The 121,670-nt window shown below is 42.5% G+C and overlaps 3 protein-coding genes across 6 annotated transcripts; all 3 read left to right on the forward strand.

The window, feature by feature from the left end:
• The first annotated feature begins 2,015 nt into the window (after nucleotides 1–2,015).
• Nucleotides 2,016–20,374, forward strand: tmem51a (transmembrane protein 51a). The gene is made up of 3 exons (XM_072680874.1): nucleotides 2,016–2,059; nucleotides 14,815–15,326; nucleotides 16,283–20,374. The coding sequence occupies exons 2-3, from the start codon at nucleotides 14,983–14,985 to the stop codon at nucleotides 16,710–16,712; spliced, it is 774 nt and encodes a 257-aa protein (XP_072536975.1). The 5' UTR covers nucleotides 2,016–2,059; nucleotides 14,815–14,982; the 3' UTR covers nucleotides 16,713–20,374.
• A 6,195-nt stretch (nucleotides 20,375–26,569) lies between these two features.
• abl2 (c-abl oncogene 2, non-receptor tyrosine kinase) lies at nucleotides 26,570–62,493 on the forward strand. Of its 3 annotated transcripts, none has more exons than XM_072681635.1 (11): nucleotides 26,570–26,939; nucleotides 50,772–50,936; nucleotides 53,054–53,349; nucleotides 53,503–53,775; nucleotides 53,956–54,040; nucleotides 54,188–54,365; nucleotides 54,755–54,939; nucleotides 55,156–55,308; nucleotides 55,501–55,590; nucleotides 55,989–56,168; nucleotides 58,960–62,493. In XM_072681635.1, the coding sequence occupies exons 1-11, from the start codon at nucleotides 26,684–26,686 to the stop codon at nucleotides 60,654–60,656; spliced, it is 3,558 nt and encodes a 1,185-aa protein (XP_072537736.1). In that variant the 5' UTR covers nucleotides 26,570–26,683; the 3' UTR covers nucleotides 60,657–62,493. The 3 variants fall into 3 exon arrangements, with proteins under 3 accessions (XP_072537736.1, XP_072537737.1, XP_072537738.1); XM_072681636.1 differs by having other exon boundaries at nucleotides 50,775–50,936; XM_072681637.1 differs by lacking the exon at nucleotides 26,570–26,939 and adding an exon at nucleotides 30,360–30,424.
• Nucleotides 62,494–66,717: 4,224 nt separating this feature from the next.
• fnbp1l (formin binding protein 1-like) lies at nucleotides 66,718–120,427 on the forward strand. Of its 2 annotated transcripts, XM_072681666.1 has the most exons (15): nucleotides 66,718–66,892; nucleotides 100,791–100,906; nucleotides 105,075–105,125; nucleotides 107,763–107,910; nucleotides 109,247–109,309; nucleotides 110,078–110,182; nucleotides 110,548–110,676; nucleotides 111,658–111,804; nucleotides 112,318–112,521; nucleotides 114,675–114,784; nucleotides 114,897–115,029; nucleotides 116,234–116,328; nucleotides 116,554–116,696; nucleotides 117,850–118,008; nucleotides 118,954–120,427. In XM_072681666.1, the coding sequence occupies exons 1-15, from the start codon at nucleotides 66,869–66,871 to the stop codon at nucleotides 118,959–118,961; spliced, it is 1,635 nt and encodes a 544-aa protein (XP_072537767.1). In that variant the 5' UTR covers nucleotides 66,718–66,868; the 3' UTR covers nucleotides 118,962–120,427. The 2 variants fall into 2 exon arrangements, with proteins under 2 accessions (XP_072537767.1, XP_072537766.1); XM_072681665.1 differs by having other exon boundaries at nucleotides 117,850–120,427.
• The last annotated feature ends 1,243 nt before the right edge of the window (nucleotides 120,428–121,670 follow it).

Consider the following 121,670-nt stretch of genomic DNA (forward strand, 5'->3'; position numbering starts at 1 on the left):
CTAACATACGATTTAAAGGGCTGGTACGTTTTTTTCTCCACCTTTGATAGTTTGGCTAAATTAGTTACTGTGCCTTTAAGACTAATGTAAAAACCTTGTATCTCTATTTTTGCCGTTTTTCACTTGACAATTCAAATCTGCCAGTTTTTCTTCACACTGTGTCATAATTTAATCATGAATGATGAATGAACCAGTAGAAATGCTCCAAATTGACCTGGACTAAATCTTTTTCCATCGACTTCCATTGAAAGTTAATTTTTTTTGTTATTTTTTTTAGCTTCCATTTTGGAGATACAAGGTTTTTGAGACACTATCCTGCATTGTGCCTCACTCACACAAGCAGTCCAGGCTGAAACCTTATTACGTCAGTATGAATAGGCAGGGTTAAACTACTGTAACCTGAATGGGAGGGTATATGTAAATAGGCTGGTTTTTGTGACATCACACGTATGGTAAATTATGGTAAATTATAAATGAGCTATTTTTGCAGCTTAGTTTTAACATATTGTCACTGTCCAAAGAAAATAAAAATATGTATCTCCAAAACAGCAACTTTACAGGAGAAGAAAAAAACCTTCTTAATTTCATTGGAAGTCAGTTTGGAGCGTTTCTATTGGTCCATTTATCCAGAATTATTTACACAGAGTACGGGACAGCGATGGAGAAAATTAAAAACATGGATATGGTGTGCAAATACCACACTCTTACTTCAAAAAGCATGGGTAATTTGGGCAATCTTACATAAGGGCCCTTTTAAAGACTTTTTTAAAGAATGGACCTCATGGACAATCAGTCCAAGATGAGTCCAAGATGAGATTAAGCTTAATCTATGAATGGAAAATCTTTTATTACTCTCCTTTCATAAAGACTAGGCCCATCGTTTTACAGCGCACTGGTGTTTTGCTGGTTTCTCAGTGTAAGGGAACAGATGGTCTAATGTCTGACTTGTTGCTATGTTTTGTTTTGAATGAAGGTCCTAAGGTTAGAAGTGCGCCTACAAGGACAGTCTTTAAAACATTATCCGAAAAGCACTAATTTGTCTCAGCTGATGTGCGTATGACTTGGAGGCTCCATCAGTCCTATAAACTGCTGCTGGCAGTCGCCAAATGGAATTGCTCTTTAGAACCTCTGACCTTCTTCAACACAGGCCCATATGACTCACCTGTACAGCTCCACCACACCTGCTCATAAAGCTAGTTAAACATTGCAGGACTCCCAACAGCTGTGGGAAAGCTGTGATTTAGCTTCAATTCATCTCCTGGATGACTTTTCCAGGAGCAGCCTGATGACACTGCTTCATAGTGGCTGGGCTGTTGTTGTGCAGACCGAACCAGAGCAGGGATCTGTAATTTGGAAGATCATGTAGATCATGTAGGTAATGAGTCCAAACTACTGCTATTAGAAACTGCAAGTGTGAGCCGAGCCTTGTTCTGGAATAGGAAAGAAAGACAGAAGGACAGAAAGTGCAGAAAGCCTAAATCATGTCTAGACGACTCTTACCTCACAAACAAGAACCGGTGGTGAACCAGTAACCAGTAAATCTGACACTACAGGATTTCTGGACTGCTTTGTAGTACTTCTGTAGTAACACTGCAGTCCTATACCTGGGCACTGCAGGTCAGCTATAGTAGCTAATTGCCTGACTGTATACAGGCGTTTAAACTGCCTGTAGGTTTCCTATAGGGTCGGTCTGTACTGGCCTAACTGGTTAAGACTAGCCTTTCTTGTGCTGAAGCCAAAGGGTTAAAGCCTGACTGGGAGGGGACAGGAAGATGTGCCCTGTTCCTACAGGGTTGAGCTAAAAGCTGGGGAAATTCAACTTCCCTCTGGCCACGAAGGCGTAGCAGGCTGCTGCTATAGGAGGCGTTAGTCTGCTCGCAGTTGTACTCTTCTATAAGTTTATAATAAGACTAGACTGAACGAGTGTTGCCTGCTGGTATTTTATAGTGGAGTGTGTGTGTGTGTGTGTGTGTGTGTGTGTGTGTGGATCTTTTTTTTTTTTTTTTTTTTTTTTTTCTTCACCAAAGGCTCAGGAGGACTGCCTGAACCGAAGTCCGAGGTAAGTACTATGAGGGAGGGCGGTTTTACGTTAGCCTTAAGTTTGCAAAAGTTTCTCTCCAACATTTAGCTAGCTAAAGCTTACTGGTCCTTTATTCCTTTATCTACATCCGTCTACCCATAAATTAGCTATAGCTAACATGGACCGCCAGCCATACCACACCAATAGCCTGCTTTAGTGCACAGTAGGCGTGAAGAGGGGCTTGTTTGTGTTGTGTGAAGTTGGTCACTTCTTCAGGCACAACTCCACCAACCAGGCGCTGGATGAGGGATGAGATAGATATTACACATAAATTACCTACGTATATTAGACATATATCTCAAATATTACTGTATACAGAATATCGCTGCTGTCCACTAAAAAAAATAAAAACATGTAGCCAGCTCTCTCCATTTGTGTCCGTTTTTAGTTTCCTCCATGGTTTGAACCCTGTAGCTGCTCTACATACTTCTGGATGAACAGACCACAAGAAACGCTCCAAATGACTTTAAAAAGAAGTTAAAAACATCTTTGCTTTTTCCTGTAAAAAGTCATTCAAGCATTTTTGGAGATCTGCCACGAGTATCTGTACAAGTATCTGACATATGTAGATAGCTAGCTACGGGCGGACTTGCTGCAGCCCAGACGACATCTGTGTTTCAGGAGTCTGCAGCCTTGTCCTGCTGTGAAGGAGTGCAACTAGTTGGTTATAGAGGTAGTAGATGGCGCTGGGAGATACTGATGATATTCGTATATCATCATATTTCCAGATATATCATGGTAGCACGATGTATTGAAAGCCCTTCCTGATTGCGTTGCTGCTGCTACAGGAAGGTGTTAACTACAGACCTGGCAGGGCTTGCTGCAGCTGCATCGTTTAGCTCAGTTTGTGCCTCTGAAAGTTTCCCAGAGACTTGCAAACGTTAACCAGGCAGTGTGCACGTTTCCAGAAAGAGAAGTGGGCTTTTATTTAGTTATTTTTCCAAAATCAGTCATTTTGCAGCAGCCAGAAAATGTTAGGCTGTGCTTTACAGTTAGCTGTCAGGTCGTGGACACATGTACTCCACACAATATAGGATATATAATTGTTTTTATATTCATTTCTATTTAACCTGAGCAAATCTTACGCCGATGTCACTCAAATCTCAGCGTGTATCTGTGGGGATTTGTAGCTCCCTTTTGTATTATGATCCTTTTACTTCTACAGAAGTTTATCGTTGACAATCGTTGGCGATCTACTTCTGCTCAGGTCTGTTTCATCCATGAAGATTTAGTTCATTTAGGTGATTCCTTTTCTGTCTGATACCCTTATGCAGTTATGCATCTCTCGCTTTTTAAGCTTTACAGTGTTGATGTAGGGAAATCAAACCAGTAAGTGTAGCAGCAAGCAGCAGGATCCTTATGTCTGCATTCATGTGACTTCAGTTTGGGCTGTAAGGTGGTATTACCCAAATAATACCACTACACCCTCGTCCAGGCATGTGTCTGGGTCTGCGTAGATTACTATTATTTTCAGCAAATCCTAATAAATGATTACTGTGTCTGTCATAACATAACAACCGGAACTGTCAGCTGAATCTAATTTCCAAGCTGTAGAAGTTCTCTGACTCAATCTTCAAACCTTGGACGAAACATTCAGCAACCATGGGCTCCTCTAAGGAACTAATTGATGCCCACAAGGCAGGGTAGGGCTGTAAGAAGCCAACGGTTTTCTTCTCACAGTTTAAACTGTTATTAGGATATAGCTGTTCATGGTGGAGGTCAAGAAAAATCTTGGTGGGAACTGCCCCCCACCCCCCCCCCCCCCCCCCCCCCCAGGACTGCCAAGAATCTGCTTGAAAATGTAGCTATTGTCAAGAGAGCCAAGAGGGTGGAGCACAGTTCTACTGTGCAGCATTGCTTGCACAAACAAGCATTTTAAATACGCTGCAGAACATCTAGAAAGGCGAGATGTGTTTTGGCATTATGATAGTTGGCTAGCACACAGCAGATGCCTTGAGCTTTTTTTACGTCCACTTGATTTAAAGTAAAACCGCTCGCTTCAGCTGGCGAACTCCCGATTACAGAGGAGAGGCAGATGTTAGAAGTCCAATAAGATCTTTGGGAGAGGTCATCAACCAGTGAAGTCTGTGAGACACCTCAGCTACAGTCTGTCTCTGTCTCTCTTTGTATGCTAGTGTAGTGTTAGGAATCTTGCCCAAGGACTCCTATTGGTGTAGTGCAGCATAGTCACCCTGACCAGGAATATGGTCTGGTCTCCCACATGTGGTAACTCACTGGCAGGTAGTGGTGTTATGTGTTGCGCCACAAAATTCTCTTAACTTTGAATGGATGGTAAAGTAAAATAAGACTTTATTACAAGTAATTTAGAGCGTTTCTATTGGTCTGTCCATCAGAATTATTGAACACAGTGTAAGCAGCTACATGGTTAAAAAAATGGGCAAAAATGGAGATACATGGTTTTCATTGGACAGCAGTGATATACTCATTAACTTACTCTATACACACTCTATACATATATTACTGCAGTGTTTAAAATGTACAGGTTATAATCTGTGAAGTGTTTACATTAATATTTACATGTAGACATTGAAGAAAGTGTGATTTAATTGTAGTGTTGTGAGGAGAAGTAGTGGTGGGTGCAGTGTGACTGAGCAGAGGTCACACTTTCAGTAAGTAAGTAAGTGCAGGGTGCAGAGTGTGCGTGTGTATATGGGGTGGAGGTGCGATAGCTTTGTGACGGACTGGACTGATACGCTGATACTACTGGCAGTTCAGCAGCCTAATTGCTTGAAAACAAGAGTAGTAAACTAAGCCACTGACAGGCCTACTGTTTGTAACAGGATTCTGTTTTTTTTTTAAAGAAGGCAATTCTTGGCAATGATTCATTTTTAAGTCAGTTTTACTGGCTAATAATATCTGAATGATTAAAATACCATGATACATCATGAAACCACCAAAATCTTGAAAATTACTGTCATACACATTTGTATTCATACCACCTATCTCCACTCTCAGTGTGTATCAGATTAGTCATGTCTTTACTGTGCTTCCCAAAGAGGCTTGTTAGTTTTACACATTTTACAGTAGCAGTCAGATAAGGGTAAAAACGAACAGACTGATGACGTTTTTCCTATCAAAATGCACAGTGAAATATAACATGGACTTTCTGCAGCCATGGAGAAACGTTTTAGCAATATGACATCTCTGTGTGAAATATTCCCACACTTTAGATGCACGGATTGGAGCTGCAGCTTGCAATCTAAAAAAAACAACAACATGCTTTCAGTAGGCGCGGCCATCTTTGTGAAGCATCGTCACACATTATGCAAATCAACGTAATTTCGTAATTGATTATGCCGGCCCTAGTTTCACGCGATTATGGTTAAACTTTAGCAGTTAATCAGCAGGTTAACATGTGTATCGATCCATACCTGTCTCAGTCTGCTCTGCTTCATTAGGAATCACAGCACTTTTAGTATAACATCTGAATTCTGCTAAACCATAAGTAACTGTGCAGTTGGCTGCCTTGTTGCTTCCTGACCAGCTGTGTGCAAGTACATTATTGGGTCATGCAGAAAAAAGCTACCAGTCTGGAGTAGCTTTCCCCTGGCAATGAAAACTACAGCATCTGGATGCATTCTATTGATATTGATATTGTATTGTTAATAATAAGATCACTACTTATAATTTAGGAATATGTATATAATTAGGCATTAGTTTTTTTATTTATATTAACAAAATAAAATATAATCAGTATTTTTAGAGCAGTCTATGTAGTGTAGAAGAGCAGATTACATGCCCATGTGGGCCTGTATGGTTATCCCAAATGAGAACTAGAAAGTTTTGTCCATGGATTCCATGTTGGGTCCACATATGGATGCCCACCAAGGTACCACCAGGTTCAGTGATGGGGCCAGGAGGGGTTAAACATGAGCTGTACACATCACCAGTGCTCAAAGAACACAGACATGGCCCAATCTATCAGATCCACTTACCATATAGGAGCGCTGTGGACAGACTGTAGTCCATCTGTTTCTACACATACTTTGTGAGCCTCTTTTCACCCTGTTTTTCAATGATCAGGACCCCTCGGGACCACCACAGAACTGGTGGTATTTGGGCGGCGGGTCATTTTCAGTACTGCAGTGACACTGACATGGTGGTGGTGGTTAGTGTGTGCTTGCTATGTGCGAGAGCAGTGCTGTGTCTACTCACTGTCCACTTTATTAGACACTCCTACCTAGTTGGTCCACTTTGTAGAATGAAAGTCAGAGAGGGAGAGAGGCATGTCAGTTTCTGCAGAGTTGGTCATCCTCTAGTCCTTCATCAGTGGGCTGCCCACAGGACACTGTTGGCTGGATATTTCTGGTTGGTGGACTATTCTCAGTCCAGCAGTGACACTGAGGTGTTTATGACTCCAGCAGCACTGCTGTGTGAGATCCACTTGTACCAGCAGCGCAACACACACTAACACACTAACACCACATCAGTGTCACTGAAGTGCTGAGAATGAGCCACCACCCAAATAACACCTGCTCTGTGGTGGTCCTGTGGGGTCCTGACCATTGACGAACAGGGTGAAAGGAGGCTAACAAAGTATGCAGAGAAACAGACTACAGTGTGTAATTATAGAACTGCACAGTGCTTCTATGTGGTAAGTGGTTCAAAACCAGGGGTGGTCATGATATTCTGGTGTGACTGTGTACATCACTGTTCTAAGTATGACAGAGTATTTGAACAAGTTTTTAATTATCTGTTGTTACTGATGCATAAAATATTGGGTGTAAAATGTCTTTAAATATCAAATTCCTTTATATCAAAATAGACCAGATTCCATTGTCTGATATAATGTTAGATTCCCTATCTTCATGAAGGCAAATTCCTCAAATTCTCCAGCTGTTCTGCGGGATTTCTGCACTGCGGCATGCTCAGGCTTGCTGTCTCTTCTGCCATTTCCAGTTATTCCTCTTTCTCCCCCTCTCGCTCCTTCTTTCTCGCTCTCTGTCTCAGCCCTCTTCCCTAAAGCCACATTCAAAACATCTGAGTCGCTGCCAAGTCAGGCTCTAGACTGCCCAGACCATGGAATTGAGTTACAAACAGGGTTTCTAATTTAGTTTAGGTTGATTTAAAACAAAGGTTATCCAGCACTCCCAAGCTTCACAACAGGCAGAGGTCAACACACAAGTAGGCAGAAGCAACATGAGAAAATCCCTGCTCCAAACTCCATAAACTAAGCAACAATCAAACCCTGGGCTGTGATCGTAACAGATCCTCTTATTTAAATACCAGTGTGGAAAATGTAACTGTAGTAAACAGTTAAAGCAGCATTATGCAAGAATGGGGCTCCCCCTGCAGTTTGGGAGTTTAATTCAGTATAACATTAATGCAGTAAATACAGATCACCTTTCAATCACCTCTACTGGTACATGTGCATTTGTTGACAAGCTGATACTGCAATTGCAAGATTACTCACAATAATGCTTCAGGCTATGCAGTGTTACGCAGTTCTTGAGAGAGCTCATGCAGCTCCTCCAGAGTTACACGATGCAGTATTTGGTGTAGCGGGCAATGACAAAAATTGCAATGACAGAGATGCCATTCTGCCTATTACCTGTCAGTGGAGCGTCAGAATGACTTTGAAGCTGCTATTTTAAGGGAAAATACTACATAATGTTGCTTTAAATCAATGAGTTTAGAAAACATGGACACTGTGGTCCCATTCCTTTCCGTTCTATCCCAGACCAAGCATGATCCAGAACCGTCTTCGTTAAGGATACAGTGCAGAGCAAGAGCAGATTTTCCCCCTGGATTCCTTAGTGGTCCAGGAAGTGGAATGTTTTAACTGTAAAAGTGCAGTTCATGTACGTTTCAGGACCATTCAGCTACTCCATGTAATGAACAGAAAGGGTGCAATGCATCCTATAGATGGTCTCTGCCAGCCAAGGCTTTATACCTAAGTGTAACACCATCTATGATAAAGCACTTTTGAAAGATGTTGCACTGTCCATCTTTTTACAATCATTGCTTTAATTCTTTTCTTATTCCCTTTCTTTGACATTTGACGCTGATTGGGGCACGATTACTGTGTGGTCCTGCATTCCCTTGAGAATTAGGGCTTTTATAAAATTTACTGGAAGAAAAAGTGTTGATGTTGTCACTTGTAGTACGTTCAGACACAGTAACTGATGCAGTTACAGAGACACTAGTATTACCACTAATAATAATACTAAAAGCAACATTTTATTTTGTTCTAGCAATAAGAAACATTCATATGAACTGAAGATTGATTTATTGACTTTTTCTTGAACATTTGAAACTGAACACTTGTATGTACACATACACTGTTCCATACAGACGTATGATATCAGTTCACACAGCATGCGCAAAACGTTGCCACGTGTATTGATGTGTCTTACTCCATAAAGAAACAATGAAGTTTTAAAATACTAATAATGTATGTTTTTGGTTTGTTTGTTTTTTTACTAATTGAGGCCTTAACAGTCTCAGGCCTAGTCAAACCAACAGAATAGTCATAATAATAATATCTGCCAATACAGATATGGACCAGATATCATTGTGCATCCTTACTGTATGTATAACCATGAAATATAGAGGCAACTTCATGATGGAAATTAGCCTCCCCTTGTGAGACAGTATGTACAGAATATTACTGATTCTGCATGAGTCAGTACTTCTGCAGTTTCTTACGGTTATCTAAGTGCTCACTTACTCGTTTAAATGAGTCAGCAGTTAGGTGTCACTGACCTGGGCATGCGGAAGCAGGTAATGCATTGATGTCAGAGGACATAATCTTAATCATAATAGCCTTTTATTTTTCCTATAATACTTGTCACTATGCGCCTTTTAAGTGATTCATAACCAGGAAGTGTCAGGCTTTCCTTGAAGAGCCAACTCACCAAAACCCTGGCACACACCTCACACACCCACGAAAAGACTGAACCATGGCTACACCTGTTGTAAGCATGCCTATACTGGCTTACTACAGCAGCATTTTTTTTTTTCAAGCAAGATTTTCTGGTTTGAAGACTATAACCCAGACCAGGTTGCTTGAAATTCTAATGCTAGCTTGGTTGTATTGTTTGGCCTATAGATTAGTGGTTAGATTAGTGGCTAGGACTGGTTGAGCACTGCAGGGATTTCCAATGGTTGTGTGATGCAAAGTCTGAACTGGGTATACATTGTCGTGAGAGAACATTGGTGAATGAAAATATGAAAAATGTATTAAATTCTATAAATTTGACAAGGCTGAAAGATATAATGCTATGCTGCAGATTTCAGCAATAAAAATACAATAATAATACATGAGATGTTTCACCATGAGGTATTGGCCCTGGTGTGTTTTTTGCCTGCTGTTTATTAGATTTTGAGACAATGAAGACACAAAGAGCTCTGATCTATATTAGAGCTGCAACGACTCATCGACTTCATCGACAACCAAATTACAATAACAATGTGGAGTCTGCTTGCAGAGCTGCAGCGGAAACACACAGACCGAGCAGCTGTCTGTCACGTGTGTGTGCAGTGTGTGGAGAAAACCACAGGTCGTGCGATTCTGCTGTTGGGTTGAGGTCTGATCTGTAGCTCTGCCCATCCCCATATGTTTCAATGACAATCATTTTACTCTTCCAAGCTGTCTTTCCATCTCCAGTGTATAATCCCAACAGCTACTTTCCCCTGTGCTAATGCTGGCAGGTGTTCTATTTCCCCCCTGAAATCAGTTTTTCAAGCTTTATTCTGCTATATCATAAGAAGGCGGGGTTACACTTGTGTTATATAAGTGACTGACAGCCTTAGCTGGAAGAGACTGGTTGTCTGTAGGACCTGCATGGTGCCCTTTCTGTGTACCACATAGCGTAGCTGAGTTGTAGTGGAACTTGCATGAACTGCACTTGGCTTCATTTCTATAGAACAGAAGGGAATGAAAGCATGGCGTCCGTGTTATCTATGGTCATTGGGTTTAATCATGTTTTAATGAAAGACGTCTGCAATAACTGCCATGACGTGAAACGCCATATTATTTTTTAATAGCTGGTGATCTTGGCACTTATAGAATACTTCTCAGCCAATCAGATTGCAAAGTCGGTGGTGAACCTAGTGTAATACACAACAAATAGTGTTAAATGCTAGTTTTATGATGTCCTGCCCCTTTAAGAGCTCTTAGATTTGCATTTTCTTGTTGATCTGAGATCAGTTGTCTAAATAAGAGTGACAAGAACTGGGTTATAGGAAGTTGTTGGGTTATGGGAAGGCCTACAGTTACTTCCCCTTTCTGAAGCTGTGTGTGAATGAGTGGTGATTTAGCAGTGTACAGATATGTGTGTATGTCTGTGTGTGTGCGCGTGCATGTGTGTGCTCCGAGCCCTTTTACTGTGGCTTAAACTGTTTGTTTTAAAAAAAGGCAATACTGGTATATCCTTTCCATCCTGCCAAACTGTCCTTAGGTTTTATGTTCATCAGGGCCTCTTAGGAAGATAAAGAATCTTTTTATTGGCTGTATTTCTACAGCTCTGCTTAGCTCAGCTTTCTAACTCTTATGTGATGGAGTATACATATAAGAGCATACATGACTGTGTATTTCAGTAGGAAAGAGTAGCTCATGTTCATATTCAGACCCATATTCTGCTTATTTTAATAGTTTTCCATTTGAAGTTTATCTGTTTAGTGATTCACAACAGGCATAACGTCTTTACATAACCGTTTTCATTATGCTGTTTATCTCCTAGATTGGATTTTGATACTGTGCCATTAAGACATCCAAGCCATGCTATAAATCCTTGTTTGTGTGATGCCATAGAAGCTTAGCTTCCACATATACTGTTTGGACAAAAGTATTTGGACACACTGTTTTTTCCTAAATAAAAAAAAACAAAACAATGTATCCTGCTTTTGTTGGAGTAACTGTCTCTACTGTCCAGGGGAAGGTTTTCTACTAGATGTAGACTAGAATTTCAATGCATTCAGAAACATTTTGTCCATGCCTGGCATTAGGCATGGTGCCAATAGACTCTGCTCCAGAGAGTCTTATTCTATTGGCGGTGCTTTTATACAGGGACCAGACAAGCTGTGTGTGTGTGTGTGTGTGTGTGTGCATTTGCACATTTGTGTCAGCAATGAGTGCAACTTAAAGTAGCTGAATGCATTCATTAGACAGGGTGAACTAAATGGACTGAAGAGTAAATTGTTTTGAAACATAATTGCTTATCTTAAATTTGGTTTTCCATGATATGGGTCTTTTTAATCCTCTCAGATAATGGAAAGGGGTTGGCATGACATTAGCTTTAACCCTTTCGGTTCCGAAGAGTAAGGCACTGTGCATTACTCAGAAGGTAACTTCTGATAATCGTAATGTACTCTTCCTCCTATTACTGGTTTTATTAATCTGTGTTACTACTTTATCTATATTCTGTGTCTTGCAGTGATACAACCTGACTGTATCTTATTTTCAGTAAAGCAAGTTTCAGTTGTTCTGCTAAGATTTCGAACAAGAATTTTGCAGCAAGAGTTCAAAAAGGGGTGCAGCTGCAAAGTAACAAGGATTAGGGTGTCGTATTACCTTTAGGGATAAGGGGAAAATGCCTTCCTTCATGAAAGAAGGAATAAAACCTTTTGATAGTATCGGGTTTATCTACGCATACAGGGAGGGAAAGAGGAAATAAAAACCCAAGGAAATGTAATCTGCTCAGCCTTTAGTGACAGGGAGTTTTTACACACCTTTTACATTTAGTTTCTTTTCATTTTCTCAAACTGCTATAATATCTATATAATGTCACTAATGTTAGATATATTAGTGATTATATAATAATATCTATATTTAGGCTTATTCATTTGTAAGCTGATTTTTATAATTAACTCTAAATGAAGCACTTATGTACAGTAATAACCTCTTATAATCATATAATAATCTCTTAATGCCATTTCATTTTTATAGTGAAAATATTTTTCAATTCTTCATACCATTTGGCTTTAGATGGCACCATTTTTCATCACCTGTATCTTTAACAGTTCACCAATAAGGTTTGCCGCTCATTCTGCCTGTGGTGTCACTAGGGGCCCGCGGTATATTGGTGGACCGATGTCTTAATTGTTGAATGGGAAAATGAAAATATTGAGGGGGTGTAAATGAAATGAAAATATTAGTATATTGAAGTATTGCAATATTATGTTCTGCAATACTGTTTTGACTCACAAAAACACAGTATTGATTTTTTCCCCCTTTTTCCCCATTTTTTTACTGCCAATTTACCCACCCATTTGTAGCTCCCCCAAGCAATAGCAAAGCTAGGAACGTCTCCTGCGATACATGTGAAGTCAGCCATAGCCTCTTTTTGTACTGCCGCCAATGGAGAGAGCATGGCCAGTTGTGCTCTCTCTGACTCCAGCTGCTGATCACAGTATGGCTTTTTTATTAATAGTTTACGAGAAAAGATTGGTGGTTCATTTTAAGTTGTGTTTAAACCTCTAGGTTGTCTTTAGTTCTCACTGTTCTGACTGCATGGAAAGTAAACATTTCTTATACTCAGATTTAATGCATATGATGGTGTTTTAATGCATTTATGACAATAAATATAAACAATAACAATATATTGGCTTGTTTACAGTGTCACAACACATCCCAAATGCATGGTATTGTATCATATAACCAGGGACTTGACAACACACAGCTCTTGAAAAATGACTCATTGGACTTTTTAACTACAGTCATGACTTTGTTCCCCCCTTCTTCCTCAGTTAGCTGCATACATGTGTTGTGAGGGAATTCCCTGCAATATTTGATGAAACTTTAGTCTGGTTAAGTCAATACTTGTGTACTTTTAATTAGATTCAGGTAGTATGCTACACAGCTCCAGTGGCTTGCGGGTGTGGTCCTCGGCCATTGCCCTGGTCTCTGTTTGCTGTGTCGGTGGCTCTTTGTGTCTGCGTGGGTTTTTTCCCACATTTAACACATGGTAGATGAACTGGCCATGCTAAATTGCCCCTTAGGTGTGAGTGAATTGGTGTGTGTGGTACCTTGCACTGTCCAGAGGGTGTTCCTGCCTTGTACTCTGTGATTCCAGGGAGGCTTCAGACCTACCTTAAAGACCCTGACCAGGAAGAATTGCAGTTGTTGTTATGGCTTATGGTCGGCATCAGTGAATTTTGTATATTAATATCTAACCATCTTTCCATGGATTTATAATTTTGGATGAGAAACAGCTCTGTTTAAATACATGAGCTTTTGCAGCTGTCCTCCCACTTTGCAGAGGAAGATTTGAAAAGAGAAAAATGGAATATTTCATACATTGAGCTGCAGACACAAAGTACCCAGACACCACCTGCCAGCATATTGCTTTAGCTGAATTAATTTACATAAAATGTAGCTCTCTCAACTGTTTCCATTCTCTGCTTCCTCCAAATTTGACATGCTGGACCCCTCATTTTCTGCATCTGATGGAACTGGCGTTTCCCATTAATAATGAGAGGGGTATGTAGCTTTGCATTGCCCCGAAGGACCAATGTAAATCCACTTATATGAGGCAGGATGTGAAATTTTTAAATGCAAAAGAAAAATTATATTATGGTTTATTGGTGTTGTATTCCATTCGTTGTCTTGGGAGGTCGCACTCACCGGAGTACTGACGTTCTGCCTGGTTCTCGTGTCAGTCCCACCAAAGTCTTGTTTGTGTAGGTTCACTCCAACTCCTCAAGTGTTTTCTTCTCTCTAATTCTGTTTATCCTGGTTTTCTGATGTTTTGGACTTCAGATTTTGTTTGTTTCTGTTCTTACTTGTTCATGTGAGCCTTCAAATAGACTGAAATTCTACCTACACTAATAATTCCATAGTCTCTGGGTGTTACAATGATATAAGTCCTACAATAACAAAAGTCCTGTATTGTTGCATTTTGACTTCTCTAACCATATAACCTCATAATTATCCAAGTTTAATGAGTGTTTATTTTTTTTCACCTGCAAACTATTTGGTTCACCGCACTACTTGAGATTGATGTATTGGGGATGTTAACTAGGGCTGGATATCGGAAAGAACCTAGCAATTCAATATGTATTATGATACAGGGGTTATGATTTAATATATTGTGATACTGTAAGCAAGATGATATATTACTTTTTTTAATTTTAGAAAAACGTAGTAGTAGTTAATAGTATAAAAAAACACACCATATGTATCAAGGTCAAGTAAAAGTTGACTTTATATACAGTAAGAAAAGTGGGATTTGAAGATCTAGCAGATCTATCTATATATCTAGATCTATCTAGCAGTCAGAGTTTAAATATTACAGAAAACTGTCAGACTAAACCTTTTAAGCAAAAAATTAATAAAAAAAAATCACTCAATTCATACAGTATTGTAAGATATAATATTGTTATTTTTAATATATATTAGTGTTTTAATTACATCCCTAATTACTATACAGGGGTTGCGATTTAATATATTGTGATACTTTATGCAAGGAGATATATTGTTTTCTAATTGCATTTTAATAAAACTGTCATAATAAAACTGTCAGTATAAAACTAGTTTACATTGCAGTGGAAGAGTGTTATGCTATCTAGTGGGCAGAGTTTAAGTGCAACATAAAATTATGCGCTGTCTGCCACCAAATTTTGCATGTAAAATATTCATTAAAAATCTATACTGTGTTCTTGAGAACCAGAAGGACCGCAGTGCAAAACATAATATTGCAATACTCAAGTGTATCAACACCCCTACTATTAACTGTTGTAGTTATAGTTGCTTATTCTGTCTTTGTTTTCAGTTCACAGACTCACCTCACTTCACTTTACACCAGAGAGTCCACACCGCGAGTAGAGATGCGCTGCAAGACAGAACAACAGGTGTCAATATGCAAGCATGTGATTGGGCAATGACTGGATGACATGAGGAACTAAAAGAGAAGCTCTCGTTCTCTCTTGAGAAGCTGGACATGTCCTACAGCGGGCAGACGTCACCCAGCTCTGGCACCACCAGCAGCTCGAATTCTGCTTCCCAGTATGCTGCGGCGGCGCTGGGCATGGGGCTGGTGGCCCTGGGCATTGTGATGGTCGTATGGAGCGTGGTGCCGGCAGCCTCGGTCGGAAACAGCTCGCGGCCAGGCCAGGGCGCAAGCACGTCTAGTAACACATCAACAGCAGCCTTCGTGATGCTGGGCGTAGGAGTGGCCATGCTGATTCTGGCCCTCTGCCTGGGCTTACGCAACAAACGCCGATCACTCAGACAGCCGCAGACTAATGGCGACACACGCACAGATCAAAACCAAGAAGAAGAGAGGTGAGAAGACACATTTGCTTTAGGGAAAAATCTGGTTGTACCAATTTTTTTTTTTTTTTTTTTTTTTACACGTGAGTAAATACACTATTCCAACCTAAATTTAGTGACAAGAGTGTTAGTATGGTCAGAAGTATTGGATGGAGCACCATCATACCAGAGAACACAGTTCCTATATATATATTTACATTGTTTGGCAGTTAAGAAAGTTTTTCCTCCTGTGAAGTTGCTCATTTGGAGATACATTGCAAGAAATGCTGCTAAATATGACACTAAAGCTCTATTCGGACAGGATTTACTTGGGGGGAGGTGGGAAGCCAGAGTTTCTCAGTGATTTTAGTCCCGTCCAAAGGTGCGTCATTTTTACAGATTGCTCGCTCCTGCGTCAATAAAGATTCCGCCGCCTTTTACCTTCCGTAAAAACGAGACACAAAAATAACCTCAGGTTATATTAAACCTGTGCGAATCGGCATGTGGGTGGAAACAGATTTTTTTTCTCTTAAGTATGGAGGCGCTTGAGGAGGTATTTCATTATGTCGTGAATGGCACAGATATGGCAGAATGGCACAGAGACGAGATGTTTGTGGCAAACCTTCAGTGTTGTACGGTGTATAATGTTTAAATCCAGAAGATGAGCCAAAACTCAGAGGCATGATGGGTCTGTGTAGCGTAGTTATATACACATTATAAACATGTAGCTGCTCATTTTCAAACTATTATTTTTTCTTGAGTTGCTCATGCATTTCTTTGTCCAGTCATGATAACCAGACAGTCCTAAAGAAATCCTAATGTATCTTGGTAAGACAAGCAGTCTTATTTACAAACCATTGGTGTGCGTGTAAACACAGTATGTGAGTATGGTCAGGTCCATGATGTGCTTCACAATGTACATTGCTAAAATGCTGTTAAATGTCAAAGGTTAGTTGTTTTTAATAACCGTTCTTCTCTGTTCCTTGTAGCCAAGCAGAACAAGCAGAACACTATGCTGTGCCTAGTTACGAGGAAGTGGTTGGCAATGAACAGTACCCCATTCGCCAGTTCACTTCACGACAAGACAGCACCACCCAGCTCCCGGCCTATGAAGAACTGATGGAGAGGCCGCAGGGCGGGTTGGAGGGGTCTGACCCAGCACCGGCACAGCCCGCTCAAACACAGAACGGAGCAGACGATTCAAATCCTGCACACGCACAACCTCCTGGATCGAACCGAAGGAATGGACGTCCAGGGCTCAAACTGCTGCCTCTCAAAGTGAGGCGCATCAAATCGGAGAAGCTGGGCAGAAAGACGTCCAGCACCTCTCCACAAGTTGCTGTATCTAGCATCGAACCCCTCACCCCTCCACCACAGTATGATGACGCGCCGCCCGAGCTTCCACGTGCACCAGAGTGACTAAGAACTGTTTGACTAGTTCGTCAGCACAGTACAACAGAAATACTTCTGCTGTAGTTCAAGAGGAATTCCACTGATTTCTGCTAAATTCTATGGATTGAAGAAGTCCTCAAAGTGGTTGGATGTAAAATGTGCTGTTCTCTGAGGCAGTGGTGGTGATAGGAATCAGACATCAAAGCAACTTAATAGATAACTCTGTTACACAACATGCTCATAGATGCATTACCTGGTGCCTGCTCTATAAACTATTATTTGAAGTTTACTCTAAAAGTTAGAGTTAAAAAATAGTAGCCACGTTTTTAACAGAAACACCATTATTTGTCCCGTGTCATTCTGCTTGCCATCAGCAGCCTGAGTCAGAGAGAGCACAATTGACCTTGTTCTCTCAGGGATGGGTTGATGGCACTTCCTCCTCACATCACTCTTAGTGTAATGTTGGTCAGCACAGGTGTCTGTTAGCTCTTGTATCGGAGCTGTGGAGACACGCTTTCCTCCGAGCTTGCTGTCTGTCTAGCGATGCTGCATCAGTGGCAGTTCGAAAAAAGGAGGTGGATGGCTTCATATGTGTTGGAGGAGATATGCTAGTCTTCACCCTCCCAGTGGTGTGAGCATTGCTAGTGAAAGGGTGAGTTCACATGACCTGGAATTGGATAATTGGCCTTCCAAATTTACCTCAATTAAAATGGGGTAAAATTAGAAATGAATTATTAAAAAAAAGAAATGCCACTATTTTACTATACCTGTTAATTTTTGTAAAATGTTATTATTATGCTTATAATGATTATTATTTTTATGCTTTTCATACATTTGAAGTTCTGGTCTCTAACACCCCTATTATAAAGCAGTTGTTTTACAGTACACCATTTCACATAAAAAAAAAATGCCGCAGAAATCTCCTCTTAACCACCTTAAAATGAAGCATCTCACTGGAATGGAAGCTGGAACAAGCTGGACAAAAGCAAGTTGGCCTGACAGAGTGATTGGGGCGGGTAAGGGGGTCCTTCAAGTTTACGTTGCTGCTGCCATAGCAAGAGGGCAGTGTTTTAAACGCGTGCACTGCACTTATCTGCAGATTTGTATAGCTTTTTCTCTGCATTGCACATGTATATGAAAATACACATCACAATGCTAACTTGTGCACAGTTTCTGCTAACTGGGTTACTTTTTCCATTATACTGTAACAGAGCGTCCTGCGCTCACTATTGGAAAAGGCTACAAAAACTCCACTTCTCTTGCTGATTAGGATTCAGAGACGGTGGCATTGCCACAGCAATGAAAGTAAAATCCTTTATCCCAATTTCTAGCTTTTTTGTCTGGTACAAAGCAGGTATTGATCTGCTGTTTGAACAGCACTGTGAAAAATCTTTGTTGCTAGGAAATGTACTTCAGATTTGAGCTGGGTTTTTTTAGGTCTACTTTGGCTATTACACTTGCTGCTGGGCTGGTGGGCTAACATCAATGTTATAGGGCTGTTTTTTTATTCTCATGTGGACGGAGACATGTTCAGAAAGCTGCTGGAGATGGAGAGAAAAAACTATATATTTAAAATAATATCTGGATATGTGTGGGCGGAGTCTGAGTACGTTTGATATGCAGGCTGCATCAGAGCCAAACTCTAAAAGTAATTGCTGATGTTAATTGGTGAATTCCTTCAGCACTTTCTTTTGGACTGCGGGTGGTATGTTTTGTATTCGTGTTGGGGTGTTTGTGTGTGTGTGTGTAAGAGAGGCAGTGTGTATATGCATGCAACCCTTTTACTGAGTGCAAAAAAAGACTGGCCCTTGTTACCGTAGTGACAGGCAGTGAGGTCATGAATGTGTGTGTTTGTGTATGTCTGTCCCTCTCTCCATGACCGAGGACACAGGGAAACTCTTTCACACTGCAGCTGCCCGTTAAATCATTCACTCTGCCTCTCCCTTTCACACTTCGCCCTCACTGGAGCACACAAGCGCACACACACACACTCACACACACACACAGAGCATTCGCCTTTTCTTGACCATGCTCATCCAAACACAAATCCACAACATATTGTCCTTCATTCTCTCATTCCTGACATTGCTGTTGCTGTTGTTTAGTGTAGACGGAATTGAAAAAGCACACTGCAGTCTTAGCAGATTGTTAAACACGTATTTGGAAAGCCGGCTGTAAACACGCACAGGACACATCGGATTACAGTCTGATCACTCAAACCACATTATGAAGTGGTCAGAAACACAGCTTGAGCACATTTACCACCAGTGGGAATTGAATGTGTTTTCTGGAAATACAAATGTAGAAAACTCTAATATCAGTAATTCTAACTGCTTTCTCGCAGTTATTACCATTACCATTACCCATTTTCTGATTACAGGATTGTGAGAACCATCTGTTGTTCCACAGCGTTGTGGAAACGCCACCATTCCTCTAAACCGTTCACAAGCTCCTGGAGCTCTAACACCATGCTGAAAAATCGTCTGTAACCAGTGATGTGCATGTTGATGTGTTTTTTACGCAGGAGCGCGTGAGCCTGTTTACACCTGGCATTAAGATGCGTTTCTGGTGATCAGATCACGTTTCAGATTTAACTTGTCTGTAGGAAACGCCTCCAAGGTGCACTTTGATTACAATTGGATCACTTAAACCGCATTCAGAGGTGCTCGGATCTCGTCCACATTAAATACAAGTGTAAACGGAATGCGTGTTCTGTGATCGGACTCGAAATAACCAGGAGAGAGCAAGATTACAGAGTTTGTTTTCTTGCAGTTTAAATAGTTTCAATAGTGTCAATAGTTTCTCGTTCTTTTGAACTGTTTAGTCTCCTGGAGCAGGACAATTCTGATGAGAAGCTGTTTACAACAAGTAAAAGGGAAATGATGTCCGTGTTGGTGTGTTTGTTTATGTGGGAAAGTAAAATCGGATCTCATCTGGTCACACTGGGGATGCATTTTAGTGACAAGTGTAAACAGGCCCCAGTCAAAGTAGATCTAGATACTATCAGTATACAAAACGCATGTCAGTGGCAGGTGTAAACAAGCCCTAAAATCCGATCTCACCTGGTCATGCTGGAGAGACATTTTAGTGTAAAACAGTGTAAACAGAATCTGGCCAATGAAGATTCAGATATTATTCGGGTATGAAACACACATTAATGCTAATAATGTAAACAGCCTCTGAAATTTGCTTCTTTAGTTTTGTGCCGCAGATACACTAACATAATAGAGGTCACCCAAAAAGATTTTCTGTACTAGCACTGTAGCTCCACTGCAGGACTAAAGAAGCATATCATAGACAGCAGACATGTTCTGTGTTTGGGTTGAGCTGAAAAATTGAGTAAATTACACTTTAAAAGTAGACTTTTTTTCAACCCTTGCTGTAAGGCCTGCAGCATGTGTACAACTCAGAGCTGGAACAGTGGAGCACACTCCTCAGCTGTTGTCTAAAGCACGATTGTGGACTAAGTGATTAACTAATGGGGCATGGGCCATTCAAGTTCAGTATTTACTCTCTGTATTCTCTGTCTGCTGTTTGTGCAGTCGTTTGTAAGCGTATGGGTTTCACTGTCATTTATTGATTGCAATACTTCATAAAGTATGTTTACTAATTCATGATCATTTCAAATGTTAATGGTCTGTTCTTAAAGCATCTTTGTTTAAACCATGAACATTTTTTTCAATAAAAGAAGATACTGGTTTTGGGAATATAGCGTATAGTAGTATTTAATGAATGAATGGGCAAACGTGCATAAATGGTCTTCTGGTCCATATAAAATGCATCAGAATGTGTATTTCTAATGTTTTTATTGGTTGCCATCTAGTGGTTGAATGAGGTCAACACCTTACACAGTGAGTAGCCAGTTGGCTTCTGTTTGGATATTGAATGTATGCAATTTATTTCATCTACATATACTCAGTCACACAAAACCTTTTGTGTCCATTTTCTGACTTTTGGACATGATGAATTGATCAATAGAAATGCACCAGAATGACTTGGAATGAAATCTTTCTAAAAGTTTTTAGATCAACACAAGTTTTTTTTTTTTTATAACAGTAATAATATGATGATTATACACTTAAGGAGCTCTTTAAGGGGTCTTAAGTAATAGTTGTTTTCATATGACTATGGCAACTGATTAAACCAACTGAGCGATTTAATGGTTTGTTCCCTGGTAAAGGGTTCTTTATATACACAAAAGTCTTGTAGAAGCTTTTAGGGTTCCACTATTATGAGCAAATCAACCGTTTTCCAGTACTGTATAGAACCCTGTGTCTTTGAGTGTACAGATATATGTTTTAAATACTGCAACCTGTATATTATTAAGAGGCTTGGGGTTGTGGGCTCAATCCCTGCTCCTGTCATTGTCTGTGAGGAGTTTGGTGTGTTCTCCCTGTATCCATGTGGGGTTCCTCTGGGTACTCAGGTTTTCTTTCCAATTCTCAAATACCCATGTAAGGTGAATTAGCTATGCTAAATTGTGCCCAACTGGCGCCCTGTTTGAGTGTCACTGGGCGAAACGGATGGATGAAGGAAATGGAGAGAAATAGATTGAGGAAGGGGTGCGACTACTGTGTCTGAGCCAAAAATGGCTGCAAGGGAACTGTTTCATGTACTTCTGACAATATATTTGGTTGGGGAAAGTATTTATATGCTCAATATAATTCACACAAATAAGTTCCTTTCTACAGTTTATATTTGGGAATTTGGCCCCATAGCAATGACTGGGGGTACAAAAGTGTGCATTCTTCTTGTTTCACAATAACACAGACATACCTGTAACACCCAATCAACCACATAGAGTACAATGGCAATCACTTGGTATGCCATAGCAACACTATAGCACCCATCAAGCAAGCACCTAGCAACACCATAGCAACCACCTAGCAAAGGTTCCATCCTAGTAACCACATGGAAACAGCTTAGCAACTGCCTGGAGTGGAAACCTCTTAAGATGTGCAACCGTTCTGCGTTTCCTTTGGACAAAAGTATTGGGACACCTGCTTATTCACTGCTTCTTCCGAAATCAAGGGTATTAAAAAAGAGAATATGTTACTTCGATTGGTGACAAGAGGGATGGATGGAGCCCCATCATTCCAGCAAACATAGTTCCAGTGCTCCACAGCTCAATGCTAGGGGGCTTTATACCCCTCTAGTCCACACCTGGCCAAAAAGTTCAAGCCTCCAAAGAGACCTATTCTATTGGCAATGCTGCAATATTGGAATAGGCTATTTGTATGTGGGGGGATTTGCAGATCTGGGTTTTAAAGTATTCACAAGAAGGGGTGTCCACAAACATTTGGACATATTGTGTGTACGAACTGAATAGACAATCGCCTATGTTTGGCCTGAGCAGGAAATTGTGTAAATTCGATTTTTGGGTTGCAGCCTATGTTTAAGGATTAGAAGTTGTATTCCTGAAGGTAACCTCCTGTATTCTAACACACCTGATTCAGCTCAGCGGATAATTGTTTAAATAAAAACCTTGATGAACTGAATGCGTAATGTGAGTCAACACCGACATCACGATCGTCCTTAGTGACACGGAGATGTTTTGATGCTGTGTTAGTTCCTTGTGAATAGAGAACATTTTTTAAATGAGTCATTGTACACCAGAGAGTGCAGAAGGGTGAAAAGCATGTTTGGGCCTAACCGTGATTAATTTCACAGACAACATGTTCTCTACCAGTCTCTCTTAGTTTACTGGCTCCTTTTACACATTAGATGCAACACAACGGGTTGTGCCCGACCAGCTTCATGTACATCTGTGGTCTCCAACCTTGCTCTTTGGGGTTTACTGCTAACCCTTCTGTCAGAGCTAATGTCTTCAGAAATCCTTGGTTATCAGGATCATGAGAGGGTGATTTTAGCTGGACGTGAAGCATGCAGGTGGTTGGTGTGGCGCAACAGATAACACCACCACCTGCCATTGCGTTACAACAACACCATGTGGGAGACCAGGGTTCGATTCCCGGTCTGGGTGACTATGCTGCGCTACACCAATAAGAGTCCCTGGGCAAGACTCCTAACACTACACTGACCCACCTCTGTAATACGAGTAACCTTGTAAGTCACTCTGGATAAGAGTGTCTGCTAAATGCCATAAATGTAAATGTCTCCAGGAGGAGGACTAGTGTCCACAGATTTAGGTGCTCTTTATAAGCTTGTACTTCTCAACACACACATATTTAATAACATAGAGAGTATATATAGAGCACACCTAATATTTGGTTAAATGTGCTTTAGCAAGATGGCTAGACACTTTTGCAATCAGCAAGCATTGGTGGTTGGATATTTGGCTATGTTTTGGTTTCCTGGCATGGACACTGAGTGGACACAGAGTTGCAGACATCCCAACTATATATATTAGAAGACAAACTGCTGGGGACCCCTCTACCTGCGTCACACCAGTTGCCACCCACCAGTCCACCACCCATGCCAGACCAAATACACACCCTCCTGCCACTGCTACCTGTCTAATGACATTGTTAAAATCTAAATGGACTCTTAACTATCTGCCACTACTAATATTAATATTAATACTAATACTCTCATTCCTCTCACCATCACTGCTGTACTACACCGCAATTGTAATAGACATATTAAGATTATGTCACACAATCAATAATATTTAAATAGTTCTGACCGGAGGAGGATGGGTCCCCCTTGTGAGTTTTGGAGCCTCGCAAGATTTCTTCCTCCAGCTCTGAGGGAGTTTTTCCTTGCTACTGTCACCTTTGGCTTTCTCATTGGGGGTTTTCTTGTCTTCTTATGTTGTTGATGTCTTGTCTTTTTACTGATTACTAATTGTGTAAAGCTGCTTTGTGACAAAACAAACAAACAACAATATATATATATATATATATATATATATATGTATATATATAATAAAACAAAAATACAAAAAATTAATGCCTAATAAACAGTCTAGAAATAAATCAATTAAAAAATAATCTGTAAATAATTAATAATAAAAATAATAAAATAATAAAATTTCTTTTTTTACTTCTATTATTTATATTGTGTATACAGTGTGCATAATTTAGCTACGTTTTTGCATCTGAGTATCTTGCTATCCCTTCTCTGCTGTGACACTGCGACTGTGGGACTATTAGAGGATTATTTTATCTTATTTTAGAGAAATCCCTTTTTTTCTTATAATATCTAGTTTTGAGAACTTCAGCCTTTTTTAGGAGATGAATGGCTGATCAGGCGTTGGGCTGGATTAAGCGAGCTAACAGAGGAGCAGTTATTATTATTATTATTATTATTATTATTATTATTATTATTATTATTATAGTAGTGGGGTAGTGGGGAGGTGCGTCTTCTCCACCACGGAGCTGCAGGAGGCGCGATGAATGAGAGCGGTGGACTGTAAAGCCCGCCCACAGACAACACTGATAGGTCTACCGAGCAAAATGAGAGACCAATCAGGATGCTCTCTGCGTCACACTCACCGGCTACGTCTGTCTACCCCACTATCTATCGCTCTATCCCACTCGCTCGCTCCCAAAAAGTGCGCGAGCAAGCCCGAGATACAGAATCCCTATTTCCGGTGTTACACCGACATTTGTGACTGCCGAATTCTGTTATTATAACGGGCGCAGTCCCGCGATATCTGTCCACATGCCTCCAAACGCGGTCTTCGGTCGTTACTCGGAGGCGCTGTAGCTTCTTGTTGTGCTCCCTTTAACAAGCAGACCACCGAGATCATGTCTGAGATTCCTGCAGTTCTCATAGTTGGAAACCTAAATGACACTCTGGTCAAAAGGACCGCATAAAATATGTGCATGTTTGTCTTCGCTTGTTGCTGGGAGCACAGCGAAAAGCTAAAGCACGTGCGACTAAATGACGTAGTCTGCGTAAGGCGCTCGTTCATGTGAGCAGATATCGCGGGACACCACAGAAGTGGTCAGGACTTTGTGAAGGCCATTCAAAAACATAATGGTAGCCTGCTTTATCCACTCCATACCTACGGATGCACCGATCCATCCTGCTCTGTTCCGATTCAGATACCGATACGTGATTGTTGAATTAATAAACCACATATCTGATCTCATCTGGGAGAGACTGCAGGCATCAGGATTGTTGTAAAACAAACTATAACAAATGAACACAGACATTAATGAACCTAATTTCTGTTTCTGTTTGGTCACTAACATTTTTAACTGTGCTGGACGTCGGCACAGTGTTGTCTATGAGACTGAAGAGGAGCTAGCAGCTCCTCCCTTCTCGGTTCTCCTTATATGGAAGACAAGCTGGATTACTTGCTGACAGTTGATGACAGATCTGGTAAGATGGGGGGGGGGGGGTCTTGCTGTTTACTATGATATGTGTAAGATGTCTGTAGGTTCCTCTGATCCTGGGTTATGAAGCCTAGAATACCGGCAGTGCGAGAATCGGGTTCCGTGAATGGATCGGCCCTTTGGATAAGACTAATTATCCGATACCTGATCCAGCAAGTTTTGTTAGTTTCTGGACCGATATCCGAGCCTAGTATCAGATCGGTGCATCCCTATCCATAACCCCTTTTGATGTGTGTTTGAGGTCACTACATCCAAATATCAGCTGCCTGACTGATAGTCCGAGGTTATGCTGAAGAATTCTTAGGTTCTCCTGCTTCTTCATTGTTCTATCCATTTTTGGCAATGTACTAGTTCCACTATTTGCAAAACAGCCACAGGGCATGATGCTACCACCACCATGCTTAACAGCCTACTGCCTACTTATATATATTGGACCTCTCCATTTGTCAGAACAACCCCTACTTCTCTTTACTGCATATTGTTATTATTGAAAGTAGTGTTTATTTGGCAGTTGGATAAAAATACTGAGATGCATGATGACACATTAATTACTGGCCAAAATAAAATATAAAAAATGAAGGATATTTTTAAATGAAACTACACAAAGTTTGGAGGGCTGTTTTTATTGTTTATTTTCCACTGTAAATAGCCACTCCAGACACATTTGTATTTTCAGTGTATTTATATAAATCATTCTAAATCCTTCCAAAGTAACTGAATTGAAACGTGGTCTAAAATCTTTATACAGAATCATATCCGATTTGTTGTAAAGTCAGAGATTTACACCCCTGTTAATCACTCTGGTGGCTAAGATGTTCTCCAGCCAAGTCTTACCCATATAGAGTTATATGTGGAGGCAGATCTACAGTGGCAGTGTGTTCCCCAGTGTTATTTTAGAAGGTAGTTTATCAAAATATAATTATAATATATTGTATTAATAATATAATATAATGTATTTAACCATTTAGTAGTAAAAACGAGTTATTTAAAACATTTAAAAAGGAGAATACAATGTAAATAAATAACTAAATAAATAAACTCATAAAGAACTAAAGAAATATACAAATCACGGCATGAATAACATTTGTGGAAATAAAAACTTAAATAGATTCTACTGTATGTTCTAAGTGGTTGGTTTATTCATGTACGAGTATTATTATTATTATTATTTTATCATTTTAGCATGTCTATTTATGTTTTTGTTGTTTTAATAATTTTATTTCAGGAGAACTGTCGTTCAATGGGCGTGGCTAACAAAGCCCCTCCTCCGGCTTGCCATTAGCCCCGCCCCCTCCCCGTTCTCAAATCACTGATTGGTTTGAGACCTGCACGCCACTGATTCTGCGGTAAAGATGGCGGCGTCAGAGGGGGCGCATAGTGGTTCGAGCGAAACGGAGAGACCCCGTACGGGTCCGTGTTAGAAAAAAAAAAGCACAGAACTCCAGCTACCGGTGTAGGGTCCACCGTTGCCGGTTCGCCGATCCGCAGAGCTGAACGGTTAGAGACACTATTGTCCGCTGGGTGGGATTCGGGCGCGCGGGACCGCTAGCCGTGGCGCTAGCGAGCGGGTGGAGGAGGAACAGCCAACAGGCCGCTGCGCTCCTCGGCCGGGGGGGGATGTGATCCGGCCGGACAGCGCGGTGTCCCTCACCTCGTCCTGCGGATCTCTTTTTCTCGCGCACAACTCGCACAATGGGGCAGCAGGTAGGCCGCGTGGGGGACGGCGCCTCTCCGGCACTCCAGAGCCCTCCGCAGCCTCAGCCGCAGCCCCACTCTCAGCCCCAGCCCCAGCAGCAGCAGCAGCAGCAGCACCAAGGTAGAGCGGCCCGGACCAGCGGCTCGGGGAGGAGACCCAGGGAAGTTACCAGCACCGGAACACCCGCATGCAGGCTGGCCGCTACCGCTAACATGCCGGACCCGGGGGTTAACGTGTTCACTCAGCATTCAGGTGAGGTAGCTAACTCTGACAGGGGTGGCTTTTCCAGCGTCCAGCTGTTGTGTTTTCACGCTGTCAGAGCGAGAGGAAGTCGATTTCTGGAAGATGTTTAAAGCTAGCGGAAATACTGCACACAGGGACGCTTTTAGCCAAGCCGGCTAGCGAGGAGGCTAAGGTCAGCTGGACGCAACAGACATTTCACACGGTGTGTCCACTAGCTAGCTAACTTGTCCCACAGCTCGGGTGTATCAGTCGACTGTGGCTCTGTGAAGGTATTAACAGGGGGACTAACCCAGGACTGGGCCTCCTTGTGTTGCCAGTGTCTGTCTGTGCCTGTGTGTGTTGAGCTTCCTCCATTTGGATGTTCAGAGAAGGCACATTTGGGGGGGTCTTGCCTTCAAGTACCAACACTGATCTAAGCTTCTGAGATGAATGGGAAGTTTGGTCATTGTTCTGCATTGTTTTTTTTTTTTTACATGATGAGGACTATGTTTTACCTGTAATTGTGTTGTGAATGGATGCTGACTGCTGTGTATCTCCTGAGCAGGCTGGTGGTTGGTGAGAGGGACTGATGGCATTAACGCAGCCCAAATCGAGAGAGAAGCAGAGAGCTGGTAGTGCAGTGGCCACGAAAGCCTCCTTTTAGTAGAAATAAGATCTGACTCCCTCTACAATGCTCACAGTAGGCGTTCTGGTCTGTTAGAAAAGCTGCTTGCCGAGCTGCCACTTTATCAAATTTCACACATGCCATTTCACTGACTCGGTTTCACTTGTCTGCAGGGTAGGCACACTTATGATGGTGAAGATGATGATGATGATAATAAGGCTGATGTAAGTGTGGTATTGGTTGCCATGTTTTTTTTTCTAGCCTGGCCCGATCCTTTTGATGATGAACGCGTTTCAATTAGGCAGCGTTGGCTTTGCATACTTGGCTGCTTCAAAGACCATCGTCATAAAGCTTTTTCTCTGTCCCTTCTCCTTCTCACGTGGCGCCCTGAAGTGCTCAACTAATGTGACAGGCTTTGCTTGTGGGAACGAGCGTTTTTGAACCCTAATTCTCTGCAACGAGATGAAACAACCTCGTCCGAGGCAAAGCCGCAGCCTGTCATACACATCATGTAGCCCCAGATGTGCATGGAGAGCGAAAAGGCCAAAGATAGAAAGGATAACCACTGACTGAGGGGTTACTGTGGGTTTTTTAAGGTACGGTAGAAACTTGCTTAGGCTATCGTCATGTCACTAGTCTCCTAAAGGCAGTAAGGTCAGCTCTTATGGCTTCTCCGGAGCCAGCTCTCGTGCCTAGCGAAGGCCTCTCGGCCCCCTGAGGCTGGCTCAGTCAACGTCCAAGCTGGGATCGAAAGTGATGGGGAGATGGGAGAGGGTCGAGGCTTGGCCGGTAGTTTGTGTGTCTATTAGTAGCGAGGCAAAGCGAGGCTTGTCGCATCTTGACAGTGAACCCCCGTGGCTGGAAAAGCTGACCTGCAAAGGGCAGCACGTTTGTTATTTTTACTCCCTCGCTCTTTCAAATGTCAAGTGTCCTTTCCATAGATGGAGATATGGGATGGGCTGCGGGTTATCTTAGTAAATCAGAATAATTGGTTGATGTGGCGATGCAGCACTCTCAGTGCCGGTCTTGGTGGTGTGCGCGGTCTTGCGTCACTGCGATGAAGCCTTGTAGGCAGAGATTGAGGCTGGTTTCCTGTGCTAAGCGCACCTGGCTGTCCTAACGTCTGTCTGGAGGAAAAGAGCTGATCCCCTCACATCTGTTTCAGCTCGGTCACACCAGGCACCGCTAGAAATAAATGCTGGTTCATTTTCACCTCTTTTCGTTCACTTTCAGTCAGTTGGAGAACCGTAATCACCCAGACGACCAAGGCCCATTTTCCCAACAGCTGACCTGTCTATCCAGGATGTGGGAATAGCTAAATCACTGCATCTACTTGCAAGATGAGGCTTCCAGACCATGCTGCTGCTGTTGGTGATGCAAGCTTTAACGTGTGAGCTTTAAACAGCACACACTCACACTGTGTGATGTCATGTGGTTAACTGTGTGTCTCTGTGTGTGTTTGTGTGTGTGTTCCTGTGGGCTAGTAGAGGGTTTGAGTAGTAAACCATGATGGCCTACTTTTAGATCAACTAGTGAACCACCTCATTTTAAAGCTTTGATAGTTTTGGTGGCTCTAGTGGCTCAGCCCTGGATTATTGATCACAGGGTTGTGGGTTCGATTCCCAGCTCTTCTAAGCTACCACTGTTGAGCAAGGCACTTGACCCTCTTTGTTTCAGGTGTGCCGTAGCATGGCTGATCCTGCTCTCTGACCTTAGGCTTCTAGGCTGGAATATGTGAAGTGATGAATTTCTTTGGTACTATACAAGTATGTAAGTGAAAGGACAGTTGGGGTTCTTTCATTTTATAGAAGCTTTTGAAATATTAATAAATAAATATTGAACAAAGAAATATGAGCTTGGATCTAATATCAGAATCTAAGAGCAGAACTCCCGAGTGGTTCAGCTGTCTAAGCAGTCCCCTGTTGATCCCCTGTTTGATTTGTGGTAATGCCACAGCCATCCATAGCCAGGAGTCTCAGAAAGCGTACCTGGCTTTGCTCTAATTAAGGTGGGTAGGGTGGCATCCCTGTCTGCCATCATGATGCTATTTAGTAAGGGCATCTGTTAGCTGATGTAGCAGAACTGGGCTTTGGTGTACTCCTCCAAGTGTGTTCAGCTGTTCAATGAAGTTGCTTTACCAGCTCATCGAAATTATTTGGTGGCTCACTTCCCCTGACTGGGAGGAAACACATGCTAGCTTACCTCCTCACACTGCACTGGTAGAATTGTGTAATAGAGGAAGTCTTAGCTACTGGATGGGAATTGAAAGTGACTAAATTAGGATGAAAATTGGCAAGTGCATAGATCAGAAAACCCACCCAGTTTTTCTTAGCCCTAAAGGTTGTGCATCAAAAAAATAAGGTAATGTTTGCTATGGTGTAGTGGTCAGTGCCACACTGTAGCCTGGCACACTGGGGTTCGGTTCTCCACTTGGAAAAAAGCACCACTCCATACCTATATGAATCTATGGGCTAGATATCTGATACTACGTTCATCTTCCTTTGTTTAAACTGTGGTTTAACCTCTCCCTGTTGGCGTTCTTGAGTGCTTAGCGTTCGCATGTAATGTGCCTGTGCCAAACTACTCTCACTGCAGTGTTCATGCATAGAGAACACCAGGAAACTGGACGATGATGACTGGCTCTGTTTCATTGCAAAGGACGCAGAGTTGGATGAGTCAGCTAAGAGGCTGTGAAACGTTCTTCCTGATCCAGAAGATGCTGAGTATCTGTGTTCTGTCCACACCAGGTTTAGCTGGTGCTTCTAGTGCTTACAGACCCAAGGTTAGGATAGCATGTTCTTATCGATATGTCTGGTTGGATCAAGGGTAAAGAGATGGATGGAGCAGTTTTCCTTGAACTGCCGGAATGTGCACCTCAGACTCTCAGACGGTGAGTCACCCAGCGCTGGGCCCTGTGAGGTCACCGGGCCACTTCAGCTTTCTCCATCATTACTTATTTATCAGTTCCGTCTTGCGCTTTATCTGTGTACCCTGTGCCATGTCTTTTTGGTTCTAGAACAATCACTGCTGGAACTGAACAGGATGCACTTAACCTCTCAATCTGTCTATTCGTTTCCAAATTGGAGGCTTTTTGTTTTTATTTCTGCCGGTTCGAGGTCTGATGGTCCTGGTTTGTGTATTTTTGAGCTTCTCTCTTATCCATACATTATGGAGAAGAAGACTGCTTAATGTAGTGCTTTTCATTACTTGTACACCCCCCCCACACCCCCCACCCCCACCCCCGCTGGGTCTTGCACTCTCTCGCTTGCTTGCTCTCCTGCTTTTTCTTTTTCTTTTCATATTATCTCCACAATATGGACAGTTGGGGTTATTGGTACACCTGCTTATTTATTATTTCTTCCAGAATCAAGGGCAATAAAGAGTTTATCCTGTGTGTAACTGTCTCTACTGTCTAAAGCTAGCTAGATTTTAGAACATTGCTGCAATGATTTGATTGCATTCAGTGACACAAGCATTAGTGAGAGCAGGATGTTGGATGATCATCACTCCACCTCATCCCCAACTCCCAGACTCATTCCAGAAGTTTTGCTCCACAGCTGGGGGCTTTATACCCCTCTAGCCCACGCCTGGAATTAGTCATGGTGCCAGTAGGTTCATATTTATCTGCTCCAGATAAGTCCTATTATGTACTTCTCTACAGGGACTAGAGAAGCTGTGTGTGTGTGTGTGTGTGTGTGTGTGTGTGTGTGTGTGTGTGTGTGTGTGCGCATTTGCACATCTGTGTCAGCAATGGGTGTAACTTAAAGTAGCTGGATGCATTCATTAGAAGGGGAGTCCACAAACATTTGGACATACAATGTATCTCTTTCTCTCGCCCGCTCTCTGTCTCTCACTGGCGCTTGTGCACACTTGCTCTCTCGCTCTCTCTCTGCCTTATATCATCTTAATCCACTTTCATGAAGCTGGCAAGCATCACAACCATCTAAAATAGCCCAGGATCTCTGATGCATAAGCAGATTTGCATTTGGGATGAAATTGGATTAGGCAAATCCACTTTTCTGTATATCCATAAAAAAGATGTGACGGTGGCAGGAAAAAAAAGATACCCGAGAAATATTTCAAGTTTTGGACGAGACGGCAGGGAACACGTTTTTGTCCTCACCTTCTTAGTATCTTTGAAAAAGGATGCCCTTTGCAGGCTTGGCATGCAGTCCGATCAGTTGAAGTCCAGCAGTAGGGGGCGTAAGAGTGCCACATAGTTTATGGTGAATGCTTTCAAAAAGGTTTTTGATATTATTACTATTATTATTCGTCTGGATGATTCTCTATTACAACCTGTATGACATCCTCGATTCCATCAGAATCTTTAAGGCCCATGAATAATTGATGCCTTGTCTCTGTGGTCTGGGTTTGCTGAGTGAACATGTGTGGCACTGTTCCCTCGCCTCTCCCTTAATCCTGCCTCATTTAAAAGGCCTTATCCCGCTCGGGCCCCTCCCAGAGCTGCTCCACTCATCCTACCCTCATTAAAGTGTGGATTAGTGGGAGGAGAGGAAATGATTTGTCCTCGGTTGGGGGTGGAGAGGACCTCACTGTTTTGCATCAGTGGACATAAGCCCACTTCTGCGTGTAAACAATGGCGGGGTCCGCAAGATCATTGTTTCCCTTTTTTAGTTGCAGGAACCAGCTGTCCGTGGCCCTCTTCCTGTAAAGATGCATCCAGTCCAGTTCCGCATAACTGTAGCCTTGATAAAGAGGCTGCAGCAGGAGAACAGGGCACGCTGGAGCTGAATGGTATCAGATGATGGGTGCTGGCCAATCAGTGCTTTTGTCTGGGTGACTTTCTTATCAGGCTTTTACCACAGCTGGAGTTCAACGTGGGTCTCTTCGTCTGTATTCTGCTCAGGGATCGGATGACTTACTTTTTTAGTTTGTCTCCCATAACTTCATGTTCTGTCACTGACACCTTCATTCTCTGCCTCTCATGCTCATCCTGTCCAGCCATTCTTCTGACCGACTCTTTTTCCTCTCTCTCTTTTTTGTTTATTGTCACAAGAGATCAGCCCCACCGTTACTCTCGTCCTTTCTTCCTCTGCTAATTTCTCAAGCAAACAGAATAATAGACACATAATGATAAACATGAACCTATTGGCACCATGTCTAATGCCAGGTGTGGGCTAGAGGGGAACACCCAAGCATTGAGCTGTGGAGCTGTGTTCTCTGGAATGATTGGGGGCTCCTTATTATATAAATATTTTCTTTTTGATTTTTTTGTTCAAATGAGACAAAATCTACTTGCTTGGCTGCCTATATATTTGAAAGGGATGCCCAAATATGGCTTTTTAGTGGTGAACAATGAACTCCAAAGATGGGTCATTTTGCATAGCCAAGATGAAGCTACCTTTGACGCTACTGTTATTGTAGATGTTTCTGTATGTAGGAATTTTAGCTCTTATTCAGTTGCCTTCAGGTGAACACGTCCAAACTAGATCTGATTAAATACTGGTGTGCGTGAGCACATATGGGGTGCCAAATGCAGTGAGAGGCTAATGCAGTGCAGAATAACTAGCAAGCATGTCACCCCTGCGGCATGGACGTGCGACCACTGCTTTTATGGCCTGTAGCCACTGCCCCGTAGTGCCATTCAGAGTGTTTAACATGCTGACCATGAGCACATTTTCATTGGCAGTGCGAATGACCACCCTCAGCTCTTCTTGCCAAGTTATTTGGTTCTTTACTTCTGCACTGACCCTCAGTATCAGTGTGGACCCAGTGCACTCTCATACGCTCATGCAATCATTTAAATTGAGAAGTTTGAGAATTATAATGAAGACCAGAGAATCTCATAAATCTGTGATTATCCTTACATAAGGGATATCCTGTCAGTTCATATGATATGTGAAGTGCGCTAGCGCCAGAGGTTTAGGCCGGAGCAGAGCAAGCAGCCAGCAGTGATGACAGACTGAACAGAGTAGCCTCAGGCTCTTATTTATTGGATTCTCATCATCATCTTCAGAAGTGCTGGTTAGGCCTGTCATTGAGACGTGCCATTGGTCTAGGAGATCTTCAGAGAACCTCAGCCCATTACATCGAGACCTATCTCAGACCTATCTAAATTTTTGGAATTTTTATTCATCCAAGAATTAAAGCTGTGTTAACTTAGCTTTTCTTGTATTCCAGATGTAGTTGATCGGCCATTTGCTTTTGGTGTCTGAAAGTTTTAGCGTTGCACTGGAAATCCTCCTTAATGCGCTTATATTTGCATCTAGGGAAAGTGTGAAAATATCACTGCTTGTACTAGGGGTGCAACATTCTAATTGACTACAATCGGCAACTAATTTAATATTTGATTATTTGGTGATATCACATGTTTCTTGGGCTAACTATAAATGGTTCTAGACAGATGTGGACCATGGATTAAAAGCCAAAGTTTAACCTTAACAGTGTGGAACACTGCAGGTAATTGGCTTGCTGTTTAGTCCTGTCATTCAACAAAAAGATACAATCAGCTTACATGATGAGAAGTGTTGACAATATTGTCAACAATATAGGTTGTCAAAGCAAGTCACTAATGCATACAAATCAGTTAGTTAATAATAATTGATCATATATTTAATTTAGTCATTCGGAATACGAATAATGGATTATTCGTTTCAATAATTGACAGATGGTTATTTATTATAATAGACCGAATCAGGGGTCCAACCCTTAAAGAAAATGAGCAAAGCTATCTTTTACTCTAAGGGATGTCTTGGCTTAAATAATCTGGTTATCCAACCCACCCCCCACCCCGTAACCCCCTACTGATCACTGCTTGCTGCAATGTTTACATGTGAGAATGAAATTAGCCTTGTTTTCCTCGCTTGGCTGAGGCTGAACATGCTGGGTTACATAAGACAATAAATGCAGTGCCAAATATCAATCTACCAATCTTTTTGAACCATAAGCAGTAGGACACGACCAAACAGGACCCTGTCTGTTCCTTTAGGCGCACACACGACCCTTCCTACCGAAGATCACTGTGGTCTGATTTGTCCATTCGACTCATCGACTTCTCATTAACCTCCATACCTCTGCTCAGCCAAGCTCATTAAGCAGTGAAGGCTTAGCTTCTCTTATCTCTGAGACTGATTCAAGACTGCCAGAGCTTATGACATCCACTTTACCTGCAGACTGTGACGACACCTGGTCTGGTCTTATAGTGCTTATAGGCTCACTGACTGAGCTCAGCCTGGAAATGACTCTCTCGGCTTCCTTCACATTGTTGTGCAATTGTTTATGTCCAGGACCGGCTCGCTTGAAAGTAAGGCAAGCGCTCTTTTGTTCTTAAAGCTCCAGGCGGGAATTGTTGCAACACGCAGACCAGGCCTCTGTACTACATCAACAAAGACTTCAGAAAACAATACCCTTATTAGATCGATCTACCATGCGGTGTGGTAAGACTGTTCATAGCTTACTAAACCTAATAGTTGTGAGTGTTTAGACCCAGATTCAACAGCAGCTATTAGCTTCACTGTGCTGTGGATTCCATTTGTTTAGGGATCCAAGTAATTTGGTCCAACCAGGTTTAGTCAGTGATGCTATGGCCTGTAAGATATATATATATATATAATTACATGTATTAGGGACATCCTGATCTGATCCATGTGTATAGACACACAGTGGGTTGGGAATTAGCTGTTTTCGGCCTGATCCTTCGTTTTTACCAGTTTTACATGAAAACAAAATGCTTTTCCTCCAGACATTGGTCTCTTTTCTGCCATTGTTGCCAGTGCCGATTAAACCATGTAAGGGAAAAAAAAACTGACCATTTGAATTATGGTTGGTTACAAACAAAACTTTGATGGAAATATTACATTTTACCAGTGGGAGAACTGGACTAAAGTTTAGATTCTCTGTCCAAGCCAGAGCCCGACCCAATGCCCAACCCGAACTCTGGCCAGGTTGGGCCGAGATTTCCCACCGCTTTCCTCTGGCCCTGTCGGGTCGGTTTCAAGAAAATGGTCTGTGGCATAGCCCTATGCTTTTTAATGCTATTTTTTAATTTGATATAAAGCTATAGTGTGATAATCAAAATATAGCAAAGTAACAAATCACACTGTGACCGTAAAAACGCTACAAAAACAATGTTATAAGCACGCAGAATGTTCGAATTAGGCAGCACCAGCCAGGGCAGTGTGTACACAGGAGCTCCTCCACTTGTTGGGTTTTTATTCCGGGGTAGGGTCAGGCTGGATTTTTTTGGGCCTGATCTAAGCTCTAAACTGGACGCCTTTCTTTGCTTTATCCACCACTGAACAGCTGTTTCAGAGCTCAGAGGATAAGGCTAATGTACACACACTATAGGAAACCAAGTAGTCAGAGTGTGTACTACTACACACACCAAGCATGAAGTGATTTCACTGCAGTGTTTTAACATGTATGGGAGCTGAATGGTCAGGGAGGTCAGTCAGACTGTTTTAGAAGATATTAAACTCATTTATTAAAAACAACTCAAAGACAATGTGGGTTTAGTTCAGTGTTAATTAGTGGAGTCTTACCTATTTGTAAAAGTCTGATTGTATAATTAATAGAAACAGAAAACTGACTCTCAGCATTTAGGTAATCTGGTTGTATCAAACTGTATTTTGTGTTCAGGTTTTCCAGAACAGCACTTGGTGGTAATCATCCTACCAGTTTCGGGAGACACTGTCGTAAGAACATGAAAACGTTCTCATGAAAAATTCTCAGAAATGAGCAGTTTATATTTGCCTTTTGTGGGATTTGGCAGACACTCTAATCCAGAGAATTGGATCGTGTTGAATCATGAGTTGGGTGAATGCAGAATTAGGCCGCTTTCACAAGACGTTGTTGCACACTGCTGGTTTGTTGTAGGTTTGAGAAATGAATGTGAGCCAGAAACTGTTTTTTTTAATTATTATTATTATTATTATTATTATTTGTTTTTATAAAATAAATAAAACAAACCTACTGTATCTGTAGCGCTGAATGGCATGGCTCTGGATGTGAGCAGCAAATAGTCCTGTCTGATTAAAATCTTGCCCTACTCACTGTTTTCATGGAGATCATTGGCAAGAGATGTGATTTTTTTTTTTTTTTCATGGGCATCAAAACATGCTTGCCAAAGTATTCTTGGTGATGAAGTGTGGTGTTCTTACCTGGCCAGAGAAATGAGCCCCAGTCTGGTAGTGGTGATGCCCATTACACTACACTATCCACAATGTTTGGGCAGTTCATGTTCGTATTCACCTCATACTACTGCAGTTAACTCATTACTGTAAATACTGTAATACATACTGGTGTTTTTTATCAGAATCCTCACAACTTCAATTTAATTTCATATCAGTTTAACATCAGTTTTATCAGACGGCTGATTAGGCCGAACCTTGATTTGCATTGATGGCAGCGCGCACGTAACCTAGCACTTGTATGATGCAACTGAGGTGAGTAGTAGGAAAGAGGCCCCTCCAGGTGATGCAAGCCATAGACTGGTTAATGAATATGCTTCCCGGAGGCGTTGAGTAGGAGTCGACTCACTCATCGTGGGAGCGTGTTATTGGTGCGCTGGGGGAAAAACGAGTAATGCTCCTGAGACAGACTCTGTGATGGCCAGGGAGTGCTTCTAGTAGAGATCACGGAGCTGTTCACAAAGCGTTTAAATTGATGGTATGAAAAATTGTGTGTTGTGATGATGTCTAAAACAGTGACTGACGTGGTTTCCAGTATTTGGTTACTTCCACTTTTTAAGATTCCCTCAAATGGAAACCTGTATTTATCTTGGCATAGTTAAATAACAAGCGTTTGGTGACAAAGTAAAAGCTCAAACACTGTTGTCTCTTCATTCAAAAGGAAATCCATCATAACTAAAACAAAGCTAGAAAACAGGCCAATTCCATAAACTGTTCCAAAAGACTGTTACATAAAAGTCTTGAGTCATTAATTTTATGCCACAGTGCCTGAATCCACAGACGACAAGGTTAGAAGGGACATGCAATGAAGCAAAAGTCTGGGAAGTAAGCCGGTATGCATGCTAGGCTAAAAGCTAACCCTTGCCAACCAGCTTTACCTCCAGCCGCATACCACAAGACATGAGATCTGCACTATCCGGAGAAATTGGCAAGAATAGCTAGCGTTCTCGCTACAATACTAAAACCAAAGCTGTGCTAAGCTGTACAATGCTATGTGATTTCCCTTTGAGCCATCAAGCTGCTAATAACCAGCCAGTCTGAGCAGAGCTCATTTCATTATTAATGAGCATATTATAAAAGGTCAATCGGTGTGTTTCATTTTGAGGCAAAATAACAGGGTTGTAAATGGGTGTAAAACTGCAACTGGGTTTTTTTTTCGGCCACCACAACAAATTTGACCATTCCAGGCATTCACTCCAAGACCTCTGAGGGCTTCCTGTGGTATCTCACGTCAAGACATAGTAGCAGATCCTTCAAGTCCCGTAAGTTATGAGGCCTACATGGCCTACAGGGTTCTTTCTTGGACCACTTTTGGTAGGTACTGACCACTGCATACCAGGGAAAACCCCACAAGACCTGCCTTATGTTTTGGAGATGTTCTGATGCGGTCATCCCCCATCACAATTTGTCTCTTGTCAGAGTGGTTCAGTGACTTACACTTGACCATTTTTCCAGCTTTCAACCCATCAACTGCCTAATGTATACCCCACCCCTTGACAGATGTCACTGTGGAGGAAAATATGTTGGGACATGGCATGACAGTTTAAAATACTGAATAAATGCGTTCTATTGTACCTTTTCACATGATGTGAAATGTTGATTCAGTGAGTTTTGCATACTCTAAGTAATGTCTCATACCTAGAGAAGAGAGAGATGGGTATAGGCTCTAAAACAGATCAGAAAACAAGAAGAAAATGGTTGTGAGGAGATTGATTATACCTCCATGAGTGTTTGAGTAAGGTAGTGGCTTTGTGGTTAATGCCACTCCCTCTGAGCGTAACAGTTAGTCTACACTTCACACTGACTCCTCTTACACTCCCTCAAGCCATTAGTACAGACTGAGTTACTTCAGGCCCTGCAAGCTGATCGGACCCGAAGCCTCCGTTAACCGCAGGTGTTAACCCTCAATGAAAGGAGCTTCCAGATAATGTAGGTATCTTGTTCTTCCAGGCAGATAGATGACATTCCCCGCTTGTCAGTGGTGCTTACGTGTACCCGGAGGCTTAGGGATTGGCGACGGATAGCATTTGGAAAAGGAGGGAGTGAGAGAATGTGAATCAAATCTTAGTTTCATTTCCTGCAGCCCAGAGCGTACAGACCTCAGGGACTTGATCTCAGTGGTACACGTTTAATTAATCTCTCTGTGACCACCCTACCATGTGCTTAACATGTGCTTGACACGTCGGCTAACTTTTGCAGCTAGCTGCATGCTGCTTCCCATGATGCAGGCTTATGCTGTAAGGCCTGATCAGCCATGCTTGTCCAATGAAGCAGTTCAGGGACTGTGCACCATTTTTCCAAACACTCTCTCTGGGATAGAAAATTGAATTATTATGACTAGAGGTGCTGTGATTTCCTCTGTGCTCTTCAGTGTGAACTGATAATTAGTTAATTACACATTAACGATAAGGATGTACTTCAGCACAGCAGTTAGCGGTGGTGCCAGTACTCTAATTGTTGTTTCACATCTGGACTCGCCAGTGTGCGCCAGTCAAGTTTGTCAAACACCAAACTCGCCCAACCATGCCTTTAAGGGAATGCTGAAACTGTGACTTCCCCAAACCAAAGGACCTTTCCACTGAGTTGGAAGCATACAGTTGTCCAAATGTCTTGGTATACTAAAGCATTTTCCCTTCAATGGAACTTAGGAGCCTAGGCCAACTTCTGAAAAATAACCCAGCAGCATTGTCCCTCCTCCACCAAACTTTACAGTTAGCACAGTGCTGGTAACATTGTTCTGGCATAGACTCCCTGATAGAGACGCGTGATTCGTCACTCCTCAGAGCCCCTGGATTATATGGAATTATTGTGATCTGTTTTACAATACTGTATCGATTCTCACAACCACAGTATTGGTTTTTAATTAATAGTTTACATGCAAATGTTGGTGGTGGACAGTGATTCATTTTGGGTTGGGTTTAAATCTTAAGTGCAGTGTTTTACTCTCCTCAGATCCCACTGTTTTGACTGCATAAAAAAAGTAAACTTTTTTTTTTTCTTTTACTCAGATTTTATGCAGATGACCATGTAAGTGTTTGTAAAGTGTTTGAAAATAACAAAAAAGGCATGTTTTACAGTGTATGAACTGTAACAGTGTATGTGTTCTGTATTGTATCCCCAGGTTCTTGCCAATACACAGCCCAATTTTACACCCTTTAAAAGATCTTTATGTTGTCATTTTAATAACAAATTTAATAAAACCATTGGTGACTTGCTGTAGAATCTTGCCCTGTCAGTTATGAATTTTGTCCCCCTTCTTCTGTCAAGATGCCATTTAAGAGATCTTGGATCATGTTACAACGGCCCCAGTATTCTGTCTTGTGCATGTGCATGTACTGTTATGTCAGGTCCATGGAGCAAGTTATCAGATTCCTATGTCTTCCTTTTGCATTGTGAAATCTTTTGTTTTTGTCACTTATTTCAGGGAAGTCATAAGCTGAAACTCCATCCGAAACTCGCCGACTACCCCTAACATCTTCTCATTTCCTCTTTCTCATATGGCCAGCCGCTTCCAGTTGAGTCATAACAACAAGGCAACTGTATAACTGAGGTCTCCATTCAACCCCGGGGCTGCAAAGGCATACCTCCCTCGAGAGCCCTTGTACAGTTCTCTGCATTTGTTCAGCAGATATAGCACTGATCCATCAGTATTAGAATTAGGCTGACACCTATGCTGGAAATGCTGGATCAGACATGGGGGGGGGAGGGTGGAGGAAAAAGGTACAAGGAAAATTTATATGATTTTATTCCGTAACAAAATTGTTTGTAGTGCAAGACTGTGTTTAAATTGCCATTTTTAAATTAAAAATAGTCTAAGTTATGGACCGTATGTGATATTGGACTGGAAGCATTATAGTCAAAATCAATGGATCAGTACTTAGCCGGGGCTCAAAGCGATAGTATCAGTGTAGTGAAAGAAAAAGTGGTAGTGAAGAGTGGAGTGCACACTAATGTGGGGGAAAGTCTGATGGGCTTTAGCTGAATGTGCTTCTAGTCATCTTGCACTCCCATAGCAACATCATCCAGGAATTCCCACAGCAGATTTATTTTTTAAATATTTGTCATGGTTCTCCACTGAAGTTGAAAATAACTTCTTTTCAGAAGTGTATTTTAATGCTGAGGTGTGTGTGCGTGTGAGCGTGCGTGTGTGTGTATATAAGTCAGATAGTTGACTCTGATTATTATTTTAATCTCACTCTCTTCTTGGCTGTAATGTCGCACCATTTGGAGACATGCAAATGACTCACATTGAGGGGTAGCCAGGCAACAGTACAGTCTCTACACAGTGAATTTAGGTTTAATGTAGTGTACAACTCCATTCTTCTAAAGATTCATTAGAAAACTGTATTTTATATATATATATATATATATATATATATATGTGTGTGTGTATATATATATATATATATATATATATATATATATATATATATATATGTGTATGTGTGTATATATATATATATATATATATATATATGTGTGTGTGTGTATATATATATATATATATATATATATATATATATGTGTGTGTGTGTGTGTATATATATATATATATATTTATGTATGTAAATGAACAATTAAGCTTGATTTTCCAGATTGTCAGTTTAATCTCCCAGCATGTTCTTCTCACTGTCGTGTTTTAATGTCCATGCTGCCTTGATGTACATCCGTTTTTTAATTCACCCAGTTGCTGTCCTATCTTTTGGTAGTCACTGGCAACCTTCTCTACGTCCTTTTATTTCGTTAAGGTGGCCGTCAAGCATGTCTTGGAGTCCTAAAGCCCCCATGCCTGAAACCACATGGTTGGTGAATCTGGGGATGTTGTTGGTGCTAACATGGCTTCCTCCAATTTTATTGCCAAGGATTTGCTGCGTATTCAGTTGTTGAGACCCTGGGTTTTTACAGACCCAGTGATCCCCACACTATACGATGCATCCGGAGGGTTGAGCAAAGTTGCACAGGCAGCACGGACTGCAGTTGAGCAGGACAAAGCCCTTGGCCTAGCTAGTTTGGCTACAGATACACAAGTAGAGTATCAGACAGCCCGGAGCAGGTGCTATTGGCTAACTGCTGAGCTCTCGACACAAGCGTTGACCATCTAAAAACTTGTGTCTGAGAGAGCGAAGTCAAGTGACTGGTGTTGGAAGGAACAGAAAGGTCAAATGCGATCTGTTTGGACTCATGGCAGGCTAAACACCACAGCACAGGCCGCGTTTCTGCTAATGAGGCTCAGATCTCTCGTACCTGAGCGTCGAGTGAACGGTACAGGTACATTTAGTAGACTGGCTTTTTTGAATTGAGAACAGATATTCACAACTATGGTGGTTTTCCCCACCTATTTTCAGAGCATGACATCCTTAATCGGTGTGCTCTTACAGCGCCCCCACCCTCTTGCCCCTTTCAAATTGCACGAGGGGAGTAAGCTTAGTTGGCTGTGCACTAGATGGACACAGAAGAGAAAATTGACACATCATAATTTTAAAATGCTGTCAGCATCTTTAAATCATATTACTGCTATACCGCCCAACCCTAGTGCTAGTTTCTAACATCCTTTATTTTTTTCTCCAGTAATGAGACTGGAATGGCTTTTGTTGGCATTATATTAGCAGACCTTTCTAACTACTAGCCCCTCAGCCTGCTACATTAACCCTGTGGAGCAGCATAAAGGTGAAACGTTGGGGGTCTTGTTGTTTGCAAGCAGATTTGTCAGTCATCTTGTAGCGGGGTTAAATATTAATGATTAAAATGAAATATTAATGTTGCTCAAATTGCTCACATTTTAATATAATGAACAAAAACTAAATGAGTAAAATATATAAGGATGTGTCCCACTTTGTCCTATTGTGTCATTTCTATTGTTTGGTGTATGTATTTGGCCAGGAGCTGATCCACACCTTAGAAACGCCCTAATCCTCTGTGACCCTCCCTGTGTGCCTGTGAGTGCTTTGCCTTATGCTCTTTGGAATCCAGCAGGAGGAGAAGCAGCTCGTCCACAGGAAGATAAGTCTGAGAGTGAGTGGACATGTGGAGAGCCTCATTAGAGCCCCTGATGGACAGGCTTAGATAGAACCTTTAAATGGTATGAGGGCGATAAAAAGGGTTAGATAAATGGCTTTGGGTGGTATTTCTTTTTCCCCCCTATCCCCCGGTGCATAACTATTTAGCCTCCTCTTCCATATTGATGTGCGCAGGATGGCAGGCTGACTATATGGCCACTTAGCAAGCATTAAGGCACCAACCAGCAACAGTCTTCTAGTATAGTATAATCCCTTTAGGCAGTGCAATTAAATGTACTGGTCCAGTGATTCATATTATGTAAGCACAACGTGATGTGCCTTTTTGTGCCGGCAGCTCTGACTGAGTGACTTGTGTTGTAGTAGTGTTGTAACTGTTATTTAGAGATGCCTGAATAGTCTGTCGGCCAGGCAGATCTGGTAAGGTGGTTTCAACATGAGAGGGTGGCGAAAGATATGGTAATACCTGAGACAGTGTCATCACATGGTTTGCTTGTTTCACAAGCATTGCCAAATGGTGCAGCATTTTTTTCCCCAGGTCTGGTTGTCCAAGAATCCTCAGGAACAGTGAAAGTAAGGTTCTTGTAGAAGAATGTCATGTAATTGTTACGCCTATCAGCCATAACATTAAAACCACCTGCCCATTGTCGTGTAGGTCCCTCCTCTCATGCCGCCAAAACAGCTCAGACCCATCGAAGCATGTTCTCTACCAGACGTCTGAAGGCGTCCTGTGGGGTAGGATTTTTAAGTCCTGTACGTTTTAAGGCGAGGTCTCCATAAGCATCAAGCATCAGTGAGTCTTTGGTGCCTGTGACCCTGTTGCCAGTTCATTGGTTGGAATTCTTTGGAGAACTTTTGGCAGGTACTGACTAGGGATGTCGCAATCAAGATTTTTTTTTACCCTCTATAGTACCTTAATGCTGACTGTCGGCTGATACTGATCCAATCCGATCTTTGTGTTTCTATAAATAAAATATACTGTTGCTGTGTCACGTTTACAACGAGGCTCTGAGCTAATGGCTAAGCTGAAGTTGTCCTCTTCCCTGAACGTTCCATTCCACCTTAAATCCAGCAGTTACGCCCTGCAGGTACTGCGGTGCGATTTAAGGTGGAATGGAGAGTAAATACAATCACTGCTCTTACCAGTTACTTACCTCACTGCAGCAACTGTGAATCATGTCTGTTAATAGTGCTTAGAGGACGCCAGAGGGTGCTCTGATTCACAACACTAGGCACTGGAACTGTATCCTTAGTTTCGGAAAAGCCAATACCTGATCCGTTAAAAATGCCAGGATGGACCTGATCCAGATACACTGAATTGGATCGGGACGTCCCTGGTACTGACCTGCTTGATGTTTGAGATGCTCTGACCCAGTCATCTGTAGATTCACCCTGGTGGTCGCCTGTAGATTCACCCTGGTAATATACCATAGATTTGCATTGGTAATGCAGTGTAAATTCACAATGGTAATGCACTGTAGATTCACACATAGGGGTGGGGGGTGTAGTGAGGTGGCTCTCTGCTGATTGTCTATATTACTAGGCCAGTACTTTCATCACGTGAACTGTAGTGGCAGTGTTTACTGGAATAGAGAACACAGTGCTTAAGAGAGAACACCAGTGTTGTTTGTGCTGAGGGACCGTATTCACTGTTCATTCATTCCTAATGGACAGTATCAGTCTTTCATAGTCGACTACTCATCTGGGGCTATTGTCTGAGGGAATAATTGTTTGGTACTTCCTGTGGCTCGCTCTGTGCGTTTGCAGTCTGGTCATTTTGAAGGTATTTATGGGTAGATTGTTTTTGTTTCATGCTGGGACTAAAAATACCCGGCTGCCCCTGAGTAGCGAAGCATGCATTGTGATAGCGCTGAGTACATTGAGATACGGAGGCCTGTGGGCAGGATGTTTTCTTGCTCTTGCTGTCACGCTGTGCTTTAGGATGCCTCTAGTGTGCTCATGATAGAACATCCATTTTTCTCTCTCCACTGAACGATTATTGTGGCAAATGAGGATTTTACGGGCAAGTTATGATTATAAGCTTGCGAGCCAAGTGTATCGAGCTACGTTAGAGCCTGCCAAAAATTCCCTCAGTTCCTGAAATTCCCCCTTTTCCCAAAAGCCCTCTGTCCGTTTGCCCTGCAGCAATATGCTTGATGACGTGGTTGGTTGGTGGGCTGTCGAGATGCGTCTCATGTTTGTGCTTGTCTTCCGTAAAGCGATTTCTGTATTCTGCTCATGTTCCAAAATAGCCATGTATTTACTGTATATGCTGTTGTGGTTATGCTTCATGACACTGGTTAAGAAGGCCGTCCAGTAACCCTAATTTTAATGAGGTGTGAATCATGTTTTTCTCAGTAATACAGTGTTATTTACAGTACATGGCTTTCAGTGTAATCACTGGATAACAAGTTACACTATATGGGCAAAAGTATACGGACACCTGCTTTATTTATTTATCGTTTCTTTTGAAATCAAGGGTGTTAAAACAGTTTATCCTGCTTTTGTTGGAGTAACGGTCTCTTGTCCAGGGAAGGCTGTGAGGATTTGATTACATTCAACGACAGGAGCGCTAGTGAGGTCTGAATGATGGCTGATCAGCACCCAACCTCAACTCCCCAGCTCATCCCAAAAATACAGGATAGAGTGCCATCATTCCGGGAACACAGTTCCACTGCTCCACAGCTCAATGTGGGGGGCTTTATACCCCTCCAGCCCAATAGGTTCATATTCTATTGGCAGTACTTCTCTACAGCGACTAGACAAGCGGAGTTTAATTCATCTTTTTTCTCTCACTGTATGATCTGGGTGGTAAAGAGCTGGTTTTATTCACCATTGAGCCGTAAAAGAGTGTATTGAACTGTGCTGGTCACAGAAGTCTGTGCAGAGGTGCTGCTTCAGCTGTTCCAAGGCTGGCCCGAGCTCAGCACAGCAGCTGTGTTGAGGGGCTCTGTCCAGGGCAGTCACACTACCCCCCCTGCTCAATGTTCTCATTCAAGTAGACCTTCTGCCCTACTCACACCCCTGTCCCAGCTGTCCCACACGGCATCTCCAACACACACACACACACACACTCACACGTGTGACCGACAACACACTCGTTCAGCACACAGGCACACAGGCACACGACATGCCCCAATGCAGGACAGCTGCGCCGGAGAAGTCCAAAGGCTTCAGACTGCAGTGAAGCTCTGCAGTGAATGAAAGAAAGGGGTTAGGTGCACAGGGACTACATTAGGGAACACTGTGTGTACTGTCTGAACTCCTCTGTTTAAAATAAAGGTGCCAAAACGGCTTTTTTAGAGCAACACCACAGGGCAGGGGTGTCGTGGCTCATCTACAAAGGGTGGGTGTGGCTGCAGGTTTTCATTCCAAAGCAGGAGCCCAAAAGACCGCTTGTTTGAGGCCTGAAACCAACTGATTAAACGAGAGGAGTCTAAGAGGTGTGCTTTGGTTTGTTTAACATGAAAACCTGCTGCCAGACTGACCCATTGGGGATAAGCTTGAATTTCCAGACCATAAGAGAGGTTCTTTGGAGAACCATGTGTAAATATGGTTCCACACAAATGGCTTAATGTTCTAAAAACTGCAGTCATTTATTTTTATGTGACCATTAAAATTAAAACAGGCGTTTTATAGAGGTGCTATACATTCTGATTGGCTGTCCCTAGTAAAGTAACGGTATACCGTTGGGTACACACCACAGTTTGGGACGTCATAGTCAGGATAGGGCTGCACAATTAATTAAAACTGACATTCAGAACCTCTGATTGATATAATCTTGCTCATGTCGACCATTTTTTAACTGCGTGTGTTCATATACTGTCCCTTTAAAAACATATGACCAGAACTCAGAACTCAAACGCTGAACCAACTGAGCAAATCTTCAGTAAATGTTCAGTAAATCGTGAAATTGACTTGAGGTCATAACACCCAGCGCTAGTTTGGGACGTGTTCGGTACAACGTGGAAATTGTAAGCGCATAAACCCCTGTTCTAACGCTAACTTGCCCACGCTAACCTGGGACCTGGGAAAATGAAAAAACATGGGTGAAGGTTTGTTGAACCAGCTGTGGTAAAAATCTGAAGTACTTGTGTGTCCATTTTTTGGAAAGGTTTTCTGATTGCGTACAATTATCGTCATGTTTAACTGGAACGTTGTCAACTCTGTTTTGGCAAGGTTCCCAGCTCCAGTGCACGACTTCCGAGGTTAATGGAATGCAGCATTAGCATGGCTGGTTACTAACCTGCTCAGTACATGTACCGTCACACCCCTAGCTGTCAAAAAGAACACTCTGCTGAAACACTCCTGATGGCTGCAGTATGAGTGGGCGGGGCTCCACCGCAGTAGACTAAATAGGTGGAGATATGTAAATGTGTTGGCTCTCGTGAAACAGCGTTTCTAAACGAGCTGATTTTGCAGCTTGGCGAACCATTTCATATTCTGTGTTTTCAACATATTCTGTGTTAGTGTCTTCTAAATCTAGGCTTTTGGTCAGTGGTGGTGTGTCCCCATAGCATCGTCCTTCATATCTTGATCTCCCAGTCGCCCATTAGTTCGGTTAGTGTGTTCCCTGCCTTTTCCTTGTGAAGGTAACACCCTGTAGTACTCAAAGAACACCACTCAGCTTGAAGTTCTTTACCAGTAATTTTCCATTCGGGTTCCTCAGGAGGTTTTCGTTTCTAAATGGTACCTTTTAAAGTCTTGAATGATGTGAATAATTGAACATCCTGTTCTAGTAAAGTTGTAGCTCCTGTTCTGAGAAACAGACGATGGAATGATTGAGTGGGAATTACATGCCTTAATAATGTGGCTACTTGAAGCTTGAACTGTGAGCAATGTGTGCTTGTGCTCTCTCTCTCTCTGAGAGGAAATGTGGTTGGCATCACACATGGAGCAGAAATGGAGACATCTGCCAGGAGAGAGTCCACCCCCACCACTCTCTGAAATGACTGCCCCCCCCCCCCCCCCCCACACACACACACACACACTTTCCCCCAAGAGACCTTCATTCGAGCTTTACTCTCCCCAGATCTCTCACACACACTTGCACATGCGTCCACTTCTGACCAGGGTCAGTTACCATGTAGACGCTCTGCCGTTTCCAGGAGCCGTGTAGGAAATTCTGAGTTCTGAGCCACATCAAAGTGCAACAGTGGAGGCCTCCGACTCCCGAAAAAGCCTCAGCGGACAGGAGGGGGGGGGGGGTCCGGCTTCCTCGTTTCTTTCCTGAGAAGGTTCTGTGTCTACTGGAGCAAAGCCTACTGGGGTCAGCCTAGGCTTCAAGTGATCTTTGGACTGGGTTTGGACTTGTTCTGCCGGGGCCATGTACTGGGAGCTGTGGCTGAGTCAGGTTGCGGGGAACAAAATGCACTGCATGCTTCTTCGTAACAAAGGTGGGGTGAACGTTCCGTGGCGCGGTCTGCTTCGCCACGCAGATCCTCCGCAGCATGTTCCTACAGGTTCTCTGTGCCAGTAACACGTTATATAAATTGACAGTCTTCCAGCTTTCCATAGAAAGGTTAGGGTGATGGCAGTTTCATAACAGTTTAATTAACAGCTTGCTTGTGCTGCTCACTGTAGTGCTGTTTATGATTTGAAATGATGTCTTTGGTTGGAAGGGCGTGCTGAGGAGCCAGCAGGCTGAGTGAAAGGGCTTTTTGGGAAACTGTGTTCATCTTATGGTAATCACACAATTACTGTGTTCAGGAGTCAATATTGTGGTTGATTAACTGAAAGTTCTATGAACTCCAGTGGCTGTAACACGACGAGTTATTTGAATTGTTTGATAGTCCTGATGCCAGCACATGCTAAATCTGCATTAGCATATCTTGCTTGTGTTTCTTTTACATTTTATTAGCATATTTAAAATAATTTAGACCAATGATGGATCATCTGCAAGCATAACCAATTAAAGAGGAATTAAGGAAATTAAAGGGTAATTCTCTGCATAACTAAATATCTAAGATGGAAATGAAGACAATGCTCCTTTCTAAAGAAACTTGCCACGTCGGATTTGTTCACATGGTGACAAAAGAAACGAGTTTCATAATGTTTTATTATTTTCATTATTTTTAATGGGCCTGAGCATTGTTTACTGTAGGGTTATGATGCGCTTGGCACAGATGTACAGTACATGCAGGGCGTCAGGTCTGGAAGGCAAAATGGTCTCCAAAAAGGGGATGGTATATGTGTATATATAGGTGTGTGCGTGTAATATAATATATATATATATATATATATATATATATATATATATATATATATATATATATATATATATAATGTTTGTGTGTGTGTGTGTGGAAGGTGTGGAAGTTGTGGTGTTAATGTTATGGCTGATTATATTTTACAGGGTGTTTGCAAACCCCTGCCCCTAATTGGTAGTTCCTTATTCCTCCCCACTTCTTAATACTGCCTTATCACGGGAGGCTTCAAGTGCTGGGGAGGGTCAAGGCCAGATAGGCTAGCTTCGTCACTCAACCACATCTCTTTAGACTGCCCCACGAACACCATTTGACAGCCGAACACACTTGGAGAGGAGAATGGCAAAGTAGTCTGTTGTGTCAGCTAACAGCTAGCAGGAGGCTAACGCCAAGCTGAGTGATGGAAGGAGAAGCATCCTACCTTTCCTAGCCACAGAGAGCAAAGCCAGTTAAACTGCTTGGGAATAATTGATGGCTGTGGCATAATCAGGGATGAACCCAGTGATCTCCCAGTGATTCATAGGGTTTGCACTTAGACATGTGCACAACTGACGGACCCCCATTATCCAGAAATGTTGAGTGAACAGTTGGGAAAGCCCCAGGCAGAAGCCAGCTGAAATTCAACCTTGCTTCACTGTGTTATGGTTATTTGTTGATTATACAATGGTAGGACAGTAATCAGCCCCTTAACATGAGGGAGAAATAATGAAAAAGTGAAAGGATTGAGTTAGTATTTGGTTATAAGAGCGAGGGAGAGTAAGTCTTCTTCATTTTCAGCACATTTTTTGACCGCATTCTGCCATGCCTCATCTCATCCAGCCAATAATCCGCAGTTCGCTTTTCTTTACCGAAGCTATGATGTGATGGTTATTGGACGCAGCTGCCTAGACAACATTCTCCCTGCGTGTGTATCAGCATGCCTGAGTCTGTGTGGCTGGCAGACAGCTGTGAAGGAAGACCAGTAGACGTAGGCATGTTCGGGCAGTGGTCGGGGGGAGTGGAGCATTATTTTTCCAACCATGTGCCCTTGGCCCCTCCTCTTGGCTCCATATATACCAGCCTGAACAAAAGCCCTCTCAGACAGCCACCCCATCCGTTACTCACCAGCTCCCTGCTGGTTTTGCGGGGGGAAAGTCATAGGTACGATCAGTAGTTGTGTTGGGAGAAGACGAAGAGTATGCCACTACAGACTCTCCTGTCCAGCAGCAGCTTTGACGAAGATAGGAGTAGGCTGACCAGCCCGCTGGGCCCCAGACTCCGGAACGTGGCTCGCTGTAATCTTCCAGGTACACTTGTCCTTCAGCGGCGGTCCCTCGCTTGTTGGAATATCGCTGGGTTTGAGGATAACCTGGACAAAGAGTGGATTTTCTGGGTTTATTTTTTGTGGGGTCATTTCGGTCTATGGTGATGCAGTGTGCTTGTGGTTATTGGTCTACATATATGGTCTACATATATCATTGGGTTGGGAGTTGATCTGGTTGTTTTGAGGGAGATGTGGGGTTTCTGCGTGGATTAGGATGGCTGCTGGTTTAATGGAAAGGAATGTTTGTTTACTGCAATATTGTGTTGCCCTGTTTCCTCACGGTTTCTTCAACATGCTATGACTCGCATTCTCCTCCACCCTCTGGTTCTTTCTTCTCCTGCATATCTCGACACTCCTTCATTCATCTCTTCATCTCTAGCTTCTGACTCAGCCTCCTTTCAGCCCTTCCCAGTGGATCTACCTTGTTTGACGTCTTTTCATACCACTCCCTCTTTCTCCACTCTTTTTTTTTTTTTTTTTTCCTTTTTCTTTTTCTGTTTTGAGGCTTTTTTTCTGTCCTCTTACTTATTCGTTCTCTTTTTGTCTTTTTCCCTCTTTCGGACAGAAGCCCTGCACAGGCCGTTTGGGCTGGACTCTGCTGCGCTGACGGAGGCGGTGCGCTGGAGCTCGAAGGAGAACCTGCTGGGCGCTGCTGAAAGTGACCCCAACCTCTTCGTCGCACTTTACGACTTTGTCGCTAGTGGTGACAACACGCTAAGCATTACGAAAGGTATGAAGGACATGACGTTACCCCGCATCTTAGGTTGGTTTGTGTCTCCCATGCTGCTCTGTATGCAGCGTATGACGGTGGAGAGGTGCAGCATTACACAGATGAACTTCCGTCCTCTGTGTTCTCAATCTTTTTTCCACTCAAAGTGGAACATGGAATTTCTCTTTGTACGGGTCTTGACGAGGCATATCGGCACTGATGGTTATTAGTACCAGGCTGATGACCGAAATTCTGGTTCAGATATCGGAGGGACTAAAGTCTGATTCCTCTATCAAATCTTATCGGATATACCACGCATACACTATATGGACAAAAGTATTGGGACACCTGCTCATCCATTGTTTCCTCTTAAATGAAGGGTATTTAAAAAAAGAGCTCATCCCATTTTTGTTGAAATGACTATCTTTACTGTCTAGGAAAGGATTTTACTAGATTTTGGAGCATTGCTTTAGTAATTTGATTGCATTCAGAGACGAGCTTTAGTGAGGTCATGGCGTTGGATGGTCATCACTCCAACTCATCCCCTACTCCCCAAAAGTATTGGCTGGAGCACCATCATTCCAGGGTACACAGTTCCACAGCTCCAAAGCTCCATGCTGGGGGCTTTATACCCCTCTAGCCTATGCCTGGCATTGAGCATGGTGGCCAAAGGTTCATCTTTATCTGATCCTCTGTGTGTGTGTGTGTGTGTGTGTGTGTGTGTGTATGAGAGATTAAAGCAAGGCAGATTTGCAGGTTTCTGCTAGTACCACCCCTGCAAGCACTGGACATCATCAACTTTATTGAACCAAACACAACAGCAGTAACGCTGCTGTAAATGAAGCTAATGTTCATAGCATGAGTCAGAGGCTAGGGGACACTCCTCGCTCCATGTGTAAAGCTAATGCACATGCAGTGGGTAATCCTCCCAGCTGGTCTCGTAGGAGGTGGGTAAACATAGACGGGCCTGATCAGAGAGCAAAAGTTGGCGCTTAGCGGCCAGGTTTTAATCTCTGCAGTGCCTTGCCACTGCCCACTAACGGCTAAGTGCTGCAGTGCTGTCTGTCTGGCCTCTGTGATGGCACAGAGGGAGAGAGGGGCAGTCTGATGGAGGTGGGTTTTTTGAAGGCCCTGCTGGCGCCTCATGGATGAGTTGGCATACATTTATGAAGCTCCATTGCTGTGTGGAGAGCCACTGATGTGGAGTAACGGCACATGCTATCTGCTCTGCCAGCCCGAGAGGAGCTAGAGACCCAGGCAAAGCAGAAGATGGTTTGTAAGAGACAGAGAAAGGAAGCGTGAGTTCAAGAGGTGGTGGGATAAGAATAGAAAGCGAAGAAAGAGCGAGAATTCAAGAGAGACGTTTCGAGAGAGTGAGCCAGGAAATGAGAAGGAGAGTTGTGGAGAGCGAAGACAATGCAAGACTTTCTACTGCTGCAGTCCTTTCTGCAGCTAGTTCAATACAATGATGCCAGTCTTTCTCTCTTTGATCCACACCACGCTGGAGTGTGGTCCAAATAACCGACAGTAGCCCAGTCCCAAATGGCACACTGCCATGCAGTCCTCATGCCTGGCAGTAGTGTGTCCCATTTTTCATTCTAAAGGGCGTTCACAAGTGCCCTCTATGCGCCCTTATCAGGCCCATTAGTGTGGATTCTTAGGTGTGAGTGTCTAGTCTGTCCCACCTGGTCTCTTTTAAACCTGTCTCTCCGAAGGACTTGCACCCTATAGGCATGTTATGTTGCTGACCAGAGTGTGGATTTGGAGGAGCCCTTTGTTTCTAGGGACCACTTGGGACTAGGTGTTATCTCCTCCTTAATTCCTGCTGTGGTGAAGCTCTACATAGGACTATCTATGTCAGCCAAGACGTGTCTACTTTGTTTCGTCAGTTTTGCTCCGGATCTACAAGCAAGGCGCTTGTCTATGATCCAAGTCATCGCACACTTTCTTTAAACCTTGATGATTTCTTAAGTCATCTAAATACTTCAGATTTCAGAACGCAAACTTTAAATGTCTGCTGTGTCTGTTTTTAGCTCTGCAACATCCTTGGCTTTGTCTCTGTTGTATAAATAGCCTTGGCTGAGATTTTTTGCTGTTATCGCTTCAAGACACTCTTTTTCTTATTCCCTCTCTCCCAGGAGAGAAGCTGAGGGTGCTGGGTTATAACCAGAATGGGGAGTGGAGTGAGGTTCGCTCGAAGAATGGTCAGGGCTGGGTTCCCAGCAACTACATCACTCCGGTGAACAGTCTGGAGAAGCACAGCTGGTACCATGGTCCTGTGTCCCGCAGCGCTGCAGAGTACCTGCTCAGCAGCCTCATCAATGGCAGCTTCCTGGTGCGAGAGAGCGAAAGCAGCCCCGGGCAGCTGTCCATCTCCCTGCGCTACGAGGGCCGTGTCTACCACTACCGCATCAACACAGCCTCTGATGGCAAAGTACGTCCCCTTTTCTGCTCCTTTTTTTCCCTCACCCATGTTAAGCTAGCACCATTCTTAATCAATATCATGACCCCTGATCTCTATCTCTTCTTGTTCTCTCCCTGTACCTCTTTCTCCCCCGTGGTTGCTCTCTCTGTTCCCCCACCCTAGGTGTATGTAACGTCTGAGAGTAGGTTCAGCACGTTAGCTGAACTGGTCCATCATCATTCCACTGTAGCAGACGGTCTGGTGACCACGCTCCACTACCCTGCCCCAAAATGCAACAAGCCCACCGTCTATGGGGTCTCCCCCATTCACGATAAGTGGGAGATGGAACGTACAGACATCACCATGAAGCACAAGCTGGGAGGAGGCCAGTATGGCGAGGTCTATGTGGGGGTCTGGAAGAAGTACAACCTCACCGTTGCTGTTAAAACGCTCAAGGTTTGCCTTTTGTTTTGTTTTTTTTCTGTCTTACGTGTGTAGCAGTATCGTGGTACAAGAACTATCCATGTGTCTATGCTAAAATAAGCTGCTTGTTTTGATCTTTTTGAGCAGTTGTCTGGCATGGTAGTCTGTCAGGGAAATGTTTGTTAAGCATCTTGCCATACCTCTGCACTACAGGAAGACACTATGGAGGTGGAGGAGTTTCTTAAAGAGGCTGCAGTCATGAAAGAAGTGAAACACCCTAATCTGGTGCAGCTTCTAGGTTAGTACTGGTCCCATCTGCCTTCATCTCACAATAAATGTACTTGTAAAGGATCAGAACCTAAATCACATACACCACACCATACTTCTAGGACCACCTGCTCTTGCGGTGCAAGCTTAATGAGTTGATCTTGGTCTATTTGTGCAGGTGTGTGTACCCTGGAGCCTCCGTTCTACATAGTGACCGAGTACATGCTTCATGGCAACCTGCTAGACTACTTGCGTGAGTGTGATCGGGAGGAGGTGAATGCAGTAGTGCTGCTCTACATGGCTACTCAGATTTCGTCTGCCATGGAGTACCTGGAGAAAAAGAACTTCATCCACAGGTAAAGAGATGAGGGCCAAAGTACCCAAAGCACATGATGGGAAATTCATCCGATAGTCTCATAGGCCATGGAGCGACAGCGACCCCCGTATTCACCATTTTTGTTGGACACACATGGAATTTGGCCTCTGTCTTTTAACGCAGCCGTGAACACACACCTATACACTACTGTACCAAATACAAACCAAAGCTCCTGTGAGCAAACACACAGTGACCATGAGCACATATGCCCAGAGCGATGGGCAGCCATCGCTGTGATGCCTGGGGAGCAGAGAGCGTTAAGGGCCTAAGAGTGGTAGCTTGCCCAAGCCCGGGTATGGAACCCACAATGCTGCTCAATAACAGATAAGTAATTTTTCCCTTCTTTCTCCTATTCTCTTGTTCTCTTAGGGATCTGGCAGCACGGAACTGTCTGGTTGGGGAGAATCATGTGGTTAAGGTGGCTGATTTTGGCCTGAGTCGATTGATGACTGGGGACATATACAAGGCCCACGCTGGAGCCAAGTTCCCCATCAAGTGGACTGCACCAGAGAGCTTAGCCTACAACACTTTCTCCATCAAATCGGACGTCTGGGGTCAGTCTCTCTTGGTTTCAGTGAACAAATGTGGGGATAGTGGCTTAGAATTACACTATTCTTACAGCTATGGGAAATGGGTCCGTTGCTCAGAAGTCTCTTAAGCTTTAAGTAATGGGGAACATTGAGTAATGGGGGTAATGGAGGACATTGAAGGGCAGGAGGGCAGACTGTGAACTGTAAGCACGTTCTGATGGATATGTGTTTGTCCCGCAGCATTTGGAGTACTGCTATGGGAGATTGCAACCTACGGCATGTCTCCCTACCCTGGTATTGACCTGTCTCAAGTATATGACCTGCTGGAGAAGGGCTATCGCATGGAGCAACCGGAAGGATGTCCACCTAAAGTCTACGAGCTCATGAGAGCCTGTGAGTGCACTATGAAATATATCATGGCTATGTTTTTGGCTTAAGCTTCTGACTTTCTGTATATAAACTATAGATATGCGCACACACAAACCTTTCGGTCACAGGTATTGTAACTAGAACATCAAAGATGTTCATTGACCCTCCCTTTCCTAGTTATTGGTTTATTTTGTTGTGTGTGTTATGCATTCTCAGGTTGGCAGTGGAGTCCACTGGACAGGCCTTCATTTGCAGAAACACATCAGGCTTTTGAGACCATGTTCCATGACTCCAGCATATCCGAAGGTACTGCTCCACACTTGAAGTTCTTAGCATCTTTTTTTTTTTTTAGCAGTAGTAAGTTTGAAGTTCATATACAGTGAATACGCCAGTCCTGAGGGAGGTACAGCTATATACAGCTTGTATTTCCTTGCTTGAAATCATAAAACCTTGATTGAAATCAAGCATATTAATTAGCTTTTTGGTTCAGTTTAGTGTTTTGGTTGCTGTCCATAGCACAAAGCTCATCTAAATAACACTTAGTGGTCATTCATTTAAAATTTGGTAAAATACTGAAACCATTTCTGATTTCTTTTATTAGAGAATGGAAGAATTTTCAGTCAGTGATAAATGTTATTAACTGAAACTGAAAATAAAGGCAGGATGTCAGACCAATCTTCTCTCCTTGAACTCTTGCTTTGCAGAAGTGGCAGAGGAGCTGTGTAAGACTGCCTCTTCTGGTAAAGGTGGGGTAGTGCACGCTTTTGGGCACGACCAGCCCCTGCTGCCCTGTAAGGCACGCCCACAGAAGAAGCACTCGGACAATAAGGAGAACATGGAAGGGCTAGACGGCCAGCAGGAGCCTGGATCCCATGGCCCTGCAGGTATACCGGGTTGGCCCCGCTACACGCGAGTCCCGCACAAATTCAAGAGAATGGGAGTGGTGTTCCTCTTAGACTAAAGGAACTACATTTTAAACACTCTATACACAGCATACTACATGCACACACAGGCAAAGTGTTTGGGCTTTACTGGTCACATTATGTGTTGAAGTGTAAATATGTTCACATTCTCCACAGAGAACACACTTCTGCACATTCTAAAGCATAATTACGGTTTATTTACATAATTTAACATTAAAAAACTTGTGCATTAAATGTGATGTCTTTTTTCCCCCCAGTATGTTAAAAGAAAATAAATATGAATCATGCTCTAAAATGTGCAGAAACTGTGTTAACTGTAGGTGATTCCTGTTTCCTGTTCACTTATTTTCACTTCATCACTACATAATGTGCACAAATGTGAGCTCCCCTGGTCAAATGACAAAGACGTGTATATAGAGTTGCATTCAAAAGTTTGGGCATCCAGGACAATATTTCTGTGTCTTTGAATAGCTAAGTGAGGGGCATAACGTTTAAAATTAATCATTCTTGTCAAAATGTTAAGCCAGATTAGTGTGTTTTATTTTTGTTTTGTACAATTTCGGATTTCGGAGTGAAAACAGGAAGAGATTCAGAATTTTCGGCACCCCAAGAGCTTTGATCTCTTAAATAACTTTTACCAAGATCTCGGACTTTAACTATAACTAGTTAAGCTTTATAAATACTGTGATTAAAACATTCTGAAAATTAAAATAACTGATGCCCACAAAGCAGGTGAAGCCTAAACGAAAAAGAGTGGATCAATCATGCCTTGGGCTTGTGTTGCAGCCAGTGGCACAGAGAACATTTCCTTGGTTGAGGAAATAATTAATTCAGTTAATTAACAGCAAATTCTGAAGGCAGACGTCACCCAGTAAAAATGTTGAAGGTGATAAGAGGATGGCTAGGATAATTATCATAACCTTAACAAGCAGTGGACTTACTGAGCTGCAAGCTGAAGGTTTTGCCATGGGCCTCATAGTCTTCTGACCTAAGCCTAAAAAAACAAAGAGTTGAAAGACTCTAATCTGCTACAAGAAGATATTTACACTGATAAGTACTGATAATGCAGACAATTGTTTTTTCTTATTTTGAAATGGAAAATATGGAAATATAGTAATTCTTGCTTAAATTGATCTTTAACTTATGTCTTTTTGGAAGTCAGGATATCTTTTACTAGCTTAGCTATTCACAGTTCTGACCAGGAGTGCCCAAACTTGAAGCATATGAGTATCAGCAGTGTTTTGGGCCCAATATTTTGGGGAATGTATTCTATATACACATAAAAACTAAACTTTTGTATTTTGTTTACATTTTACATGTAAAGCATGTTCACATGTAACAAATATTTTATTGTATTGTATAGGGTAGTAAACAGTTACCTGGATTTAGCATAAGCCTACAATAAAAAAAAAGGCTGACTGGTTTTATTTTTAACATGTACACCAAAAACAAAGTAGAATAGAAAGTATAAAACTTAGTAGCAGTGTAGCAGGTTGGGTGATTGTATACACTGATGTACATTTTGTACATTTCATATATAAATATCTCCTTTTTTTTTTTCATTGTACAGTACTCGTTGTCCTCTTTTGTTGTCCATAAGTATACATAAGCACCTACCATCCCAACTTGCCTACAAACCAGCATGTTTACCTCTGTTTGATTAAAATATATGTAACCTCACTAACATGTATAGCATGGTTTATTCAGTATATAACTATTTATGTTTTAAGATATTTAAAGCACGTGTATACATTTATTTTTATTTGTATTTTTTTTGAAAGGTTTTCACCCATAAATACATAATCACTCATCGCATGGCCTTGCCTTTCATTTCAAATAAAGTGAAACCTTGACCCTCTTAATTCATTACCTTACTCACCGTTTTCGAAAACAGCCTCTGCTGTTTTCACTGTCTTTCCCTTTTCACCTTGTAAAGCCCCAAATAGGAACTGCTGAGCAATTTTGGTACTGTGTCATATTCAAAATAGAAGGAAGAGAGAACATTGGGTAATAAACTCTGGTACACTCTGGTAGAGTGTATAAACTGATATAATCAGTAGCAGCTGTTTTGCCAGTTCTTGCCTGTGGCTTTTAAGGTTTCAGTTCATTTATATAAGTATACTGTTGGTCTTGCTAATCGGTTCAGTGTAAATTGAAGCACAGACAGGACCTCCATGCTCTTAGTTCCATCCCACCTTGACTGTCTTTTTTACTTTGTGTAAACATTTCATGACTAGATCTATAAAAAGGCTCCAAACTACTTTGGATAAATGCAATTACATGAATGTATACTAAAGTAAAGGACACTTTTCTTCTGCTCTAAATTTTGGAGAGGTTTTGTCACGACTGAACCACTATGCTGTTTAACCTGTGTGTGTGTGTGTGTGTGTGTGTGTGTGTGTGTGTGTGTGTGTGTGTGTGTGTGTATATATTCCACCATCTGTCTCACAGACCCAACACCTGGCCAGCCTAATACATCTATACACCTTAATTGGTCAGATAGCTATATGTAGGTAAATAGGTCAATAAAATACTTGCGTTAAGTAAGTCAAAGGTCAAATGATGGCAGTCAAGAGATATGCCGACACACTGTACATTTAAGTCAGATTAGCCTTAAGAACCTAGCCTTTAACAGCAGATAATTCAGAATGTACCGTGTTCTCACTCTCAGCATTGTCAGAAATTACACTGCGGTAACTTAAACGGTCTGTGTCTGTTGATTTGTCTCTGACCTCAGTTGTCTTGTCTTTAGGTCTTGCTGCATCTCTGCTGGCCGGTGATGGCCGTTCCAGCAGCTCTCCTGCTCTGCCCCGCAAGCAGAGAGACAAATCTCCTTCTAGCCTGCTTGAGGACCCGCTGGATGCTGGCTTTACCCGTGACCGCAAGGCCGGCTTCTTCAGCTCCTTCATGAAGAAGAAGTCCATGTCATCATCCTCATCTTCTTCCTCGTCTCAGCCTCAGCACAATCTCCCAGTGAGGAGCAACTCCTTCCGTGACATGGAGTCACAGCCTCACAAAAAGTATGAGCCCGCAGCAAGTTTCGGTGGGCCTCCCCCACTGCCCCAAACGGACGGCCTGAGCTTCTCCCCATCTCACGGAGAAGGAAACCATGTCCAGTCACGCTGCTGCGGTGCCACATTTGGACAAAAACCCTCGGGGTCAAACTCCTCTGGAGCTGCCTCTTCGCAAGTAGGCAGCAGTAGTAGCTGGGCGGGCCTGGCAGGCTTCTTCACCCCCCGCCTTATTAAAAAGACCTTAGGGATACGAACTGGGAAGCCCTCCGGAACTGATGATACTGGGGGTGGAGGAGCCAAGCCGTTCCCTCGCTCCAACTCTACGTCCTCCATGTCTGCTGGCTTGCCTGATCTGGAGCGCATGGCGCTGACTTTACCCAGGAACCGTAGCAAGCCAACGTTGGAGCGCACAGCCTCCACCGCTTCGCAACCGGAGAATGGCGCAGCCCGGCCATCGGACGCCCTGCTGAAAAAATTGGACGAAGGCACTGCTCAGATTAGGGACAGGCCAAAGGCCAAGCTGCTGCCTCGTGGGGCATCAGGAGGGGTTAGGGCACCAGGGGTGGGGGGAGAAGCAGATGCAGAGGACCGGCTTGGCTGGCCTTCCCCTTCAAAGACCTCCACTACAGGATCCACAGGGCCGCACAACCACAAAGTCCCAGTTCTGATCTCGCCGACCTTGAAGCACAGCCCAGCTGATGTGCATTTGGTTGGCGTGGACTCTCAGGGCAACCGTTTCAAGCTGCTGGCTGATAGCAGCAGTGACCGCGACCGGCCACGACTCGTCAAGCCCAAGTGCGCCCCACCTCCTCCGCCTACGCTACTACGCTCCCTCCAGCACGCCTACAGTGCAGATGGAGCCGAAGAAGTCGGTAGTGGTCTGGAGGTCAACGGAGAAGGGGTCAAAAGGTCAGGGAGGGGGACAGGAGGAGCACGACCATGCATCCCACCACCGCAAGTGCCTCCAGTGCTCTCTGCCTCCGCTGGTTCTGGTAGCACAACTGCCTCGACCAAGATGGCAAACGGTTCCTCCGGAGGCTCAATCCCAACGTCCTCCTCCAAGCTGACGCTCAGACGGACTCGGCAGCAGGCGGAGCGCGTGCCCTTGGAGAAAATCAGCAAGGAGGCTCTGTTGGAGTGTGCAGAGGGTCTGAGCAATGCTCTCTACAGCAGTGCTGAACCTTCCTCCAGTAGTCAGGTCTTGGACGCTGGCCACCAGTTGCTCGACTATTGCTCGGGCTACGTAGACTGCATCCCGCAGACACGGAACAAGTTCGCCTTCCGTGAGGCCGTGGGCAAGCTGGAACTGAGTCTGCAGGAATTGAGGGCTTCTTCTACTGGTGGGGGAGGAGGTGTGGGTGGAGCTGGGACAAGCCCTGCCCTGGACAACTTGCACTCTTGTATTAAAGAGATCAGTGATGTTGTGCAAAGGTAGCTGGTGGGTCCACACCTCCCTCCACCCCTTCCCAACCTGCCCCTCAAGACTTTTTCCAGTTTTTTTTAAATATGTTGTTTTGTTTATTAGATTGGCAACAGAGAATATTCTCTAAGAAGTACCTCAGTAAAATCACTACAAATGGTCTCTCTTTCTCCCGCTCTCATTGTTTACAGTTGACTTTCTCTTTGAAATCGCCAGTTGGGAACAGAGTTTTACACTTCTACATAAGCTTATTATCCAGAACACATTACGACCCCTTTTGCCCAGGTTTTGCTACTTCTTTCGTGACAAGTATGACACAGTAGGGACTAAAGAAATTAATAGGGCCTACATTTTCTCCAGTTTGCTTCACATAATTGTACAAGGAACAATTTCTGACTGTTGTGACCGTCGCACTACACAGTTTGCTCACAGTAACTGGATATTGTCTGTGTTTTTCGATATACAACAGATCCACTCAGTAGAAGTAGATCAGGCATGAACTGTTTGGGCTCAGTGTACACCAGTCAGTTAACAATTCAAGCGTAGCATGTGTCATGCAGTCAGTCACCCTTACGTTCATGATTCCATAGATCCATGTACAGGTGTTTCAGCATTAATGGAAAAGTGGTGTACGCTTATTTACATGGGTGAAGCAAAAATGCCACTAACCCATGATTCTTTATTGAAAAGGCCTTCGAGTTAGATCAGCTTAGTGTGCCATGGCCCGCTTTATTTAAGTGACCTTTAAATGTTATTCTCCACAGTCAGGCAAGACAAATGCACATCTCCACTACTGGAATTCTCAGTTCTCTGTGGTCTTTCAGTGAAGACTTCCGGATTTCCAGCTGGTATTTCATTATTCTAAAGGTGTGGGAACACTGACCAGGCTTTATCCAATAGGCACAACTTCTGTAAAGTTATTTCACTTGAGAATGCTTAGCAAAAGAAACAATAAGCCAATCTAACTGTGAATGGGGAGGATCAAGGAGGCATTATAGTAATAATGGTCATTCATTTCTGTAATCATATTTGTTGAGTGTCATGTTTAACGCAAACTGTTTACATGCAAGAAACTGACAGATCTCTAAAGGCAGTAATGCTTAAGCTCTCTTCGGATTCTGGAGCAACGGGTGTGCTTGTGTCTAGCCATAGAAAGACTTGTGAGTTGTGAAGTTATTTGGAGATATGGGTTAATAGTCATTGTATACTACAGTTATGCCAAACTCTAAAGTATCCATTATTTACTGGTATGGAATGTTGGGTCAGTGAGGCCTGGGCTTATTTTTCTTCACGGGTTTGTTTGTCCAGACGGAACACAGGCACCAGTTTCAACACTGTGTATTTCCACTGTGACTGGACACTCACTGCAGCAGAACACACAAACCCACAACAGTACTGCAATATCGCTAGATTACAGTGACACCGCAAACTGCCATTTCTATAGCACATTCATTTCTACCTTCTTCTCATTTTTTTAACGTTAGAATGTTTTCATATGTAAACTTGAATTTTAAATTATTTTTTATTAAAAGCACAGGATTTTTTTTATGTTGTTGTAGATATATTCCTGCATTTGTTTCCCTATCCAGGAGAAGCATTGAAGGTCATGTTTGTTTAGATAGCGAAAGGTTTTCCAGTGGTTGCTTGAGCAGAGGGATATTGTTCCTGACAGGAAATGTTGATATGAAAACAAAGGTCCCAATCTGAGCATTTACATCATGAATGTATCCATCTGACAAAGACAAGAATGTTGAGTTACTCTGAATGCCCCGGCCTGTCTCCAGTTTTACCCTTTTCAAACTATATAATCAGTGTAATTTTAAAGTAAGACTATAAACAACCTTCAAAACAGGGTGCAATTCCTTTTTTTTTTTTTTTTTTTTTTTTTTTTTTTTTTTTTTTTTTTTTTTTGGGTTACTCTCTCTCGAGCTTGTTTTCTCCTATGAGAAAGTTTGTTTAAAGTCTCGCAATATTGTTCACATGATTTTGTACTTTTTACACTGGATACCATGTTAAAGCATAGATGTTGATGGCCTTGCCTTAAATCATCTATGGGATGTAATATGGAAATATGTTCTTGTGTCTTTATCGTTCATCTCTGAATTCCAGATCCTCTGTAGCAGAAGAAAATGTGCTTTTTTTTTCTTTTTTAAACCATCCTTTTTAAGGAGCAGTTTGGCCTTTTTCTCAGTCTGGAAAACCCCAATTCAGGCTTGGATTGGATTTTCCCTGCCATAATTTTTTTTTCTTTTTTTTTTTTCCCCCCCCAACATGTCATGGTGCCTTTTGTGAAAGATTTCATGGTTAAAATACAAAAACATTGGAAATGTATTGTGTAGATGGCAACGGGGGGAGGGGGGTTGTTTATTCTTTTCAAATCTAACGTGACGTTCCACTCATCAGGGGTTCAACAAGGTGTCCAACTTGAACAGGAAGATGTGCAATGTTGTGAATCTGAGAAAAGGATGGATTTTTTTTTTTTTTGTAAGCTGACCAGATGGATGGATTGATTGATTCATTGGTTCCATTTTGTTAGGATTACCTCATTCTGACGGATTTCCATCTAACAGAAAAGTTACATGAAATATCTAAAGTATAAACAGAGTCCTGGTGTTTAAAACAGCTAGAGGTCTATTCTAACTACTCAGTTGAAAGTACTGTATTTCACAGTGGTATAGCTATGGTGGGGAAAGGTTTAAGAGCTCAAATAGGTTTACCCTGTTTGATTTTTAAAGGAGCATTTTGCAATTGAGCCATTTGCTTATGTTTAATTGCCCCTGCTTCATTTGACTGGTTTCCATTTCCCTTCCAAATAGTACATCATACCATGCAATTCAGTTTGCCTTTTGTTTTCTTATTTGGCCTTTTATCTAGTTTGGTATCATTATATAGGTGTCTGGGTTGTCAGTAAAGATATTAGGGATTTTCTAATATCAGTGGAGAAATACAGCGGAGACACACAATTTCCCCTTCTCTGCATTCAAAGCCATCTTAGACATGTTTGTCAGTGCATAATAATCTATAACACTTAACATTTAGGATACTCATTTCATTGCCAGATTCCATTCTGCATTTTTATTTTGACACTGTCCTTTTATTTATTTTTTGCTTTTATTTATAATTTTTTTACATTAAATTCTGGAAATCACACGTTCTTGAAGATTGTCTTTTGTATGGTGAGGTTTTTAGTTTGTAGTTTTTTTTTTTGTTTTTTTTTTTTCCTTTCATGTAGATTTTGTATACCAAAGGCCACCTCTGCAGTCCTTCAAGTGCAATGACAAACAGAACACTCTTAATTTTTAAATATGTGAATTTTAACAGGGATTTAAAAAAAAAAAGGCAGAGGTTGACAAATTAACAGTATTTTTCTGTTATGTAAAAAGTATATTTTGTGTGATTCTAATTTAAAGCTCACTTTTAATAGTATATTACTGTGAAGTGCTCCCTCAGTGTTACACTTGATGTAAATAATTAAAATTGGTTGAAACTGATGCTGGTGTGGTTTGCCTTTTGTTTAATGTAATAGTGTCCAAATCATGTCCTTCCTACAAAAAGATTCTACTTTCATACCCAAACTGTCCCCGGGCTGGATTACGATAACAAAGCATCATATGCATCACAATGAACACTGTCTCCTTTAAGAGACCGGGATCCACCATTGCTGTTTAAGTTCAACATTTAAGTTCAAAGCTAGTGGAAAAACAGTGCATTTTTTTTAGTATCCAGAAATAATGTGCTTCCACAACCCATTTAAAAACTGTAGGCCTAAAAAGGACAATATGCACATAAAGAATACCGAAGTGATTTTATTACAGCATGTTAAACTGGGAGCCATCAGACTTGAAATGAAATGAAATGAAATAATAAACCACACTAAATATATTTCCAAGGCAGTTGGACAAAAAACAGACCAACACATCAGACCTGAGCGTCACATTTAAAGGCTGGTTGTCTGTAAAATCAGTGACTGAATGAAAAAGTTGAATCAGGGCCATCAGACTTCAGCTGGAGTCTGAGAAAGCACAATTGGCCGTGCTCTCACTATTTATCAGTCTTAAGCGATGTTGGCCAGCACAAGCGTCCGTTAGCTGGTGCGTCCGTAGTGTCTGCTGCCCGGTGATGCTGCATCACCGGCACTTCGAAAAGAGGAGGAGTCCTTAGTGTCTGGAACATTGCTAATGCTAAGAAGGGGTGTGTTAATTGGCAGTACCAAATTGGATGAACAAATAAATCAGTAACACACAATACTCTGTATGAAAGTATTCTACATGTACAAATGTTGGTGGACACCCCTTGTAATGAAAGCATTTCAGCTACTTTAAGTTTAACCCATTGCAGACACAGATGTCCAAATCGTCGCTGTCCAATAAAAAAGTTACACTTTTGCCACTGAATGCAATCAAATCCTCACAGCAAGGCTTCAACTTCTAGTAGAAAACCCTTCCAGTGGACTGTAGAGACAGTTACTACAACATTTTTTATATATATTAAGTCTTTTAATGGCCCTGATTTTGGGAGAAACTATGAATGAGGTGTCCCAATACTTTAGTGTACATGCATACGGTGTATTTGGACTGGATAGGGTGATATAGGGTGAACTAAATTTCATTGGCTGGTTTACAGCACTGTTATGGCTCACAAAAGCCACATGACATAGCACTGAAGTCTTACCAGATGTTGTTGCTGTCCTCTCAGTGTGACGAGAGATGAAGAGGTGTTATAGTAAAGTGGGCCAGTCTTAGCTTGTAGCTTCCACAGCTAGGCTTTCCCTACTGGTGTTCCCCAGTGGAACCTGTCTGAGCAGTACCTCCCTGAAGAGTGCTTTTCCCGACTGGTGCTTTCCCATGCCTGGTTCGCATCACATCCCAAATCAAAACACTGTATTCTTGTGAAGTTGCCATTGCGTTTCACTGGTGTGATGGCAAATTATGTGGGTGAAAAGAATGAGTCAGGACTGTTAGGTAACAGTTTGACAGTGGTTGGTGTGGTGCAACAGATAACACCACCACCTACCATTGCGTTACAACAACACGTGTGGGAGACCAGGGTTCGATTCCCGGTCTGGGTGACTATGCTGCGCTACACCAATAAGAGTCCCTGGGCAAGACTCCTAACACTACATTGGCCCACCTCTGTAATATGAGTAACCTTGTAAGTCGCTCTGGATAAGAGCGTCTGCTAAATGCCATAAATGTAAATGTAAAAGTTTGAGGGGGTTGGAATTGGCCGGCTTTACAGCCCTGTTTTGATTGTTGGATTTTCTGTCCTATGAAGAGACAACAGTCTTTGAGGTTCACTGTATGCAGTTGCATGTACTGAACCTTCATTATTCAACTATGCCAAAATAAATAAATAGAGTTTATTATTGTAGGGCACAATAAAGTGGACGTTACTGGAAATGGGTGGGTTTATTAGTATTACAATCCAATATCTGGTATAAAAAGTTGAATTGCCATCAGCAGCTGGAGTCTGAGGAAGCACAGCTGGCCATGCTCTCTCTCTCTCTCTCTTCATCAGTCTTAAGCGATATTGCATCCGTTATCTGGTGCAGTGGAGCTGGGGATCTGAGGCGGCATGTCGGCTGCATTACAAGTGCTAGGGGGCGCTACGAACGGGTGGGTGGGTTCAAAGAATCCGTAACGGACAATACCCTTATTAGAGAACGCTACGTGTCCAAATGTTTGTGGACACCTCCTCTAACGAATGCATTTCCATTACTTTAAGTTGCACCCATTGCTGACACAGATGTGCAAATGCACGCGCGCGCACACACACACACACAGCTTGCCTTTTTTTTTTTTAATGAAAATATCAATAACCGAGTGTTTTATTAGTGTTTACTGTTTTATGAGGTTGATGTCGAGGCTGGAAAATGGAAAATGGAAAATGGGGGGTGCTGTTTGTTTTGGTACCGGTTAGCCTCGGTATTACACAGGATCATTCCTGCGACGTTACTGATACAGCATGTGTGTGTAACCGACACGAAGGCGTGAGACGTGAACTTCCCAAACGTGAACACGCGGGGGAAGCATTGGGCTAGCTTTCCGGCCTCCAGCTCACCGAGCCAAGAGTCCGCGCTGCTTGCCGCCTGCGTGTGGGGAAATGGAGAAGCCGTAGGGCTGCTGCTGGGTTAACTTACACGACGGCACACGGCGAGACACAGCCCGAGCGTTCAGAGCGGGAGAGACGGCCTCGGGATCGGAGCTTGATCTTCAGTGCAGTGAAAAATGAGTTGGGGAACGGATCTGTGGGTAAGACGTTTTCAACTACAGCTGTCCTTTGTGTGCACTGTTGCTGGTTCGGGTTGAGTGGGGAAAGGTGCTGCTTGTGTGCTTTACCTTCACACCAGCCTCCCATGTTCTAGTGCTGGTAGCTCCCGTGGTGACCGTGCCTGTGTGCCTGTGTGTGTGGACGGAGCTATAGCTAGCTTACCAACTTTAGCTAGCTACCTTAGTAACCGTGTTTAGATTAAACAAGAAAAAAACGGCCATTAAAGATAATTAGTCTGACCTTGTCTTCATATTTGTGCTGGATTTTAATTAAATTAACGAGCTACACAGCTATGAAGACGGCTGCACGCCAAAATGACTGTCCGCCTGTCCCCGGTTTTCACACCCTGATTCTCAGACGGAGGTGGGGAGGAGACCCGCTTTTGGGATCAGTGTAAAAGACAGTGGTATTTTGTTTTTTTCGTGATTTGAGAAGTGTGGAGTGTTTTTAAAGGTGAGGGCAGTAGCTAGCTAAGACAGCGGTAAGTTAGCTAGCTAGCACTACTACTACTAGATACTAGCGACCCTTGTAGTCATGGTTGCGGGTTGTCAGGTGCCGAAACAATGCGGATACGAGGTGAACCCGATTTACCGAGGTGTAGCCCAGTCTTCCAGCTAGCTAGAACACCGAGCTAGCTAAGTTAGCTATCTAGAGCTTCTTTAAACGCCCTGAGTAACGTTAGCTAGCGCGGTTCTTAACCGTGCCCTCACGTCCTGCCTCGGCAATATGCCTCCATTCACTCCAGCCTTCGGTCGTCAGTGTAGACTGGCCTTTTCCATGCTAAGGAGAGTGGGAGCCTAGTCACCGTCCCGAGGCGTATTGTAACCTTACGACTCGTCCTCGGCAGGTACTGCGTTTCTTACTCCGCTGACACAAACGGACAACCTCCGTCGTGATAAGGTGTTTCGACCGTCATAAGACTGTCGTTTTGTCACGACTTCACCTCAGAGCAAGGACAATGAAGCCCCTCGAAGAGTCCCTGTGTTTAGCCTGGGTGTTGCCCAGTGTTTCAGCAGAGGGCTGCTGGAGCCATGACTCCACAATACAGGGGCACAGACTCGTTGCCATTTCTGACACAGCAGAACTATTCAAAACAGTTCAAGGGAAAAAAAAAATTGGGTTAATGTTTTTATTATTATTTTTTTTTTTTTTTAGAGATGCAATGAGAAAGTAGCTAGGAGGAGACCAAAAAGTTAGGCTGTGCATCCATTGTCTATGGCATTGGGCTCAGGCTGCTTCAGTATGCACGAATCAACCACTGATCTGCTTCAGGGTGGTGGGCTAGCTCTATGTATATGTTGGCCAGTTCAGTGACCAGTCGTCGTGACCGATTTGCCCAGAGAGAGAGAGAGAGAGAGAGAGAGAGAGGGAGAGAGAGACGCATACAGGTCTGACCATCATTAAGTAACAGGACCCACTCTAATGATGATGGGCTATTAACGTTAGGCTTCTCCAGACACCCCCCCCCCCCCCCCCAACCCCACCATTATATTCTGGATCCCCCAGTTTCTGAACTGGTCTGTGCTCTGAACTCTCACTGACATGCTTTTGTTAAAGGAAACCCTGGCAGCTTTCAGACAGGTAAGCCTTCATATGTTGTGCAACAGTTAATAAAGGGTTCAGCCTTAAAATAGCCCCAAACACAAAAATATAAAGGGGGCATTTAGTCTCTGACTAAATTGAAGGCTCCAATCTTGGTTACAGTCTCCTGAAATCCTAGTTTCATTGTAATCAAGTGAGTATTCACAGTATTTTATTGCTATTTCCATGATAAGTGCATTTTCAGCATTGCACACAAAGCTAGACAAGCAAGCTTATTGATGCCATATTTCATATGCAATGATAATTCAAAATGTTTACTGTAAAAGTAGCATAAATAACATGTTAAAGAATTGCTCAGCTAGAAGTATATCTTTGAAATACAGTAAATATAATAAGAAAAGCTGCATTACAAGTCTTTTCGAGCGGCCAAAGCAAGGAAGATCACCGCCTGTAAGGTAGTAATCAACCCATGGCTTAACAGCCATAGCAGTTAACCTCCAGAGAAGTCGTGTAAACCAAGGATTACAGTCATTCGCAAGTCACTTCCAGCACCCTGAGTGAGGAAGATAGCAAAGGTAACACATTTTCACTGGCTGGATTTTGGCTGTAATTAGGCTATACCTTAAAGTAAGAAAATCCTCTCGTGTGTTCACCAATCATTAAGATGCTGAGACACGTGATAGCATTTAACCCCCCAGAGAGCCGATTAAACCAAGCATAATCAATGACCCGTTTCTCTAGCACCCTGAGTGAGGAAGATCACTACATTTTATAATTCAGAGTACAACAAAACCTCTAGGGCATTCATTAGTCTTTGGTGTAACTGTGCTTTCATTTAGGCTCCAAATGCGTTGTTTTATATTTAAGGCACACAATGCTTTGCTTGCTTTGAAATGAACCTGTCTGGGCAATAAGTGATTGTGTAGTAATACCATGAAACACAATTTGACCAATGTAACCATTAAGACACATTATTGTCCTCAACGTTTCTAAGATCAGCCACTCCGCTGCTGCCTTCTCTTCACTGGCTTCCTGTAGCTGCTGCCCGTATCAGATTCGAAACCCTGGCGTTGGCCTACAAAGACAAGACCGGACCAGCCCTTCCATACTTGATGGCAATGGTCAAGAGCTGATCTGAACCAAGAGCCTTTCGAGCTTCAAGTATGGTTCGGCTTGACCCTCCATCCTTTAAGATCCACAGAAGACAAACTAGCTAAAGAAAACCAGGACTCCGAGGTCTAGTCAGTTATCTGCCACTATCAGAAATGCATATATTTATGGGCACTCTGACTGGTCTGCAACTACACAGCCACATTTCCCCCATCACAATCCTCATTAAAAACTTTTGTCACTTGAGCCACAGTAGCCCTTCGACCCAAACAGGATGGCCTTTGTGCCCAAAAGCTTGTGGTTTCTCTCTTGTCGGACTACAGTGGGTTGATCCTTACCTCTGCTGACCAGTAGCACCACACAAGCTTTGCCGTCACTGAGATGCTCTTGACTCATTCATCTGTTCATAACAATTCGGCCCTCGTCACTCGGGTCTCTGTGTTTGACTAGTGTTTCAGCATCCAACAAATCCCCTATGAGAACTGTTTGTTCACTTGCCGTTCACATGCATTCCAGGCCTTGTCATGCACTGTTAGGAAAATCAACATATAATGGTCGTAATATTTTAACATATGTATTTTGCCAATATTTTATCTAAGTTCTATGTTTGTTTTTTTTTTATTGCCATGTTCCTTCGAGTCATGTTACTTACTGGGTAACTATTACTGCTCCTTTCCTGGTTTGCTCAGCTTAACCCTGGGAATCTGGAAATTACACAGTGGCCGTGTGACTCATGGTCTAATTACTTGTACTATATGTTCTAGTTTTTATCATACTGGACGCAGCCGCAAGAAGTGCAAAGTGTTTGTCCAAAGTTTGTTCAGGAAATCCACATGTGCTTTAGAAAAGAACAGGCGGTAATGAGCTTGTGCTTAGTTTAAGTCATCAGTGAGGGTGTGGATCTGGATCTGTGTGCGTAAAGGAGTGGTGGTGGTGGTGGTGGTGGTTCACATTTAGCCAGAGGGAGCAGTGTGTACAGACGAGCCTGATGTCCAGCTCGACCAGCGCGTAACGTAACGCCGCGGCAACGGGACCTGGCTGGTGCTCAGGAGTCAGAGCGTCGGCTGTGTGATCCCAGGGGTCGCCTGGAGCTGTGAGGGGAAATGCGGCCGAGCTCCTTCAAATCGGCCAGAACAAAGAGTTGATGGAAACCCAATCACACAATCAGCCGCGGACAGGAAACAGACATCATGACGCTAAACAATGGCAAATGAGTCTCAATTGATGGTTGTCGAGGGAGCTGTTACATACAAAGTGTCTCGTCTCCAGAATTCCATGCACACCCCTATGGAGAAATACGTGGATTATTACATAACTGCAGCCATTTCAGGCCACGGCGCATGGCGCACCAGCGAGGAGGCTCGATCGCTTGTTTATATGATGGTTTACCTCAGGCCTGACTGGTTAGACCTGTTGGAACACTTTCGATGCTGGAAAAGAGATTTTGGTGCATGTCCCGTCCCTGCCCCTGCCTGCAGTCATGGTGTGGTGTTCGATTTGTGGATAAAGGCCAGGACCAAGAGAGGGTCTTGCACCAATATGGTCCTAAGTTTGGGTTGAAATTGCCAGCTTACACAAATCAAGAATTCACATCAGGTTTGCTTTTGTTGTCCTGGAGTTTGTGTTAGTTATGGTTTTGGGTAAGGAAAGCAGGGGAATTCTTTTTTTCCAGACCATAATCCACAGTGCCTTAGTCAGAGGTAACGTCAGGTGAGAGAGTCCTCTTTTCAAGACTGTTCCATTAAAACTATTCCTCTGGCCTCGTCTATCCTGATGATGGCTGACCCACCTCCTACCCACTGCCCTCCCCCAGCCCTCGTCCGCAACGGCTTAGCGCACTTGCTGGCAGTTGTTGATAGTTTGGTTAAGAGAAGGCTTAAGAAGCTTATTACGACTTTGCTAGTTTTAACACCTGCGCACTGAAAACAAGCCGTACAGTCTGGACGTCCTGTCTGCTGAGATCAAAGCAAAGCAGCAGACAGATTAGATGTGCTTTTCAGTTTGAGCCTTCAGAAATTAGAACGAGGAAAATGGTGCGGTTATGGAGTGGCTTAATTATCCATGGAGATAAACCTGTGACGATCAGAACCTCAAAGCACGGTACATTGACAGCAGTTGATTGCAACACTGATTCTCCAGCCCTAAACCTTAATTAACTTTAGGGATTAAAAGCAGTGTTGGCAAACAGCGGTATTTTACGTTGCCTCAGTGTTTTATCACAATTAGGAAAAGGCAGGCACATCCTGCTGTGATATTAGTGACATATGCTATATATTACTGCGTTTAAAATTTAAATATATTTAAAAGGCACTAATACATACAAATAATTTCACCATCTATTACCATGGAGTCCCCCAACTTTTTTTGATATGCCTTTTAAGCAACACTGTGGACAATCTCTCCTGAGAGATACAGAACCCTCACTGTAAGTGTGGCCTGACATGGATCCAGGTATAGTACCGTATTTTACACAGATGTGACTCGAGTTACGCAGTGTTGAGCAGTCCTAAAGTCTAAAGTTGCATATCCCAATTCTGGCATTCCCTGCATTTTGTCTAGTTTAATTCAGGCTCCACAGTATTTCCATGCCATTTCCATGTCTGATGCCTAGTTATTTACAGTATTGTGGACATAGCAAGTTTGTTAGATATGAAAGGGTAGATATTAAAGTGCTTAAATAACTGAAAGACAAGTAAAAAATTATAAACAATCAAATAAAAAAATAAGGTTATCACCTACAGTTCTATTGTTTTATTTTTGGTTATTTTATAGATACATAACCAGTGTTGTCCCAACAAGTGGTTGGTGTGGTTGGTGTGGCGCAACAGATAACACCACCTACCATTGCATTACAACAACACCATGTGGGAGACCAGGGTTCGATTCCCGGTCTGGGTGACTATGCTGCGCTACACCAATAAGACTCCTAACACTACATTGGCCCACCTCTGTAATACCAGTAACCTTGTAAGTCGCTCTGGATAAGAGCGTCTGCTAAATGCCATAAATGTAAATGTAAGTGCTCTGTACTCTGTAGGGCTGCTTGATTTTATATAAATAAATGCCTTTTAATAGTGAATTCTTGAAAAATTTGATTAGTTGCCAAACCCTCATGATGTTCAACTGTTAATATTATTATTTTTTTTATCAAAGGACAGTAACTCTTTGGTAACCGTCCAATCTCTGGTCAGATTTCATGTGCTTGACCCATGGGATATCCCTAATATAGACTTTGCCTCATGGGTTCTTTCCATACACTGGTATTGTTACAGATCTTAGATCTGTGTGACAGCCGTGGCTTTGTGGAAGTGCACAGGCTGCTCAGTAGTAGTAATCTTTGTTACCTGGGGTTTGAGCAGGTGAGACTCCATGAAGTGATTTATGTGTGTGCCAAGTCTAGCAGTGCTGCCAAGCTGTTAGACTGCCCCTGCTCGCTTGCATACGCGCGCGCACACACACGCACACACATGCACACACATACACATTCATGAGGCAACATGGACCTAGGTCAGGAAACGGTTGGTTTGAACTCCAGTTCTTGTATGTTAGTATGCCACTCTCCAGTGCTGCAGAAGGGTTTTTAGTGTGTGTGTATAGTAAGTAAGTGATGTTCTGATTACACACAATACAAGTGTGTGTGTGTGTGTGTGTGTGTGTGTGTGTGTGTGTTGAGAGAACCAGTTTTCTTTGGCATGTTTCTTCTGACCTGTTTTCATTCAGGTAAGTGCAGGTGGTTTCACAATAGATTTCCCTTTTAACCTGCCTTTGACCACACAGCACTCATCCTTTCTCTTCACCACATTTGACATGCAGTGACCTGCAGGTGTGTATAGCTTCATTTAAAAAGACTCTTAGATCTGGGTTCCTCTTTCAGACATAGTAATTAAAGGTAGGGATATACTGATAAAATGGCAGATATTTTAGCACAACAGCTCCTAAACATTCTGCTCTCTCTCTCTCACAGGAGCATAGCTTGTGTTCTTAGCACAGTTCTACAAATACAGTATTTTATTTTTTGTTTTTGTGGAATGTGCAGTTAGCGAGATTGTAGCTGGTCAGCTGGGTAAGCTTTTAGCCTAGCACACGCTAGTTTCCGTCAATTTGGCTTATTTGCCAGGCATGGGGGTTTAAGTTCCCCTTCTGATGTGTGATTAGTTCTTGTCTGAGGTGGTCCAGTTGTGTGAAGAAGTGGACGTTGAAGAACCGAGCTGGTTTAAAACCTGGTCGGCCAGGGCTTTAGCCTAACACGGCTGCCTGCCCGCTTCCCCGGGTTTAGCTTCCTTGCCTGCCGATGTTGAGCTCCCCTTCTGCAAACGCTGAAAAAGTCGTAATCACGAGGCCTGGTTACGTAGCGACCTGTATGCAGTCGAACTACCAGTGCCTGGAGGTGATGTGCTGCTCTGTATTCATTGTTGATAACAATAATGATTACATTAAAAGGTGGAAAACAAAACATGGAAATATAGAATATAGAAAATATGAAACTGTTATGATTAGCTGCTCTCTGCTGCTCCTAATTCAGAAAGATGTATGGGCTTTCTCAAGCACGAGAACCTTTCTTAAATAAGAGCCAGCCTTCATCAACCATCATTTTACCAACCTCAAGGTGATTATGATGTGCCCAGATTAGAAGTACTGGGACTCTTCACTCTCGCTGTTATGTCTGAGTTACTGACTGAAGCTTTTCACAAGCACAGCTTTGTAGTCCATAATCCCCTCGCTTGGCTCTCTCACGGCTCCCTGGCACTCTGTGAAAGGCCAGCAGCTGGACGTAAATGTGCGCGTCTGTATCGCGGAACAAAGATTGATTCACTTTTAAAGTCAGAGTTGACATAAACATGAGATGCAAATCTGAAAATTGTTATGATAGGCTAATTGGACGGTTATTAGTTGGGGGACGGCCACTATAGAGCGAGAGACCACCAAGGCTTCGCCAGACCTGTAACCCATAGCCTAGTTACTCCGGGAGGGTTGATTTGTGGAGGCTGTGGAGTGTTCAGTACAAAGCAAACGACTCGTGATTCACTCCAGAGAAGAGTTAGAGATTCAAAAGACAAACTTTGGGTTAAAGTCGAATGGATGCTGTTTCATAACAACAGTTGGCCGAGCGAGGGGAGCGTTCGGATTGCCCGTGCTCCACTTCTGCGACGTGTCTTTCCAAACACAGCTGCGTCCTGGATATACAATCTTATGCAAAAGGTTGGTCATCTCTAGTCAATTTACAAGTGAGAATAAGTTCACATCCTCTACAGACAACTCTTCGGCACAATGTAAAGCATATTTACTGTGTAACGGCTTCATTTAACGTGCAGGCGTAATGGCACCTTCAATAGGTTGTTATATGGTTTTCCAATATGTTCCATTCAGAAAATAAACAAGAATTGAGCTCTATAGTGAAAATGAGGCCAAAAAAAAAAAGTATTGACCAGTAGTGCCCAAACATTAGCAAAGGTAACTCTTAACATTCTCTAACAGAGAGAAAGCGTCTCCTCCGCTAGATTAAACTGTGGTGTCTGATATGTTCTGATGTGATCAGATAATCTGACCCCTGCAGGGCCCTGAGCTCCCTCTGTAAACACTTGAGCTTCTTTCTGAAGCTCCAAAATGAATCAGATTGAGTCATTTTGTCCGTACTAGAAGTGATGTATTGTTGTGTCATTTTACATAACCAATTTGGCATGGGGTAATTTAGCTTGGGGAATTCAGAACACTCTGTGTCATGGCTCTAGCGTCTGGGCTATTTTGATTATTTAAATAGAGGAAGTTGTTGTATTATGAGTAATTCCACCTTTAGTGCTACAGGACACACATTTCAGTTAATTGAATCAAATAAAAAAGAAACTTTTTTTTTTTTCTTGATCTCTCAACTAATTCAGTGCTTAGCAGGGGCTTCTATAATGAGCCCACTAATTAGGTAACAGACTTGTAAGCTATTGTGCTGTCGATTAAACTAAATTTGCCCTCACACTCCTGTAAGCCAGCAAAAAGAGGACGGCACATATTCGCTGCCATACCAAAAATAGCAAGCGCACCATTTCTGCAGCAATGAGAGATGTTCGACAAGACTCAGGAGCCGAAATGTCCTCTTCACTGGCTTCCAGATTCAAAACCTTGACGCTGGCCTACAAAGCCAAGACTGGACCAGCCCCTCCGTACTTGATGGCAATAGTCCAAGCACCAAGCACTTCGAGCTTCAAGTACGGCTCGGCTCAACCCGCCATCCCTTAAAATCCACAGAAGACAAGCGTCCAGGCTTTTTTCTGTCCTGCACCAAAGTGGTGGAACAAGCTTCCCCTGGGTGTCCGAACGGCAGAGTCGCTCGCTGTCTTCACACGCAGACTGAAGACCCACCTCTTCTGAGAGTACTTGGGCGAGTAATAGAGAGTATTATGGTCTCCATATTGACTTGTGTTTAGTAGTGACTAAACTTAGAGGTATCTTTGAATTTTTAGCCTATTCAAACTAGCTGAGGTTTTTCTTGAGTAAATAGCAAAGCACTTTAGTAAGTCGCTCTGGAGAAGAGCCTCTGCTGGATGCCTTAAATGTAAAAGAAGATTTGGATTGGTTCTACTGCGGCATTGCACTAGCCCTGGTTGGTTCTGCCACCGACTTTGTTTGTGAGTTGGTCAGTCTTATGTGCACTTTAGAAGGAATGAGCCCCCCTCCCCAATTGTAAGTGACCTATCCCCAATCGAATATGAGGGGCCACAAATGGCCACCTGCCGTTCAAGTTCCAGTAGACAAAAACACATTTTCAGATTTGACAATAGGTGATTTTCAATTCTGAGGTCAAGATTTAGCAGATTGTGACAGTTTAATGTTTGTGGACACCCCTTCTAATGAACTCATTTAGTTTACGGTACTTTAAGTTGCACCGTTGGAGCAGTGGAACTGTGTACTTTTGGCCATATTTCGGAAGATGGAGTCGGTTGAAATGTTAATTGGTAAAGGCATTGGTTCTGTATAAAATTGTGGCAACTCAAAAAACTATATGAACAATTCAATGGAGGAAGGTTTTTTTTTTTTTTTTTTTTTGTAATAAAAAAAAAAAAAAAATAATAAATATCCATACAGCAGCAAAGAGCGTTCCCCCATCGTTGGGAGTTTTCTTTGTGCAAGCTAATTATTCCCAACATTATATTTTGAAAACTAGTTCTTCAGTAGTTCCTGCCTTACTCCGCACTGCGGCCCTGACCCGGTAGAAGCAGATAAGGTGATGGATGGACTGTCCTTCATCAGTCCTTTAACAGTTTGACTTTGGAGAGCTTTTCTTCTACAGATTCCGCTGTTGCAGGAACTGAGTAGAAACCCGTGTTGCGTCACTCTCAAAGATCTGAAGCTCTCGTAGGCCTGACGGTGCCACCTACCAGGATGTCTCGCAGCCAGAGAATCCCTTTATGTGTTCCTTTAATAATTGATCAGACCTGCACCTAAGTGTTCAGTCTCCATTGTTCTCCTCTTAGGAATGGGGAAAATGAATTCAGGCTGAGCTCAGGCAGGCTCTTTGGGAATTGGCCGTAGCTCTGCATGGAAGGGTAATGGAGTTCATTGTTCTCATACTCCCCCATTCACATTTACAGGGCCCCTCAACAGCCCTGACGGATCGTTTGGCCCTGTTTACAGAGAGAGAGGGGGAAAGAAAACATGGAGATCCAGACTGAATGTTTCACCCCTCCCCTCCTTTTCCACCTTTGTCAGTACGACATGGATTGCGTTGTTTACTGCCAGTGAAAACATTCCCAGAATCATGTGATCATTCTCCGGAATGCATTGGGAATGTACATTCCCTCACCTGGGCTGTTGTTCCTGAGACAGTTTAATGCTGCTTTTACTGCCTGTAACTAAACCCGAATCAGGCGAGAGAAAGTCAAAGCAGCCCCAGTGACCTGCATACTAACGTATGAAGAGTGAATTGTGGTTTTGTGTAAGATGAAGTGGTCTACTGGTTTCCAAGGTAATCTCCCACAATGCTCTCTTCTCAGAGCAGTGTTCTTACTCCCCTTCAGGTTTGAATAAGTAGCCGTCAAGTGACTTCTGTTTTCCTCCGGTTGAAATGCTCGTCAGGTACTCGGCCTCCATCTCCGTTTCTGTCCAAGAAAGCGACTTGGCTCCATTACATTTGTGAACTTTGTGTTAAGATTGCACTGCGCTTTACAGCCAAGCTTGGTGACTACTTCTACCTGCCCGAAAAATGGATGGGTCACTTGCTTCCCAAGTTACTCATTAAAACGAGCATGTGAACAACTTGCGTTCTGTTGCTGGAGCCTTTGGTTGTTTGACTAATCGCGCTAAACAAGACGCATGACTTCCATCTGTCCGTATAATGGCATCACGCTTCACGCAGTGTTTATTTTTCATTGCTTTTTGGCATGCTGCAGTCTCCATCTCCATTTGTAGCATGTAATTACACACAAATGGAAACTGTGGCTGTCAGAAGAAATGGAGCTTTGGTAAACTGTAAGCCTTTACAGAGGAGAAAGCCAGGGATGTTTACTTTTGATTGACAGCGCCATTGCTTTAGAGGCCTTTTCCCATTTATCAGGCTGAAAAGAAGACGATAACCCCCCCCTTCCCGTCCTTACGCAAAGTCACCTTCAGAGTGGTGGTGGTGGTGGAGGCAGGCATGTGTGGGGGTTTGTCTGCTGCGTTCTTGTCTCTCCTTAAACGAGGGGTTAAGTGAGTACAGGAAGAGGGGGTGGTATGTGTCATATGTGCCCCGTGGGCCCCCTCCTTTCCCAACTCTTCCAGCCAACACAAAGGAGCCATCTTACAGTGCAAACTGCACTTAATTAAATGGCCATCAGAGAGGAGTTGCAGCAGTGGTCTCTCTTTGCTGTAACCTCTCCAGATGTTTCTAAATCAGCATGATCTTCCAGCATGGCCACCCTAATGATTTCCAAATGAGGACCGCTCTCCCATGTGATAGTAGAGCCTGCTGGTGTTCTGGGGCCGCATGAATGAAACACCAACACGGTTATGTTCTCGTCTGTGTGGCTGGTGCGTTATAGCTTGAGGAGCGCTATTACAGCTGGGTATCAGAGCAGCTATTGAAGACTTGGCATGGTTAACAGATGTCTAGTGTTTCCTGAAATCTTTATATCTATCTTTTGTCACTGATGCAGGGAAATCATTACTCTTCATGTTGTTTCCTGAATAGCCTTTGTAGCTAAATGGCTAATTCTGTTTGGACACATCCAGGAACGAGCACATTCAAAGCTGTGCTGAAGGGTTTATTGTCTCTGTCACATACAAACCCTGTATCGTCATTTTTTAACTTTAACATAATGTGAATCTTGCAGTTGTTCTTTACATTATGTCCAAATTTTACAACGATTAGACCAATAGGAATGCTCGAAAATGAATGAAATCTTTTTCCATTGACTTCCATGAAAGTTCCATGAAAGGTTAAGAAGGTTTTGGAGCTTGTCCACTTGGATTAATATACATATCTTCCCAGACTGATTTAAACTGTCTTAAATTCACTAATATCCATCTACAGATGTGAAGGACGTGTCTATGGAAACGTTGTTTCTTGTAAAAAATCTCTCAGCAACAGGGAACGATTTTATTTGACAGGTGATAACGACTGACTGTTTCCGAACAGGGCCGAAACAGAGGCGTGTTTATCTTTCTCTTTCTCCCAAAGCTTCAGCCAAAAGTTGAGCTCGATCTTTAACTCAAACATGCAGCCTCAGTCGGGTCCTGCTGGTCAGGTGCTGCTTCAGTCCTTGACCATTTACGTATATGGCATACAGACGTCCACACACTCTTCCACCTCTTGTAGGGCTGCACAAAATATCATTTTAGATCACGGCTAAGGGCTGCAAAATGCACCTGTGTGCTGGAAGCGTTCGGGCCAACCTATGTGTTTTTATTAATCTAGTCTTTTGGTTTAAAGGGATCATTGAGTAGCACAGCTGTCTAGGGATGCTGAACGGCTTGCTTTTTGTTTTGGCACCCATGTTAAAAGGTTATGACTTTACATAGCCTGTGACACTCACGGCATGCGGCAGTATATGGTCAAATTGGCATCCCAGAATTTCAAAGAAATATCAAAACTATACAATTCAAATGAAATACAATTTTTGTCTTTCCCCAATGACCCAAAGTCAGGAAACTGACTGCTCTAGTAATTCTCTTTCTAATAAGCCAAGTGAAGTGACTGATTTGACAGTTTATCCATTTAGTGAAAGGGTGTCTGTAGAGCCTTAAATAGTTTCGTAGTCTTGTAGAAGCTTCTTTATCCCTCCTGTAGTGCAAACAGTGTATGTGTGAAACCAACCTAAGCATTGGTTATTTCATGGGGACCCATTGAGTTCGATTCTTGGTGATGCCACAGCCATTCGTGGTTGAAAGTCTGCTAGCCAACATGGATTGACAGTTGTTAGGAAAGGGTGATATGGTAAAAATACTATCACAATATGTAAATGAGATGCACAGTATGATCCTTAAAAAAACTCTGTCCAAATTGTATTGGAAATCTGCTGCACTTTATCTAATTATACGGCACTAATTACACTCTCTGTAGCGAAATTCACTTACAGTATCCAGTATGTGCTTCTTTGTGTCACAATAACAAAATTTATCACAATTATCTTTATATTGCCCACCCCGAGTTAGTGTTCTCCTCCAGACACGCAGGGCTGTCCCGTGTCTTTTTTAATGACCCTTGTCTGAAAGGAAACACTGGCAGTTTTCACTCTCTCAGCGCTAAAACATTAGTGAGGTTGTGTACTGGGGGAGATCTAGCTAGTGGGTGGGAATTGGCAGTGACTTAATCTGGAAGAACATTGACGGAGAAGTTAATCTTTAACCTTATCACATCATATCATATCATATCGGATCACCAACAGGCGTCTGTACACCAGTTAGTTCCAACCTTGTAATGTAATGTGACTTAGAAGCTCTATGAGTGCCAGTGTCTTTCTCTGTAAAGTTTAAGCAAGTTTTGCAAATATTAGAAAGCAGTAATGAATCGTCTTGGAATGAAGGCAAGTAAGAAATGTGGATTCTGCTTTAGGATGAGTGTTACAAATAAGGTTTTGGCACAGAGCTTTGAGTTGTCACAGGAAATATTTGTGAGCACAGTCTATAGAGAGTGAGTCTTCCATCCTCTCCCTCCTCATGGCCTTGTCCTCCATCATGTCTCCAGCGAGCAGCGATGCAGGAAGGAAGGCCTGTCCCTGCCTCGGCCTGCATGCCAGAGCCCTAATTGATTGCGGATGTTTGGAGCCCCTCCACTTTTTTCCTCCACACAGAGGAGGATCTATAAATGCAGCCCATGAGTTTAGCCTGGTGTCATACGAGCTGGATGCTTTGAGCACTGTGGGGCATTAGCTCTGCCAGTTTCTTTCTGACTAACATTTCCCCACCGTGCATGTTCAATCCTAACCATAACGATAACATTAGGGCCAAGTCTGTACCTAATCCCTAACCAGTGTTTATAGAACACATATTAGCCTGGAAAGTCACTCCAGAATTCCCCGCGGAGAAGCAGGAGAGGTTGTGAGTCGGGTGTTGCTCACGGTTCAGAGGGCGTTTTTTATAGCAAGTCTTCCGAGCGCAGGAAATGAGGTGGCTCGGCACTGTGGATGATCAGTGGAATTGGTTTCTCATTGCGCTCTTTACGGCCTTAAGAGAGCGTGGCTCACTCCTGAACAACGTCTCAGTTGGCTTGGCTCAGCAGGTCTTCATCACTGGACTGCTGTAGAATCTGTCCTTCGGGTTTAAAGGAATGTGGATAGGCTGTTGAATGGGGTGCTAGCGGTTTGGGTTGTATTAGCAGTGCTTTCAGAAGCCATTAGATGAAAGAAAGTGCAAATGATATGAGGTGTTGACAACAATGTGGAGGGTGCGAATCCACTGAGGTATGTGTGTGTGTGATTGTGTGTGTGACAGACATGCGTCCGGAAATGGAATTGTAGTGTACTTGTTGCACATGTTTATGCAGCAAATCTTTGGTTGACAAGTGTGTGTGTGTGTGTGTGTGTGTGTGTGTGTGTGTGTGTGTGTGTGTGTGTGTGTGTGTGTTGATTGTGCTTCATGGGACCTGGCCTTCAAAATGGTGGCAGCTTGGCTTTGCAATTGCATTGCAATTTTTCTTTGTGCTTTCATAATTCACATTTGTAAGTTATTAGTAGTCTTGGGCCAATAATTAATTTTATTTATTTTCCTTTTGTTGCTTTTCATTTATTTAATCATTCATTTAATCCAGATATTCCATTCTATGGTAAGTATAAAAAATAATGAACACAATAAAAAAAAGCTATAATTTATATATTATATAATATATTAATAATATAATTAATTAGCTATATACACATACATACATCCTTTGAAAGCCGCTTAGTTTGAAAGAATATGGTTAACTGTAGTGCAAGAGAGGAGTAGCACAAGTCCCGCAAGTAGCGCAGATGGTTCTACCTCCGTACTTCCATACAATCTCGGCGTTAGGAGGGTGGTGTTTTTTTTCCAGGCACATTTAGTAGACTGTTTCATCCGGGTTTGCATACTCTCCTGTTTAATCAAACTCAGCATAAACTGGCAAGTATGGTTCCCCCCCCCCCCCCCCCCAAACCTGTTTTCAGAGTGTGACATCACTGATCATTGAGCTCCTAAGTGGTCTCCTATGTGGGTCTTTTATGTACCTATGAACGAATGAGCTTATTTGTCTGTCTACCAGATAGACACACAACAGAAATTCGAACTGCATGCCGTAAACATTTTGAAATACTATGGTATATGATATTACTGTTATATAATACTGCCCAACCTTCGTGGAGAGTGTATTTCCCCACATGGATAAGGACTGTCTTGTCATTGAACAAGTGCAATAAAACTGGGTTGGTTTTGGCAGTGTGAACAAACCTAAAATGGTTGTCTAGATATTGCTCCTCAAACCATAGGCTCTGAATCTGGTTTAAAATGGCTAATACCTGGATCAACCCCAATCCCGATCTGCTGGTTTCGGAACATCCCTAGTTTATTTTGTAATAAAATTTTAAATAATAAATGATACAGGAAATTGAGCTTCTTCAGTGTAACATTATAATACTTAAAATATTCAATATTTCCCCATGTGCAATTAATGGTTATTGTGCAATTATCTAAAAAAATAATAGACGTTTTTGACTTCTATTAGTGTATATATAAACTAATAGTATATATACTACTAATAAACCTACTTTTTTTTTTTTTTACCTGTATCTTGCTATCCCTTTGCTGCAGTGAATTTCCCCACTGTGGCACTAATAAAGCATTATCTTAATACTATTCATCCAAATATACGCAACAAAAAACTGGACGTCAACAGTAGGAAGTAAGTAATATTAAAACCTAGCCTGGTTGATAAGGATATTATCATAAGGGATGGTGCAAGCTATAACCCACTGTGTAACCCGGAACTGTGGTACCAGAATTTGGCTCACAACGTTGTTTATGCAGAAGTGTTTGTCCCTGCTGAAGCTTGGTCATTAGTGTGAGCAGAGCTCTGCCTGAAATTGCTCACCGTCACACATTCAATTCAGTGACCTACCTCACGTACATAACGAACAGGAACTGTGAGTTAATGAACTAGCAGCCAAGCCTTCATTGCAAAGATTATTTGCTCTATTCTTGACGTGTATGCCAGTTATTGGTTTCCCTTCTTCCCCTTTTTGTGTCATCCTGCCCTCTTAAATAGTTTCTGCTGCTTGCCAGGCTGCTATTGGAAACAAGAGTGTGTCCCTAATACCTCCTACACAGTACTGCTATTTATTGCATTCAGGACAAAGTCCTGTTTAGCTTGTACCATGATATAACATTATATATAAAATCGGCACATGTCTATCTGCTGTCTGTGACTGCGGTAAGAACGTAAGGAGCATTGTTTTGCAGGAAACCCAGGACTTTAAGACTTAATGTGGCTTAATATGGTCTACAGGTCCAGATCCATACTTTTTTGTTAGTAAAAATGGACAAAATCCTTCTTTTATTAGGTTTATTTTTCATAGTTTCAGTATTAATTTCTTAATTGTGATTCTAAAATCTCAAATATAACTCAAGTACTCTGCTATAGCATTAGAAAAAAAAAAACACTGACCGGTCAACCTGCAAAGGAGTGTGATAAACAGTGTTAGGTAGTGAGTAAACAGTCAGTTCTTGAAGGTGATTTTAGGCAGGTCTTGTTTGGTGTACCTGGTATGCAGTGGTCACGTCCTACCAAGACTGGTCTGAGGACAGACAACCGGTGAACCAGCAACAAGGTCATGGGCAACTGAGGCTCACTGATGCAGTACATGGAGGCCCCACCTCACAACCTGCATGCCTCAAAAGATCTGCTGTGAACGTCTTGGTGCCGCAGTACACCTTCAGAGGTCTTGTGTAGTCCATGCCTTGATTGGTCAGAGTAGTTAAGGGAGACGTTAAAGTTGAGGCTAATTAAGGTATAGAAATTCTGTCTGTAGCCGGGGCGTCATATTCCATTTTCATTCTCTCATTTTTATCTAGGATGAAGACCACTAGAGCATTTGACGTCCCAGTGCTAGAGTGGGTTAAACCTTAATTCAGTAGTACTGGATATGTACTCTTTAAGGGGAACCTGAGACTTGTATGCTTTAAAGTTTGTCAGCTGCTGCTTACACTGGATGCTGATAGCAATGTGTGCATGTGGAGTGAAATAAGAATTCTGGGCCGACTGTTCTCGTTAAGGTCACGCAACCACAAACTGGATGTGTTTCCAACCTCAACCCACATGCGAAAGTGGCTAAGATCAGATCTGAAAAGATCACATTTTTGCATTGACACAGCTCTGGAATCATCAGGTCATGTTTTGGCAAAAATCAGACTCATGTAGCTTAGCTTAAACATTCCGCCACTTCGGCAACTTTTCCTGTATGACACAGCAACATTCCCGGTTCTGTTCATCACCCACAGGCATGCCCTGCTGTAAAATATGCTAACATACAGCCTCCCTTTGCTAATGCAAGCAGATTTACAGCACTGACTCCCCCGTTCCTGATTCAAGTCTCTGAGACTTCATCTAAAAGGGAAGCATGTGACTGTGGCGCTGAAGCTGAGTGAGCTGCAATCAAGGCATAAAGGAGTCAGGCAGGCCTGGCTTTTAGTGGCCTTTTGACTCATCTTGGGGAAAAAATGAGTGGTGTTCTTGTGATAAGTTGGGCAGAATAGAATGGTGACTTGGTCGAGTGTGTAGCTGTGCACAGTGCTGGATCATAGTAATGCTTGGCGACTGCCTGACGCTGTCCACCTGCCTACCTCCTGTTCCACTCTCTGGTTTTTGTCTGGGCCCACATTTGATACCTTGTGTATCAGCACACGTCAATCAGCCACATTAATGAATTGCTTGGGGAAGCTGTAGATAAATTGCCTTAAAATGTGACACTTGACCAGCAAAAAACTGGTGTTTATTTGGTGGTATCAACTGTTTGATAAAAGTTCCCATAACAGTCACTTCTGTGTTTCTGTCTGAGTTGAAACAATTGCTATTTCCAGTGAAAATCAGGGTCATGCTTGATACACTTTGCATATGACTCAGGATTTAAAATGCACCAGTTTTTTCCTTATATAGCAGTTACTTTTCATTCTTTGGTCTGGATGAGGTCATAAAAAATCTGTGCACTTTAGGGATGTCCAGATCTATTTTTGTCCTTGATCTAATCAAAGTGTCTTGATGCTGAATATCAACTGATGCAATACGGTCCAATCTGTATTTCTATAAAAAGCCAAATTCTATCTGTGTCCAACATGTTATGGGGGTCTTGTCTTGTTGTAATTAATACATAAGTAACATGTTTTTAGTAAATAGTTTATAGAATGTAATGTTCTTGACTGATTTATTAGCTGGAGTTTTTTTTTTAACTGATTAACTTTATAAGATTGATCTGATCATTTTGCTCTGTTATTTTAAAACACTACAGTGAAGGTGTGTGTGTGTGTGTGTGTGAGTGAGAACTAGTACTAGGTGGTTTTCTTGTCCATTCGTCCTATATGGTGGCACACAATATGTGAGTGTATCAGGAATCTCGTCAGCACTTAAACAACACTGATTAACTGCACGTTTCATTACAAAGAGTTTAATCAGTCTTATTTAATTCAATAGTATTTTTTTATTAAAAATCTCAGTACTCTGTGTGGGAGAGTATTTGGATAACTTTTTTTTTCATGTTGTTCTTTTACGCTTGTGATAAATATCGTATATCGTAAAAAAAGTCTTTAAATATTTAAAAAGTCTAATTTTGATCTGTTTTATTGCAAAGTACACGTTAAATGTTTAATATGTGTATTAGTTATAAAATAAACTGTTTCAAAATGACTTGTCTTGTGTTATTCACAGGCCAGGCAACTCCTATAGTACTCAGTCATACAAAACAAAAACCCACTGACTCTTGGTTTTGAACATACTGGTTAGTGTGTGTGTGTGTGTGTGTGTGTGTGTGTGTATATATGTGTGTGTGTTACTCCCACCAGTGAGGCAGAGTGTTTCCACTAAACTTTCATTTCTGATCAGCTATAGTTCAACAGTGAAGTCATGGCAGGTTTAGTCAACATTGGCAAAACGGCAGAAAGCAGCTCAAACACAGTCAAATCAGACCCAACTCTGATCTGTTGGGCCACATCAGGATAATACCGTTATTGAATATTTATTTAAATGTTTGATGTCCAGTTTGACAGTAAAGCTGACTTTGACATCAACATAGTAGTAGGATGTAGGATATGGCCTTCCCCTCTACAACTCCCGGGTTCACGGGTAAAAAGCTATACCAGTTCTGACTCCGTAGTAACTCTGTGTGAAGGATGTTATGTAAGTGAGAATTCCTGTGGAGTCAAATGGTTTAATAGTGACCGTGGAGTTTCGCAACACGTCTAGCGCTGGTGTCGCCCTGCCCAGCTTTTTGGTTAAGCTCTATGACTTGGCCAATTGGCCTGCAGCTTAATGCGGAATAACCACACCCAGGTTTCTGTAGCTCTTCGCTGCCACGTTACTAGAAGTACGCTAGTTCCGTTATCCTGATCTAGAGCTGAGTGATTACATGTGGGGTTCAGTTCGACTTGCTTGGCTTGTGATTTTGGGTTTTCTGATGGCGACGGTTATAATGAATACCAGTGCTAATCTGTAATCTGGTTGGAGGCTACATCAGTTAGTAGTAATCTAACGCCACTATCAGCAGCTGCATAGTTTGTTGCTAATTAGTCCCAGATGAGAGCACTTGTATCTCTGTAGGGCTGCGTGTGTCTGTCTGTGTCTCTGTGTGCATGCGTGCCCTGAGGATATAGGGTGCTAAAGGTGCGCGTGTGTGTGTGTGTGTGTGTGTGTGTGTGTGTGTGTGTGTGTGTTGTCTTCTGGGTCTTAATTCTACGCCTCTCCTCCCTGCGTTCCTCTGGGAGATGAACTGAAGCTTCTCCCAGTCAGATGTCATTCCCTGGCTCCGAAACAGTCATGACCTCACCATCTCCAGGACAGATGGTGCAAGGGTCAGCCGCTCTCCGCTATTGGCCGCCCTGCAGCTAATGACCACGAGTGCTGCCAACAGGACCGTTTTTAGGAGCTGAAAAACATAGCCTGACATTTTAGCTTTTTTTTCCCTCTCTCTCTCTCTCTGCAGTCTTCTAACTTTGTCATGTAGTAATTACAGAGGTCACTAAACGTAGGGCTGAAGTGAAGTAGCCAGATTGACCTCCTGCCATATACCATAGAGGCCCAAGGCCTTTCCGTGGCTTGTGCATCAACTGCACCATTCAATTAGTGATGATGATTCAGTTTTACTGAGCCGGTTTGGTTTATGATTGACCAAGAGATCTCCTGGCTCTCTCCCGCTAATGATTGCTCACTGTTATACGGCACGTCTAACGTACTTGCGTAACAAGAATAATTGCTTTAAGTGAATATTTGATGATATAGTGGAGGCATGTTCCTTAAGACGAGGAACGTTACAGAGTACCACAGATTTAAAAAGCGTTCTTTATTCTGTCAACGTTGCTCTTTAAAATGGTCAGTTGTGTGGAAAACGACTGAGTAATGTGATTATTGGTAAAACGTCAGCCTGTGGTTTGCCAAGGATGCTGCTGGCCACATGTTCAAGCTCTTCTACCCTCTTTGAATACTCTTTGAATGAAGTCTTTATTCAGAGAGCTTGCAGACCCTGACTCCGTGACCCATTAGTTTGTACTTCCTCTGCACTTTGTCTTTTGTTCTTCATATGCGCGAACTCATCCATCGCCTTTCGGCGGAATTCGTCATTTTGAATGATAAATATATCCAGTCACAGGAATTGTGTTCATTCATAGTTTTAATGGAATTCTCGTTATTCAGCTAACCCATAGATATTGTAATTTTATTCTGAAATATTTTACCAAAACATGAAAAGAAAGTTTAAGAACATTGAAGTTGCTTTCTTTTTCTTTTTCCAGTTGTGGTTTAAAAAAAACATACATTTATGGAAATAATTGTGGTTGTTTTTAGCAACCAAGACAATGAGCTTATTTATTTATTTTTATCTGAAATTGGTGTAAAACAAGGTAATATCTGCATACTGCTCTAACCTATATGGCCAGAAAGATATTCGATGCAAATACGCAAACGCAAATGCCCATACTGGGCCAACAGGGGCAATAGATGACGAATCAAAACCAAGACTGGCAAGTACATGACAGCTTGGCTGTCGCTGGAGTGTCCCTTAAATTGGAAACCCAGTCTGCGTTGACCAAAGTGTCTGCGTTTGTAAGTATATTTCCAGGCCAGTGTCTTTAAATTACATTGCAAGTGGCAATCGTTGGGGTCCAAGCACTATTATGAAGCCAATAGACAAATGATGGGCAGTGTTGAGGTTTATTCCTATTTAAATGTGGGGTCTCAAAGGGAGACCAAAAAGGGATATTTCCCCGGTGTTTCAGTCTCTGGTAAACTCAAAAAGTCTCCTACTGGGAACAAAGCCACCAAAGCCCACAACAGGGGTTTGGTTTTTGAGCTTCACCTTCTTTACTGCTCATGAGTTTTCATGTCTGGTTCTTGGAGTGCAGTTTAAGGGCACATGAACGATCATAAAATGTCGCTCATAAAAGGCCATTGTTCACAGCCCCCTGTGGTACGTGGGTTGTGACCTCCGTGGTAATGTCTGCTTTCTAAACATGCCCTATGACCATAAATGCATCTGACGCTGCCCACTTCCTTACATTTAGTGGTGTACCATTGTGTGTGAACCCTTTTCATCAGCACTTTCTTCTTGCTGCATGGTGCTCTTGTAGTCAAGTTATGATTCGGAAATCTGACCTTCATTTCTGGCAGCTGCTGATCTGTCCAGTTACTCATGACTTCGTCATTGAGGGAACTTCCGATTTCTTGTAACCAAAAATGTCGTCTTCTAATAACATAATTGTCTAATGCCCAGTGTCTTTGAAAACCTCTGATTGTCACTCCCTCGCAGAATATCTTGAAAGCATCGTTTTGGATGCTGCGTCATGCTTCTTCATGCTGCCAGTAATTGATCATGGCTAATGCTGTTCAGTTCCTGACCCAAGGGCAAATTGTTAAACAGGCCAGTTAATAGCTGGATATGACTCGCATGTGACTGCTGTGTGAATGTTGTGTAGCTATGCTGTGCTTCAGGCTGTAAAACTGTACTCGCACTCCCTCTCCTCCCCTCTCTCTTGCTCTCTTATGGCCTAATGCCACCGCCTGGAACTGAGATCGAGGGACCCCAGAGTGAGTGTTTTTCCAGCGGCCTCTCCTAAGGTCCTCCTGGTGCCGTTTCCGGTGATCGCTCACAGCTCAGGTTGTGCTTCAATAAGCCAGCCAACCTCAGAACACTGGGGCACTGTCTTGTCGTTGTGCTGTGTGCATATGAGTGGTCTTACATTATCTTGAGTGTAAGGTGAAACTGGCCTATAGGGCTGTGTTAGGCTTTCGGCGATCAATATGCTTCTTGACCTTCATGCATTCTGGGTGAAATGGCTTAAGAGTGCTTAAGAGAACCTTCATTTGTTGTTGCTTATTTCTGTACCTCTTAAAATGGACAAAAGTATTCAGACACTTTTTATTTAGTAAATTTGCATACTTTGTCTAATGCCAACCGTCAGCTTGGAGGAGGGAGATAAAGCTCTGTGGAGTAGTGGAACTGTGCACCATTCAGTATCTTTGGTTGGAGTGCCATCCAGTGTTAATACCCAACCTAAGGACTAATTGTCTTGTGGTCGAACACAGTCAAATCTCCCAGCTTTCCAAATTCCAGCATAAACAAACCTATAGTAGATAAATTGTAAATATTGAGCACATCACCAGGCCATAGTGTTTAAGCTGCCCCTCTGACTTCTGGTCGTTGTACATTTTTGGGCTGAGATGAGAATTTCTTGTATCCTGTGGTGGGACATTAGGGTTCAAACTGAAGAACACTGGTATAGGTTAGTTTTTGGACTTTGGACTACTTTTTCCCCCCATTGTTACTGGATCATAAGGCACTTTCAACCTCTAAATGTCCTCGGAGAACGATTGAGGCGGCTTCACTCTTGGCCAGAATGGTTCTGTGTTATTTTCTAATAATAGCGGAACCTTTTTGGTGCTATGTTGATTTTTTATTTTTTTTCTTTCTTTTGTATTCTTTTATATAAAGAAATGTAATGTTATATATGTAATCATAATTCTGTATAGAACAATTACAGCATACAACATTTCTGTATTTTAAGGGGGTTCATGTTTCATTATAACAAAACCTGGCCAGTGTGAATTGAATACTTCTTGACTTGATAATGTGGAAGTGGCCTGTAGGTAGGTTCATTGTGAAACTAGGTAAAAGTGTTTACTAACTTGGTAGCAGGTTGGATCAGGAAATGATGCCATTAGGCTGGTTTGTTCTACCTGGAGTTTTTGTGTTTTTGTTTTGGTTCCTGTTCGCAGTCTTTTCTCTCATAACTGAAGTAAATGTAATGCTGGGGATTTGGGGATTTGCCTTTCTTCATTTCTTTCCATCTTTGACCTCCCACACACACCCCCCACCACTCTCTCCACTATATTCTCTGCTTATGTGATCCTCCCTGTAGACTTCTTCCCTATGAGAGCCTCATATTACTGCCACTGCTGCTGTCTCTTTCTGGCCAGTCAGCGTTCCAGCCACATATCCAGCTACAGTGTCTCTGAAGCAGCTTTCCATTTGTGTTAATAGTAGGGCCCAAATCAGTAGCAGTGCTGATTTTGGGGAGGTACAAGATGTTGCTGACCGATAACATTGACTGATTTATAAATTTGTATATTTATTTGACATTTTTTAAAACATTTTTAAAGTACTTGGCTTGTGGAAACTAGTGTAGGACCGTCTTCTAAGGTTCAGGATCATTTTAGAAGTCTGACCGGGACCATGACCATGGCGCATGGCCATCTGAAGAGAAAGCGATGCAAAGAACCTCATAGATTTCTGGACCTGCTGTTTACTAAGTGACTCGAACCTGTTAGCAAGACAGACTGTGGAAACCACTGGGCTCAAGGACTTTGAGAAGTTCTTTTTGGAGCCAAAAGTCTTACCTTGGGAATCCTCAGTGAAGATGATTTTCAGTAAAGCCCAGTTTTGATGTATTGGCCAGTCTTCAGCCAAGGACTGCAACATCACAGGCGCTCTCAAACTTGGCAGAGAAGCCCAGTATTTCCTTACACTGGTGAAGGACTAATCAGGCCAGGATATTTCGCTTGAGGTACATTTTGATTTGTAGTATTAACCTTCATGTTAACTTAGCCTTGTTTAAGTTGCTAATAGGGGTGCACAGCTACACGATTACATCACCATGCTAGCGATTATGTTTTACTGCTTAATAAACTACAGGCTGTCGCAACTACCTCTGCAGGGTCTATATGACAATAGGTGGAACCAACTGTAACTTGCACTACTGTTTATTTCAGGGAAAAGAAACCTAGTCTTTGGTGGTTGTTCCTTTTTCCCATTTAGCCAAACTGTGATATCCAAACCGTGGAGTGAACTGAACCAGGTACACTTCTGTGTACAGTTACACCCCTAGCTGTTTTAGCCCTCTTTGTTTTGATAGCACATTAGTACATTAACAGTGCAGTTCATTAGTGGATTTTGTAATCAATGTATCTGTTGTCAAAATAATTCATCATTTTCAGGCCTATGCTTTCCTGATTTTGTCTAAAGAGCTGATATGTGGAACTCTACGCTCATGCTTTGTACAAGCAGAACATGGAAGGATGAAAGGGGAAGCAAGGGACTATGCTTTCGGGCACTTCCTTAAGCCAGCAGGTAGCAGAGAGGATGTGGTTGAAACATCTGAGCCAAAAACCTCTCCACACCACCCCCTCCCCCAGCCTCACCTGGGAATTTCCTCTAAAGCAAAACTGAAAAAGAAATATTTGCCAAAAATAAATAATAAATTAACTTTAAAATACATTATCTAATAAATTCTGGGTTCATCCTAGAGAGCCAAAATGATCAAAATGGACTGAAATCTGAGTCAACCCACACCACAGCCAAATTCACTTACGGTCTAACTGAAATCTGATACTTTATGATTGATCTGGATTAGCATTTTCTCCTCAACCCCCTCACATGTGCCTTTCCCCCTATTAGTTTTAATGTTTAATACATGAAACCAGAGCAGAGTGCAGACATGTGCTTGCCGAGGCGGGGAGGCGGGGAGGTGTTGGCAGGACAGAGGTTAACTCTGCCTGGCTCGGGGCGTCTGTACAGTTGATGCTAGCTGTTCTGACAGCGCGACATTTCCGTCCACGTCAGATGAAGTGTGCCTGCGACGCGCGTCTGCGTCTGAATTCCTGCACGCCCTGTTTGGGCCCTGCTTGCAGTCTGTGGCTGTGATTACTGTTCCTCACTTGCACCCATGTCTATGCAAATGAAGCACTGATTTCAAAGCAATGTGGAAGCACCATTTGCATTTACCTGCGTTCCCCTAGGCGCTGCTTCTGTGGAGAAATAAGCTGCCATGACTGCAGAAGGCACATGTAGCCCAGTGTTTATTGCCTTGTCCTTTGACTTTAGTCATGCTGGTGGAACCCAGCGAGGCTTTCATGCTCCTGCTCTCTTTCTGACCCAGCTTCCTTTCATTATTCTGCCTGAGGATGTTTTGTTCTGAGGAGATGCCTCCCCTGATATGGCTATTGTCTTTCAGGTTCCCCCAGATTTCACTGGTTGTGGCGTGGTTTGGGATATGCAGGTTTAAGGGCCTATTTATGGTATTTGTTCAGCTTTTATCTGCATCAGCTCTTGGTCTTACAGTGTGTTATCATTACTGTAAGGAATTGCTTTGCAATATGTTTTTCATGGATTTCAGCACTTGTGTAACCCAGATTAATGTAGACCAGTTATGGAGTCTGGAAAGAACTCTAGAGATGATGCTTATTTGGATTTATCGGACCAGAGGATGTTGTAGTGAGTCTGCGCCCACTGCATCCTCAGCTTTCTGTTCTTGGCCTACAGAACTGGAATCCAGTGTGGTCTTGGTGCTGTTGTAGCTGAACTGCCTCAAGGTAACTTTTCTGCTCACCACAGTGAACTCCAACCAGTCTATTTTCTAACCGCTCACGTTTTTTTGAAGCCGTTTTAAGGCCTATTAAGCAGTTTTCACATGTAAACTCTAAGCTGAAAAATGTCTGCTGTTACCCATTTAAATATGTAGCATTAAGACTGGGGGATATGGTAAAAATACTATATCACAATATTTAAAGATTATTTTCGTGATGCACAATATTTATCACAATACATGTAATTACAGAGTAAAAACATCAGTAGCGACACATTTTTATAAACTATTCAGATGCTCTCCCGTACTGAATACATCTTATTCAACATCTGCTGCACTTCATCTTCAATTAAACCAGTCTAATTACACGGTTTGTAGTAAAATCTGCAGCAGCTAAGTGTTTATGAAGCACTAATAGTATCCTCGATACGCTGAGAAAAGCATATCGTCATCACAATAACAAAAATTTATCACAAAACGAAAAAAAAACAATTGTCATATTGCCCAGCTCCATGTAGCGTACAGTTGGATTTTGTTTCTGGGTCTGACATGTTTTCACTCCAGGAAATGTTCTGCATGATTTAGGCATGAACCGGTGTCTGTGTAGCATATGCAGGCGGCATGGCAGGACGCAAAAAAGTATGCTGCAGAAATAGCAGTGTTTTGTTTACAGTACATTGAAGATCGCGAGTAAGGCTACCGACTCCTACATAAAGATATCAACACATTCACTGTGAAATTCCAGGAAAATTACCTGCATTATTCGTACATTGGCTCACTTGGACATTACCCAGACTTTGTACTTGGAGGCTGGCAGGATATAAAGCCTAGGTAACGTCCAGTACAACTGATCCGGACATTTGCACTCTCATTCTCATAAAGCTCCCCCGAGTAATGTCTGGAAAAGTTCTGGGTTACCGTGCATGTGTGAAAGGGCTGTCCATCTTTTGACAGGAGTCTGCGCTACAATTAAACGTACTATAATGAATGACCCAGCCTGTTGGGGGTGTAACAGTGGGCCAAAAATTGACATTGCAAATCAGAAATGTAACCATGTGCATTTTTTTCTATCATTTATTGAGTATAATTAATTAATTAATTTATTTTTTACCAGACTTCATCAGAAGTCACAAGATGTCAATAATTTAGCGTGTAATTATCTTTCCATCCCTAATTATCTTTCGCACCCTGTTGTAATCAGGATTGGAGTGAAATAATGATATTGGGCAAATATAACCTGGTAAATATGTCACGGAAAATGTGAACAGTGGGAATTTTTCTTTTGTATCAAACAGCAAAAAATAAAAAAGCATGACCTTTGATTAACATTGCGATGAAGATGCTGAAATGATATATTGCACAACCCTGAAAAAATGCTACTGTATTAGTTGTGGCCACTAATGCAGTTCCATTGCTTCAACACTACATTGCTGCAACCCATTCCCAGCGCTAGTCTCATTAGTAGACTCTGCAACAACATAGATAATCCTCATTCTACAGGTCTTACAAATTTTGTTCAGAATATCGCGAGTGCATCAAAGCGTGAACCCAGTTTCAAGAATCGAAACCAATCCTAGCCTGAGTGAATCATTACACCCCTACTGCCTGTACATAGTGTATTGTAAACAACAATGTCATGGTACTTTATTTACTGTAGCCTGTGGAGTTAGACAGCATGCCTCGCATTCACCTTACTGACTGCAGCCATGCAGGCCTGTAAATGAGCCTTGTAACTGGAAATTGAGATTTCTTGTACAAGCCGCAGGAATGATCCAACCAGAGTTCAACACAAACAAACAGCTTTGCACAAGAGGGAGAAGGGGGATAAGGACGTCTGGAAAAATGGCAAACTAATAAAGTTGGATGTGGCCCCACGTCAGAGACACTACCTCTTAGCAGAGAACGGAAAGCTTGTGGATTGAAGTGAAATTCTCAAGAAGCCTAAAAGCGGAGGACCCCCCCCCCCCCCCCCCCTCTTCCCATTCCCTTCCAAATCCACATTTCATGGACATCTCAGCCCAGCTAAAAAGTGAGCCTGCGCTGGGCTCGCTCTTTTGTGCTGTGGAGTTGATGCAGCAGGGGGTCCGTAACGATTCACAATGGAGTCAACGCTGAGATCCGTATCAGGTGTCTGTAAGCTGAGATCCAACGGCTGCCAGCATTGCCAGTCCTATCACCTAGCAACCATAAATGCCAGTCATCAAAGGGAGGCGGGAATTTGATGAACTCATGGCATTAATTATTCATGAATGCGGGACATTTGGAGGGAAAGTAAGATGATGTAAGATATGGAGCCGTAGACACACTGAGCATGCCCATCTGCCGTTGGCACCGACAGTAGCCCTCAGGAAAAGAGTGCAAGCCAGAAGACCGGAAACTCTATTGCAGGCATGGAATTCTTTTCTTTTCCCTTGTTTTCCACAATGTAGGACCACAACGAGACTGGAATTCTTCTCAGAACTGTGTAAAATGTGGTTCGGTCCTTGCATATTTGGTGTCCATCGCCCCCTGTGTGTAAGAACCACTGTTTTTAAAATAACAACTGGTTTGTATTTCACCACATTCTGTCCCAGTCCTGTAATATACAGCACATAATATGCATTTTAATGTAGGCTAGGTCTGTTTGTTGGTTTGCTAATGATGTAGCTTTTCACAACTCTGCAGTTGTCCCACATTTTATGAGCCTTTAAGTGTCAAAGACATTAACTTGTCACTTAAACAGAATGTGGTTCTGATTTTCCCTTGGCTATAAGAGGCCTCGGTTTTTTAGAGGCTGCAGGCCCCTGTGGTCCTCCTCTACTACACATGGGCAGCATTGAGAGATCACAGCCATCATCATGAAGATAATGTCTGTGCACAGTGAGCATGGCCTGTTAGCATTACCCTCTGCAGGAGCAAGTCTCTCACCATCTGTACAATACGTTTAACCCATGATATGCAGTGATTTCAACTCTGCAGTATATTGTAGAAGACCTCTTCTCTCTGGACCCTCTGTCCTTGTCCAGCTTTGGAACTTTGTATGGAACTTGGGCCCTAGGCCTGCACACCATATAACCATCACATTTACAGATTAGCTATAGAAACTTTTTTTACAGCCAGTAGAAAGGGAACGGTCTGTGCTTGAAGTTGATGTGTTGGAAGCAGGGAAAAAAAGGCAGGCGTAAGGATCTGACCAATTATGATGGCTAGACAACTGGGTCAGAGCATTTCCAATTCAACAGGCAGGTCTTGTGGGCTGTTCCGGTTATGCAATGGTCAATACCTACCATCTGAATGGTAGTTTTTAAGAATCTGACCCGTGGTACTAATGGCTTCATGTTTATCTGCTCCAGGGAGACCTATTCTATTGGCAATACTTCTCTACAGGGACTAGAAAAGCTGTGTGTGCGTTTGTACATCTGTGTCAGTAATGGGTGCAGCTTAAAGTAGCTGAATGCATTTATCAAAAGGGGTGTCCACAAATATTTGGACATGTAGTGTAGCTTATACCTTATCTTTACTGGAAGTGAGCATTGAACCCACAGCTCTGACTGAATGCAAAGGCATTCTCAGTATTACTCAGTACAACTCGCCCTGTATGGGTCTTCCTGCAGGGGATTATGCCTGAAACATCGCTTAGTGCATAGCTTTGTCAGGTAATCTGATCTCTGCAAACTGAAAGTGATCCTAAACGAGCGGTTCAAGCTTCTCTGGTGTTAGGCCGAGCTATTCTGTCTCTTCTCTGTGCGGGTAAGATTGTGCGACTATGTGAAACGTAGGCTGCTCCCATTGGTTTCAGTTGAGTTCTGCCACACCTGAACCAGGAAACGCCCCTCTTTCTCTCTCTCTCACTGACCTCATTCCAGTCAATAGAGCTCAACCAGTTTATGAAACTGCCTATGCTAATGTTCTTTATTTTGTTTTATCCCCCCCCCCCCTTGTCCACTCTGACCTGAGAACAGGTTTGTGTTGAGCAGTTGTCTGGTTATGGAAGAGCAAACTGGTCTTAGTTCAGCACTGAACTTTAATCCTGATGACTCAGGAATGTGTAAGCAGGTGTATTGCTGGGCGGAGCAGTTACAAGTCTTAGTGATATGGTTCGTATTGACTCTTCAGTGACGTAATGCACAAAGGTTGTGTGTCGGTTATATATGTGTGTGTGTTTTGTGTGCACTGACGTTAAGCGATGGTTACATCGCTGCAGATGGCCGTGGGATCGCTGTTTTTCCACTCGACTGAAGCACCAGACTGCTGCTAAAGTGATTTCCTTCAGACGCCATGGCTGCAGGGGCTAGCACCGAGTGCCTACTGGACTGACAGTAATACACTCTCTCCTAGGCCGCCCCTACCAAAACACACACATTCTCATTCTCATTCTCTCTCTCTCTCTCTCTCTCTCTCTCTCTCTCTCTCTCTCTCTCTCTCTCTCTCACACTCTCACACTCTGACTTTTTGTCGGATTCTCTCACCCCTACACACCCGCACAAACACACACATGCACATAAGCTTGCTCTGAGCATCACCAGTCCAAAATAAAGCACCAGTCCGCCCTTGGCAAAACTGCCGCAGAGTCAAGCTGCGTTTTGTGTTTGTTCACTGCTTGCTTCCTTCCAGACGTACTGCTTCTCTCTCTCTCTCTCTCTCTCTCTCTCTCTCTCTCTCTCTCTCTCTCTCTCTCTCTCTCTCTCTCTCTCTCTCTCTCTCTCTCTCTCTCTCTCTCTGTGTGCTGCTCCTATTTATCCATTTAAAAACAACCAATGATAGGTTAGGAGTTTGCATTATTTATTATTAAATTATTTAATGTAAGTACTTGTATTATTATATTTGTACGGTGAAGATCATCTCTTTGCATATCCTCGCAGGGTCAGAGCACAGCATCAGCCGTGCTTAAGAAGTAGCGCTCGCTTTTTGTGGAGGCTTTGCAAACAACTTGGAACAGAAACTTTTCTTAACTCAATTAAAAAATCTTTGGTTAAGCAGATGGCGCTATGGCTCATGGCGCCGATACATGCAGCTTAGTGGACAGGGGTATTAAAACCATAACCCCTTGATTAATAACCCAGTGCTCTTACCGATGCCTCTGGACTTGCTCAAGGGCCCAACAGTGATAGCCTAGTGGACGTGAGATTTAAACTCACAACCCTGTGATAAATAAACTAGTGCTTGTACCAGCGCCTCTGGAGCCAGAGAGGATTAAGAGCCCTGCTTTAGGGCTGAGCAGTGACAAGCCTCTCTGCTCCAGTGGTTCAGGTAAGAGCACTAGGTTATTAATCACAGGGTTGTAGGTTCAAATTTCCTGTCCACTAGGCTAAGTTCCCAACTGTGGCAGCTTAGCGGACATGGGTATCAAACCCACAACCCTGTGATCAATAACCCACTGCTCTAAAAAAAAAAAAAAAAAAAAAAAAAAAAAAAAAAAACTGAGCAACCACTGCCCCTTCTTTTGCTGTTTTCTGCAAAGATCCCACACTAGATAAAAGGGGTCCAAGACCTCCAGACCTGATTGTTCTAAACTCAGATGGAAATCCTTGATTAAGCAGGCGGTGGTTTGGCTCACTGTGCAGATATACGCAGTTCTTCTGTGTTCTAGAAGCTCTGATGTCCTCCTACAGTGACGTTGTTTATCCACCCTCTGTTTGAAAGACTGTGATGACGAAGACAGGCCTGAACTGTTTGTGGACGTGTGTTTGTGGCGTTGAGGTCTCAGTAGTTGTGATCCACGCTGCACTGAGAGCGTTCATGGGGAAGCCTGTCTATTGTTCTCTCTGTGAGGAAATCTGTTGGAGCTGTTCTACCTCACTGTGTCCCACAGAAACAGTGCCAGAGCTGCACAGCAGAGTACATGCTGAGTGAGCGAGCCTCCTTTCCCCTACCTCTCTCTCGCTCTCTCGCTCTCTCTTCCTCTCTCCTCCTCCTCGCCTCATCTCCTCTCGTCTGGGGAAATTGTCTGAGGGAATACTAGCTTGCTCTTATGAATATGCTGCCTTAGGGTTTATCTGCTCACTCGCGCACTCTCCTTTTCTCATTGTCTCTTGCTAGCTCTCCCTCTCTTTCAGGCTTGCTAACTCTCTCGCGCTCTCTATTTCTCTTTTTCTCTTGTTTATTTGCTGGTTCTTTCGTCCTTTGTTCCTCTCCCCGACTCATCATGAAACCCAGTCTGACTGCCCCAGGCTGGACGGGGGCCAGCGCTGTACAGCCTGTGGCTCCTTTAACTCCCATTTGGTTTGAACAGACAGGTTTCCAGTCTAAGAGTTGTCTTTGTCTCTCTCTCTGTCTCTCTCTCTCTGTCTCTCTCTCTCTGTCTCTCTCTCTGTCTCCGTCTCTCTCCGTCTCTCTCTCTGTATCTTCCTGCCTATCTCTCTCACTTCCTTTCGTTCTGTTTTTTTTTTTTGGGTCTTCTGTACTCGTCTGAGAGCTTTACCATAAATAGATTGTAAAGCTACAGCCACTGCCTGGCCTGCAGGACCAGCACGCAGATGTGTATTTCAGGCACAGTGTTGTATCGGAGTTGGCGTATTGGTTGGGAAAATAAGGTGATATAATGCTGTCTCGGTGCTCAGACCAAACTGGCATCAGGCAGCCATTTTGCGGGCAATGTCGTCATCATTTTTATGGGGACTTGCTAAGGATAGCAGTCCCTATACTGAGAGAGCATGTAGGCCGCCACATGGGAACCTGTTCATTTTCCACAAATGTCAGCCTAACTGTGTTCTTATGAGGTTGATATTTAGCAGCACACATTCCAAAATAGCACTTGCATTTGTAAAGGCGTAATGTCAGAAGTGTTCTATCCGATCTATAACGTATTCGGATAAATGGATCTACGTTATTGGGGATGCCAAATGTCATCTGATTATAGCAGTTCCATTGTGTTGGTTTTGGGATGTTTAAATAAATTGCAATTGATTTGTAATACTCAGAAATGTGGTATGCACCACATCTTTTTGGCCAATTAAATTCTTAAGTTGTTTAGAAATGTAAGCGTTCAGATTCTCTTTTGTGATGCCAATAATGGTCAGTTTGTTTGTTTGTTTTTTGTTTGTGTTTTTATGTTTGTTTTTTTTCTTTAGAAATCTTTAAAATGGCTTAAAGAAACAGTTGCGGTCTGCAATCTGATGTGTGCTGCTTTTGTTTACTACTGAAGATGCTAGGCTAATTTTGCTTTCAGACACTAAGCTTGGACTTCATCACCAATCTAATCTCCATAAATACAGGCGAAAATTTTAATCCTTTTTTTCCCATTTTTTAATTGTGGTTCAGTTAAATTCATTTTTATAGACTAAAGGAAGTCATACTGTAATAAACCACATCAGTGTGTCTGTTCAAAAGACATGAAGATAAACTTGGTACAGGATTTGATCAGATTTTTAAAAATATTTTTTAATATTAAATAGAATTTAATATCAGTTTCAGTTTATCACAATTCCAGTACCCATCAATACCTATGTGCTGTTTTAAAAAAAATAATAATAATTGGTGACATGAACTTAAAAGATGAGGTCATGATCGAATTGTCAGGTCATTGTGGTCAAATATTAGCACTTCTATATGTTGGGAGGTGAGCTCAGATGTGCTCTTAAATGCCAACCGGGTTTTCCGAGTGCAGAAATTTGCTCAGCTGTGATTCGTATTCTGCTGTATCACAGCAAAATCATCAGTATTCCTCAAACAAACCATTACATATTCATATATCCTGTCTTATACAAACAGAGCAGTGACAGAGCTGTCTCCTTCACCTCTCAATGCCCCTCTGTGTTCTCCCACTTCCTCCCACAGGACCAGTTTGAAAACCTCGACAAGCACACACAATGGGGCATCGACTTCCTGGAGCGCTATGCAAAGTTTGTGAAGGAGCGGCTGGAGATCGAGCAAACCTATGCAAAACAGCTGCGGTAAGTTTTCTAATAATAACTGCCCACACACCCGGACGTATCTGATGTATGCACATCAGCACTGACCTCCCGGTGCCAGCGTGCTTTGGATATCTAATGTTTGAATAAATCATGGCAGTGCAGTGATGAGTTCCTGGTCTTTTAATTTCACCTGACTGTTACAAAGTAAAATTAATTGACAGATCTTGACAAAACAGTCATTAAATATTCATTCTGAAAAACATTTCTGTTGGCACATCTGGATGATTGTCAACAGCAGTTGCCTGTAAAGCTAAAGTGCTGTTCAGACAGGATACTGTTCAGACACTGGGTGCTCTGCTGGGTGGTCTGCTGTCTACAGGGATTCTAGTTGCTTTTACCTCCTAAAAAACTAACTGTAAAACTGTAACTGTAAAACTACTGTAACTGAATTAAAACCCAATCTGCCATTCCACTAAGTATTAAGCCGCAGTGGAGTGAGAGAGAAGCAGGTTAGCCAGAAGAGCCTCGTCATTATTTACTCCCTCTATTAATCAGCATACACCTTCACTTTGTAAGTGCCTTCAGCTTACCGCTATGTTGGACTTAAAATGGCACCAAGCCAGCAGTGTTGTACACCAACTTTTCCATGGTGGGTGTAATACTACCTGTGGCAGTAAACCGTGATGTTTGAAACTAAAAAAAATCAAAAAAACATTAACCCTGAATGTTGTTAGAGCGTTAGCTGTTTACTGATCTGGTTGTTAACCTCTCAAAATGCCTATGACCCGCCTGCGGCCCGAAAGTGATATTACAAACTTCTATTACCAGAGAACAGCCCCACCAGGTTGTACAGATATCCCTGTAGTTACTGACTAATACAGCATAGTGTGCAATACGCCTTGGAGTGTTAAGGGGTCAAACCAGCCAACCATCCAACATTGATGCATAACACCTAGATTTTGTTTAAAGTGATTTAAAAAATATATATATATATATATATATATATTTGTGTAATTTAGTTTTTGTATTATATATTATTTATTATTATTTATATATAATAATCTTGGCATAAATCTCCAAAACAGCACCTTTGCAGGAGAAGGGAAAAAAGATTTTGTAGGCTATTTTGAAACATTTCTATTGGTTCATTTATCATGAATTGTGACACACTAAAAACATTTTAATGCCCTGTAGGTTTTTTTTTTTTCTTTTTTCTTTTTTTTTCTTTTTTTTTTTTTTTAAATAAAAGTCTTTACTGATGCAAGGGCGCATAGTTCATTCAAAATGACTAAGAAAGCAGATTTCAGTGAGACATTTTGTATTTGATTATTTTTCCTATTTCCTTTTTTTTTGGTTTCACATAGCGACATCTTTCTAGACTCAGCTTTTCTAGCTGGTATTTGCCTGTAGAAATTTCATTTTAAGGGCTCACAAATCACCACCGCAGCCAAAGATTTAAAGTGGCAGTCAGCCACTTTCCTTCAGGTCACTGTGTAACTAACGTGCATTTCTCCCCTACAAATCTGTCTGGCACATGTTCAACACACTGCAGCTTACAGGTCAGCTTAATGTTTCGTTTCTTTCTCTTTTTTTGGTTGGTTGGTTGGTTTTGCTTGAGGCAACAAAAGCCAACAAACAGAAAACACTGTCATGTGACTATGCTTTCGAGCTATTCAAATAATTGAGCCTATTAATGTAATAAATAAGAATGTAACGTTCTGTACGACCAGCTCTGACCAGTAGTTTATTTCTGATTCACGTCTGTTTCTACTGGTTTATGCATCTAATTCAGTCCCAATGCCCTGCCTAAAGCACTTACCCTGCTGTTCAATCTATATTATTGATTGACTCTATAGTAGCATGCACTAATGTCGTAATGCCTCAGTGTGCGATTTTAGAATGCTTTTTTTTTTTTTTGCCTTGAAGGGCGTAAGTTGTGTGATGATGTGATGAAAAATCAAACGGAGGATCGGACACATGCCATAAATTTGCTTCAGGAAATGAGCCGAGCTGCAGCTGTGGCCCTTTTCTCCCCCTCCTTCCCCCCCCCCAATCCCCCCCCCCCCCCTCGCTCTCTTCTTCCTCCCCTCTCAAGTAAGCCAGGCCTCCCTGCTCTCCCCCTGGGTGTTACCCTGTTGCCTTGGATACAGCAGTGGAGTCCCGCATCACCCCATGTAATCTCTCTGATAGTGGTATTGTAGCATCACACCAGAGGTATCTGACAAGGCCTCTCTCTGCCTGACTCGGACCAGCTGCGCCTGCCCGACGCAAACTACACACCGAGGCACACCGACTTAGGCGGCGTGAACAGTGCTGAGCAGATCAGAGGCTTGTTTATCTGGGAAGACCAGCAGTCTCTGGGGGACAGCTCTGACTAATAGCATTTATAATGAGAGAGACTTTTCATTTGTTTTTGCTGTGTTTATTAGAACACTTCATCACGATAATGAAGAGTAAACTGATGTCAAGTATTAATTATTTCTTCTTTGTCTCCATGGTATAGCAAACACTCACCTCATAAAAACCCTTGTCTTTTTTTAGCACGTTTTAAAAATAGAGATTTTTACTTGAACAATTTTGAAAGTGATGCAGCAATCCGCTTTATTTCCACTAAATTATTAAATCTGTCTGCTGATTAGTTTTCACACAACATACAGCTCATCCTGAAAATGGAGGGATTTTGCGTTCAATCTTAAATGGTGCAGATGTTACAGAAAACTAACTCACTCTAGGCTGACCATTACTGGTAGCTAGAACTTACTTGTGAAAAGGTAGGTATAAAATGTTCTGAGGAACACCCCCACTTAAATAGCTAAAATGAAAAATAGGTGCAGCACATCAGCTGCAGACTAGAAAATGCGTTCTTGTCTGTACTGGTGTTCTTCTGCTTGGCGCACTTGTGAAACATTAGCAATCCAAGCCCAAGTACTGCTCCATTCAAAACTTTGCATCTAGCCAAGTACAGTCCAAATGCTCAGATGTGTTCTTGTGCTGCCCAGGTTATCAAAGATGCATCAGCTGGTGACTTGTGTGCACTTGGATCAGCCAAATATCCCAGAATGTGTTACACACCATACTGCTGTTCCAATTGCATAGTTACTGTACAATGTCCTCCCGACCTCAGTTTGTACAGGCGAGTCACACTTCCCAAGTCCGTACTACCGAGTACACTAGTCCAAACGGGTCATACCTTGTATTGAGAATCCCTTCCTGTTTTATTTAACCCCCAGACGTTTAGGTCTGTAAGGAAAGGTTGTAGATGCATATGAGTCTTGGTGATTGAAAAAGATCTAAGAAAAAATAGAAATCAGTCGTAACACTGTCTGGAAAAAAATTTGCAAGTAAAACAACTGCCGACTTGACCAGGTCAGGACGTCTTAGCAAGTTCAGCCAGAGAGCAGACTGCAAGACAAGTAAATTGTCATCACAGGACCTATAGATAGTGCTTGACACAGTCTATGTTGTCAGAACAGCATCTACTATCTAAAACAATATAAGTTGTGCAGGAAGGAAAGCCTTGCTGTCAAAAAAAGATCATACCCACAACCACTGGTTAGTCAGCAACATACACTCCTTATAACATATACGCCACCTTTTATCTGCATTAGTTTTTTCTAGGGTTGTGTCTGTTCTAGCAGTGCTGATTAATATAGTACTAAAGCATCAGCTCTGTAGAGGGAAGTATTCAGTGTGACCAGTCTTTATAAGTGAATTGGAGGAAGCACATTGAAAGGAAGTGGTAAGCATCATTAGCCCTGCTCGGTGGGCATCTGGGTGGGGGAGGAGAACTCATTTAGCGCCCCCCCCCCCCCCCCCCCACACACACACACACCCTGCAACCCCCACTGTATGTCCCTCGGGAGAGGAACATGCCGAAACATGGTGGGGCTTATTCTCTCGAGAGAATTGGTTTATCAGGGAACTACCCCGCTCCCTCCACCTGTAAATACAGCGTTTTGGGGAAGAACTGGAGCAAAGAGAGGAGAAATTAACATAGTGTTTGGTTTCTCCCCTGTCTTTGACCTAGTTTAGCCCTCTGATATGTAAACTACACAGACTGTTTAGTCTGACTTCTTTTGTTCTTGCACATGGAAATGAATAAGTAGAGCAATGTTTATGTTCAAAAACGTGGGTGTCTGAACTTATTGTTTCATAATTTCTGTGTGTGCATGTGTGTATTTTTCTAAATATGTCTGTTCTCTTACAGGAACCTGGTGAAGAAGTACTGCCCTAAGCGCTCCAAAGATGATGAACCTCGGTGAGTTTCACTTGCAACGTTATTTATTAAATTAAATGATTAAATTAATTAATCCTAATGAGAAACTGCTGTTGGCATACATGTCAAAATATGCACATCTAGACTTTGACAGAAATGCAATTAATACAATGAATACAAATTAATAACACACTCAAAGATCATACTATTCACCATCTCTTTTAAAGTAGTTATTGGTTTGGAGGGAAGGTTCTAAGAAGAACATTTAGTTGGTCTAGAACTCACGTGAAGATATATGAACCCTCTTTGGTTTCATTTGGCATCTATGATATCTATCTATATCATCATGCCTACTAAATACAGTGATCATCAATTTTCTCTGGGCATTTTCATTCCCAACCTTCATAATTAGCTGCAATAACATTGTCCGGTTATGAAGTTCACCAGAAGTGACATATGTGTGTATGACCGTGTATAATACTGCATTGTATACCATTACCATCTGCCTATAAACCACTAGAATGGTTCCTGTGTCCCATGTCTAAAAATAAAGCATGCACGGTACTGCTGCAGCACCACATGGTGCGTGTGATCGTTGTGAACGACCTCATTGATTAGTGTAGGAGTCTATTGCTCAAGGTATGGTGCATTAGGTGGCCCGTTGACTGCGTCTGGACTTAAGAATTTTGGGCTTTATCACATCATCTAAATGGCAGTTTTCACCATAGTTCTGCAAAGCCACCGCAACAGTTTCTGTGACACAAAAGTGGCCGGCGCATAGAAAGGCCAGTTTGCAATAAAGGGCTTTTAGCCAGATTGAGGATGCTGAGGTTGATTTAGTCGTCGTAATCAGTGATGGACGGAGGGAGTTTTGGCTGGGCGTCAGTTTAGGAGTCTCCCTCTTGCTTTAATAAATTCTGTTAGATGTGCATCACTTGACATTGCAGGACTCCGGACCCATCCACATTCCATCCTGTGCTGTTTGAGTGGGTGGACATGCTGAATTGAGCGGGACAGTGCAGGGGAGATTGTTTGCTTTTGATGAAGCACTGCAGTCCCCCTTCTTCAAACACTCGGGCGTCTGCTGCGTCATGCACAAAGGATCCTCTCGTCAGTGTGTGCGCGTGTGTCCGATTTTAATAAAGTGAGCAGGTCAGGCTTGTCTGCTTGGCAATCTGTCAATTCCAGCAATCTCTAGTCCACATATTGTAAGTGTAGTTGATGTGGAGGTGTGCATGAACAGTGCCTAATGGTGCCTATGCCATCAGACTAATGTAGAGCATAAAGAAATTCATGTTTTAGTCGTTTATGAAGCTGTGGTGAATCCTCATTTGCACATTTGTGTATGTAAGGTTGAAAGTTGGATGTTTTGCATTGCATGCAGCATTTGTCTTTCCAGTCAGGGCTGAGGAAACTCGATATGAATGCATTGGAAAGCAGGTCATCAGTCAAGACTAGCAGTCCAATGGTCTGGGTACTGATATGGAACGGTCATGGTTCTGCGTGGCTTCCACCCGAGAACCTTAAGCTGTTAGCCGCTAGGAAGTAAAGTTGGGATTTGCATGGTATTGCGAGAATTGTAGTAAATTTAGATGTATCCTTATGGGAACAGTAGTTTTGTTGTCTCTCTCCTGTCCCGTCCCAATTTTTCTTCTCTCTCTCTCTTGAAATGAGACATTGTAGTTTGCGGTGTAGTTTTGTGAAAACATGGATGTTTAGACTTTTAAATGTATTGTTGTTTGTTGTTTATTTCTCTCTCTTTTTTCTTTTTTTCCCTCTTTTTCAATGTGCTCTCTTTTTGGGAAACATTCTGGTTTTGGACTGAACTGACAGTGAGCATTGATTATGGAGTTCACTTTGTTCTAGTCATATTTTCTAGTCTTATTTCTAGTCATATTTGCTATGTTAATCAATATCTTAATCACTATTACCAGTGTTTCAGAAATGGTGGCATCATCAAGAAATATTTAGTAGTAATAGTAGTAAGTGGCTACACTAATAAACTGCCAGAAAATCACACACTCTTACACTTCCTCTACTCATTGTGGTTTCCGTTGTTTTTACAAATCTGTTTACACTGAGAACAATCATTACAATGGCTAAAATAACATGCATTTTAGAACAGGTGATTTTATGTAAACACACACACAGTATATCTCTTATATATTTATCTAGATAGCTGCCCATGAAGCCATTGAGGACCTTTTTTTGCTAGTCGTCTGTGTGTTTTGGAGCATTTCAATCCAGTGGTTACTTGCTAGCATCCAAGTAACATAAGAAGTAATGGAAGCATGCGCCCAACCAATGAGCATTTGGCAGTCGTCTCCTTTGGCTCAAACCATATTGAGGATTCAGAGAGATGCTAATGTGATGTAATGTGATGCTAATGTGGTTCCTAACACTATGTGACATTCCTTACAAAATGGCCAAAAGTGCAGATTATTATTAAATAGGATGTATGGCGTATGCTCCAGTGCAAAGCAGCGGCCGTCTTTATGTAAGGTCTGTCTGGTCGGGGTCATTTGGAGAATCTTTTTTTTTGATTAGTATTTTGGCTGAACCCTTGCCTTGAGTCATAATGGAGAAATGTGCCGACAGTCTGCTGATTAAATGTATGTTCTAATGACATTCAGGATCAAAGCGCTGAGGAGAGTGAGAGAGTGTGTGTCTGTTTTACAGGTTCACATCATGCCTGTCGTTCTACGCCATACTGAATGAGCTGAATGACTATGCGGGTCAGCGAGAGGTCGTTGCCGAGGAGATGGGTCACAGGGTGTATGGAGAGCTGATGCGGTACTCGCAAGACCTGAAGGCTGAGAGGAAACATGTAAGGATATTTTTGAGTGTTTATTGACTTGGAAAGAGCCTGAAACGGGAATTTATGCATCAGTACACACAATATAACACCTTTTACTTAACTGACTGCAATGGTCAGTTATTAACTGTAAATGCCTTATTTGAGTTTTCATTTGTCTTGTTTTGCCATATAATACATTTATTGAGTAATTTAAGCAGTTCTTGTAAAGCATTTCTAGTAAATGTGGGGCTCTGATTTTGGTAAAAATGCCCAGATGAAGTTCTACAAGCCTATTAAAACCCCTTTTGTTTTGCTTCAGAATGAAACTTGCTGTATTTTCTTTTCTAATATTATAAAAATAGATTCCTTTTTTTTTTTTTTTTTTTTTGCTGTCTTTTGTGTCCTCTTGGCGTGGTAGCTAGCTGATAAAATAGCTGGTCGGCTGGATTATCTTTTTATCTTTGCTGGGATAAAGCCTTTATGCCTTCTCCAGTCAGAAATGAGAGTTTAGCCAAGCTGTGGCTTGCTTTAGCCAAGGCCGTCCGCTACTTAATTCTCTGGACATCCTAGCATTAGCTTTTAGTCCTTTTTCACCTAGCTTCCAAATTCTCCCGACATAGCTGATTCATTTTTCCTCAAAAGGTTTTTAGTAGTGGGTAGGTGTATGTATGTTTTGTGGACATAAATAAAATGAGTCAAGACCGTTATGTAACGGTTTGGATGTAGCCGTTTTTCCAGTTCAGTTTTGGTTATGCCTGAAGGAGGAAACACCAGTGTTTAAGCTTCACGGTTTGTCACTTCCATGTCCTGAACTCTCATTATTTAACTAAGGCAAGATGAATACAGTTTTACATTGTAGGGACCCTTTAAACTCTGAGTAGAATCTCAGAAACTTAAATAGGGGTGTGCGTGCGTTTGTGTGTTGAAATCTGCCTACAATGTTTTGATGGTTTAATGTACCAAAAAATGTCATCATTCATTTTTCCACAACCATTTTCCAACCTCATTTTACCCTTTACAAATAAACAGGCTGTTTTTGTAACTGTGCCTTTAAGACCACTGTTCTGATTGGCTGCCCTGCACTTGCCAGCCTTCATGGCAACAAAAAACAAGAAGTTAAAAAAGTCTGTCTTTGCAGCATAGTTTTCTATATATGGATCAAATGGGCTGGTAGAGAATGATCTATTTGGAAACGCGCTAGGAGTGTTTACACACGACTGTCATCCTATGCTGCTAAGCTGCTAAATATGGGTGCATTTTTCACCACTTCTCATACATCAATAGCAGCCAGTGTTATTAGACAACCGCTCTATCGGTCAGGCTCCGCTCGTTAACCAATCTTGTGTGTGTTGGTCATGTTCCCCAGCATCTTCAGGAGGGGAGAAAAGCCCAGCAGTGTTTGGACCAGTGCTGGAAACAAATGGACAATGTAAGTAGTTGTGGGATTGTGTGTTTGTGTAGGGTTGACCGATCTACAAACTTTTTCTCCAGCTGTGACCTGATCTCCCTCTCTTGCGTCCAGATCCACAAATCCACATCTGTGTGTGTGTGTGTGTGTGTGTGTGTGTGTGTGTGTGTGTGTGTGTGTGTGTGTGTGTGTGTGTGTGTGTGTGTGTGCGAGAAAGAGAGAGTGAGTGAGTGGGTGAGAGAGGGAGGACAGGAACAGAAAGGAGGAAGGGAAGCAGAAGACTGTTGGCATAAGTTAATGTGCACTACCTACTCACCCCCTTTCGTCTCTTCAAAACACACATGCACTCTGTTACCCCACACACTGCAGACTGTACCGCTGTGCAGCGTGGAGCAGTCTGTGTGTGTTGTAGAAAGTGAAGCTGGATTGTTTTTGCAGCTCTTTTAGTCTGTGCAAGTGCTAGCCAGCAACAGCTGAATCTCACATTGAGTGGCCATGCTGTAATGCCTTAGGTATTCCTCTTTGTGCACTGTCACAAAATGAAATGCAGATGTTCTGACACACTCCAAAGCACAGATTTCATTACCACTTTCTCTTTCATCCACTGATTGTTTGCTACTAGATTGGATTCTGTCTGGTTGCGTGTAAATAGTGATACTAGCTGTTTGATGGCTTAATGCCCATTATGCATTAGCTGGGAGATGCCTGGTGTTTAGCTGCAAGACTGTTGTGTGGTTCCAGCTGATGTTTGGTGTGTGTTTTTGTGTTTTTCCTGTGTGAACGTGGCAGAGCAAGAAAAAGTTTGAGCGAGAATGCAGAGAAGCAGAGAAGTCCCAGATCATCTTTGAGAGGTTAGACAACGACATCAACGCCACAAAGTCAGAGGTGGAAAAGGTAGGCAAACGGCTTCCAGGCGATCGAGAGTCAGTCGCATTACATACATTATAAGCAATGTGTTCGATAGGACCTACTAGGGGCAAAATACTACTATTGCAATTACAGTGCTACATACGGTCATTGAGAGACCTTGAAATACATTAAACACTCATCATTGGTGTATGATTTAATATGTGTGGCTAAAGACTGATGGTGATGTTAAACTGCATTTGTACAACCATAAGTCCTGCCCCTAAAACCATATTTTAATTTTCCCAGTTATTCCAGTTATCCGTTCTGGATAGTTTCTTCAATTACTTCAAAATTAGATGAAGCCCTGCTCCTCCTCTTCCCCTCTTCCCCCCTTCCCCCTCCTCCTTCAGGCCAAGTCCCAGCTGTATTTGAGAACCCACATGGCGGACGAGAGTAAGAATGAATATGCTGCTCAGCTCCAGAACTTTAACGCTGAACAGTGGAAGCACTTCAACGTGGCCATCCCACAGATATTCAAGGTGAATTTCCCCCATTTCTCTTTCTCGTAGTAGTTTTCCATCTGCACTGTTTTTTGTTTTTTTTGTTTTTTTTCCCTAGCTGAACTACTGAACAGATTGTTGTGTGCTAGGCTTGAACCGATTGATTGCCTCTGTTGTGATGGTTGGATCATCAGGCTGGATGATTTAAATGGTCTGTGGCTTTTGTTAAAATGCACAAAAGGAGTCTTGTCATTTTAATGTGTAGTCAGTACCTTATATCATGAGTCTTATGTTGTCTGGCTTAAGAATGTTCTAAAGCAAGAAATGTGTATATATTCATTTATTGAAACTGTGTCCATGCTTTCCAAACAGGTAAAGCTGCTGGTGATGCGTTTCCCTAGTGAAATACAAAAGAGGGCTTAGCTGACCAGTCACTGACCATTTACTTTATGAAATCTAAAAGAAATAAAATGATAGACCACCATAACAGTAGTAGGTAGCATATAATGTATCACAGTTTATTGGCTGTAAAAGCAGGATTTTACAAAGCTGTCCAAAACTGTCTAAAACATACTTGGCAAATTCGCAGATTTATGACTGGAATGTCAGCATGTCTATCCTCTTCAGGCTTTTCTGAAGGGTTAACCCCATTTACCTTTTGAGCTTTAGGTTATTTGAGAAACAAACAGGTCATTTTGATGTACTTTTGAAATTGTTCAGTCCTCACCACTGAGTTGGTTGTTATTTATTTATTTATTTAGATCCGTGGGCTCCTACCCTGCTCGTGGAGAGCTTCCTTCTCGCAGAACTTGGATATAATGTCAACCCACTTCACTTGATTCAATTTGGGTTGGCGTTAAAACTGCAGGAAGGTAGCTCTCCAGAAGGAGAGTTGGCGACTACTGATTTGGCTGCAGCTAGTGGGTGCAAACAGTGTTTTAAAAGTATTATGAAACGTTTGGCATTGAACCTTTCAGCTTGTATGTCTAAAATAATCTGTGGGTTTGTTTATTTTTGCAGAATCTACAGGACATGGATGAGAGGCGGACAGTAAAACTGGGCGAGACGTACCGGAGCTTTGCTGAGGTGGAGAGAAAAGTCATTCCTATCGTTTCCAAGTGTCTGGAGGGCATGGTGACTGCTGCCAAGAATGTGGATGAGCGCAGGGTGAGTACAGATACAGAAACATCTCAAATATGGAGTTTTCACAGTCCTGGTATTGTAGGCTGGCATATCGCATTGCCAGAGCTTTAATATAGAAGCAACACAGCAAAGCAGTCATTGCTGAATTTGTAGAGCATGGATCACTCTCCCATATATTTGCAGTGATTATACTGTGAAACTATTAAGAAATGCTGCATCTGCTTTTGGGTTGCATGCAACGAAGCGTACCCATCTGCGTCAGCCTGACTTTGCAGCCTGACATTTGACAGTGCCTAAGATTTATTGCATGTAATCTAAATAATATAAATTATAACTACCCAGCCAGTGGATTGATTGCTCTCTAGTGTATAAGGTTTGAAGACAATTGCAGACACGCAGGCCAGTGCTCAGCCATCAGTGTAGTGGAATACACTAGTAATCTTACTCTGTATAATCTGCTGCCTGATTCGGGTAGCTCTGTGATTTAATGATCAGAGAATTTATTGCTTCAACCTAATGATGTCATTCTACCCACAGGATTCAGGAATTGTAGTGGAGTCGTTTAAATCCGGCTTCGAGCCCCCAGGTGACTTCCCTTTCGAGGACTTCAGTCAGAACATCCAGCGCACAGGATCAGACGGTACCATCGGAACCCCTAAAAATGACGCAGGCAAGCCTGACCCCAAACACGCGATCGGAAAGGCCAAGAACAAACTGTGGCTCTTCGGGAAGAAGCCTAAAGTGAGTACACTGCCGCAGAATCCTGTAGACATGCTAATACAACACCTTCCTCATTACCTTCTCGCATGTCGACACTGTGTTTCACTGCAGTAATTCCTTATTTCAGCTGTTTGTCTTGCACAGTTTGCATTCCTGGGTGACATTTTTACATCAGGTTCTTCTTGCTAATGATTATAAGGCACATGCTTTCAGAACAAGTTACGTAAACCCAGTCTTACAAGCCAGCACAAGACTTTGACCTGCCAGGCCTGTAAAAGGGTTCAACCTGCAGTTAATCAGTAACCCGCTATTTATGGCATTACACCTCATACTGGCATTCAACCAGGGCATTACGGGTTGTTATTCTTTCATTTAACATCATTTCTTGACCACAGTGTGCTTTACCGTTTCACTATTGGAAGGATCTCATGCTCAGGCTTAGATCTAAGGCAAATTTGTTGTATTCATGTTTCTTTCTTTTTTTCTTTTTTTTTTTTTTTTTAAACCGTGGTTTTGACAAACCATGGCCAATGCTTTTTTTGTTGCTTGTTTGTTAATTTGGTTGTTTTTGTTGAGTTGTTGACCTTCTCATACTTTGTTGCCCCAGTTTCCTCCGTCCATTCCTCCCCCACCCCTCCCTAGTTTCCCCCATGCCCATTTCCAGTCTCCTAAGTTCTCTACTGAGAGGATAGCTCAGTGTCTGAATGAAATGCGAACGGTAAAGTCCAAGATCCCATCTTTCCGGGGTCTGAAGAGAGGGGTAAGAGCCTACTGAAGTGTGTGCGTGTGTTTGCAGTGATTTTCAGTTATTGGCTAATCTTTCAGACAAATAAAGCTCAAATAAATTCGTTTTCATGTGATACACTAGGTGCTGTATATCACAGTTTTAGAGTGCTGCTCTTGGATCAGTTCTGGATTGGATAGATTGAGGACAGGAGTTGATGCTAGACTAGCACTCATGGTTGTGAAAGGATTTTGTCTAGGGTTAAAATCAAGGCTTAAAGGTTTTTCAGAGATATCTGGGCACATTTTAAGTCTTTCCTCCCTACCTATGCTACACTTTAAAAAATAAAGGTGCAAAATGGAACCAAAAAGGATTATCCAGGGTTTTGGTTTTAGGAAAAAAAAAACTTCTCATTGGAAGGTGCCATAGTGTCTAATCTCCAAATAGTCATTATTTTTCTAGAATCATACATTTCAGCCAAGAACCGATTAGCAACCTTTATTTTTAAGAGTGTTTTCATACTTTCAACCAGACGCTGATCTGTAAGCCACTAACACCACTCGGGTGGTTCTTGGGCACATTTGCAATTAGCAGTCAGTTGCTAACAACAAAACGTCACCGTAAATGAACTGTTCAGCTCAGTGCTTACATTCTCTTTCAAAGGTCCCCCAACCTGATGCCTTCTACCTAAAGCATAAGTGAATGGTGGCCTTTCGTCAGACCGAGGAGGTCAATAGTGGTCTGTAGTCTATGACCGGTGTGTGTTGACTGCCATTGTGACACTAACTATACCGTCACCTCCTTGCTGTGTTAACCCTATCTAACCCTGGGGAACCTTTTTGGACACGGTTGTGGTGCTAGGCCTCCAGGCACCGGCAAAAGCCTGCGGTATCAGCATGACACAGTGCTGTTATTATCTCAAACCCTTCCTTGGAGCCACCGTATTGCCCAATGCTGATGAGATACTTGTGTCATTGTGTGTTTTCTGTGTGTTTGTGAATGGCGTGGTCTAACCACAACTGCTAAGTGGTCAGTGAAGCTGGTGAGTATGAAGGTGGTATAGTGTGGAGTGCTGTAGAAGTAGCCACGCCTGTGGACTTGAGTAGAGTCCTAGAGTAGGTCCAGTTTTAGGATCCCTCTCAGTTCCAAAGATGGAGAACGAGACAAAACACAACTGTTCTTCCCTTCTCTTTTTGTTGTTAAGATGTCCTCCTCAAAGTTTCGGTGGGTTACACATTGTAAACGAGTCAGTGAATTATGCTATACTAAAAACACATTTCATTGCATTCTGTAACAGTACAGTGAGCCCATGAAGCTCTTGGAAGGACATCTCTCTTAGGATCTATTTTGGCTTCATAGTGCTCACTGAGGCTGTAGCTGCGTGAGGGTGTCTGAAGCATACACAAGTTTAAACATGTCAGCGGCTAACAGCTTAGCTGTGTCTCCCCAGGCCCCAAACCTTGAGGATCTCAGCCACCTCCCACCGGAACAGAGACGTAAGAAACTACAGCAGAGGATTGACGAGCTGAGCAGAGAACTTCAGAAAGAAATGGACCAAAGGTGTGTCCCCAGGATAACTCTGCCCATAAAATATTTATTCTTATGTATATTTATTCATTAGACTATTATTTTTGTGAGAGAATTCTCTCTCAGTAAATCTCTCGTCTTTCAGAGATGCGCTTAACAAAATGAAGGACGTTTATGAGAAGAACCCTCAGATGGGCGATCCTGGGAGTCTCCAGCCCAAGATTTCAGAGACCATATGCAACATGGAGAAGCTGCGCTCCGAGATCCACAAAAATGAGGTAACCTCCCCAGTGAAGCGCCCCATTGTTATGGTCATATAAGGAAATGCAGCCCCCAAGGCACATCTGGAGAAATGAGCTGTAGTGCAATGCCTGACAGCACTGTGTGCTAGTGACACCTTGTGGAGTAATGGACACGGTGCATCTGCTCTGTTTTTCAGGAAGACGCACTGATGTGATGGTACAGAATATTTCAACAACAACAAAAAAAAAAAAAACCCACATTTACATAATTTCCCCTTAACCCTAAATGTTGTTTGTCAGCCAGGACATCTTGAAGCTGCAGTGCAACTGAAATCTTTATACGAATTAGCAGTGTTGTGACTATCTTATGTAAAACAGGTCCATTTCAAAACCCCCCGTTTCATAACTGCCTTGATGCGCCCAAAAGTAACATACACCCAGTCCACTAGCGAAAGCCTTGTAAGACAAGTTGAACGGCTACAAACGCTTTAGCATGCTTACTACACACCGAGAGGACATGGAAAGGACCCAGAAATGACACAAACACTATCCAGACTCAGGAATAATTACAAGAAAATAATAGTTTGTTGGGGCTAGGGTAGGCTACGTGGCCCCTGTGATCTGTTACGTTGACATAAACCAGCCTAAAAAGCAGAGCTTATCTTTTTTTTTTTTTTTTTTTTTTAAGCCACAGAAAGTGGTACAACTCTGCATGTTTCATGGAACAGAATAACAGGGTTGTAAATATGTAAAACCACATTTAGGCTTTTCATTTTCATTTTCCACCTGATATTTGGAACATACCATTCATGTGTTGTGTTATATTCACATAAAGCAAAAGCATTTTTACCTGTTAGATCATGTTCTCTGCATATCGTAATTATTTGAAACAAAGTCGCTGAGAGATCAGGTTTTTTAACTGGCAGCGGTAAATAGAACTGCAGAATTAGCTTTAGGTTTTTAACTTTGGGCCAGTGGGTTAATAGAGAACCACATTAGTCAGTTTCACATAAGCCTATTTAAATTACTTTGGACAGTTTAGGCAGGTCATTTAAATATGTTATATGTTACTTGTTATTACCTTTGTTGTCCCTTGCTCAAAAGCAAACTTCAGACTCCAGATGATGTCTTAGCTGACAACAGTTAGGATAAGGTGTAAATTGAACGCTGAGCTATTTCTTTTGTGAATTTAAGAAACGTTTGTTACTAATTCTCCACTCTCCCTCACGCTCTCTGTCAGACTTGGCTAGCAGAAGTGGAAGGGGGGAAGCAGAGTACCCGTAGTGACCGGCGGTCCAGCACGGATGTGAATCATGCTCCTCATGGCAGAGAGAGGTGGGTGTTTTAATCTGTAGCTGTCATAAATTGGGGACAATATGATTATGCTACACAAATCTGATCTCCTCTCATTGAGCGTGTCTAAAGCGGTCACCTCCCACACGGTCATTTACTCAGTCCAAACCTGAGGGCAGCGGCTTGTCCTTATTAAGAATTAACAGTACAGTCAGTATATGTAGATTCAGGATACACTTTCTAGTTGTTTTTCTCTGTGTGTTGTAGTCCTGAGGGCAGCTACACAGATGATCACAGCCAGGAGCACCGGTCCCCCCCACAGCCTGACCCACACGAATTTGACGACGAGTTTGACGACGATGATCCTCTTCCTGCAATCGGACACTGCAAAGCACTCTACTCTTTTGATGGTACAAAAATACATGTGTATAGGAAAGCTTGGATTGGGCTAGGTTTCCCAAAGGTGCATCCGTAAAGTAATGTTACCACTGGGCTTCTTGATGGGAGTCTAAGGTGTTGTCATCAGACCAAGTGGAAAATAAAGCAGGCTTGTATCTACATAACTAGGTTAAATAGAAAAGCTAAGCTGCTTGTCCATATAAAAAGTATATATGTAGGTGATTCCTATGGAATTTTTTTCCTGAAGTGACTCCAAACTTCTCTAGTAGAAATTTACTAACATCAGTTTTCATTGGTAGGGATTCACTGATCTAGGAATTCTGGGCCGATGCCAATATTATAATTATGTATGCATGTGCCAATGCCAATAGTGCCAATACACTTTTACATTTATAAAATGCAGATCGTAAAAATACAGCATTGCAGAGAAATATAGTACTTATTTCTGCAGTAACAACTGTAGTAAAATTAAATATAAAAATCATGTTTATTTTCCACTACAAAATACATCACACAAATGGTATGTTGCATATCCAAATTATTAGAACAATAATTGTGTTTCTAAATCTATTTATATACACACTTGTACTTCCCTTGTGGGTAAAAGCTTCTATAATCTTTGAAAAGGTATCAATACGCAGTGGGTATGTGGGTGTAATAATAAATATAAAATTGAAATATAAAATATTTGGATCATAAAATAAATAGTTATATTAAATTGTGTGTATTATTATCATTTATTATTATTATTAATAATAATAATAAAAATAATAATCTCGCTTGGTAAAGTCTAGAGAAGGGCAAAATTGTAAAAATAATACCCTATAATTAATGTTTTCACAATACACAATATTTGACGCAATATTTGACACAATATTTGAACATGCAGTCAAAATTCACCAGTAGTAGTAAACTGGGAAATGGCATCCTACTACTATTCTATACTTTACTTACTATACAAGATTTTTTTTTATAGATATATCATACAATACATGTCAGATGTTATGAAAAAATAAATATTGACATACAGAAGCATGAAAATAATGTATACTGCAAGTGTCATGAGTCCACTTCTAATAGTATGCAGATTTTCCCCCCAAATGATCGCTTACATCAACACCACCCCCCCCCCCCCCCCCCCTTTCCTTCTGTCTGTCTTCCCAGGCTCTAATGAGGGCACGTTGGTGATGAAAGAAGATGAGGTGCTGTACGTTATAGAGGAGGATAAAGGAGATGGGTGGACACGAATCCGTAAGCAGAGTGGAGAGGAGGGTTACGTGCCTACATCCTACGTGGAAATCACACTGGAGAAACACAGCAAAGGTGCGGTCACCTACATTTGATCATCCACGGCATGGTGGCCTGTTAAGACATCATGAATGGGAACACATGCTTGTCAGAACTGACTCTAGCACTCGGGCAGTAATGCTGCCAATGTGCTCTGTTCACTGTGTGAGCCCATGGACAAACGTACATATGTGCATGCAGAAACACACACTTACACATATATACACACACACCGTTCTCACAGTTGTGGAGAGGTTTTCCTCAGTGGCAGGTTAGTCGTTTCTTCGAAACCTGTGTTTTATTACATTTTTAATGTTTTTAATGTATCAAATACACTGTTCTTAACGTGTTGCATGTTGTTTCTTCATGGAAATTTTGAGCAAAGTTGATAAAAGTGAGCATTTCTTCAATTTCCTTTGTGATTATCTGTATCCCTTATTTTGTGGTGAACTCTCAGCACTACAGCTTGTTTTCCCCTATTTTCTTCCAATAATGCAGTAGGATAAAGAGAGATTTTAAGTACCTGTGATGTTTCTGTGCCACTGTTGAATGAATGTTACCCTTTGTTCAGTATGTTTTATTCAGCCTGGACCGTCCTACACAGAAGTCCAAAGCTGCGTTTCAGCAGATCTCCTCTAGGTGGTAGTGTTGCATGAGAGGTTTGATACCACCTTGTAATCAGTGGCCAGACTTCCAAAGTCAGAAATCTCTGAGAATAGTTGCGAGGATTTGCTTATTAAATCAAGAAGTAGTGCTTCCTATGAGCCTTGAGTTATTGGGAGCATCACATGCCCTGCATGCACAAGCAATGAGCACTGTTGTCTATGATTACTGGGTGCATCAGCATAACGCAAATTGTAGGTGCTTGTGCTGGTGGGTCTTGTCTTTATATAATTGATCGTCTTGTTGCTGGGCATCCCCTCTTACTCTAGTGTTGGTCAATGTGAGTGACTGTGCTCTTTCCTCTCTCTGTGGCTACAGGTTCCTGAGTGGATGAGTGAGGGCTCTGTGGTGTTGGTGGAGGGGACATGCTGCTCTGGGTCTGTTAGTAGGTAGTGCAGGGGGGTTCAGACTATTTGGAAGACTGAAGGAGACGTGTGTGATTGGGGCAGGTTGCAAGTCTTGCATGCTGACATTCTGTCATTGCCATTAACATCATTCCATTGCAGCAGAAGCTTTGTGGGGTAGGTGTGGTAAAGGGTTGGAGAGGGGAGGGGCATAGCGGGAGGTGTCAAAAGCATGGGAGAAAGCTGACGAAACCCAAAGAGCTGATCTGATTGATGTATTGATCCTGATTAGTGTGCCTGGCACTAACATTCCGCCTTGTTGCAGACCATTCCAGCATCGTCATGGGAACATACGATTGCCTGCATCATTCCCGTCCATTTTCCCGCCCTAACACGCATGATCCAAACTTGTCATTTCCTCCCTCAGGACTGAGCAGTCAGCCCCTACTAGGATGTAACCACTTCAGCCTGTTCATTTCTAATCCCTTTTAACTCCACCCGTGTGATGTCGTCTTGTCTTGTGTCCATTATTGAGTTGTTTATTTTTCCTTTTCCATTTCGAACACATTCCCTGATGCATCCGTCATGAATGTTGTGAGTCTGTGTCATGCCGCTTCATGCCTCCACCAGAGCATGAATGAACCAGGGCAGTAGATGCAGGGCGGGACCACAGTAGCCATTGCAACACCCAAAAACAACCCCCCCTCCTCAGACCAGCAGGGGGAGCAGGGACGCGTCGCCATAAACGAGGTGGACCAAAAGCGGGGCTTGTGACGACTCTCGAAAATTCACTCAGCATTCCAGCAATCCACGTCCTTTCAGCCTGTGGACACCCTTCATCTCCATTCCAGCGCCACAGCGATTTCACATGTGCTTGAAGAACACGCAAGGGCCTCGTAATCATCGGGCTCCGAAAACATCCTTCAGTGCGTCGGTTTTGTGAATGTGATTTCCTGCATATATTAAAAGGATGCGTATGCACGTGGATGTATATGCATACATATGTATATACCTAGTTAGTTTTTATTACTGAACTGTAAGTATTAACAACTTTTATTTCATACTGAATGTGTTTTTATCGTGTCTTTTTATAGGGTTTTTAACCGAGCAAATGACTTTTTCGCTTCTAAACAAGTGTGCCGTTATCTTTGTAATCATCGCCTCTTATTGTTTTTGATTTGTTTTTGTTTGTGTGTTGTGTCTGAACACACTACTCTGTATCAGACCCTGGTCTTAACCAATGCACTTTTTTTTTTTACCCTTTTTTACCCTATTGCATTTGAATTTGAACTTCAGTGAATGAATGAATGAATGAATGAATGATGCTGGCTCTGACTGCTACCTTTGTATAAATATATTGTACAGTAAGACAGTGGTGACCACTATGTTCTGGGTTGTGTTAGAGCGAGAGCAAATGAGAAATAAATACTAAAGTCTTTTTGTCCCAATCCTTCTGTTTTACATATGGTTTGTAACCGTCTTGGCTCCATATTCCACGTGGAGGGCAGATATTGCTCTCTGAAACGTTGGACAATGATGTTGAACAAAGGGTGAGACTCCGCACTAGTAGTCATAGGCTCCGGTCAGTGTGTTGTCTTTTGTTAAGTTACACACTGATGATAAACAAAATTTCATAGAATTGCATATTTTGGTGGTCTACTGAGACACCAGATCTCTAGTTTCACTTATCTATGGCATTAATGTTGCTTCACAAACCAAAGAATGCTACTTTTTAAAGAATACGATCATCCTTTATTTCAACTGCACAGCAGTATGATGGAGTTTAGCCTCTGCATTTAGCATAACCCATCAGTTGCAGACAGATGCAACACACACACGCACAACGAGCGCGGTGGGCAGCCACCTTGGACCTGGGGAGCAATCAGCGGTTAGCTGCCTTCCTCAAGGGCACCTCAGTCCAGAATGTTAAGGTCAGTCCTTCAATCTCTCCACCCAATTCCTGCCAGTCCTGGGGATTGAACCTTCTGGTCCTGGTCCAACCTTCAACTAAACAAGCCAGAGGCAACAGTGGCACGGGAAAACTCAAACCAAGGGGTTTCAAAAGGGGAACATGTCCTCTTCTGGTCAACAGTGGAGGTTGTAAAGCACATTGTAAAGCCAGTAAACACTTATTTTGACTACTGTTCACAAACCATCTCAGAGGAGGACTCTTACAAAAATACCAAATATCCACAGACACTATCTTAACCAAACTTGTATAATTTAAGCTTCTGATTCTGGTTTCCAATAAAAAAGGCCTTGTTTTACTCAGTTGGAGAGAAAGTTGCTAGCACTTAATTATTTGGCCTGCTTCAATCAAGTGCCTAACTAGAGACCAAATGTATATGTTTGTAAACAAAGCAAAGCAGGAAGGGCATGCTCTCCTGGATTTCCTCAGAAGGCCGCAGCCTCGTTTCCTGTAGTTTGGTGTTGGGCTCGGGTCAGGATACAGGCAGACATCTCGATGAGCAGCTTTGGGGTAAAGGCTGGTATTTAAACAAACTCCCCATGCTCATTTCCCCAGCATTACACACCCCACACATTACAAAATACCCCTGAACAGAATGTGATGGGTAACACAAGTCCAGTGATTGATTCCCAGCATCAGACTCGACTCCAGACATGGAAGAAGTGCTGGAGACCCAGACCTGAGTAAAGTACAGGGGCCCTATCAAAAGTGACTTGAGGAGA

The sequence above is a fragment of the Salminus brasiliensis genome, chromosome 6 (assembly GCF_030463535.1).
Source record: "Salminus brasiliensis chromosome 6, fSalBra1.hap2, whole genome shotgun sequence".
In the NCBI taxonomy this organism is placed as follows: Eukaryota; Metazoa; Chordata; class Actinopteri; order Characiformes; family Bryconidae; genus Salminus; species Salminus brasiliensis.

Coding starts and splice junctions, on each gene's coding strand:
- tmem51a (XM_072680874.1), top strand. CDS start 14,983: ATGTCCTACAGCGGGCAGACGTCACCCAGCTCTGGCACCACCAGCAGC. Junction 15,327..16,282: donor CAAAACCAAGAAGAAGAGAG/GTGAGAAGACAC, acceptor TGTTCCTTGTAG/CCAAGCAGAACAAGCAGAAC.
- abl2 (XM_072681635.1), top strand. CDS start 26,684: ATGGGGCAGCAGGTAGGCCGCGTGGGGGACGGCGCCTCTCCGGCACTC. Junction 54,041..54,187: donor TAATCTGGTGCAGCTTCTAG/GTTAGTACTGGT, acceptor CTATTTGTGCAG/GTGTGTGTACCCTGGAGCCT. Junction 56,169..58,959: donor TGGATCCCATGGCCCTGCAG/GTATACCGGGTT, acceptor TCTTGTCTTTAG/GTCTTGCTGCATCTCTGCTG.
- fnbp1l (XM_072681665.1), top strand. CDS start 66,869: ATGAGTTGGGGAACGGATCTGTGG. Junction 110,677..111,657: donor CCATCCCACAGATATTCAAG/GTGAATTTCCCC, acceptor TTATTTTTGCAG/AATCTACAGGACATGGATGA. Junction 112,522..114,674: donor TCTTCGGGAAGAAGCCTAAA/GTGAGTACACTG, acceptor GTGTCTCCCCAG/GCCCCAAACCTTGAGGATCT.